The sequence below is a fragment of the Manis javanica genome, chromosome 7 (assembly GCF_040802235.1).
Source record: "Manis javanica isolate MJ-LG chromosome 7, MJ_LKY, whole genome shotgun sequence".
NCBI lineage: Eukaryota > Metazoa > Chordata > Mammalia > Pholidota > Manidae > Manis > Manis javanica.
The window spans coordinates 79,825,499-79,969,677 of record NC_133162.1 but is presented as its reverse complement, the minus strand read 5'-3'; the positions used below and the strand labels follow the sequence as shown (position 1 = coordinate 79,969,677).

The 144,179-nt window shown below is 39.4% G+C and overlaps 1 protein-coding gene across 3 annotated transcripts; it reads right to left on the bottom strand.

Moving 5' to 3' along the window:
- Positions 1-56,473: 56,473 nt before the first annotated feature.
- Positions 56,474-135,450, bottom strand: ERCC6 (ERCC excision repair 6, chromatin remodeling factor). 3 transcript variants are annotated; one of them, XM_017648852.3, is made up of 21 exons: positions 135,334-135,450; positions 131,310-131,742; positions 129,377-129,497; positions 127,311-127,422; positions 122,077-122,800; positions 106,378-106,506; positions 101,477-101,635; positions 94,148-94,283; positions 86,118-86,288; positions 79,025-79,201; positions 74,516-74,632; positions 70,816-70,911; positions 68,651-68,866; positions 68,070-68,180; positions 67,538-67,657; positions 66,997-67,091; positions 65,528-65,673; positions 64,751-65,446; positions 63,029-63,233; positions 62,322-62,397; positions 56,474-61,188 (listed from the first exon to the last, which is right to left on the bottom strand). In XM_017648852.3, the coding sequence occupies exons 2-21, from the start codon at positions 131,726-131,728 to the stop codon at positions 60,766-60,768; spliced, it is 4,449 nt and encodes a 1,482-aa protein (XP_017504341.3). In that variant the 5' UTR covers positions 131,729-131,742; positions 135,334-135,450; the 3' UTR covers positions 56,474-60,765. The 3 variants fall into 3 exon arrangements, with proteins under 3 accessions (XP_017504341.3, XP_017504342.3, XP_017504343.3); XM_017648853.3 differs by lacking the exon at positions 135,334-135,450 and having other exon boundaries at positions 131,245-131,380; XM_017648854.3 differs by lacking the exon at positions 63,029-63,233 and having other exon boundaries at positions 61,036-61,188.
- Between the last annotated feature and the right edge of the window lie 8,729 nt (positions 135,451-144,179).

The following is a 144,179-nucleotide window of genomic DNA, read 5'->3' as shown; positions in this document are numbered from 1 at the left end:
TGATGTTGTGAACATCATCTTCAATGCCTTCTCCATAACTTGGAAGGATGGATAGACGGTAGAATGGAGAATGGACGGATGACTGGAAATAGAATGGAGGATGGATGGATGGATGGATGGATGGATGGATGGATGGATGGATGAATGGAAGGATAGATGGAAGGATAAACAATCATTCATTAACCAGTTCATTTCCTATAGATAGATATTTAGTATTTAGTTCACATCTATTCTAAAAATTTCAAGTAAGTGGTTTCTCATTGATAACAGACTAAGGAATTATTTGGCAGTAGTCTCTTCTTTCTCTTTTGCTCCACTATTACCTAAGCAATACTATGTATCTATAGTGGACCACAGAGAAAGACTGCTTTCTCTTTCTACCACCTCGCAAAGCTCTTCTGATTTCATTAGACCTCTGGTTGTCTCACCTGGGAAACAAGTGGGTTGGTCAAGAAGAAAGCTGAGGATAAAAAGGACCTTTCCCTTCACTGCTTGGTCTCAGCTGAACAGAGATGCAGGTGCCTCTCCACTGTGCAAGGGCTCGACTCTGCCAGGGACCTGCTTCTTTAAGCTTTACAAACTCCATTGCTGACCTACCTTCTAGATTGACTCCCTCCACCATCCACTGTCCAGCCAGCAGGGAAGGGGGAAGTTTCTGCCCAAAATAGGACTGTGGACCCAAGCAGTGGGGGAGATGATGAAGGCAGAAAAACATAAAATTCTTCATTCTGCTTCCTCCAGACATGGCCTTGTAAGAAGAATGACTACAGAAGCCTCCAGCCCATTTGTTATTCATTCAGTACTGTAGATGGCTGACTATGGCTGGCTTGTGTGGTCCCTGGGAACCCAACAGTGGGAAACCCTGCTGGAGGGGTGACACCAGCAATAACAGCCCCTCCCAGAATGGAACCAGCCACCCATGGCTCCCCCTGCTAGTGCCATTCCCAGGTCCTTGGCTCATGCTGTGTGGTCAGTCCAAATTCAGCTTCACTTTGCAGATGCATAAACCAAGGCTTAGGGGGATGTCTTGCTAATGGGTTTCAGTCCCGGGCAAGTTCACTATGGATTCAATGAGACTGAGGAATGACAATGGAACATTCTTGGACTGAAAGGGTTTATATCCAACTTTATTCCCATGGTGGTAGGTCAAGCACAAGAATCCCATCCACTCAGAGTGAGTCTGCATGCAGCAAGCCAGTCTCTGCCTCTGGGCCTCTCTACCCTCATAGCTTTCTCAGTCTCTGTCCTTGGTGCTGCCACTGCTCCAGTCTCTGCTCTCCTGCAGCCTTGCAGCTGTGCCACTGTGTTGCCCAGAGCACTGGGTAGAGCTCTTTATATAGAGTCAATAACAATGTATTGCCCACACTTGTGTAGTGAACTAGCTGACCAGGGCCAGGTGAGAATTCTGGCCATAAGAACCTTCACTTTATCAACAGGGGAATCCATGCTTTGTCTATCACACAGAGAATCCAACATGTCATTGCATGAGATCTAGTGCTCTGGGCTCCCAAGTGGATTTTGTTTTTTTCCCACACCCCCACCTTCTCTCCCTACTCAACAGAGTGGAGTTCGTGCCAGAGCGGGGCCCCAGGAGGAGCGACGACCCACTCCAGGCCTCCCTGGCAGCCACTCTCCTCCGTCGTGTCTGCATGCTGCCACAAAACAGCCATCTGCTGCTGCTGAAGTGGGGGAAGCTGATGGCACTGAGCTTGCAAGGGACACAGGAGGGGCTGGAGATCTCAGGGGTCACCTTGCATTGGGGGAGGAAGGGCAGAAGGGGGTGGGATTGGAAGCATTCCAGTGATAGATGCACTGTGGACCTTGCAGTAGTAGACCTGGTAGCTGGGGGTCAAGATAATACCCCAGCTGCTGTCCTGGAAGTCCACATAAAATGGGTACTCCTGGCAGGCCGCAGGCCCCTCTGAGCTGCATCTAATTCTGCAGCCACCTGGGATGGCGGTGTGTGAGGGTGGCCTCTGCTATGGCAGCTGTTCTAGTTCAGAGGGCAGCTGCAGGGCTGTGGAGGCCTCAGAAAGCCCATCTCCCTGTGCCAGCCCCAGCACCCGCCCCCATCTCCTGCCACCTCTGTCCTCCTGGAGGCAGTGAGCACAAGTAGGGCTCTACCTGGGACCAAGCGCCTGTACTGCCTTCCAGGTGCTGGCTCACCTCTTCCCTCTGTGTGGCTGTGAGCAACATCATTCAAGTGCCAGACACTGATCCATGTGTTTACCCCCCGTGCCAGGTCCCAAGGGATAGGGCTTAAAAAGGATGGCCTAGCAGTCACACGACCTGTGCTCAAACTCTGGTTCTGGCTCTCACTAGCTAAGTGGACTTTTTGTGCCTCAGTTTCCTCGTCTGTACAATAGCAATAATAGTAGCATAAACCACACAGGCCTGCTGAGAATACAGTCATATGACTTGCTATGGATGAGCTTAAGTAATTCATTCAACCCTATGCATGAGGTACCAAACTGACCCGTTTATACAAAAGGAAATGCAGGTTTAGAGAGGGGCGAGCCCTTAGCCAAGCCACTGGGAGGTAATGGCAAGGCTAGGAGATGAACCCAGGCAGTGTTGCTTTGACACTGTAAGCGCTCTTAACCACTGCATGATTTGGCTGACCTCTCTGGGCCTTCCTATTGTAAAATGAAGACAGCACCACCTCTTGGCAAAGTCCTCATACCAGTATGATCAGAGAAGGGACACAGAAGGTCCTTGTAAATGCACAGGGCTGCTGCGGGACTATGGCCTGGCAGTGTGGCAGGCTGCTCTGTGTTGCCGTCTGGCCTAGCCCACTAAGGCACCCTCCTGTCTGATGCCTGCCCTGCCTGGTAGAGGGGTGGGTGACATTCAGCACACTCTCGAATGAGCATGGGGACATCCTCACCAGCTGGCAGAGTGGGCAGTCCACCCTCTCAGGCCTCTGCCTCTGTCACTGGTGTGGACAACCACCGAGGAGCCTCATTCTCTTTCCTGTTCCTCTTACGCTCCATCTTGCCAGAACTGCACTTGCTCAGCTTGCCCACACAATCTGTGGTGAGGACCAGAAGCTGGCAGAGGCCTCCCTCTGGGTCTAGGCATCACCTGGGGTCAGCTTCTGAGTGCCAGGGGCCAAACAGGTAGGGGTTAAAGAGGATGGCCCTGCAGCCATACTGCCTGGGTCCAAACTCTGGCTCTGGTTCTTATTTGCTGAATGGTTTATTTTTAATGGTTAGTATTTATTAGGACTTTACTATGTGCCAGGCACATGATATTTCATGTGCATTATCTAAAAGCAGTCTTCACATTAGCTTCCTGAATTAGGCGCTATGTTTATCTTCATTTTACGTATAAAGAATCTGAGACTTAGAAATAAGATAGTTGAAGACAAGTAAAAGGTTTTTAATATGCACCGATTCCTCTTAAGACAAACTGAATAAGCAAGTCGTGGTTTTCTGCCTAAACAGAGACAAGCCAATGAATGTTTTTAATAGAAAGACAATTCTGATGAATATTCTATTTTTGAGTATTAGCAATGGAAGAGATCTTGAATTTCATGCAGTCCCATACGCCACACCCCAAATCAGGAAAGCAGAGATCAACATCTCTGATCACCTTTATCAACTTGAGTTACTATAGCACCAAGGAGCCCTGCCCCACTAAGTGGTCTTTTTTGCCTCAGTTTCCCAATCTGTACTATAACAACAAGGGTGATATAAACCTCAGAGGCTTGCTGAGAGCACTATATTCATATGACTTGGTATGGATGGGCAATTTTTCTTAGCCCAAACCAACTTTCCCACGAGCTGTGCATTCTCAGCATTTAGTATTTTGGGGGGATACCAAAGTGCTCCTCAGTGTTCAAAACCAAGTCCAGTACAATATGGTCTGGGGCTTCCCTGATTTCATCGATTCATATCCCACCTTCATAATCTGATAAAACAAATCCAGAACCTACTATTGACTTGATATTTTTCTACAAATTTCTTCTCTTTGCTAACCCAAAATTCATTTAAATAAACATTTTGAAGTACTATCAAAAACCAGTATCCTTTTGTTCACGAGGAGACATAAAATAAATACAGAATGATACATAAATTAAATACAAATGATAGTCCAATAGCAATGAGCACCTACAGTACTTGGTTTCTAACTACCATTCCCCACTAAAACAGGAGCCAATCTTGGAATGCTATGTTGATTAAAATTATTTCATAATAAAAAGTGAGAAAGGGAAGGAGGGAGAGAAAGAGAGAGGAATAGTATTCCTCAGAGAAATGGCTGATTCCAGCTCAAACAGGGAGGTACACTATGAGCCTGAGCCAGTTTGCTGGGCCAGGAGGTAAGGAAGTGGCCAAAAGCTATGGGAACAGGTCAAAAGGCCACAAGAGCACAATTAAAGCAGCTTGGGGCCTGGGACTATCTGAGCATCAAAATAAATGATGATACTAATGGATTTTAATCTTCAGAACAAAATGAGATTCTGTGAGTCCATTCTGCTGTAAGTAAATAAATAAGCAGTGACAGCTTTTCTTTCCAGTAAATGCCAAAACTAAATGTAGAAGGAATGATGGAGCTAGCAACCATCATAATAATCATGGTTCTGGCAACCATCATAATAATCATGGATTCGGACAAAACTTAGCAATGAAGGTTAAAAGCAGTGGACAAGGGTTTGGTGGGGAAGAGGATAGCCGCATTATCTCAAAAGTGTTTCCCCACAGATTACTTACAGAGCTCAAAGGTGGAAGGTAGAGTAACAGAGTAGAGCCTGGAGAATCCCTCCTTGATCATGATCAAGGTTGTGATCAAGGTCAGCATGACCAATATGGGGACAGGCCCCCATCGCACCTGCCAGTACCATGCCCTGAGCGGACACCATGCCACCTCTGTTAAAAATGCTTCACCTTCCAATACAGCAGTCCATATCAACAATATCCAGTAAAAAAAGATGTAAATTTAAATATTTTTAAAAATGCTCTACCTAGCTCTAATCCTGAGGAAGCATCCCATGGACCCAAACTGAGACATTCTGCAAAATCCAAATTGTGAAGGTCATAAAGGTCAAAGACAGACAAGACTGTCCCAATTATAGGAAACAGGATAGCTGACAAATGGCAGTATGGGATCCTGCACAGGGAGACAGGGGCAGCTGCAGGGGACAGTGTGGGACAGCTAACAAAATTTGAAAATGGACTTTATATCAAGTAATAGTAGTTTATCAATGTTAAATTTCTTGACTTTGATAACCATACTACAGGTATGGAAGAGAAAGTCCTTGTTCTTAGGAAAAGAAATATTTAGGGGTAAATGTCTGCAACTTACATTCAAATGTTCAGGGACAAAAATGTGTGTCTGTGTGGAGAAAGAGAGAGAGAGAGTGCACAGGAGAAAATGGGGCAAAAATGTAAACGTTGGTGTGGGTCGAGGGCACGCAGGAGCTCTCTACCATTCTCATAACTTTTCTGTAATAGAAATTATTTCAAGATAGAAACACTTTTAAATTAAAGGTTTCTGACTGTGTACTGACCCATATACTCTGCTTTGGGCATCATCCAAAGAGGAGAAAGACCCATATACTCTGCTTTGGGCATCATCCAAAGAGGAGAAAGAGGTGTGGCCGGCAGCCACCTCACAGCCCAGCACCTGTGTTCCGTGTCCAGGGACCCGTGTGCCTGGCCTCACCACCTGGGAACTGGAGCCAGAGGACCCTGGGCTTCAGGCTGGCAAAGGCTAGAAGAGGCTCGCCTGTGACAACACAGACGACAGAGGCAGGAGTAGTACCCGACCCACAGGAGGTGCTCAGCAACACTGCTTCCTGGCTGGCAGCCCTCCAGCCCAGAGGGCTGAGGCCCTTCCCTTACCATCCGGTGACGTCTGCACCAGCCCGCCGCAGGGGGCCAGGGGCAGGTCTCTGGCTGAGAGGAGCCTCCCTCGCTGTGGCTCTGGGGGGGAGGGATCCAGGACCTTGCGGACTTGCACCTGGGGACACGGCAACCTTGTGAGCTGAGCCCACATTCTCAAAGGAGAAAAGCTGCACACAGTGGTGCCATGGAGAAGCATGGTATGTGGCACATAACACACAGATCCTTGGCAGCTCTTGGGGTCAAAGAACCACGGCCTCTTCGGTTCTGATGACCTGTAAGATTGTACATTTTTCATGCCGTTGACCATCTAAGTTTTATTCTCTGAAAACAGCCTGATGACTCTCATTTTCCACTCTATTTCATTGTTCACTTTTTTCTTACTAATGTGTGGACAGCTTTGCATGTTAGGAATGTGTGTTCTGTGTTCTAGAGACTGCAGGTAAGTCCTCACGGACTGCCCTTCACCTTTGCTCTTTGTGTCTATTGTATCTCAGAAGTTTTAAATTTTCAAAGGAATCAAATCTATCAATCTTTTCTTCTATGTTTTTGTGTTTTCTTTTTGGGTGTGTGTGTGTGTTTTGCTTTTGAAGACCATTCCCATTCCAGGTTTATACACAAAGTATTTGGTAATTTCTCAAAATGGTCTTACAATTTTTTTAGTTCTTTAACTTGAAGTTTATTTTTACATGATTATCTACAAACTATCTATAATATTTTAAATGCATATTTAGGTTTTCAGTGCTGTTTATTAAATATTTAGGCTTTTCTTTCTGGCTCCATTGATTGTATACTAATTTCTCATGTATATATGGGCTCTAACTGGACTCCATCCTGGTTCATTGATGCATTTGTCCTTTTCCTGCATCAATGTATTTTATTATTACATTACTATTATTATTGTTGTTGTTATTACAGCTTTGCACTCTCTTTTTGTGTCTGGCAGAGCCAGTCTGATCTCTCCTGTCTTCTTAAAGTGCCCTTGGCTTACCTCCCCAGTTCTGCAGACTCAGGCAGCCCTTCGCTAATGTCCACGGCTGAATTTCTTGGATGGGGATTCCCCATGCCACCCCTCAGTCTCTGCCTATCATGTAACTGATAACTATCATGATCCCACTCAATCCCCAGCAGCCTGAGTTTGTGCCTTCAAACCCAGGAGAGGCATACAAAAGCCAGGCAACACCTGCCAGGTGGGAAAGGGAACTGAACGTCTTTCCAGAAACGTGGAAAATATTGCCAAATCCCATGACATTGAATCTTTATTTTTACAAGTCTCAGGACAGCATGGGAAGCAGAGAGGAAAGGGAACTTGTGCCAGGTCACCCACTGAGGGGCTTCTGACCCCCCACCAGGGCCTCCCTCTAGTTCCTCCTGCTGCAAGGTCCACTCTGAGCTGGGCTACCTCCTCCCTGCTGCTCTGGCAGGACCCTCACCCAGACAGAGGCCCCACCTCCCAGTGCTCTTCTCAGGGCTATTTCCAGACCACACTATTCTGTAAGGAAACTCTCATTGCTCCCCTCACCCAGCCCTTGTGTGCTACAAGGGGGACCCTGGGAGTCAGCCTGGACCCTTCCTCTCCCACCCAACCCATCACCTCACCGCCCCAGTTCTCACCACAGCTCCACCTCCTACCAGGCAGGCCCTCTCTGTGCCTCAGTTTCTTCCCCTGTTAAATTCAGACAACAGTCACACCTATCTTATCAAGATTTTTTGATCATTAAAAAAGGTAATATTTGGAAGGTGCTTGCAATAGCACCTGTGATGTGCACCCACTATTGTCACAGCCTAGACAGAAGAGCCTGCCAATAAGAAAATCAAGTGGCCACAGGGACACCCTCAGTTCAGCCTTCTGGGGGATCCTTTGGTTTCTCTTGGCAGAGTCAGCTTCACTTGGGAATATCACCAAACCAACAAGCCCCTCACTGCTTACCCCACTGCCCTGGAGTTCCCAGGTTTCCCTTAAAATCCTCCCCACTGGCCCAGCCAAGGCCATGAGATCAAGCCCTGGTGCCACGGTAAGTGGAACTGCACACACCACATCCTTCCTGTATCATCCAAGCACACAAAGCTAGCTTTAATGGGACCCCATAGGTGTGTGACAGGGAGACCAAAACTGTGTCAGAGCCATTCACTCAAGGGAGCCCGTGTGTGGTTGAAACAAATGATAGAATACTTCAAAGCAATGGGGCTCTTTCGTCTTTCTTTAATTTTTTAACAGAGCAATATATGTATTTGTCTTAAAAGTCAAATACTACTCTAAAGCTGATAATTAAGCAATAGCACCCATGCCTCTATTGGTATGGGAGTACACAGGTGTACAAATTTGCACTCAAATGTTGGATCCTTGCTTGCCCATTTTTATTGCGGCATAAAGAAACCTCAGAGTGGAAGCTCCATGTGCAAGAACAGGGTTGGGTGGCTAGTGAGCTCCCCAGAAGGGGCTCCACTATTTAGAATCCCCATGATCCTGAAGGACTTGAACAGTGAAGTCTTTTCTCTTGGTCACACAATTTTTCCAGGAAAGAAGCTGCCAGTTTCCTGCTTAGGGGATTAAATATGGCCGCTGAGATTCCGGGCTCAGGTAGCAGGTAGTTTGGCTATCAGTCTTTCCACAGACATCCAGTTGATTTCCGCTTTGCCACTGTCTCCACAGCCCCAGCTTCTGCTGCACCTGGTGCCCAAAGCCCCCAGCTACTGCAGCTCATTTCTCCAGGGACTTAACATCCTCCTGCTGCCCTGGTGGCAGATGGATCTGGAATTTCTAGACTTGTAGGATATTCCCCTCAGTGTGACCTCCAGCAGTTCCTATGGTTCTAATTCTGAGTCTTTCTGTCCACCCTCAGCATATCGTCTTCCTACCCCTTCAGTTTTATTCTGCTAAATTACTTACCCTTCTTCATCTGAATTCTGTCTTTCAAAATATTTTTGGTATTTCCCATCCACTGTTTCCTCTTCTGTTCTCACGCCCTTGTGGATTGACACCATAGTTTCAGGGAGGAGGGGAGATAACTGTGACCTCACTCTTTCTAACTAGATGTCTCAAATTTATACTCTAAGTTGTTACATTGCTTTGAAGAATGTTTCTTGACTTCTCTGGGCATGAGTAAGCACCTTTGTAAGCCAAGAATGCAGAGTTCAGGCATCTGTAAGATCTCAAAGTGCTTGATGATACAAGTGCCCTGGTGGGTTGTGTGGCCAGGATTCAGCTCTGTTTGGGGGACAACTCACTCTTTACAAGACAATGGAAATGGCAGCATGGGGCAAAGTCACCATACTAATTTTCAGTACTGATGCTAAAGGCTCTAAAAAGAGGGAAAGAAAGAACTCCCCTTCAACTGTCCTCTATGCCTTCATACTAGATGGACCAATTGCCTTTCATAGTCTCAATTTCTTCATCCTTATGTTGAAGAAAGAACCTTCCTGCAGGCTTCAAGGACCAAGGGAGTGAAGGGATGTCAGTGATGAATGAAACGAATGGAGAGTGGTGAACAGAGGGGGGAGGGAGATGGTGAATGGAGGTGGATGGAGATGAATGGAGGTAGATGGTGGATAGTGAGTGAATGGTGGGTGGTGCATGGTGGTGATGGTGGATATTGCATGGAGGTGGATGGTGGATGGAGAACAGAGGTGAATGGTGGACAGTGAGAGATGGTTGATGGTGAATGGAGGTGAGTGATGGATTGTGAGTAGATGGTGGACAGTGAGTAGATGGTGGACAGTGAATGGAGGTGAGTGGTGGATGGAGAATGGACAGTGAATGGAGGTAAATGGTGGAGGAATGAATGCTGAATGGATGCTGGGAAGCACTTCCCGAACCCCCTGGAAGAAGGAAAGGCTTTTTCACATTTATGTGATTTCCACATCCACCTTCAAAGGATTTTTGCCTCTAGTCCATTTGAGAGAATAGGGATTCTTAGATGGCTCTCAGAAGGTCCGGGTGTGAAGGAGAAGAAAGAGGACACATCCTACTCCTGAAAGACAAATTCCAGAACAGCTAGTTGCCAGGACTTTCCGCTAACCCCTAATTTAGATCCCAGGGACAGATCTGGCTGTTATCCTCCAAGGTATAGATAGGATAGTGGTTCTCAAAGTGAGGTCCTCAGACAGATGCCTTAGCACCACCTAGGATCTCATTAGAAATGCACATTCTGGGCCTCATGTGGACTCACTGAATCAGGAACTCTGGGGGTGGGTCCCAGCACTTGGATTTAAGGAGCCCTCCATCTGCTCAAGTTTCAGAACTGCCGCTCTCTCTAACATGCACACCGGTCACTTGGGGTCTTGTTAAAATGTAGGCTCTGAGGCCTGAGGTCCCACATTCCTAACAAACTCTCAGGTGATGCCAGTGCTTCTGGCCCAGGGACTTCACTTTGACTAGGAAAGCTCTCCGAAATACAATCTGAGCCACAGATTAAATTATGAATTTTCTAATAGTCACACTTAAAGAAAGTTAAGAGATAGGTTAAGTATGTTAAATTATGTTTCATTTAAATCAATACATCAAAAATATTACTTCAACATGTAATCCATATGAAAATATATCAAAGTATTTTACATTATTTTTCCATTGTTCCTTATTTACATCATTTTTCATATGAAGTCTTTGAACTCTTTTACGTTTAGAGCACCTCTCAGTGGACATTGGCCACATCTCAAGTGTTTCATGGCCACATATGCCCAATGGTTACGTATTGGAAAGTGCAGCTTTAAAGGCTCTTCCCACCCTGGAAGAGCTCTGTTGGTGACCTTCCTGTGGGACAGTCCTTTTATTAGAGTGAGTATACACATCACTTCCCCTCTGATTTAATATTAAAGAGGATTCATATCTGTGTTTGGAATATTTCTACTGCTCACTAGGGATAATTACCTCCATTTGTTATTAGATGGGAGAGAAATCATTGTGCCCACTCAAGCCAGAGAGCTAGGACCAAGACCACTGCACAAAGCTGAGATCGGACGGGGTGGAGAGCTGCAGTGAAGGGGGAGCAAGGAAGATTCTGCCCACCAGCAGAGGTCAGAGAAGCTGGTATATGCCCACAGCTCTGAAGTGGAGGGCAGGGTGGGTCAGGGTAGAAGGAGGGTTCTCCCAAGGGAAACTGAAAACCTAAGCTTACATCACACACAGGTCTGCAGTCCCTATGTACACAGTTAGGGAGGTATGGAAATCCCTAAGCTGAGAAATTGACATGAGAAATGGTTATAATTGGGTGAGACCTCAGATATCCTGGAGGAAACAAAAGCAAAAGCAATCCTTGGGAATAATTTCCCAGCCCAAAGCTTCCTACATTGAAAACAAACTATCAAAACCCCTGCTATACATGAGGTCCCCTCTTAAAAATTCCAAAATATACAGGAAAATAAGACACAATAAGTAAAAATTAGCAGAAACATCAAACAAGGATTAGCCACCCCTGTCCCCACCAAACGAGTAAAACATATGAAAAAGTTGATAAAGTAGGAATATTTTAAATGATTAGAGAGATTAGAAATCACATGAGAAAAGGGAATTTTGAAATTATTAGCTAGGAAAAACAAAACAAACATTAAAAATATCATATGTTGTTGAAATTAGCAACTCAGTAGGTTAAAGATTAAGTTCAATACCTATGAGGAGAGAATTAATGAAGGTGAAGACAATTCTGAGGGAATCACCTGGAATACATCACAGAGAGATAAATAGATGAAAATCTTTGAGGAGCTCAAATGATGGAGATGAGAATAATTACTGACACATCATGATGGGCATTCAGGAAGGAAGGCATACAGGAAAGGAGACAAGGCAGTATTTGAGAGGTGGATCATTTTTAAGAAATTGTAAAAAATTTGATTCTCATATTGAGGAAGCACAAGTAGTTCTAAGCCAGGAAAATCAAAATGAATGTATGGCTATACCGCTGTAAAAATCATAAGTAGCAAGACAAAAAGAAAATCTAGAGAGCAACCAGGGAGAAAAGACCAATAATCAGGCAAGCGACAAACCTCAGACCAAGAGCAGGTATCTAAAGAGCAAGAGAAGAGACAGAAAACAAGAGAATGACATCTTCAGTTCATTGAAAATGCACACTCCTGATGCCCTAGCCTTCCACACCCTGTTAAGGAATCATTCCACAGTGAGAGTGAAATAAAATAATTTTCATTCAGGTAGAATATGCCATTTACACGTACACTTGCACATGCACCCACAGATACACACACTGGGAGAACGATTTAGGAATGTGCAAATGAGCAAAGAAATGAGTGAATCTGTAGGTAAATCTGAGTGAGCATAAACTGTACAAAGCAACACTATGACCACTGGGGGTCACTGGATTCAAGACGGGCCTTAAATGAAGACAATACAGCATTCAAGTTGGGGGAAAGATACAACAGTTCAAGAGTCCTCTGGCTTGTCTATTTTTCAGAAAGAAGATTAAAATGCTGTTTTTTAAAATGCATAGTAGACTTTTAGAAAATAGGTATAAACAAGTATAATTTCCAAGTAAATAAAGGGAAAAGAAATAACAAAAATTCAATTAATTCACAGAAGACAGGAGACAAAAGTGAAATTAAGGATTAAAACAAAGCAAGATAATAATGAACACAAAACATGACAGAAGCAAATCCAAATTTATTAGTCATCTCAGTTACAAACTGATGTATATGCCCATTAAAATACAATAATCTCAGATGGGATTTTTAAAAATCCAGCTATATGCTATTTTGCAAGAGATACATATCTAAACACTATGACACACAGAAGATGAATGTATAAAGGTGAGAAAATATAATAGACAAATATTAATCAAAAGACAGCAGCTGTAGCTATATTTATATTGGACAAACTAGACATTAATACAAAAAGCATTATTAGAGTAAAAAAGACCAGCACATGATGATAAAGGGAACAATTCACCATAAACATATAAAAAATCCAAATTTGAATGTTTCTAACAATATAGTCACAAAATAGGTAAAATGAAAATCAATAGAATTACAAAGAGAAATTTTAAAATCCACAACATAATAGAAAATTCTATACTCCCCATTCAGTAATAGATAGATTAAGCAAAGGAAAAAGAGATTAGTAAGGACAAATAATATTTTAACAGCATACAGCTTACAGGTTTGACCTAGTAAATGTTTATAATGTACCCAATAACCAGCATGACCTGGCCCATTTCTAACAATAAATCTCACCTCCACAAATACCAGAAGATCGATACAATGTAGACCATGTTCTCTGACCACAGTAAAATAATACTACAAATCAATAATAGAAAGACAGTCAATCTTGCAAATATATTTGAAAATTTAAAACTTTAAACATATTAAGAGGTGAAGAAGAAAACATATTAGAAATTAGAACCAGATAATGATGACTGTATGACATTAGAATTTGTAGAATCTATAACTAGATGGAAATTTATAGCTTTAAATACATGTATTCCAATACAAGAAAGACTGAAAAATCATGAAACAAGAGTCCAACTCAAGACATTATGAAAAGAATAACAGGTGGCTCCAAAACCACAGAAGAAAATGATAGAAAGTCTGTTCATTTGGGGAAATAAATGAAATTGAACCTCTACTTCACACCATGCATAAAAATCAATTCCAGGTGAATTAAGTATTTAAATGGCAAAAGTAAAAGTTTTAGTAGAAAACATAAGCAAATATCTTTCTGAATTTAAGTGGGAAAAGATTTTTTTTTAACCAGGCATAGCAAGCACTAGCATAAAAATAAAAGATTGATCAAATAAACATCTTAAAAGAAGAGCAAAAGCAATACAAACTGGGAAAAATATTTGTAACATGCATAAGTTATACCAATTAGTACTGACACTATGAAGAACTGCTACCCATCAATGAGAAGGACAAATAACCCAATAAAAATGAAGGGAAAAAAGAAATGAAAAGGAAAAGAAACAGGTGTTCCACATCATTTGTGAATAGGTTGATAAAGTTAAATTGGGATGAAGTCTATATTCACTTGATCCACAAAAGTTAAGTCTGATAGCATCAAGTGTTGAATAAGCATGATTTCTTGTTTTGCTTGAAGGGGCAATATTTGGTATAATTGGTACAATTGCATTCCTGGCTATATGTCCAGTAAAATACATCCAAGAGAGGGTCTTCCTTAGGTAATGCCAGGAAGCATATATCAGAATGTTGACAACCACAGTTATTTATAATATAAAAATCTGGAAATAACTGAATGCTTTTCAAGAAGAGAATAGATAAATTGTGGAACATTCACAAAATGGCATATCATTCCATGGTGAAAACTGAAGTACAGCTTCATGCAATAATGTGAATGAAACAAGCAATATAATATTGACTTTTAAAAAAAGCCCCAGAAAGATGGCGGTATGAGAGGAGAGACAAGAGGCTTCCTCCTAAAACTGGATACAATTAGAAAATTTAATTGGCGCAACTAATCTTGAGAGAGCAACAGGAAAGAGGACGGCGTCAGACTGCACAGACCTGGAGAAAAGAGCAGACAGACCTCACCAAACAGGGTAACATACCAGAGCTGTGGCTCCGCAGGACCCGAGCCCCTCCCCCACCCCAGCTCACTGGCAGGAGGAAGAGAAACAGAGCAAGGAGGGAGTGGAAGGCTTGGGACTGTTGAATACCTAGCTCCGGAGATCTGCGCTGGGAACACAAACCTACATTTCATGGTGCTTTCATGAGACTTGCATGACTACCGGGTTGGAAAGCTAATACAGGCAGAGTTCCTGGGGAGACTGGGATTCCGGCTGCTTGTGGAAAGCAGGGATCCATATCCAGCTGCTCAGGGACAAAAACTTAAACCTGTGTGAACGCCCCACGGGTACAGCAGCTGGGAGGCAGGGAACAGCTCTTTCCTCCCCCCAGGCACCAGTACTGCTCCCCTGCAACCCCCAACATTGCTTCAGGGGCTGAGCAACTCCAGAATAGAGCTTCTGGACACTACAGGGTGTCATATACAAACATGAAACGCCAAAGGAACCTTGTCCAGAGTAAAATTATTAATACAACTCCTGAGAAAGATTTAAATGATATGGACCTCGTGACTCTTCCTGACAGGGAGTTCAAAATAAAAATCATCAACATTCTAATGTATGTACAGAAAGACATCCAAGAACTCAGGAATGAATTCAGTGGGAGATTCAATCACTGAAGAACATGATGGAGGGTATTAAAAGCAGGTTGGATATGGTGGAGGAGACAATAAATGAAATAGAAACTAGAGAAGAGGAATACAAAGAAGCTGAGGCACAGAGAGAAAAAAGGATCTCTAAAAATGAAAGAATATTGAGAGAACTGTGTGACCAATCCAAGCGGAACAATATTCACATTATAGGAATACCAGAAGAAGAAGAGAGAGAGAAAGGGATAGAAAGTGTCTTTGAGGAGGTAGTTGCTGAAAACTTCCCCAATCTGGGGAAGGAGATACACTCTCAGGCCATGGAGATCCACAGATCCCCCAACAAAAGGGACCCAAGGAAGACAACACCAAGACACATAGTAATTAAATGGGAAAGATCAAGGATAAGGACAGACTGTTAAAAGCAGCCAGAGGCAAAAATAAGATCACATATAAAGGGAAACCCATCAGGCTAACATCAGACATCTCATCAGAAACCTTACAGGCCATAAGGGAGTGGCATGATGTATTTAATGCCATGAAACAGAAGGGCCTGGAACCAAGATTACTTTATCTGGCAAGATTATCATTCAAATTTGAAGGAGGGCTCAAACAATTTCCAGATAAGCAAAAGCTGAAAGAGTTTGCGTCCTACAAACCATCTCTGCAGTCTATTTTGGAAGGACTGCTATAGATGGAAGGGTTCGTAGGGATGGATAGCTGCCACCAGAGGTACTAAAACCACGATAGGGAGGGTGGAGCAGCTGATTGTGAGGCAAATGCAAAATTAAACTGACTATCCCCAAAGTCAATCAAGGGATAGACAAAAAGTAAAGAATTTGATACCTAATATATAAAGAATGAAGGCGGAAGAAAAAGGAGGAGAAATAGAAAAGAACCTTTAGATTGTGTTTGTAACAGCATACCAAGTAAGTTAAGTTAGACTCTTAGACAGTAAGGAAGTAACTTGGAACCTTTGGTAACCATGAACCTAAAGCCTGAAATGGCAATAAGTACATACCTATCAATAATCACCCTAAATGTAAAAGGACTGAATCCACCAATAAAAAGACATAGAGTCACTGAATGGACAAAAAAACAAGACCCATCTATATGCTGCTTACAAGAGACCTCAAACCCAAAAATATGCACAGACTAAAAGTCAAGGGATGGAAAAAGATATTTCATGCAAACAATAGGGAGTAAAAAAGCAGGTGTTGCAGAACTAGTGTCAGACAAAGTAGACTTCAAAACAAAGAAAGTAACAAGAGATAAAGAAGGACATTACATAATGATAAAGGGCTCAGTCCAACAAGAGGATATAACCATTATAAATATATATGCACCCAACACAGGAGCACAAGCATATGTGAAACAAATACTAACAGAACTAAATGTGGAAATAGAATGCAATGCATTTATTTTAGGAGACTTCAACACACCATTCACTCCAAAGGACAGATCTACCAGACAGAAAATAAGTAAGGACACAGAGGCACTGAACAACACACTAGAGCAGATGGACCTAACAGACATCTATAGAACTCTACACCCAAAAGCAACAGGATTAACCTTCTTCTAAGGGCACATGGAACATTCTCCAGAATAGACAACATACTAGCTCACAAAAAGAGCCTCAGTAAATTCAAAAAGATTGAAATAGTACCAACCAACTTCTCAGACCACAAAGGTATAAAACTAGAAATAAATTGTACAAAGAAAGCAAAAAGGCTCACAAACACATGGAGGCATAACAACACGCTTCTAAATAGACAATGGATCAATGACCAAATTAAAATGGAGATCCAGAAATATATGGAAATAAATGACAACAACAACATAATGCCCCAGCTTCTGTGGGACACAGCAAAAGCAGTCTTAAGAGGAAAGTATATAGCAATCCAAGTATATTTAAAGAAGGAAAAACAATCCCAAATGAATAGTCTAAAGACACAATTATCAAAATTGGAAAAAGAAGAACAAATGAGGCCTACAGTCAGCAGAAAGAGAGACATAATAAAGATTAGAGAAGAAATAAACAAAATTGAGAAGAATAAAACAATAGATAAAATCAATGAAACCAAGAGCTGGTTCTTTGAGAAAATAAACAAAATAGATAAGCCTCTAGCCAGACTTATTAAGAGAAAAAGAGAATCAACACACATCAACAGAATCAGAAAGAGAAAGGAAACATCACGACAGACTACACAGAAATACAAAGAATTATTAGAGACTACTATGAAAACCTATATGCCAACAAGCTGGAAAACCTAGAAGAAATGGACAACTTCCTAGAAAAATATAACCTCCCAAGACTGACCAAGGAAGAAACACAAAATCTAAAAAAACCAATTACCAGCAAAGAAATTGAAGTGGTAATAAAAAAACTACCTAAGAAAAAAAACCCCGGGCCAGATGGATTTACCTCAGAATTTTATCAGACATACAGAGAAGATATAATACCCATTCTCCTTAAAGTTTTCCAAAAAATAGAAGAGGAGGGAATACTCCCAAACTCATTCTATGAAGCCAACATCACCCTAATACCAAAACCAGGCAAAGACCCCACCAAAAAAGAAACTTACAGACCAATATCCCTGATGAATGTAGATGCAAAAATACTCAATAAAATATTAGCAAACCGAATTCAAAAATATATCAAAAGGATCATACACCATGACCAAGTGGGATTCATCCCAGGGATGCAAGGATGGTACAACATTCGAAAATCCATCAACATCATCCACCACATCAACAAAAAGAGAGACAAAAACCACATGATCATCTCCATAGATGCTGAAAAAGCATTCGACAAAATTCAACATACATTCATGATAAAAACTCTCAGCAAAATGGGTATAGATGGCAAGTACTTCAACATAATAAAGGCCATATATGATAAACCCACAGCCAACATCATACTGAACAGCGAGAAGCTGAAAGCTTTTCCTCTGACATCAGGAACAAGACAGGGATGCCCACTCTCCCCACTGTTTTTTAACATAGTACTGGAGGTCCTAGCCATGGCAATTAGACAAAACAAAGAAATACAAGGAATCCAGATTGGTAAAGAAGAAGTTAAACTGTCACTGTTTGAAGATGACATGATATTGTACATAAAAAACCCTAAAGACTCCACTCCAAAACTACTAGAACTGATATCGGAATACGGCAAAGTTGCAGGATACAAAATTAACACACAGATATCTGTGGCTTTCCTTTACACTAACAATGAACCAATAGAAAGAGGAATCAAGAAAAACAATTCCATTCCCAATTGCATCAATAAGAATAAAATACCTAGGAATAAACCTAACCAAAGAAGTGAAAGACCTATACCCTGAAAACTATAAGACACTCTTAAGAGAAATTAAAGAGGACACTAACAAATGGAAACGCATCCCATGCTTGTGGCTAGTAAGAATTAATATTGTCAAAATGGCCATCCTGCCCAAAGCAATATACAAATTTGATGCAATCCCTATCAAATTACCAACAACATTCTTCAACGAACTGGAACAAATAGTTCAAAAATTCATATGGAAAAACCAAAGACCCCAAATAGCCAAAGCAATCCTGAGAAAGAAGAATAAAGTGGGGAGGATCTCACTCCCGAACTTCCCACTCTACTATAAAGCCATAGTAATCAAGACAATTTGGTACTGGCACAAGAACAGAGCCACAAGCCAGTGGAACAAATTAGAGATTCTAGACATTAACCCAAACATATATTCTCAATTAATATTCGATAAAGGAGCCTTGGACATACAATGGGGAAATGACAGTCTCTTCAACAGATGGTGCTGGCAAAACTGGACAGCTACATGTAAGAGAATGAAACTGGATCACTGTCTAACCCCATACGCAAAAGTAAATTCAAAATGGATCAAAGACCTGAATGTAAGTCATGAAACCATAAAACTCTTAGAAAAAAACATAGGCAAAAACCTCTTGGACATAAACATTAGTGACTTCTACATGAACATATCTCCCTGGGCAAGGAAAACAAAAGCAGAAATAAACAAGTGGGACTATATCAAGCTGAAAAGCTTCTGTACAGCAAATGACACCATCAATAGAACAAAAAGGTACTCTACAGTATGGGAGAATATATTCATAAATGACAGATCCGATAAAGGCCTGACATCCAAAATACATAAAGAGCTCACACACCTCAACAAACAAAAAACAAATAATCCAATTAAAAAATGGGCAAAGGAGCTGAGCAGAGAGTCCTCCAAAGAAGAAATTCAGATGGCCAACAGACACATTAAAAGATGCTCCACATTGCTAGTTATCAGAGAAATGCAAATTAAAACCACAATGAGATATCACCTCACACCAGTAAGGATGGCTACCATCCAAAAGACAAACAACAACAAATGTTGGCGAGGTTGTGGAGAAAGGGGAACCCTCCTACACTGTTGGTGGGAATGTAAATTAGTTCAACCATTGTGGAAAGCAGTATGGAGGTTCCTCAAAATGCTCAAAATAGACTTACCATTTAACCCAGGAATTCCACTTCTAGGAATTTACCCAAAGAATGCAGCACTCCAGTTTGAAAAAGACAGATGCACCCCTATGTTTATCGCAGCACTATTTACAATAGCCAAGAATTGGAAGCAACCTAAGTGTCCATCATTAGATGACTGGATAAAGAAGATGTGGTACATATACACAATGGAATATTATTCAGCCATAAGAAGAAAACAAATCCTACCATTTGCAACAACATGGATGGAGCTAGAGGGTATTATGATCAGTGAAATAGGCCAAGTGGAGAAAGACAAATACCAAATGATTTCACTCATCTGTGGAGTATAAGAACAAAGGAAAAACTGAAGGAACAAAACAGCAGCAGAATCACAGAACCCAAGAATGGACTAACAGTTACCGAAGGGAAAGAGACTGGGAGAATGGGAGGGTAGGGAGGGATAAGGGTGGGGAAGAAGAAAGGGGGTATTATGTTTAGCATGTAATGTTGGGGGTGGGGGAAAGAGGAGGGCTGTGCAACACAGAGAAGACAAGTAGTGATTCTACAGCATCTTACTATGCTGATGGACAGTGACTGTAATGGGGTTTGTGGTGGGGACTTGGGATAGGGGAGAGCTTAGTAAACATAATGTTCTTTATGTAATTGTAGATTAATGATAAAAAAATTTTTTAAAGTTAAAAATATACCCCAGAGCCAGACGGATTTACCTCGGAATTTTATCAGACACACAGAGAAGACATAATACCCATTCTCCTTAAAGTGTTCCACAAAATAGAAGAAGAGGGAATACTCCCAAACTCATTCTATGAAGCCAACATCACCCTAATACCAAAACCAGGAAAAGACCCCACCAAAAAAGAAAATTACAGACCAATATCCCTGATGAATGTAGATGCAAAAATACTCAATAAAATATTAGCAAACAGAATTCAACAGTATATCAAAAGAATCATACACCATGACCAAGTGGGGTTCATCCCAGGGATGCAAGGATGGTACAACATTCGAAAATCCATCAACATCATCCACCACATCAACAAAAAGAAAGACAAAAACCACATGATCATCTCCATAGATGCTGAAAAAGCATTTGACAAAATTCAACATCCATTCATGATAAAAACTCTCAGCAAAATGGGAATAGAGGGCAAGTACCTCAACATAATAAAGGCCATATATGATAAACCCACAGCCAGCATTATACTGAACAGCGAGAAGCTGAAAGCATTTCCACTGAGATCGGGAACCAGACAGGGATGCCCACTCTCCCCACTGTTATTTAACATAGTACTGGAGGTCCTAGCCACGGCAATCAGACAAAACAAAGAAATACAAGGAATCCAGATTGGTAAAGAAGAAGTTAAACTTTCACTATTTGCAGATGATATGATACTGTACATAAAAAACCCTAAAGACTCCACTCCAAAACTACTAGAACTGATATTGGAATACAGCAAAGTTGCATGATACAAAATTAACACACAGATATCTGTAGCTTTCCTATACACTAAACGAATCAATAGAAAGAGAAATCAGGAAAACAATTCCATTCACCATTGCATCAAAAAGAATAAAATACCTAGGAATAAACCTAACCAAAGAAGTGAAAGACTTATACTCTGAAAACTACAAGTCACTCTTAAGAGAAATTAAAGGGGACACTAATAAATGGAAACTCATCCCATGCTCATGGCTAGGAAGAATTAATATCGTCAAAATGGCCATCCTGCCCAAAGCAATATACAGATTTGATGCAATCCCTCTCAAATTACCAGCAACATTCTTCAATGAATTGGAACAAATAATTCAAAAAATCATATGGAAACACCAAAGACCCCGAATAGCCAAAGCAATCCTGAAAAAGAAGAATAAAGTAGGGGGGATCTCACTCCCCAACTTCAAGCTCTACTACAAAGCCATAGTAATCAAGACAATTTGGTACTGGCACAAGAACAGAGCCACAGACCAGTGGAACAGATTAGAGACCCCAGAAATTAACCCAAACATATATGGTCAATTAATATTTGATAAAGGAGCCATGGACATACAATGGCAAAATGACAGTCTCTTCAACAGATGCTGCTGGCAAAACTGGACAGCTACATGTAGGAGAATGAAACTGGACCATTGTCTAACCCCATATACAAAGGTAAACTCAAAATGAATCAAAGACCTGAATGTAAGTCATGAAACCATTAAACTCTTGGAAAAAAACATAGGCAAAAACCTATTAGACATAAACATGAGTGATCTCTTCTTGAACATATCTCCCTGGGCAAGGAAAACAACAGCAAAAATGAGCAAGTGGGACTACATTAAGCTGAAAAGCTTCTGTACAGCGAAAGACATCATCAATAGAACAAAAAGGAACCCTACAGTATGGGAGAATATATTTGAAAATGACAGATCCGATAAAGGCTTGACTTCCAGAATATATAAAGAGCTCACACACCTCAACAAACAAAAAACAAATAACCCAATTAAAAAATGGGCAGAGGAACTGAATAGACAGTTCTCCAAAAAAGAAATACAGATGGCCAATAGACACATGAAAAGATGCTCCACATCGCTAATTATCAGAGAAATGCAAATTAAAACTACAATGAGGTATCACCTCACACCAGTAAGGATAGCTGCCATCCAAAAGACAAACAACAACAAATGTTGGCGAGGCTGTGGAGAAAGGGGAACCCTCCTACACTGCTGGTGGGAATGTAAATTAGTTCAACCATTGTGGAAAGCAGTATGGAGGTTCATCAAAATGCTCAAAACAGACCTAGCATTTGACCCAGGAATTGCACTCCTAGGAATTTACCCTAAGAACGCAGCAATCAAGTTTGAGAAAGACAGATGCACTCCTATGTTTATCGCAGCACTATTTACAATAGCCAAGAATTGGAAGCAACCTAAATGTCCATCGGTAGATGAATGGATAAAGAAGATGTGGTACATATACACAATGGAATACTACTCAGCCATAAGAAGTGGAAAAATCCAACCATTTGCAGCAACATGGATGGAGCTGGAGAGTATTATGCTCAGTGAAATAAGCCAAGCGGAGAAAGAGAAATACCAAATGATTTCACTCATCTGAGGAGTATAGGAACAAAGGAAAAACTGAAGGAACAAAACAGCAGCAGAATTACAGAACCCAAAAATGGACTAACAGGTACCAAAGGGAAAGGAACTGGGGAGGATGGGTGGGCAGGGAGGGATAAGGCGGGGGAAGAAGAAGGGGGGTATTAAGATTAGCATGCATGGGGGGGAGGGAGCAAGGGGAGGGTGGGCTGCACAACACAGAGAGGACAAGTAGTGACTCTACAACATGTTGCTAAACTAATGGACAGTAACCGTAATGTGGTTGTTAGGGAGGACCTGATATAGGGGAGAGCATAGTAAACATAGTATTCTTCATGTAAGTGTAGATTAAAAATTTAAAAAAAAAAAAAAGAAAGAAAGAAAGAAAGAAAAGGGGGATTACTCCTTAACAGGATAAAACTATTGGTAAATCAAAGATCAACGCATGCTTTAAATATCCTTAATGTTGATCACTTAAAGGGTGTCAGATGATCAGCTATGGAGGTACTCTTTTCTGATAATATTCCTTTCTCTTAATTAAAAAAAAAAAAGCAGTTACTGTATGCTGACCTCCAATGAGTTCTGCACAGTGGTATAGAGGGCGTGTCAAAGTGTGGGCAAAGGGTCTGTTTGTTTCTACGCAGAAGATCAAGGCCTAGCTTGGATACCCAGAAAATGAACTAAGATACGATATGAGGAGGAGCTTCCGGCATCAGCACTCTCTGGAGGACTTGTGCCGGGGGATGATCATCAAAAAGCCTCCACAGGGATCCGGACGATGCTGTGGTTGTGGCTGCATCCAGCCCACCGTCTCCTGGACTTGCCATAAGAATGAGGAGGGAGATGTCTAGGCTGGCATGTGCATACAGTGAGACAACGAATTTGACCGGATCTGTACTGTTGGAACTCAACCAGGAGTTGGGAGGGGTGCAAGTTGTAGCACTCCAAAATCTCATGACTATAGACTATCTATGGTTAAAAGAACATATGGGATGTGAACAGATCCCAGAAATGGGCTGCTTTAATTTGTCTGATGGTTCAAGTACAGTTGGACAATATCCATCATATCATAGATAAATTTTCACAAATGCCTAGGGTGCCTAAATGGTTTTCTTGGCTTCACTGGAGATGGATGGTAATTATAGATTTGCTTTGTTTATGTCACCGTATTCCTATTATGTTAATATGTGTGTGCAAATTAGTTAGTAGTTTAAAACCTATACATACTTAAGGTAGTATACAAGAAGATATGTCAAAGAAATAATCAATCCTCCCAAGTTTCCTTCATATGCTACATCTATAGCTTTTCTTCTTCCTTCCTAATTACAACCCTTAAATAGAATTCGTGCCTCATATCGAATTTACTGAGTATCATAATTCCTCCAGGTGGTAAAGATACCTCGAGACAAGTGCTGGGCATAGAAGCCACAGGGCATAAATCTGCAAAGAAGTAAAAAGCTAACCTTTGCAAACAATATGGCTTCTCTCTCACTTACCAACTTTACATTTCCCTGTATGGCCCCGGAAGATGACTGGTTAGCCAGAGACGGGTAAGATTCCTCAAGGGAGGAACAACCTAAGACAGGCACAGTCGCAGTGTTGGATTCCCCTGAGGAAGGCGCCGCCCCAAATCACTCACCAAAGACGTTTCTTGATGCAACAAGCAAGAGGAATTTATTCAGAAGCCAACTAGCTGGGGTCCACGTCAGCCCGTCGCAGCGGGTCTCAACGAGGACCCAGAGCACACAAAGCCAGAAGGTTTTATAGCATTTTCAAAAGGGGTAAAATTTTCCATAATTACAATACAGGGTTTTTTCTATAGGCTCATAAATCTTTTGCTGGCGCCACATCCTGGGGTCTGGTTAGATGAGATCACCTTCGGAATGTCTAGGGTGGTTCTAGCAAGATAAGCTAGGCATGTATGATTAACTGATTTACGGTTGGCTAACTAAAGGTCACTACAATTGACACAGGCTAACTAACTTGTTTTTCAAGATTCTAATGATTTTCCTTCTTTTGGGTTAGGGGGTGGTATTTAGGCCTTAAGATGGCTGTACTTATGCTAACTTTTGATTCTTCAGATCCTACAGCAGGGGGGCCATCAGGTGAGAATTTGGGGATCAACAGAGGTGAGGCTCAGAACCTCACCCCCCCTGCTTTGAGAGAAATCTTCTGCATCCGTGGATGTCTTGCTGCCCTTGTCTAGCCTGGATTAATACTTAGTCCATAGGCACACACCTGATCATCTGATCATCTACATTTGCCTTCTTACAGCACTAAACTATGTTTTCTACCTTTATCTTGCATCTACCTACCACTTCAGCATTTTATTAAAAATAAAAATAATAATAATAAAAGGAGAAACGTGGGATCAACATATAAATCAAGTACAAAAATCAAACGAATATTCATATTTGACCTGATTGTTTATAGGTCATATTGCATGATCAAAACCGAAAGTTTCTGTGATGACTGCCCTTGTACTGTTCACCATGTAAGAATTTATTCACTATGTAAGAATTCGTTCACCATGTAAGAACTTGTTCGTTATGCTTCAGAAGATTGGAGACTGACGAGAATTAGGCTTGAGATGGATTAATGATTGTACATTGAGCGTTGACCCCCCTATACTGAATTTTATTGTTGTTAACAACCATTTGATCAATAAATATGAGAGATGCCCTCTCAAAAAAAAAAATATACCCCAGAATATCACGTACAGCAAGATGCTCTTTTTATTATGTGAGTACAACTAAAAATAAATAATGTATTTAGGAATATACAAGCACACACATGCGCGCGCGCGCACATACACACACACACACAAGCAAGGGATTAAAAAGCATGAGATCCAGAATGTGGTTACTTGTGAAAGGAGAAAGCTGAAGGGATGGTGGGGAGTGAGGGAGAGTAAATAGGTAGATGTAAGTTTTGGAGGTGTTCTTTCTCTCATGTTGAGCAGTGGGCTCCCACATGCTTATTATTACATACTGTCTTGCCAATGGACTTCAGCCCAGGGCAAGTTCACTGTGGATTCAGTGAGACTGAGGAATGACAATGGAATCTTCTTGGGGTAAAAGGGTTTATTACCTGTTTTGTTCTCCTGGTGATAGATTGAGCAATAGAATTACATCTTCATCCAACAGTCTGCAGGTCTGTAATCCTCCTTCCTCTCTGCCTCTGCCCAGAGCACTGTGCAGAGCTCTTTATATAGTGACCCAGTCAATAACAGCTTATTGGCTATGGGTGTGGAAGCAGTAGCCCAGAAGCAGGCCAGTTATATCATCAAGTAGGTTAGGTTCAGGTGAGGATCCTGGCCATCGGAACCTTCACTTCATCCACACATATACAGACACAATAAAACAGGGCATAACAGGATAAGGATGAGCATCTTTACCAACAAGAATTTGCACCAAATCCTGAGAATCTGTGGTCCATGAGAAAGTTAGTAACATAGTAATCAAAGAAATAAGAGAATGACAAAACTAAAAGCTGGTTCTTTGAAGAAACTAATAAAAAGAGACAAACCTCCAGCATGACAAAAAAGTAAAAACACAAAAAACAACTTAGGAATATTTTAAGGAACATAATCATAGGTACAGTCAAAACTGAAATAATCATTTGAGGATAAGATGAATAAGCTCATGCCAATAAATTTGAAAACCTGGATAAAATGAAGCATTTTCTACAGATATATTAACTTAGTAAAAGTAATTCAAAAGAAATACAATGCAGAACAGATTCATATTGTGGATAAAGTGAAGGTTTCTATGGCCAGGATTCTCACCTGGCCCTGGTCAGCTAGCTCACTACCCACGTGTGGGCAATACATTGTTATTGACTCTATATAAAGAGCTCCACCCAGTGTCCTGGGCGACACAGGGGCATGGCTGCAAGGCTGCAGTAGAGCGGAGGCTGGAGTGGTGGCAGTGCCGAGTACAGGGACGGAAACAGCTGCACGGGCAGAGAGGGCCCAGGGGCAGATAACACTTGCTGCATGCAGACTCGCTCTGAGTGGACAGGATTCTAGTGCTTGACCTGCCACCGTGGGAATAAAGTTGGGTATAAACCCTTTCTCCACAAGAATGTTTCACTGTAAATTTTTCAGTCTCATTGAGAATACACAGTGAACTTGTTTGGGGCTGAAACCCATTGGCAAGACAACCTAAAAGGTGGCTTACTGAAAACCAATTAGAATTTACTCAGAAACAGGGGGAAATGGAGAAAAAAAGCATCATACAAATTAAGATTTATCCTCAGGAATAAGAAGCTTGAGGAGCCTGGGGACTGAAATCTCTGGGGAAGCTGGCGAGCAGTAAGGTGCGGAGCCATGGGGATGTGGTGGGAAAGCCGATGGGAACCTGTTAAAGATGTTGCCTCCCACCATGACATCTCAGTCTTGCTTCAGGTTCCAAAAACTGTGGTTATCAAATAGAGGAGAAAGTCTCCTTTCTAATGCAGATTTTAATTATTCTAAAATATTATAAAAGTACAACTCATTGAAAAAATTTTAAACCTGCTTTGCCCTCATAGTAAATTCAATCAGCTGTTGACATTTTCCCCCTTTCCTTTGCCTCTTTATCATGATATCAAACATTTTACACAGTGTACAACTTCATATTTTGATCTCTTAACAATTAGATGTGTTACCCCCACGCAGCTGGAGTCTCCACAGCGGTTCTTCCAGATCTTCCACCCGTGGTGCCCCAGGCGCATGAACCATCCACGCACCAGCCCGCACCCGGCGTGCAGAGCCTTACAAGCTGTGTTCCTGATTTAATGGATTTAAACCCACTAAAAACTAAAAGGAAATAAGGCGGGAATGTCAAAGAATGAGGAGGAGGTGAAGGAAAGAGAGGGTGCTTCAAGTTGAAAGTCAAACTTTATCCTGCAAGGTGAGTCAGGAGAGCCTCCTGGGAGCCAGGGAAACCCGAAGTGCCTCCTGCCCTTGCAGGACGATCTTCTCTGGGGCTTTAGCACGTTACCACACAGGCTGTTTGTATCCCAACAACTCCTAGGAAGGGGGCGGGGTGGCCGGGGAGGGGCGGCGAAGACTGGCTGCACTGAATCGCCACAGTTGTAAATGTCCAACATTTTTTTTAGGTATAAGAGTTAAATAAATGCTTAAGTTTTACTAATTTGCTTTATTGACCCCCAAATTACAGTGGTGAAGGTCATAATGACCTGAGAAGGTGGACCACGCTCCTCTACCTCTTCCCTCCTGTGCTGAGCTGTACACGGACTCCCCACACTGAGCGGGGGTGTCGGGGCTCTACCCTGATTGTCTTGAAAAACAAAAAGTAAGTTTGAAGGATTGCTTGTGCAACACTTCCAAGGCTAAGGGCACCCAATTCACAGTGACAACAAAAACAATAAATAGTGATGGCCAGTGTTCAGCTTTGCAGTTTCTCACACTAAGGTACAAACTAAATGTTACCCCATCTCCCTCTCCAAAGAAGCAGAAACTTATACTAGCAACTTAAAAATCCCTGACAGTGACAATGCTAGTGGGGTGCGTTAGTCAGGATTTTTTGTCTTAAGTTCAGAGACTATCCAAAGCAATAATCTAAATTGAAGCTGTGTTCCAGCCTTTTTGAAATCTGAAATCCACAATACAAATAAGGGGAAATACGCAGAACAAGGGTTTTCAAATGTGAAATCTATAACATGCTTAAGGGGAAATACACAAAACAACATTTGGAGCAAGGGTTCTGACACTTGATGGAACACGGGCAGGTGGTCAAGTGCTCAGAACTAGGAGGAGTTTTCCATTGTTAAAATGGACTGAGATAGGAGAGGCAGAGCCAAGATGGCGGCATGAGTAGAGCAGTGGAAATCTCCTCCCAAAACCACATATATCTATGAAAATATAACAAAGACAACTCTTCCTAAAATAGTGACCAGAGGACATAGGACAACATCCAGACCACATCCACACCTGCGAGAACCCAGCACCTCGAGAAGGGAGAGAGGAAGGCCACAAAGCAACAAGAACAAAAGCTCTTCCAGCCGTCACTTGTACAAGCTCTGCAAACTATCTCTATCACCATGAAAAGGCAAAACTACAGGCAGACAAAGATCACAGAGTCAACACCTGAGGAGACAGACCTAACCAGTCTTCCTGAAAAAGAATTCAAAATAAAAGTCATGAACATGCTAACGGAGATGCAAAGAAAAATGCAAGAGCAATGGGATGAAGTCCGGAGGGAGATCACAGATGCCAGGAAGGAGATTACAGAAGTGAAACAAACCCTGGAAAGATTTATAAGCAGAATGGATAAGATACAAGAGGCAATTGAAGGAATAGAAACCAGAGAACAGGAACGTATAGAAGCTGACATAGAGAGAGATAAAAGGATCTCCAGGAATGAAACAATACTAAGAGAACTATGTGACCAATCCTAAAGGAACAATATCCTTATTATAGGGGTACCAGAAGAAGAAGAGAGAAGAAAAGGGATAGAAAGTCTCTTTGAAGAAATAATTGCTGAAAACTTCCCCAAACAGGGGGAGGTAATAATCGAACAGACCACGGAAATACACAGAACCCCCAACAGAAAGGATCCAAGGAGGACAACACCAAGACACATAATAATTAAAATGGCAAGGATCAAGGACAAGGAAAGAGTTTTAAAGGCAGCTAGAGAGAAAAAGGTCACCTATAAAGGAAAACCCATCAGGCTATCATCAGACTTCTTGACAGAAATCCAACAGGCCAGAAGAGAATGGCATGATATATTTAATGCAATGAAACAGAAGGGCCTTGAACCAAGGATACTGTATCCAGCACGACTATCATTTAAATATGATGGCAGGATTAAATAATTCCCAGACAAGCAAAAGCTGAGGGAATTTGCTTCCCACAAACCACCTCTACAGGGAATCTTACAGGGACTGCTCTAGATGGGAGGACTCCTAAAAAGAGCACAGAACAAAACACCCAACATATGAAGGATGGAGGAGGAGGAATAAGAAGGGAGAGAAGAAAAGAATCTCCAGAAAGTGTACATAACAGCTCAATAAGCGAGCTAAGTTAGGCAGTAAGATACTAAAGAGGCTAACCTTGAACCTTTGGTAACCACGAATTTAAAGCCTGCAATGGCAATAAGTACATATTTCTCAATAGTCACCTTAAATGTAAATGGACTTAATGCACCAATCAAAAGACACAGAGTAATACACTGAATAAAAAAGAAGGACCCATCTATATGCTGCTTACAAGAAAGTCACCTTAAACCCAAAGACACGCACAGAGTAAAAGTCAAGGGATGGAAAAACATATTTCAGGCAAACAACAGTGAGAAGAAAGCAAGGGTTGCAGTACTAATATCAGACAAAATAGACTTCAAAACAAAGAAATTAACAAGAGATAAAGAAGGACACTACATAATGATAAAGGGCTCAGTCCAACAAGAGGATATAAGCATTATAATAAATATATATGCACCCAACACAGGAGCACCAGCATATGTGAAATAAATACTAACAGAACTAAAGAGAGAGATAGACTGCAATGCATTCATTGTAGGAGACTTCAACACACCACTCACCCCAAAGGATAGATCCACCGGGCAGAAAATAAGTAAAGACACACAGGCACTGAACAACACACTAGAACAGATGGACCTAATAGAAATCTACAGAACTCTACATCCAAAAGCAACAGGATATACATTCTTCTCAAGTGCACATGGAACATTCTCCAGAATAGACCACATACTAGCCCACAAAAAGAGCCTCAGTAAATTCCAAAATATTGAAATTCTACCAACCAATTTTTCAGACCACAAAGGTATAAAAGTAGAAATAAATTCTACAAAGAAAACAAAAAGGCTCACAAACACATGGAGGCTTAACAACATGCTTCTAAATAATCAATGGATCAATGAACAAATCAAAATAGAGATCAAGGAATATATAGAAAGAAATGACAACAACAACACAAAGCTCCAACTTCTGTGGGACGCAGCGAAAGCAGACTTAAGAGGAAAGTATTTAGCAATCCAGGCATATTTAAAGAAGGAAAAACAATCCCAAATGAATAGTCTAATGTCACAATTATCAAAATTGGAAAAAGAAGAACAAATGAGGCCTATAGTCAGCAGAAAGAGAGACATAGTAAAGATCAGAGAAGAAATAAACAAAATTGAGAACAATAAAACAATAGAAAAAATCAATGAAACCAAGAGCTGATTCTTTGAGAAAATAAACAAAATAGATAAGCCTCTAGCCAAACTTATTAAGAGAAAAAGAGAATCAACACAAATCAACAGAATCAGAAATGAGAATGGAAAAATCACGACAGACTCCACAGAAATACAAAGAATTATTAGAGACTACTATGAAAACCTATATGCCAACAAGCTGGAAAACCTAGAAGAAATGGACAACTTCCTAGAAAAATACAACCTCCCAAGACTGACCAAGGAAGAAACACAAAATCTAAAAAAACCAATTACCAGCAAAGAAATTGAAATGGTAATAAAAAAAACTACCTAAGAACAAAACCCCAGGGCCGGATGGATTTACCTCGGAATTTTATCAGACACACAGAGAAGACATAATACCCATTCTCCTTAAAGTTTTCCAAAAAATAGAAGAGGAGGGAATACTCCCAAACTCATTCTATGAAGCCAACATCACCCTAATACCAAAACCAGGCAAAGACCCCACCAAAAAAGAAACTTACAGACCAATATCCCTGATGAATGTAGATGCAAAAATACTCAATAAAATATTAGCAAACCGAATTCAAAAATATATCAAAAGGATCATACACCATGACCAAGTGGGATTCATCCCAGGGATGCAAGGATGGTACAACATTCGAAAATCCATCAACATCATCCACCACATCAACAAAAAGAGAGACAAAAACCACATGATCATCTCCATAGATGCTGAAAAAGCATTCGACAAAATTCAACATACATTCATGATAAAAACTCTCAGCAAAATGGGTATAGATGGCAAGTACCTCAACATAATAAAGGCCATATATGATAAACCCACAGCCAACATCATACTGAACAGCGAGAAGCTGAAAGCTTTTCCTCTGACATCAGGAACAAGACAGGGATGCCCACTCTCCCCACTGTTTTTTAACATAGTACTGGAGGTCCTAGCCATGGCAATTAGACAAAACAAAGAAATACAAGGAATCCAGATTGGTAAAGAAGAAGTTAAACTGTCACTGTTTGAAGATGACATGATATTGTACATAAAAAACCCTAAAGACTCCACTCTAAAACTACTAGAACTGATATCGGAATACGGCAAAGTTGCAGGATACAAAATTAACACACAGAAATCTGTGGCTTTCCTTTACACTAACAATGAACCAATAGAAAAAGAAATCAGGAAAACAACTCCATTCACAATTGCATCAAAAAGGATAAAATACCTAGGAATAAACCTAACCAAAGAAGTGAAAGACCTATACCCTGAAAACTACAAGTCACTCTTAAGAGAAATTAAAGGGGACACTAACAAATGGAAACTCATCCCATGCTTGCGGCTAGTAAGAATTAATATTGTCAAAATGGCCATCCTGCCCAAAGCAATATACAGATTCGATGCAATCTCTATCAAATTACCAACAGCTTTCTTCAATAAACTGGAACAAATAGTTCAAAAATTCATATGGAAACACCAAAGACCCTGAATAGCTAAAGCAATCCTGAGAAAGAAGAATAAAGTAGGGGGGATCTCACTCACCAACTTCAAGCTCTACTATAAAGCCATAGTAATCAAGACAATTTGGTACTGGCACAAGAACAGAGCCACAGACCAATGGAACAGACTAGAGAATCCAGACATTAACCCAGATATATATGGTGAATTAATATTTGATAAAGGAACCATGGACATACAATGGGGAAATGACAGTCTCTTCAACAGATGGTGCTGGCAAAACTGGACAGCTACATGTAGGAGAATGAAACTGGACCATTGTCTAACCCCATATACAAAAGTAAACTCAAAATGGATCAAAGACCTGAATGTATGTCATGAAACCATTAACCTCTTGGAAAAAAACATAGGCAAAAACCTCTTAGACATAAACATGAGTGACCTCTTCTTGAACATATCTCCCCGGGCAAGGAAAACAACAGCAAAAATGAACAAGTGGTACTATATTAAGCTGAAAAGCTTCTATACAGCAAAATACACCACCAATAGAACAAAAAGGAACCCTACAGTATGGGAGAATATATTTGAAAATGACACATCCGATAAAGGCTTGACGTTCAGAATATATAAAGAGCTCACACGCCTCAACAAACAAAAAACAAGTAACCCAATTAAAAAATGGGCAGAGGAACTGAACAGACGGTTCTCCAAAAAAGAAATACAGATGGCCAATAGACACATGAAAAGATGCTCCACATCGCTAATTATCAGAGAAAAGCAAATTAAAACTACAATGAGGTATCATCTCAGACCAGTAAGGATGGCTGCCATCCAAAAGACAAACAACAAATGTTGGCGAGGCTGTGGAGAAAGGGGAACCCTCCTACACTGCTGGTGGGAATGTAAATTAGTTCAACCATTGTGGAAAGCAGTATGGAGGTACATCAAAATGCTTAAAATAGACTTACCATTTGACCCAGGAATTGCACTCCTAGGAATTTACCCTAAGAACGCAGCAATCAATTTTGAGAAAGACAGATGCACCCCTATGTTTATCGCAGCACTATTTACAATAGCCAAGAATTGGAAGCAACCTAAATGTCCATCGGTAGATGAATGGATAAAGAAAATGTGGTCCATATACACAATGGAATACTACTCATCTACAAGAAGAGGGCAAATCCTACCATTTGCAGAACATGGATGGAGCTGGAGGGTATTATGCTCAGTGAAATAAGCCTAGCGGAGAAAGAGAAATATCAAATTATTTCACTCATCTGAAGGAATAAAACAGCAGTGGAATTACAGAACCCAAAAATGGACTAACATGTAATAAAAGGGAAAGGGACTGGGGAGGATGGGTGGGCAGGGAGGGATAAGGGGGGGGAGAAGAAAGGGGGTATTAAGATTAGCATGCATGGGGAGGGGAGGGAGAAATGGGAGGGCTGTACAACCAGAGAAGACAAGTAGTGATTCTACAATATTTTTCTAGGCTGATGGACAGTGACTGTAATGTGGTTTATAAGGGGCACCTGGTATAGGGGAGAGCCTAGTAAACATAATATTATTCATGTAAGTGTAGATTAAAGATAACAAAAAAAAAAAACAAAGAGAAGGGGGATTACTCCCTGATAGGGTATAACTAACTGTAAATCAATGATTAACGCATGCTTTAAATATCCTTAATTTTGATCACTTAAAGGGTGTCAGATGATCAGCTATGGAGGTACAATTTTCGAATAATATTCCTTTCTCTTAAAAAAAAAAAACAGTTCCTGTCCGGTGACCTCCAATGAGTTCTATACAATGGTATAAAGGGCATATCAAAGTGTGGGCAAAGGATCTGTTTGTGTTTATACAGAGGATCAAAGCCTAATTTGGCTACCCAGAAAATGAACTAAGATACGATATGAAGAACTTCCAACATCAGCACTCTCTGAAAGAGTCATACCAGAAGATGATCACCAAAAAACGTCAACAAAGATCCAGGCAATGCTGCAGTTGTAGCTGCATCCATCCCACTGGTTCCTGGACTTGCCATTGGAATGAAGAAGGAGATATCTAAGCTGGCCTGTGCTTTCAGTAAAACAACAAATTTGACTGGATCTATACTGTTGGAACTCAACCAAGAATTAGGAGAAGTGCAAGTTGTAGCACTCCAAAATCTTACAACTACAGACTATCTACTGTTAAAAGTACATATGGGATGTGAACAATCCCCAGGAATGGGTTGTTTTAATTTGTCTGATTTCTCTCAGACTGTTCAAGTACAGTTGAACAATATCCATCACATCATAGACAAATTTTCACAAATGCCTAGGGTGCCTAACTGGTTTTCTTGGCTTCACTGGAGATGGCTGGTAATTATAGATCTGCTTTGGTTATGTAACTGTATTCCTATTATGTTAATGTGTGTGTGCAATTTAATTAGTAGTTTAAAACCTATACATGCTTAAGTTACTCTACAAGAAGATATGTCAAAGAAATAATCAATCCTCCCATGTTTTCTTCCATCTGCTACCTCTATAGCTTTTCTTCTTCCTTCCTAATTACAACCCTTAAATAGAATTCGTGCTTCATATTGAATTTACCGAGTATCAAAATTCCTCCAAGTGGTAAAGGTACCTCAAGACAAATGCTGGGCATAGAAGCCACAGGGCATAAATCTACAAAGAAGTAAAAAGCTAACCTTTTCAAACAATATGGCTTCTCTCTCACTTGCCAACTTTACATCTACCTGTATGGCCCTGGAAGATGACTGGTTAGCCAGAGACGGGTAAGATTCCTCAAGGGAGGAACAACCTAAGACAGGCACAGTCGCAGGAGGGCCATCAAGTGAGAAATTGGGGATCAACAGAGGTGAGGCTTAGAACCTCACGTGCCTCCCCTCCCCCCTGTTTTGAGAGAAATCTTCTGCATCCGTGATGTTTTAATGCCCTTGTCTAGCTTGGATTAACACATAGTCTACAGGCACACACCTGATCATCTACATTTGCTCTCTTACAACACTAAACTATGTTTTCTACCTTTATCTTACATCTACCTACCACTTCAGCATTTTATTAAAAATAAAAATAATAATAATAATAAAGGGAGAAATGTGGGATCCACATTTAAATCAAGTATAAAAATCAAACGAATACTCATATTTCACCTGATTGTTTATAGTGCATAATTCGTGATCAAAACCGAAAGTTTCTGTGATGACTGCTCTTGTAATGTTCACCATGTAAGAACTTATTCACTATGTAAGAATTTGTTCACCATGTAAGAACTTGTTCGTTATGATTCAGAAGATTGGATACTAAAGAGAATTAGGCTTGGGGTGGATTAATGATTGTGCATTGATCATTGAGTCCCCTATACAGAATTTTATTGTTGTTAACAACCATTTGATCAATAAATTGAGAGATACCCTCTCAAAAACAAAACAAAAAAAAAAGCAGTTCGTGGCCTCCAATGAGTTCTACACAATGGTATAAAGGGCATATCAAAGTGTGGGCAAAGGGTCTGTTTGTGTTTATACAGAGGATCAAAGCCTAATTTGGCTACCCAGAAAATGAACTAAGATACGATATGAAGAACTTCCAACATCAGCACTCTCTGAAAGAGTCATACCAGAAGATGATCACCAAAAAACCTCAGCAAAGATCCAGGTGATGCTGCAGTTGTAGCTGCATCCATCCCACTGGTTCCTGGACTTGCCATTGGAATGAAGAAGGAGATATCTAAGCTGGCCTGTGCTTTCAGTAAAACAACAAATTTGACTGGATCTATACTGTTGGAACTCAACCAAGAATTAGGTGAAGTGCAAGTTGTAGCGCTCCAAAATCTTACAACTACAGACTATCTACTGTTAAAAGAACATATGGGATGTGAACAGTCCCCAGGAGTGGGTTGTTTTAATTTGTCTGATTTCTCTCAGACTGTTCAAGTTCAGTTGGACAATATCCACCACCTCGTAGATAAGTTTTCACAAATGCCTAGGGTGCCTAACTGGTTTTCTTGGTTTCACTGGAGATGGCTGGTAATTATAGGTCTGCTTTGGTTATGTAACTGTATTCCTATTATGTTAATGTGTGTGCGCAATTTAATTAGTAGTTTAAAACCTATACATGCTTAAGTTACTTTACAAGAAGATATGTCAAAGAAATAATCAATCTTCCCATGTTATCTTCCATCTGCTACTCCTATAGCTTTTCTTCTTCCTTCCTAATTACAACCCTTAAATAGAATACGTGCCTCATATCAAATTTACTGAGTATCATAATTCTTCCAAGTGGTAAAGATACCTCAAGACAAATGCTGGGCATAGAAGCCACAGGGCATAAATCTGCAAAGAAGTAAAAGGCCAACCTTTTCAAACAATATTGCCTCTCTCTCACTTACCAATTTTACATTTCCCTGTATGGCCCCAGAAGATGACTGGTTAGCCAGAGACGGGTAAGATTCCTCAAGGGAGGAACAACCTCAGACAGGCACAGTTGCAGGGGGGCCATCAGGTGAGAAATTGGGGATCAACAGAGGTGAGGCTTAGAACCTCACCCCTCCCTGTTTTGAGAGAAATCTTCTGCATCCATGGATGTTTCATTGCCCTTGTCTAGCTTGGATTAACACTTAGTCTACAGGCACACACCTGATATCTAAATTTGCTCTCTTACAGCACTAAACTATGTTTCCTACCTTTATCTTGCATCTACCTACCACTTCAGCATTTTATTAAAAAAATAATAATAATAATAAGGGAGAATTGTGGGATTCCCATATAAATCAAGTATAAAAATCAAATGAATATTCATATTTGACCTGATTGTTTATAGTTCATAATGTGTGATCAAAACTGAAAGTTTTTGTGATGACTGCCCTTGTAAGAACTTATTCACTATGTAAGAACTTGTTCACCATGTAAGAGCTCGTCCGTTATGCTTCAGAAGTTTGGAGACTGACGAGAATTAGGCTTGGGGTGAATTAATGATTGTACATTGAGCATTGAGTCTCCTATACAGAATTTTATTGTTGTTAACAACCATTTGATCAATAAATATGAGAGATGCCCTCTCAAAAAAAAATAAAATAAAATAAAAATAAATAAATAAAATGGACTGAGATTATTTTCCCTCCCCCTTACTTCATACATAACTCTCTAGATTTTTCATCTCCAAAATTCCTCTCCTATTTTTAGCCTCAGGTTACTTGCTCAGCAAAATGTAATTTCTATTCTCCAGGAAAAAAATTAAGAATTTCAAAATTCTACTCCAACCACTAATTAGAGAATTAAAACATCCAATTGCCTAAAAATTTTACACTAATTAGAGAATTAAAACATCCAATTGCCTAAAAATTTTACAGCATCCTTTTTCCTCTCTGGATACTTTGTTTGCATTCACTTCTGAAGGTGTAAAATAGAGGTATAAAATGTCCCATTGGTATGACTTGGTCATCAAGAGGTTACCTTCCCTAATCCCTTTGCATAAGTGAAGTTCCCAGACACTTCACAGCAGAAGACATTGAGCTGGAAAGCAAAAATTCAACCTCTGAAAGAACATTTTGCCTTTTGGACAGTAAAGTAAGATTCAGATTGAAAAAAAAAGTGTCTTAAAATTACTCTTATGAATTAAATGTTAATACATTTAGGTTAAAGAAATTAAATCAGTCATTATATGAAGATTGGACCAAATGGTAGACCGAACATAAATGTTTGATGCTCCTTTCAGACAAAATATATATGTGCACATACAAAAATAGTTGCATTTAGTTATCAGAGATGTACTTCTCTATCTATATCTACGTATATATATCTCCACAGTGTTGGAAAACAAGGAGGGCCATTGTGATTTAGAAATTATGAAGAGTGCCTGAAGGACAGGCACAATGGGATAAGAAGGCACCACAGATGGGCAGGGGGTGGCTGCCAAGGAGGGAGTCACTGAGGGAGGCTTTGGGCTCCCTCCCTGCCATTGTCCACCCCGACTCCATTAGGGTAGGTTCTTGCACAGAGGGGTTTTGCCATGCCCTTGAGCAGCCAGAAGAAATAGAATTCATCTCCTCGGACAGACACTTTTCCGTTTGGGCCTGGATTCTTAGTGGGGGACTTTTACTTTTACTTTTACTTCCCCTCATCCCTCACCCTAACATCCATCCTCTGAGATTCATAATCATAATCATAAACTCATCTGGATTAAGATTTAAAGTTATACTGCTGTGCAATCCAGGAAGGTGCAAGCCAAAAATATAATTAAATCAAAAAATTGGCTGGTTGTTATGCCCAAATCGTGGCGAGTCCCAAGAACCACCGGAGGACTCAAATAGCTTGTAAAAACTAAGAGCCTTTATTAAAGCAGAACAAGCTCGAGCTTGGGCACCCAACCCGACGCAGCGGGACTTAGTTTGGGAACCCCTGTGAATGTTAGAACAGAATTTTTATGCATTTAAGAGAGGCAGTTAGGGGGTTTCCTCTCAGGCAGAACTGGAATTGGTTGACTTTTAACTTCTTCTAAGCTGATTGGATTGTTAAGGTAAGTTCTCTTTTTCTGTTTTTGTAATGTTTCTAGGGTTCTTTCCTGCCTGAGCCCGATTGGTTGAAGTGGGACATGGTTTTTCTTAGTAGCTGATTCTTGGTACAGTTATGGGGTAAAAGTATAGTCATGGGGTAAGGGTACAGTCATGGGGTAAGGGTATGGTCATGAGGTAAGAGTTCAGTCATGGGGTAAGACTATTTTAACTTCTCTAACATAGAGTCTCTTTGATCAGTCTTAAATTTTGCTTGATTCTCTCATGCTAATACCACAGGACATATGCAAATGCAAAACCGTACTAGTCAGGAAAGGCTTATACCCACATAGTCCCTCTGAAAATAACTCACATCCAACAGACACAACATAGAACAGGATTAATACCAAGAGCTTCAGACAACTCAATAATCAGATGGGGACTCCAGAAAATTTTTTTAAAATTACAGCCATAAAAGAAAAATTCAGTAAGAAAAAAGAATTGTGAAACAAAACCAGGAAGACTTGGGGATGGGAGAAAAAGTTTTGAAATAAAAATTTTAGTTATAAATTAAAAACTCAATAGATGATTTAAACAAATTAGAAAGAAAGGGTTTCAGAAGAAGAGGATGACAGAAACCAGGGAGAAGAAACATTCAAAGAATAATGGTTGTTTTCCTGAATTGTGGAAAGACATGAATCTTAAATTCAGCGAACAAAAGTTTATGCAGGGTAAAAAGAAATCCACACAAATTAGAGTGAAATGCAGAATACCAATTACAAAGAAATGATATTCACAAAAGGAACAACTTTGAAAACTAGACAAAATGGACACTTTAGAAAATAAATTACCAAAATTGATTGACAGTAATATTGAACACATGGAAATATTTAAAATAAAATTCAGTGGCCCTTAGTACATTTGTGTTGTGTAATCACAAAAATTGTTTAGTCCTAAAACATTTTAATTACCCCAAAAGAGAACCAGGTTCCTATTAAGCAGTTGCTTTACACCAACTCCCCAACTCTCAGCCTCTGGTAATCTCCAAACTACTTTTTGTCTCTGTGAATTCCTCTATTCTGGATATTTCATATAAATGGAATCATACAAGATGTAGTCTTTTGTGTCAGGCTTGTCACTTAGCATAATATTTTTGAGGTTCATCCATGTTGTAGCAATACTTAATTCCTTTTCATGGCTGAGCAATATTCAACTGTACGGGTATACCTCCCTTGTTTATCCAACCAATAGACACTTTGGTTGTTCCCACCTCTTCATTCTTATGAATAATGCTATATGAACATGGGTGTAAAAATATCTCTCTGAGTCCCTGCTTTCAATTCTTGTGGGTATTCAATTCTTTTAAGTGGAATTGTTGGATCATATGGTAATTCTATTTTCAACTTTTTTAGGAACTGCCATGCTCTCTTTCAGAGTGGATACATCATTTTACATTCCCATCAGTAGTACACAAGTGCTCCAAAATTTCTCCACATCCTCAGACACTTGTTCTTGTTAAGTGACCCTAATGGATGTGAGGTGATATATCATTTGCCTAATCAGTGCTGTAGAAAGCATCTTTCATGTGTTTATTTCCCATGGACAAATGACTATTCAAATTTTTTGCCCATTTTGGAATTAGGTTTTTGTTGTTGAATTTTAAGACTTCTCTATATATTCTGCATATTCACCCCTTATCAGATAATTTACAAATACTTTTGTCCACTCTGTGGATTGCCCATTTTTTTAAAATTTTTTATTAAGGTATGATTGATATACACTCTTATGAAGGTTTCACATGAAAAAACAATGTGGTTACTACATTTACTCATATTATCAAGTCCCTACCCATACCCCAATGCAGTCACTGTCCATCAGTGCAGCAAGTTTGCAGACATCCACTATGTCCCTTCTCTGTGATACACTGTTCTCTCTGTGATCCCCCACACCATGTGTACTAAACACAATAACCCTCAGACCACTTCTCCCTCCCTCCCTACCCCCCTCCCACATCCCTCCCCTTTGGTAACCACTAGTTTATTCTTGGAGTCTCTGAGTCTGCTGCCATTTTGTTCCTTCACTTTTGCCTCATTGTTATACTCCACAAATGAGGGAAATCATTTGGCATTTGTCTTTCTCCACCTGGCTTATTTCACTGAGCATAATATCCTCCAGCTCCACCCATGTTGTTCCAAATGGTAGGATTTGTTTCTTATGGCTGAATAATATTCCATTGTATATATGTACCACTTCTTCTTTATCCATTCATCTACTGATGGACACTTAGGTTGCTTCCATATCTTGGCTATTGTAAAAAGTGCTGCGATGAACATAGGGGTGCATATGTCTTTTTGAATCTGAGAAGTTGTATTCTTTGGATATATTCCAAGGAGTGGGATTCCGGGGTCAAATGGTATTTCCATTTTTAGTTTTTTGAGGAACCTCCATATTGCTTTCCACAATGGTTGAACAAGCTTACATTCCCACCAGCAGTGTAGGAGGGTTCCCCTTCTCTGCATCCTCCCAGCATTTGTTGTTCTTAGTCTTTTTGATGCTGGCCATCCTTAATGGTGTGAAGTGATATCTCATTGTGGTTTTAATTCTCATTTCCCTGATGATTAGTGATGTGGAGCATCTTTCCATGTGTCTGTTGGCCATCCGAATTTCCTCTTTGGAGAACCGTCTCTTCATATGCTCTGCCCATTTGTTAATCAGGTTATTTGCTCTTTGGGTGCCGAGGTGTGTAAGTTCTTTATATATTTTGGATGTCAACCCCTTGTCGGATATGTCATTTACAAATATGTTCTCCCATACTGTATGATGCCTTTTTGTTCTGCTGATGATGTCCTTTGCCATACAAAAACTTTTTAGTTTGATGTAGTCCCATGCATTCATTTTTGCTTTTGTTTCCCTTTCTCAAGGAGATGGGTTCAGGAAGAAGTTGCTCATGGTTATATTCAGGAGATGTTTGCCTATGTTGCCTTCTAAGAGTTTTATGGTTTCATTACTTATATTCAAGTCTTTAATCCATTTCGAGTTTACTTTTGTGTATGGGGTTAAACAATAATCCCGTTTCATTCTCTTACATGTAGCTAAGCTGTCCAGTTTTGCCAGCACCATCTGTTGAAGAAACTGTCATTTCCCCATTGTATGTCCATGGCCCCTTTATGGAATATTAGTTGACCATATATGTTTGGGTTAATGTTTGGAGTCTCTATTCTGTTCCATTGTTCTGTAGCTCTGTTCTTGTGCCAGTACCAAATTGTCTTGATTACTGTGGCTTTGTAGTAGAGCTTGAAGTTGGGGAGTGAGATCCCCCCCACTTTATTCTTCCTTCTCAGGATTGCTTTGGCTATTCAGGGTCTTTGGTGTTTCCATATGAATTTTTGAATGATTTTCTCTAGTTCATTAAAGTATGCTGTTGGTATTTTAATAGGAATTGCATTGAATCTATAGATTGCTTTAGGCAGGATGGCCATTTTGACAATATTAATTCTTCCTATCCATGAGCATGGGATGTGTTTCCATTTATTAGTATCTTCTTTAATTTCTCTCATGAGTGACTTGTAGTTTTCAGAGTACAGTTCTTTCACTTCCTTGGTTAGGTTTATTCCTAGGTATTTTATTCTTTTTGATGCAGTTGTGAATGGAATTGTTTTCCTGATTTCTCTCTCTGCTAGTTCATTGTTAGTGTATAGGAATGGCACAGATTTCTGTGTATTAATTTTGTATCCTGCAACTTTGCTGAATTCAGATATTAGATCCAGTAGTTTTGGAGTGGATTCCTCAGAGTATATTATGTACAATATCATGTCATCTGCAAACAGGGACAGTTTAACTTCTTCCTTGCCAATCTGGATGCCTTTTCTTTCTTTGTGTTGTCTGATTGCTGTGGCTAGGACCTCCAGAACTATGTTGAATAGAACTGGGGAGAGTGGGCGTCCTTGTCTTGTTTCCTATCTTAAAGGAAAAGCTTTCAGCTTCTTGCTGTTAAGTATAATGTTGGCTGTGGGTTTGTCATATATGGCCTTTATTATGTTGAGGTGCTTGCCCTCTATACCCATTTTGTTGAGAGTTTTTATCATGAATGGATGTTGAATTTTGTCAAATGCTTTTTCAGCATCTATGAAGATGATCACGTGGTTTTTGTCCTTTTTACTGATGTGGTGGATGATGATGATGGATTTTCGAATGTTGTACCATCCTTGCATCCCTGGCATAAATCTAACTTGATCATGATGGATTATCTTTTTGATGTATTTTTGAATTCGGTTTGCTAATATTTTGTTGAGTATTTTTGCATCTACATTCATCAGGGATATTGGTCTGTAATTTTCTTTTTTGTGGTGTCTTTGCCTGGTTTTGAGATTAGACTGATGCTGGCCTCATAGAATGAGTTTGGAAGTATTCCCTCCTCTTTTATTTTTTGGAAAACTTTAAGGATAATGGGTATTAGGTCTTCATTAAGTGTTTGATAAAATTCAGCAGTGAAGCCATCTGGTACAGGTATTTTTTTCTTAGGTAGTTTTTGTTTACCAGTTCAATTTCATTGATATTAATTGGTCTATTCAGATTTTCTGTTATTTTCTGGGTCAGCCTTGGAAGTTTCTATTTTTCTAGAAACTTGTGCATTTCTTCTAGGTTATCCAGTTTGTTAGCATATAATTTTTCATAGCATTCTCTAATAATTCTTTGTATTTCTGTGGTGTCCATAGTGATTTTTCCTTTCCCATTTTTGATTCTTATTATGTGTGTAGATTCTCTTTTCTTCTTGATAAGTCTGGCTAGCGGTTTATCTATTTTGTTTACTTTATTGAGGAACCAGTTCCTGCTTTCATTGATTCTTTCTATTGTTTTATTCTTCTCAATTTTATTTATTTCTGCTCTAATCTTTATTATGTTCTGCCTTCTACTGACTTTGGGCCTCATTTGTTGTTCTTTCTCTAGTTTCATTAATTGTGAGTTCAGACTGCTCATATGGGATTGTTCTTCTTTCCTGAGGTAGGCCTGTATTGCAATATACTTTCCTCTTAGCACAGCCTTGGCTGTGTTCCACAGATTTTGCGGTGTTGAATTATTGTTGTAATTTGTCTCCATATATTGCTTGATCTCTGTTTTTATTTGGTCATTGATCCATTGGTTATTTAGGAGCATGTTGTGAAGACTCCATGTGTTTGTGGAATTTTTCATTTTCTTTGTGTAATTTATTTCTAGTTTCATAGCTCTGTGATCTGAGAAACTGGTTGGTACAATTTCAATATTTCTGAATTTACGGAGGCCCTTTTGTGGCCTAGTATATTATCTATTCTTGAAAATGTTCCATGTGCACTTGAGAAGAATGTGTATTCTGTTGCTTTGGGGTGTAGAGTTCTGTAGATGTTTGTTAGGTCCATCTGTTCTATTGTGTTGTTCAGTGCCTCTGTCTCCATACTTATCTTCTGTCTAGTTGATCTGTCCTTCAGAGTGAGTGTAGTGTTGGTCTCCTAGAATGAATGCATTGCATTCTATTTCCCCTTTTAATTCTGTTAGTATTTGTTTCACATATGTGGGTGGTCCTGTGTTGGAAGCATAGATATTTATAATGGTTAAACCTTCTTGTTGGATTGACCCCTTTATCATTATGTAATGTCCTTCCTTGTCTCTTGTTACTTTCTGTGTTTTGAAATCTATTTTGTTTGATACAAGTACTGCAACTCCTGCTTTTTCCTCTCTATTAGTTGCATGAAATATCTTTTTCCATCCCTTCACTTTTAGTCTGTGTATGTCTTTGGGTTTAAAGTGAGTCTCTTGCAGGCAGCATATAGATGGGTCTTGTTTTTTTTATCCATTCAGTGACTCTATGTCTTTTGATTGGTGCAGTCAGTCCATTTACATTTAGGGTGAGTATCATTAGATATGTACTTATTGCCATTGCAGGCTTTAGATTTGTGGTTACCAAAGGTTCAATGTTAATTTCCTTACTATCTAATAGTCTAATTTAACTCACTTAAGATGCTGTTACAAACACAATCTAAAGGTTCTTTTCTTTTTCTCCTCCTTTTTCTTCCACCTCCATTCTTTATATATTAGGTATCATATTCTGTACTCTTTGTCTATCCCTTGATTGACTTTGGGGAAAGTTAATTTAATTTTGCATTTGCTTAGTAATTAACTGTTCTACTTTCTTTACTGTGGGTTTATTACCTCTGCTGACAGCTATTCAACCTTAGGAACACTTCCATCTATAGCAGTCCCTCCAAAATACACTGTAGAGATTGTTTGTGGTAGGTAAATTCTCTCAGCTTTTTCTCATTTGAAAATTGTGTAATCCCTCCTTCAAATTTAAATGATAATCTTGCTGGGTAAAGTAATCTTGGTTCTAGGCCCTTCTGCTTCATTGCCTTAAATACATCATGCCACTCCCTTCTGGCCTGTGAGGTTCCTCCTGAGAAGTCTAATGATAGCCTAATGGGCTTTCCTTTGTATGTGATCGTATTTCTGTCTCTCGCTGCTTTTAGCAGTCTCTCCTTTTCTTTGATATTTGCCATTTTAATTACTATATGTTTTGGTGTTGTCTCCCTTGGGTCCCTTGTATTGGGAGATCTGTGGATCTCCATGGCCTGAGAGACTATTCCTTCCCCAGATTGGGGACGTTTTCAGCAATTTCCCCCTCAGGACACTTTCTATCCCTTTTTCTCTCTCTTCTACTTCTGGTACCCCTATAATGTGAATATTGTTCTGTTTGGATTGGTCATACAGTTCTCTCAGTACTCTTTCATTCTTAGAGATCCTTTTTTCTCTCTGTGCCTCAGCTTCTTTGTATTCCTATTCTTTAGTTTCTATTTTATTTATCATCTCCTCCACTGTATCTAATCTGCTTTTAATACCCTCCACTGTGCTCTTCACTTACTGGATGTCCCACCGGAATGCATTCTTGAGTTTTTGAATATCTTTCCGTACCTCCATGAGCATATTAATGATTTTTATTTTGAACTACCTTTCAGGAAGAGTCATGAGTTCCATGTCATCTTTCTCAGGAGTTATATTAAGTTTACTCTGAACCAGGTTCCTTTGGCATTTCATATTTGTATATGGCGCCTTCTAGTGTCCAGAAGCTCTACTCTCTGGAGCTGCTCAGCCCCTGAAGCAGTGTCAGGGGTCACAGGGGAGTGGTATTGGTGCTTGGGGGGAAGAAAGAGCTGTTTCCTGCTTCCCGGCCACTCTGCCTGTCTCCACTGCCTGAACCAGTTGGCTGAGCACACAGGTATAAGCCTCTATGCTTTGCATTTGTAGTTGCTGTAGACAGATCTTCTCTCTGGTTGCCCTAAAGTCAGTGTAGGGTTTCCCGGTTTGTGAGCCAGGTGGGGCTGGCCAGCAGAAAGGTGCAGTAGGCTGTGTATCATGGAGGGAGTCCTTGGAGCTGTGTAGCCAGCCAGGGAGCTGGAGCACCTGGAAATGGTGAAAGCTCCCAACCTGCTGGGCAGAGTGCACCTGGACAATTTTGTCTACTTGTCTTTCCTCTTGATCAATAAGCTCTGTTCAATCCTCTCCCCTTTAGCAGCCCTCTTGCTAAGCCTTCTTTGTTAGGAAGTCTCCCAGACTGCCTGCCTTTTATCCCAGAGCAGCCGGATATCGATCCCTGATTTCCACAAGCAGCTGGAGTCTCAGTCTCTCCAGGAATTCTGCCTGTCTTAGCTTTCCAAACCCCTAATCATGTGAGTACCATGAAAGCACCATGAAATGTAGGTTTGAGCTCCCAGAGCAGATCTCCAGAGCTAGGTATTCAGCAGTCCCTGGCCTCCACGCCCTCCCTTCTCCATTTCTCTTCCTCCTGCCAGTGAGCTGGGGTGGGGGAAGGGCTTGGGTCCCATGAGGTCTGCTATTTTCTCCAGGTGTATGCAGTCTGGTGCCATCCTCTTTCCTGTTGCTCTCTCAGTATTAGTTGCACCAACTATATTTTCTAATTGTATACAGTTTTAGGAGGAAGCCTCTGTCTCTCCTCTCAAGCTGCCATATTTTGTGTGGATTGCCTTTTTATTCTGCTGGTAGTGTCTTTGATGCACAAATTTTTTAAATTTTCATGGAGTACAATTTGTCTATTTTTTATTACCTATGCCTTTGATGTCATATCCCAGAAATCATGGCCAAATCCAGTGTCATCAAACTTTTGTTCTGTGTTTTCTTCTATGAGTTTTATTGTTTTGAGTCATATTTCTATTCTTTTACATTTATTGAGGTTTGTTTTATGGCCTAGCGTATGTATCTCTCCTGAAGGATGATCAATATGCACTTGAGAAGATGTACATGTTCAGTATTCTATAGATATGTTAGGTCTGGTTGGTTTATAGTGGTGGTCAAGTCTTCTGTTTCATTGTTGATCTTCTATTGATTCTCTATTATTGAAAATGGGGTATTGACAAAATCAAATATTGGAGATTAATGATGGCAGTGTGAGAGGTGAGACAGAAACCTCCTCCTAAAACCACAAATAATACAAAAATATAATTAATACAACTAATCCTGAAAGAGCAACAGGAAAGAAGGCTGCACTGGACTGCATACACATGGAAAAAAGAACAGCTCTCACAGAACAGGGTAACATACCAAAGCCATGACCTGGTGGGACCCAAGCCCTTCTGCCACCTCAGCTCACTGGAATGAGGAAAAGAAATGGAGCAGGGAGGGAGTGGAGACCTGGGACTGCTGAGCACCTAGCCCTGGAGATCTGCTCTGGGAGCATGAAGCTATATTGCATGGTGCTCTGGTCATTAGTGGGGTTGGAAAGCTAAGACAGGGGGAATAACTGGAGAGACTGAGATCCAGCCACTTGTGGAAAACAGGGATCCATATCTGGCTGCTGTGGGTGGGCAGTCTGACAGAATTCCTAACAGCGGGAGGACTGCTGAAGGGGCAAGAATTGCACAGAGCTTACTCTGCAGAAAAAAGGACAGGTAGAAAAAATTGTCCAGCTGCACTTCGTACAGCAGGTAGGGAACTTTCAGGATCTTCAGGCACTCCATCACCCTGGATAGCTATGCAGCTCCAAGGCCCCACCATGATACGCAGCCTGCTATGCCTTCCTCCCAGCCAACCCATACCTGGCTCACAAACTGGCAACCCCTGCCCTGGCGTCAAGGCAGCCAGAGAGAAGCCCCATCTACAGAAGCTACAAATGCAAAGCAGAGACTTACACCTGTGTGTTCAGCACACTGGTTCTGGCAGTGGAGACAGGCATAGCAGCCGGGTAACAGGAAACAGCTCTTTCCTCCCCGCAGGCACCAGCACTGCTCCCCTGAGATCCCCAACATCACTCCAGGGGCTGAGCAGCTCCAGAGAGTAGAGCTTCTGCACTCTAGAGGGCGCCACATACAAATACAAAACATCAAAGGAAACTTGTTCAAAGCAAAATACCACAAACACCAGAAAAAGGATCAAGTGAGACTGAACTAATCAATCTTCCTGAAAGAGATTTCAAAATAAAAACCATAAACAAGCTCCTGGAGGTACAGAAATAGATTCAAGGACTCAGGAACGAATTTAGGACAGAGATCCAATAATTAAGGAACACAATGGAGGGTTTCAAAAGCAGATTAGATATGGAGATGATAAATGAAATATAAATTAGAGAAGAGGAATACAAAGAAGCTGACGCACAGGGGGAAAAAAGGATCTCGAAGAATGAAAGAATATTCAGAGAACTGTGTGAACAATATTCATACTATACGGGTACCAAAAGAAGAAGAGAGAGAAAAAGGGATAGAAAGTGTATTTGAGGAAATAATTGCTGAAAACTTCCCTAAACTTGGAAAGGAAATAGTCTCTAAGGCCATGGAAGAGCATAGATCTCCAAATACAAGGGACCCAAGAAAGACAAAACCAAGACATATAATAATTAAAATGGCAACATTGTAGGACAAGGACAGTGTATTAAAAGGAGCCTGAGAGAGAAAAAAGGTCATATACAAAGGAAAACCCATCAGGCTATCATCAGACTTCTCAGCAGAAACCTTAGAGGTCAGAAGGGAGTGGCATGATACATTTAATGCAATGAAGCAGAAGGGCCTCGAAACAAGAATACTCTACCCAGCAAGGTTATCATTTAAATTTGAAGGAGGGATTAAACAATTTCCAGATAAGCAAAAGCTGAGAGAATTTACCTTCCACAAAGCATCTCTAGAGTGTATTTTGGAGGGACAGCCTATGCCCAAAGTCAGTCAAGGGATAAACAAAGAGTACAGAATATGATACCTAATATATAAAGAATGGAGGAGACAAAATAAAAGAACTTTTAGATTGTGTTGATTGTTTGTAACAGCATACTAAGTGAGTGAGGTTAGACTCTTAGACAAGTAAGGAAGTTACCCTTGAACCTTTCATAAACATGAATCTAAAGCCTGCAATGGCAATAAGTACATACCTATCGATAATCACCCTAAATGTAAATGGTCTGAATTCACCAATCAAAAGACACAGAGTAACTGAATGGATTAAAAACAAGACCCAACTATATGCTGCCTACAAGAGACTCACTTAAAATGCAAAGACATACACAGACTAAAAGTGAAGGAATGGAAAAAGATATTTCATGCAACTAATAGGGAGAAAAATTCAGGAGTCGCAGTACTTGTATCAGACAAAGTAGACTTCAAAACAAAGCCACAAGAGACAAAGAAGGACATTACATAATGATAAAGGACTCAATCCAACAAGAGGATATAACCATTACAAATATCTATGCACCTTACACAAGAGCACCTACATCTGTGAAACAAATACTAACAGAATTAAAAGGGGAAATAGAATGCAATGCATTCATTCTAGGAGACTTCAACACTTCACTCACTGCAAAGGATGATCAGTCAGACAGAAAATAAGTAAAGAGACAGAGGCATTGAACAACACATTAGAACAGATGGATCTAACAGACATATACAGAAATCTACACTCAAAAGTAGCTGGATACACATTCTTCTCAAGTGCACATGGAACATTTTCAAGAATACTTCATAGACTACACCACAAAAAGAGCCTCAGTAAATTAAAAAAGATTGAAATTGTACCAACCAGTTTTGCAGACCACAAAAGTGTGAAACTAGAATGAATTAGGCAAAGAAAATGAAAAATCCACAAACACATGGAGGCTTAACAACATGTTCCTAAATAACCAATGGATCAATGACCAAATAAAAACAGAGATCAAGCAATATATGGAGACAAATGACAACAATAATTCAACACCACAAAATATGTGGGATGCAGTGAAGGCCATGTTAAAAGGGAAGTATATTGCAATACAGGCCTACCTCAGGAAGGAAGAACAATCCCATATGAATGGTCTAAACTCACAATTAACAAAACTGGAAAAAAAAAGTGTCCTAAAGTCCATAGAAGGAGGGACATAATAAAGATTACAGCAGAAATAAAATTGAGAAGAATAAAACAATGGAAAGAATCAATGAAAGCAAGTGCTGGTTCCTCAATAAATTAAAAAATAGATAAACCCTTAGCAGAATTATCAAGAAGAAAAGAGTCTACACACATAATCATAATCAATAATGGGAAAGGGAAAATCACTACCGACACCACAGAAATACAATTATTAGAGAATGCTATGAAAAATTATATGCTAACAAACTGGATAACCTAGAAGAAATGGACAAGTTTCTAGAAAAATAGAAACTTCCAAGGCTGACCCAGAAAGGAACAGAAAATCTGAATAGACCAATTACTAGCAACAAAATTGAACTGGGAATCAAAAAACTACCTAAGAAAAAAACACCTGTACCAGATGGCTTCACCACTAAATTTTATCAAACATTTAGTGAAGACCTAATACCCATTCTCCTTTAAGTTTTCAAAAAAGTAGAAGAGGAGGGAATACTTCCAAACTCATTCTACGAGGCCAGAATCACCCTAATACCAAAACCAGGCAAAGACACCACAAAAAAAGAAAATTACAGACCAATATCCCTGACATAGGTGCAAAAATATTCAACAAAATATTAGCAAACTGAACTCAAAAATAAATCAAAAAGATCATCCGTCATGATCAAGTGGGATTTATTTCAGGGATGGAAGGATGTACAATATTAGAAAATCCATCAACATCATCCACCACATCAACAAAAAGGACAAAAACCACATGATCATCTCCATAGATGCTGAAAAGGTATTTGACAAAATTCAACATCCATTCATGATAAAAACTCTCAACAAAATGGGTATAGAGGGCAAGTACCTCAACATAATAAAGGCCATATATGACAAACCCACATCAGACTTAACAGCAAGAAGCTGAAAGCCTTTCCTTTAAGATGGGGAACAAGACAAGGATGCACACTCTCTCCACTTTTCTTCAACATAGTTCTGGAGGTCCTCACCATGGCAATCAGAGCACACAAAGAAATAAAAGGCATCCAGATTTGTAAAGAAGTTAAACTGTCATTGCAGATGACATGATATTGTACTAAAAAACCCTAAAGACTCCACTCCAAAACTACTAGAACTTATATCAGAATACAGCAAAGTTGCAGGATACAAAATTAATACACAGAAATCTGAGGCTTTCCTATACACTAACAATGAACTAATAGAAAAAGAAATCAGGAAAACAATTTCATTCACAATTGCATCAAAAAGAATAAAATACCTAGGAATAAACCTAACCAAGGAAGTCAAAGACCTATACCCCGAAAACTACAAGACACCCTTAAGAGAAATTAAAGAGGGCATTAACAAATGGAAACTCATCCCATGCTCTTGGCTAGGAAGAATTAATATTGTCAAAATGGCCATACTGCCTAAAACAATGTACAGATTCAATGCAATCCCTATCAAACTACCAACAGCATTCTTCAACGAACTGGAAAATAGTTCTAAAATTCATATGGAACCACCAAAGACCCCGAATAGCCAAAACAATCCTGAGAAGGAAGAATAAAGTGGAGGGGATCTCGCTCCCCAACTTCAAACTCTACTACAAAGCCACAGTAATCAAGACAATTTGGTACTGGCATAAACAGAGCCACAGACCACTGGAACAGAATAGAATCTTCAGACATTAACCCAAACATATATGGGCAATTAATATATGATAAAGGAGCCATGGACATACAAGGGGAAATGACAGCCCCTTCAGCAGCTGGTGTTGGCAAAACTAGACAGCTACACGTAAGAGAATGAAACTGGATCATTGTATAACCCCATACACAAAAGTAAATTCAAAATGGATCAAAGACCTGAATGTAAGTCATGAAACCATAAAACTCTTAGAAAAAAACATAGACAAAAATCTCTTGGACATAAACATTAGCGACTTCTTCATGAACATATCTCCCCAGGCAAGGGAAACAAAAGCAAAAATGAACAAGTGGGACTATATCAAGCTGAAAAGCTTCTTTACAGCAAAGGACACCATCAATGGAACACCATCCTACAGTATAGGAGAATATATTCATAAATGACAGATCCGATAAAGGGTTGACATCCAAAATATATAAAGAGCTCATGCTACTCAACAAACAAAAAGTGAATAATCCAATGAAAAAATGGGCAGAAGAGCTGAACAGACAGTTCTCCAAAGAAGAAATTCAGATGGCCAACAAACACATGAAAAGATGCTCCACATCGCTAGTCATCAGAAAAATGCAAATTAAAACCACAATGAGATATCACCTCACACCAGTAAGAATCGCCACCATCCAAAAGGCAAACAACAAATGTTGAAGAGGATGTGGAGAAAGGGGAACCCTCCTACACTGCTGGTGGGAATGTAAATTAATTCAATCATTGTGGAAAGCAGTATGGAGGTTCCTCAAAAAGCTCAAAATAGAAATACTATTTGATCCAGGAATCCCACTTCTAGGAATTTACCCTAAGAATGCAGCAGCCCAGTTTGAAAAAGACATATGCACCCCTATGTTTATCACAGCACTATTTACAATAGCCAAGAAATGGAAACAACCTAAGTGTCCATCAGTAGATGAATGAAGAAGATGTACAATACACAATGGAATATTATTCAGCCATAAGAGAACAAATCCTACCATTTGCAACAATATGGATGGCATGGATGGAGCTAGAGGGTATTATGCTCAGTGAAATAAGCCAGGCGAAGAAAGACAAGTACCAAATGATTTCACTCATATGTGGAGTATAAGAAGGAAAAACTGAAGGAACAAAACAGCAGCAGAATCACAGAATCCAAGAATGGACTAACAGTTACCAAAGGGAAAGGGACCAGGGGGGAATGGGTGGGAAGGGGACGAGAAGGGGGCGGAAAAAGAAAGGGGGCCTTACTATTAGCATGTATAATGTGTGTGTGGGGGCACAGGGAGGGCTGTGCAATATAGAAAAGACAAGCAGTGATTTTACAGCATCTTACTACACTGATGGACAGTGACTAATGGGGTATGTGTTGGGGACTTGGTGAAGGGGGGAGTCTTGTAAACATAATGTTCCTCATGTAATTGTAGATTAATGATACCAAAAGATAAAAAAGAAAAAGAAAAAATAACTTAGGGGAAAAACTGAAAAAAAAACTCCTAGAAGACAACGTGGGCAAAAATCTCCTGAATATAAACATGAGCAAGATTTTCCTGAAGGCATCTCCTCGAGCAAGAGAAACAAAAGCAAAATGAACACATGGGATTACATCAAACTAAAAAGCTTCTGTACAGCAAAGGACACCATCAACAGAACAAAAAGGCATCCTACAGTATGGGAGAATATATTTGTAAGTGACATATCCAAGAAGGGGTTAACATCCAAAATATATAAAGAACTTACACACCTCAACACCCAAAAAGCAAATAACCCGATTAAAAAGTGGGCACAGGATATGAACAGACAGTTCTCCAAAGAAAAGATTCAGGTGGCCAACAGGCACATGAAAAGATGCTCCACATCACCAATTATCAGGGAAATGCAAATTAAAACCACAATAAGATATCACCTCACACCAGTTAGGTTGGCCAGCATCAAAAAGACTAATAACAACAAATGCTGGCGAGGATGCAGAGAAAGGGGAACCCTCCTACACTGCTGATGGGAATGTAAGCTTGTTCAACCATTGTGGAAAGCAATACGGAGGTTCCTCAAAAACTAAAAATAGAGATACCATTTGACCCGAGAATTCCACTCCTAGGAATTTACCCAAAAAATGTAATTTCTCAGATTCAAAATGACATATGTACCCCTATGTTTACTGCAGCACTATATACAATAGCCAAGATATGGAAGCAACCTAAATGTCCATTAGTAGATGAATGCATAAAGAAGAGGCGGTACACATACACAATGGAATACTATTCAGTCATAAGAAAGAAACAAATCCTACCAAGAAATGGAAACAACCTAAGTGTCCATCAGTAGATGAATGAACAACATGGATGGAGCTGGAGGATATTATGCTCAGTGAAAATAAGCCAGGTGGAGAAAGACAAGTACCAAATGATTTCCCTCATTTTGGAGTATAACAACAAAGCAAAACTGAAGGATCAAAACAGCAGCAGACTCACAGACTCCAAGAAGAGACTAGCAGTTTCCAAAGTGGAGGGGTGGGGGAGGGTGCGTCGAGAGGGAGGGAGAAGAGGATTGAGGGGTATTATGATTAGCACATATGGTGTGGGGGGGATCATGGGGTAGACAGTGTAGCACAGAGAAGGCAAATAGTGACTTGGTGGCATCCTACTACACTGATGGGCAGTGACTACAATGGGGTATGGGGGGGACACAATAATATGGGTGAATGTATTAACCACATTGTTTTTTCATTTGAAACCTTCATAAGAGTGTATATCAATACCTTAATAAAAAAATATAAATATAAAGGAAAATGGGGTATTGACATCTCCAAGTATTATTAGTTCCTTTATTTCTACTAGTTTTTGCTTCATGTCTTTTGGCACTCTGTTATTAGGTGCATATGTCTATAATTGTTATATCTTCCCAATGGGTAGACCCTTTTATCATGAAATTTCCCTCTTTCTCTTTAGTAATATTCTGAAATTTTGAAATCTATTTTGTCTGGTATTAGTATAGCACTTGAGCTGTTTGCATGATGTACCTTTTTCCATCCATTTGCTTTCACTCTGTGTCTTTGAATCTAGTGTGACTCTTGTAAACAAGAATTGGGCTGTTTTCTTTAAATCCAATCTGATAAGCTGCCTTTTGATTGGATAATTATTTGTTATTACTGATAGAGTTGGGTTTATATCTGCTACTTTGTTTTCTATGTCTCATGTCTTTTCTAGTTCTTGTTCTCCTTTTGTGTTTTCCTTTGCATTGGATGAATATATTCTAATATAGTATTTTAATTTCATTAATGATTTTTTCACTTTTTTGAACCATTTTCTTGGTGATTGCTCTAGGGTTTACCATATACCTCTTAACTTACCAGAATCTATTATAGATTTATACTTGTTAAATTCCAATATTTATTGTACACAAAAATTGTCAAAATCTCTATTGCCACTTCCTCATTATGGTTATACATATCTATTGCTACAAACCCAAAATTACATTGTTATAATTATTTGTTTACTATCATCATTTGATCAGCACATTATAGCTTTGCTCCCACCCACCTCCTTTGTGCTGTTATTGGCAAATATGTAATATATTAATTTCTGTATGTTATAGGTCCAATACAATATATTCATATTATTTTATACAGTTGACTATTGACTCAATTTAGAAGAGAGAAAGCATGTATTTATACTTTTATAATGACAATTATTTTTACTAGAGCTCTTTGCATATGTGGATTTGCTTTACTATCTGAAGTCACTTGCTTCAGCCTAAGGAACTTCCTTTTATATATTTCTTGTGAGGCAGGTCTGCTAGCAACAAATTTTCTGTTTTTATCTAGGGAAGTTGTTGATTTCACTTTCATTTTTGAAGGATACCTTTGCTGGATATAGGTTTCTTGGTTGGTAGGTTTTTTTCTTTGAGCACTTTGTTATTCCTGCCTCTGGCCTCTATTGTTCCTTATAAGAAGTTGTTAATAAGTTCCTTTGTAAATGATGCATCATTTTTCACTTGCCACTTTCAAGATTAACTTCAGCATTTTACCATGGTATGTCTGTGGGTCCCTTTGTGTTTATCCTACTTGACATCCACTGAGCTTCATGGGTATTTTCAGCCATTATTTCTTTGAATGATTTTTTTCTTCTTTCTCTCTTCTTCTGGTACTCCCATTATGCATATATTGGTGTCCTTCATGGTATATCACATGTCTGAGACTTAGTACATCTTTCTTCATTTTTTTGATCTTTAGATAGCATAATATCTATCAATCTATCAGCAAGTTTGTTGAATCTTTCTTCTGTCACTTCATATCTACTGCTTTAACCCACCTAGTGAATTTTCCATGTTATACTTTTTAACTCCATGAATTTAGCCCCTCCAACTTGGAGCTGGAGGGAATAAGAAATGCTGGCATCATGCCCCTCACAGTGAGGTATTACATTGCTTGATTGGAAACTGAGGAAAGGACCCTCATTTTATTGGCTAAACCCACCTAGATTACTGCATCTGTCATCACACTGAGATAGGGAGAGACAGAAAGAATGGGTTCTGGCTAGAGCCACAAACCCCCACTGTTCCTATCAAGGTTTAGATTTTTTTTGACTAAGTGTCTCTTTGTTTGCAGTATGCCCTCAGGACTATTTCTAGAAATATGAAAAAATACTTTGGAATATTGTCCAGTTAGTTTTTCAGGATAGCAAATCCACGGAGTCCCTCACACTGCCATTCTGGAAATGGAAGTCTAAGAATGTTGGAAAACTTAACTGTTTACTTCATAGCATTAAGAGATATTTAAAGGAGAAAAACCACACAATTAGATCAATAGATGCAGAAAAGACATTTAATAAAATTTAGCACTGGATTCGGGATTAGAAAGATCATTTCCTTAACTTGATAAGGAGCACCTGCTAGAAAACAACAGCAATGGGGTACTGAATGGTAAAACTCCAGAAGTTTATCTTCAATGTCAGAAATAAGTCAAGGATGTCAACCACTATCATTTACATTCATTATCATATTGGAAATACAGAAAGTAGTAAGTATTGGAAGAAATAAGTTGTCATTATATACACCTTACATGATTGCTATGTACAGGACAATTTATAGAACCATTAGAACTAATAGGAGTTCAGCAAGGCTGCTAGATATAAAACCAATATGCAAAAATCAATAGTATTCTTTTAAACTAGAAAACAAATTTTTTTTAAAAAGCCATTTACTATAGCAACCAAAACTGTAGGATAATTGGGAATAAATATAAGATGTGCATGACCTTATAAGTGAAAGTTATAATGGAATTTTCTTTATAATATATAAATGGAGTGATGTCTTATACATAGACAGGAAACTTAATATAATGAACCATATCTCCCCAAATAATCTGTAGTCATTACAATTTCAAAATCAAAATCATATGTGGTAAGTTGATTCTAAAATTTATATGGAATAAAGGTCCAAGAACTAAGGTATTTTTGGAAAATGAAAGGAATTACTCTACTACATATGACAGCCAATTGTAAAGCTACAACGACTAAAACAGCAGGTTATTGGCAAAGTTCAATCAATTTAACAGAATACAGAGCCCAGAACCATTCCCATAATTACATGGAAATTAATATAATGATAGAGGTGGCCTTACAAATCAGGAGAGAATGGATGGACTTTTTAAAAAAGTTGCTAGGGGAATAACTAGTCATGTGGAATCTGCATGAGAATTCATGAAAACATAATCATTATTTTAGGTTAGGGAAATAATTAAGTTAGGGAATAAAACATGGAAAGGCTGAATTTGACTACCTAAATTAAAAACTTCTGTATGATAAATAACATCATAAAGTAGATACACGGATTTTCTAATTCTCCCCATTTTTATGCTGAAATATAAGAAGCCCCAACCAAAACTAAAAATTTATAAAATATCTAGGAATAAGCCTGAAATGTGTTGAGACCTTTATGAAGAAAGATATTAAATTTTTATCCAAGAACATAAAATACTTTAATTAATAACAGAGGGCTATTATGGTACTAATGGGAAAGTTTTATTAATTGTAAATAAGTCCATTATCCTCAAACTCATGTACAAACTAATACAATCCCAACCAAATGAGCAACACAATTTTAGTGAAACTTAAATTGATTCTAAGATTTACCTGTAACAGAAAATGTAAAAAAAAGACACTAAAGAGGGGGAAAAAGGACAGGGAACTTAGTACAATATCAAATGACAGTGAAGAGTATGATTGGTAGAATAGATCCATTGTCCAGAAATAGAGAACTTAGTATATGATGAACTTGGCATTTCAAACAGGGGCAGAAGAGAATAGACTATTCAATAATAGTTGGGACAACTGCTTTTTCATTTCTATTTGGAGAGAACCCTAAAAGATAAATAACTAATAGTAAAACAAGGCAAGTATGACATGAATGGGAAACATAAAATAGAGGTTCTACAAATAGCAAAAAAAAATGGAAAAGTTTGTTTTTTTAAGTAATTAAGGAAATTTAAACAAGACATTTCAAACACAGATTTATTTTAAAAAGACAAAAACAGAACTCCCAAGACTGATTCTACCTACTGTTTGGCAAGCATGTGGAGAATAGGTTCTTTTAAGGGAGTGTGAATTCAAGGAAGCAGTTTCACCATATCCATTAAAATAAAAAACCTACGTAATTTTAGTCCAGCAATTCCATGAAGGTAGAATTACAATTACAGGGATAAAAAGGTGTCTTGTATATAATGTTAAATGATTAGTTGCAAAATAAGGATGCTATAATCCCATTTATGTAAATCACATCTATAAAACAAAACTAGCTGTCATAATAAAGAGACCCCAAAAGACAGTGGTTTAAACAAGTCCAGAATTTATTTTACTAAAAGATGGAAGGAAAGCAGTTCAAGACTGGCAAGCCGATTTCCCTATCCTATACACATGGTTTCTGTGGCTCCCCTATCACTGCTTCAACTGCCACAGGCATCTCAACCAGCAAGAACAGGGAATGTCAATATGAGTGTGCATTCACTTGCGTATTTAAGGGCTGGAAGTTCTATTCGCATCCCATTGCTTAGTCATGTGGCTACAATTAACTATAGGAGGTGCTGGGAAGCTTATAGTAGCTGAACAGCCATGTGTCCAGTAAAACTCAGGAATCTTCTCAATAAAGGAAGAAGGGAAATCTGGACAGTATAGCAGCAGCCTCTGCCATATGTATCTGTAAACACATGGAAAATAGCTTGGAAGAATATGCACCAAATCTATCTCTGGAACATGAGCAAGAATGGTTGGGAGAAAGAGTACTGCCTGAAATCTTGTAAACAGTAATAGTACATTCATGTATGAACTATGGAATTCCACAAAATTTTTAAATCCATTATTGCAGCTTGATACCAATATAACATTAAATACATTATCTATATTGTACAAAGCTTTCTGAAAAAGTTCTAAAACTTAGATTTTATCTTAATGAATAAGTTACTCTATATTGTTAAGATCACTATATTTACAGCATCTTCCTCTAAAATCTTTCCAAAAACAGAGTAAAATGAACAAGTCAAAATCTTTAAAAAGCAGAAAATCCTTGTGGGCATCATGACTGATTATGACATCAACCATCTAAGGGGAGAGATTCCTGGCCCAGCTATCTGACAAAATCTCAGAACAGAAAAGTAAAACTCACATCCCCCAACCCAAGCTTCATGGTGCCCCAGTAGAGGCTCTCTCTGACCCCCAAGTCCAAATCTCTTCCCCCTAGGTCTGGAAACAGCTGTTCCCTGTCAGGATGAGCAAGATGTAAAAAGACATGGCATGGGAGGAGGGCAAGCATAATCCAGAAAATCAAAGAGAGGAAAAACAGCAAGCCAGAGAAAACAAATACAAGAAACAAACAAATTACACTGTGACAGCTCTAGAAGAAATCTAAGGAATACAATGAACTTAAGAAAAGACTTCAGAGATGAGATGATAAAATAAGAAGGAAACAAGAAAAACAAGACTCAGAAAACAGAGGATCAAAACAACACAACCACAGAACTATAAATACATAAACAATAGTCAGAAACAGAATGCAGCAGCTGAAAACTAAAACTCTTCAACAGGGGAGTCAGTATAAATACAAAGAAAAAGAGATATAAAAACAAATGGAAAGATGACCACACATAAGGAGAAGAGTGATGCCTAATATACAGTAATCAGCATCCTTAGGAAAGCAAATGATAAATTAAATAAAAAAGGTTCTAAGTTGCCTTCCAGCATGTACACAGAGAGAGGCTGGAATGGTGGTCACTATGGCTGGAGTCTGCAGTGATGTTTATGTGCATGTGTTTGTCTGTTGGTTGTTGTATTTGTACTTATTTTTGGTTCTGCTTGAGTTTTTTTTTTCTTTTTAAGATAACATATTTCATTTTCCTAAAACCAACAGATAGTTATTGTAAGGGGTTTGAAAAAGATGCCTTTTGCTTAAAGTAAAGCCAGTGTAAACTGAGTACACTACAACTTTCTGCAAATACATCTTATCATTTATCACTAAGCTATTTCATGCTTTACTAATGAAAATACCTGCCAGTTTAACAGTATCTTAAAAGGAAGATCATTTAAAGGCGGTTAATATGACTCAAAGCATAACAAATCTTATTTTTTGGGTGGCAAATGATAAACTTAAATTTAAAAGCTATGCATCAAAAATAATGCTGTTATCAGATATTGATTAACTTATTGAACAGGTCTGACTGAATATAAAACATGTTTTTAGCACCAATAAAAAGAATTCTTGAGACTTCTGGTCTACAAACTTCTAAATGAGTAGTGATATGCTTTCTGACAGCCATCTTTTAGGTAAAGGAACAAATGTGTTTCAAGGATTAACTTTTAGGTCCCTGATTTTATAACATAATTCACAGAACCAAGAAAAAAAAAAATCAACCCAAGCATTTTTAAAACTTTTAAGTTTCAGAAAATAATTTCTTCTCTTTTAAAGTTTCAATTATGAGGTAGAGATCAAAGTAAACATCAAATGAAGCCATCTTTTGTTGACAAACATGATTATTAATCATAGGATTAATAATTAGAAATTTCCATTAGAAAAAAGCCAGTCAAAAGTGTAGAAAGTAATATTGATCAGCAGTATTCTGGCTTGAGTTTCCAAATTCCTTCGCCATTAGAAGTTCTATGAAAAATGCACAGATTTCTCAATAGTTCTCGGTAGACACAAGACTGTGAAGTTGATAACTTGGATTCGAACTCCTGCAGTATCTCCTGAGTGCTGGCCTGCCCATCAACATGGGCCTGAAAAGCAATAAAGTTTCTCATTTCTACCAGTAGGTCGTCATGCTCTGTGGTGGAAGGCAGTGGAGCAGAGGCCTCCTGAAGGTGCACATTTTCACCTTCTAACTGCTCTGGCAAAATCAGGTGGTTTCTAGCCCTCATTTTAGCCAACAGTGAAGATGAAGGGAGGACCCCAGATGAAGACTCTGCATCTTCTACTTTTCCACTAAAATGCTTAGAAACGTTGTCATTTCCATCCTTTGTCATGATGCCATTCTGGAGAAAGAAGATCTATTTAACTTACAGTTTATGTTCCCACTTATTTCCCCAAAGGCTCTGAGGTGCCATAAAATAACACATGCGCCCAGGGCAGGAAGAAGACAGGGAAAGGACAAGATGCTAACACAGAGGGAGAGGAGTCAGGTGTTGAAATCCACCCGCTATTAAAGAACATTTCCTATAAAAACAAAAAACCCCAACTACACTACTCGCCTGCTCACCATTCTGAGGTGAGAATGGGCGGAGGGCCGAGGGATGGGGATAGGCTTCTAGGAGCTCCAGCCAGTACGGGTTCTGCGGGCCTTTCCTGTCCTTCCTCCCAATCTACCCTCATCTAGGCACTGTGCAATAAGGAACAACATCATAGCTGTACTTCTTTTTCTTAATTTTAAATCTTATTAGTCTTTCCCACTTTATACATCATGTGAGTCTCCTTGAAACAACACAAATCTGTTTTTCACATTCTTACTGATAAAATAACATAACAAGGGAAGTCAAGAAAGGTTCTCTCTTCCTCAATGTGTTGCAGTCTAACTAAAATAGGAGTCTGGACCTAGGAGTTTTCAAATTTTATCAGTGACATAACCCTTAATCAGAAAAAAAAAAACAACCGGGGCAAGTGCTGAATGAGAGTCTGGATGAGTACTTGCTCTCAGTGAAGCACGCCCAGCACGCAGGGAGAGACAAAACGGGCGGGGGTGAGGGCTTGGGGGAGCGGCACGCAGGGAGTTACAGGCTGGGTGTGGGGGAGACGGATGTGATGATGTACAGCTAGTAAACTGCCAGCAAGTCAAGGTGGTTTTGGAGACCTTCATGCTAAAGGCTGGTGGTCTGTGGAGGTGGAACCTCATCTCTGGAAAGGGTAGGCTGTATGGGCAGTGACTACACATCACCTATTCCTGTATTAACTTCCTGGGGGTAAACATACTCTGCTGTAGTTCTTGGGTTAAAGACTTTGTCTTTTACAGGGAAACCTAGCCAATTTAGATTTAAATGAAAGTGGTTCATAAATCAGAGCATGTAATATAAATATTAGGTGTCATTAAGCAAGCATTTTCTTCCAAGTTAAATTTTCACAGCAATCCAACCCAGTTGAGCCCCACACAACAAGCACAAGGTTACAATATTACCTGGCATTTCTCCTTTGGAGAAGCAGAAGGATGCTGCACAGGGAAGCTGGAATTCCTTTTCTGACCAAATCTACTCCTAAATAAGGAAGAGAATCACAGTAAATTCAACATTTCCTTTTGTGACTTAGAGACTAAAACACCCGTTCAATGACTAAACTCTTCCTGGAAAAATAGTCTTCGGCAGGGTTATTCTTTCATGACCATGTGCTTCATTCTACCCCCTTCAATCCCTTTACTTTACTCTCCTGGGAAGTAACTGCTGCGTCTGGAGTGAGAACTGCTCAAAATCCTCGTTCAACATATGATGGAAACTGCCCTTAAATGCTAGGTAGGAAAATAATTCTACAGGAGCATATTAACTAGCACAGTAATTATGAACTATTGAAAACTGGCTAATCATCTTATTAAAATTACATGGTCATTCTGTATCTCCTATGATTTTTAGTGACATCATCTCTTAAACAAAACAGATCACTTCTGCCCGTGAAAAATCAGCTTTGGAAAGTAGGCAACAAAGGTGAGGGAGAAAGTAAGATTACAAGTGTACTTCCCCAAATCACACAAATCTGCTGACCAATCTGAGCCTGAGAGATTTCCTACAACTGCAGATCAACAGGAGTATGCATCCACGCCTGCCCTGACTTGACTTCCAGCATGGAGGGTTTGGCCTCCATACCAGCATGGTAGCGCCGGCCGCAAGCTCTTACTTCATTCCTGTTGGTGCACCAGAAATCCCCCTGCAGCCAGTCCAGGTGGGAACACCAGACACTGCTCCCAGACACTGCTGACGAGACAGTCTCAGTGCTTTCAGGGCATCCTGGGCCACTCGGCTGGCTTCTGCCTCCACCAGGACATAATCTGGACTGGCTCCATCTATGATGGCATCATGTTTCATGACACTGTGCACACCAACTAGCAACCACAAAGGAAACAGTGAACATGTTACTTCAGTTTGTATGCCATCGTATTTCTTCTGTATAGTCTAGTGTGTTGTGGGTGGAGAAAAATGACGAACGTTTTTAGCTGCTATTTACTGAGTGACTACCATGACCCAGGAGCTTTGCAAATGCTGTTGCCATTCACCTTCATCACAACTGTTTATAAGATAGGAACTATTAACTATCCCTGTTTTATAATAATTAAAGCATAAGGCTTTAATCAGCACAACTACAACATATCTGCCATCTGGAAAATTTTAAAACTTCTATTAATAAATTCTTTACTGAAGTGAAAATATAAAAATAAAAATCAGAATTATAGAATTTCTAAACTGCAATGATCAGGAAAATACTACATATCATAATTTAAAGCAGTTTTTAGTAGAAAATTCACAACCTTAAATACTTGTACCAATAAAAATGAAAGAATAAAAAGGAACTAAATTTTCAGGTCAGTTTTATAAAAGCCAAAAAAATTCACCAAAACACAACAGAAATAAAAGCACAAGGAAGAAAGAAAGAAAGGTAAAAGCAAAAATTAATGAGGTACAGAACAACCATGGATCTAGTTAGTAAATAAAAATCCTGGTTTATTAAAAAAAAAATTAACAAAATAGGCAAACCACTAGCTTAACTTGATTAGAAAAAATATACAAAATTAGAAATGTCAAGAAAGAAAATTATCTTGAAGGAGCAAATTAAAAACAAAATTATTACAAGAGTATTTTCTATGCCTTTATACAAATAAATCTGAAAACTAGATGAAAAAGGTAATTTCTGAAGACAATTGACCAGTAATTATAGAGAAAATGGTGAAAGTTACCGATAAACTACCTTACAAAAAAGCATCAGGCCCAGAAGGTTTCTTTCTGAAACGTCATCCACAGACCTGCCTTTATTGAAGAGAGAACCACAAACTATGATCTTCGTTGAGTCCAGGTCGTCACACTGTGAGCCAGGGACTGCCAAGGCCTGAACAGGGCAATGCTCCCAGGGATGACCAAGCTGTGCAGGGCTGCCTGTCCTGCAGGTCCTAGGCAACTGTTAAGACTACTTTCCTAATTTTTCTCCCTCGACCTTAGCTATTGGCTTTCCTACTTCTAGAGTGCCTGCCTCTGGCCATGCCCCTGCTGTTCTCCCCCATGGCCTGTTACTTTACTGCCCGGGGGCTGGAAAATCAGATAAATATAGCAGACAGAGAAACTTCCTATTAATGTTCAGGTAGTACGAATCTATTTAAAGCATTGCACCCCTCTTGTATGTGGCTATGAGTCACACATGATTATCCTCTGAAAGTTTCAAATTCTTTGTCTTCAGAAAAGAGAGGCAAATCTGATTTTCAAAATGTCAACACATTTTAAATATGAATTTTAGAAGAAATAATAATTCCAGTTGAGAACCCACTCTGCGCTCTCAGTGAAGCTGCTACTACTAGAAACAGCCTACTCGTCTTCTGTTTCTGGCACACCTGTGGCAATTCAAAAAGATTACCTGATTTTTTGAAAAGCTTCTGTAGAACATAGTCGTCATTGCTCTGGTTGTTGGTCTCACTCTTGTTCTCATTGTCCTGCTTCTGGTACCGCCTTTTCTTCACCAGGTGTGGAATTCGAGTTCCCTCAAATTTGGCATCCCTGCGATGCTTAGAGTTCTTAGGCTTTTTCTTCGGCCTCACATGTTTCTCCAGTGTCTCCTCTTCTGCCACAGTGTGTTTTGTTTTTGACTTGTGTTTATAAAAATTATTTTCCATTTGTTTCTTCTCCCAAAGAGGTTCTGTTTGGACCTGGCAGCTTTCTCTTTCATGAGAAAGACCTTGCTTTTCATCGATGCTTTCCTCACCAGATGTCCTGTATATTTTGCTGACTCTTAGAGCATTTGAACAGTCCCCATTTCCACTAATCACTGATGACTCCTCTAGGCTAGACACTGCATTTGTCTCTTCTCCAAGTCTATCACTGCTATTACTAGGTGCTGGAGGGGCATCTTTCAAAGGATCACCTTGATTAGAAGTTACTGCATTTACTTTGGCTCCTATAGCTGTAGATTTCTCTTCAGATGATGTGGCATCATTTGCAGGTGCGTTAGAATTGGGGTGCTCTTTGCATATTGGAACGTTATGGTCTGTTCCAAAGGTGAGTTGAAGTTTTTTTTTTAAATGGCATTTGGTTGTCTGAACATCTGAGCCAGTTCCTGTAAAAGGCGGAAACACACTATAGTTACACTGCATGCTTAAGTAACTTACTGTTCTAAGTCAAACCACCTTAGTAGTACCTGCAAAAATAGCGCTTGTTTCCGTGCCCTGGCATGCCTCAGGGCTCGTCAGTGTAAACAGCTCGTAAAGATCATTGGGCTTGAAAAATCGCCTTTGCTTTGGATCTTTCAGCACTCTATTTGTCAAAAACTGCTTGAAGATTTGTCTAAAAAGATAAAAATTAAACTGGCATGAAACAACGTTTAGCTGTTACCTCAAAACTGTAATCACAAAGAATACAAGAGAGACATGACAACAGCTGTACGAATGTCTGAATAATCCCCCAAACCCAAAACTTCAGCTTTGGAAAGTTAGAATTCAGGAAGTACATAAAACATTAGGTGGTCTCCCAGGTTTTACAGAATTTAACTTAGAAATAATACCTTATTCTTATTTACACCCAGTGAATTTTTACAACCTCCAAGATTCATCACATTTCAAGGAACAGCTTTTCACATACTCCCGTGTAACTCACAGCCTGAGTTGGACAGAACTGGCCTCCCTGACTCCTAGACCAAGGGCCTCCTGCTCCATGTAGGACCCTTCTGTAATGTGACTCAGGAAATCCTCACCTGGGCTTTGCAAAGTTTCCACATGGAGCCATCCTGCCCAGCTTCCACCTGCGGGGTCACACTCCATGCTAAAGCTCCACACCTTCGGTGTCCCTGAGCAGGTATCTCCACAAAGTAGTCCTGTCCCTTCCCCATTCCCAGGAGCTGATTCTGCAGGCTAATGCATGTGTCTAAGACAAATCCCTCAGAGTACTACCTCCAGCTCTTTCACAAGGTCCGTAAGGAACACAAACCATTGCAGGAGAGGCCCAGTGTATGATGGAAAGCAGGGAGCCTCCCTTTACAAGCTGGTGTGGCTCAAGAAAAGTTTCCAACAGGAGAGGGGAGAAGGTGGCAATATCTCCACTCTACTGTTAAAGTTACTCTTGCCCAAACTCCCTAGTCATTGTAGAGAGAGACAGCTTTAGAAACAGGTGTCCTGGTCAATCTCTCTCTAAGAGGCAGCTGAGCCAAAGATCACCAGACCGCCCGACAGAGCACACCCACAGGGTGTGTATAAATACCAAAGGTTACTTCAACTGTGTCGCTTCTTAAAATTTTCTGAAAGAAGATGGCATACTATAGTAGGTAAGAACTCTTCTCTCACAAAATAATATGAAATTTACACATAAGCAGTCCTTGGAATTTAGTAAGGTACAAAAATGATCAGGTTCAAAGACATGTTTTAAAAACTCACAATAAGCCATCTAAGCTTATTTTCATGAGAAAGAAAAGATACAAAAACAAATAAAAAATTTAAAAAAACACACATACCTCTCAAGTCAGAAACTACTGCTTAAGGAGGAAAGACTTTTTTTAAAAGCAATACTTCCCAAAAATTTCCCTGCTCAGAACCTTGGCAGCATACTTCTACATCCTGCACACACCAAAGCCAGGAGCAATCTCCAGTCAAGGAGTGGACAGCCATCTGTACTGACCGGTGGTAAATCTTTTCTTCAATGGTGCCCGCAGTCAGAAGCCTGTACACAGTCACCTGCTTCTTCTGGCCTATCCTCCACGCTCGCTCCCGGGCCTGCAGCAGAGAGGCATCTCAACAAGGGTCCTTCTCAATGACAAGTACTAACTAAAAGAGACAGCTGGTTGCTTCCATCTATTGCCAAAGTTAGAATTTTGGCAAATGAGGCCAAATATACCTGAGGCCTCTTAAGGAAGATAAACAGGTAGGTGACAGAGCCACCTCCACCTAAAAAAGCAATGTGTGTTTGTGACTTTGCACATTTTCTTTTTACCCCAGACCTAGCGATGGATGCTAGGTCTGGAGTAAAAAGATGAATACACTGGTGTGTATGGATCTGCCCATCTGCGATGCTATAGGGTGCCCTCCTCCCTGCCAGGGATGAGGCAACTGCCGATATGCACTATAAGCTGGGGCTAATCCAAGCACCACAAGGACACTCCCCAGTGCTGCCAGGGAACCGTATGTCACTAACACACTCCTTCAAAAAAAAAGGAACAGACCTGCGTGTCTGTGCTTGGGTTCCAGTCGGGGTCATAGATGATGACTCTGTTTGCCCCTGTCAGGTTGACTCCTATGCCACCCACCCGAGTGGTCAGAAGAAACACAAATATGGATATGTCCTAGAGGTAAGATGTACAACACTTAGTATGCACATTTACAACTAGTCACATTTACAACTCTTCACCTCTGCCTTTACCTATTCTACACATGGAAAGCTGTTCCGAATGGGAGCAATAGTTTGTCCTAGAGACCTTAAGTCATTCAAGATCCCACCTCACAGCTCCTACCCTGAGTATCAATTGTATTATCAATATTTAAAAGTTGGGTTTTCAAGGAGTACACATTCTTTGCTTAAACAGCCCCACCCCCAATAATCCATAAATGCACAGAGTTAAAAGCAGATTTTCCGTCCACCTGCTGCCCAATCCTAAATGTTAAGTGCTGCTCAGGTAGGTGCAGATACTCTGTGTCCCTTCCCTCTGCAAACACTAATGCTATTTCCCTTTCCTGTTTGTTATATTCACGGGTTACCTCATTGTATCTCGTGATCAGTGGCTGTCGTGAAGCTATTGCAGTGGTACCATCCATCTTGAGATAGGAATACTTTTGGGCTCTCAGGAATACTTCAAGTATGTCCAACATCTGTTTGGGAGAGGGGGTAAGGGATGAGTTTAAAAATCAAATACACAACTCCAGTGAGTACTTCTACATTTATATAAGTAGTCACACCTTCCCCAACAGGCTTAAATTAAAAAGGTTTCTTGCTTTAAGGTAGATAAATGTAACTACTACAAGAGTATTTTTGGCATTTCTCTACTGTTAATTCTAAAAGTTTCAGAAACAGCAGGACATTTGAGTTCAGACCCAAACTCACCCAAACTGTACCCAAGAATCACATGGTAAGAAGCCTTTTTAAAAAGTCAACTTTGGTGCACCAACTCTAGAGAAAGATCCAAGCTCCCGATGAGATTTGCAGCCTGCCACCTCAGTATCAATGGATTGATTTGCTTTTGGAATCATTATTTTTTTTTTAGATTATATCCCATTTTTTGAATTAATGGTTGTTAAGTCATAAAGAACCAACATTTCTTGTATAAGGTTTATATACTCACCTGTCTTGACTGAGAAAATAGCAATACTCGTTGACCCTGTTTGTGCCATATTTTCAACAAGGACTCAACAACTATCATCTTCCCAGAACGTTTCCAGTATCCAAATTGATCTTCCTCTAATTCATCATCTGGAATACCTTTGAGATTCTTGGGACCTCCAGAAAAGAGGTCAGGGTGGTTGCAGATTTTTCTTAGGGCTACAAGTCCAGAGAAAATCTATGATATAAAAGAATTACATGCATTTGGATTAGCACCATGTAAAATAATACCCATTCAGGAAGGAAGTATGGAGGCCATTTAATAAGTAACAGATTAAAATGTAATTCTTCACCAACTTCTTAGTTTCCTCCCTAATCACAGCTTATTAGGAGCTGGAAGATATCAACCCTCACTCATCTTTTCCTGATAGGAAAAGTTTTCTAGAAACAACAACAAAAAATTTATTGGACCTATGTGTCTACTGGGGTTCTTCTATTCAGTTGCTGATGATTTATTCTCCCTCACTAGAAAAAGAGTATGCAGTTCACAGCACATAAAAACTGACACATCTTTAAAATATAAAGAATTCATTCCCACCTAAATCTGGAGAAACCAGACTTAGAAAATACATTTAAGTCTTACATTTCTAAGTACCTCACTAAAAGTTCTCTAGTTTAATGTATGAGTGACAGGTTGATGTTCCATTTACCTTTACCTTAGTGTATCAGAAAACACATTTGCATGGAAAATACATAAGTGGGGAATATATGAAGGATGGTTCACACAGCAGACCAAGAGTGAGTGCTTGCCCTCCCAGAAAGAGGGCATCTCTCACAGTTTTTGCAGTGTGACTTAAAACAAGCTCACCAGTATAAAAACTCAAACAGAAAAAGAGAAATCATAAATTAAACCAATAAATAAAGTGTATGGTAGTTTTAACTAGTTAAACAGGTAAACATGAAAGATCTGAATAAATTAGGAACACTGTCAAACCCCCCCAAGGAGTCATCAACAATCTTTCTTCCTCTAGATCTGAGTTGTCCAATATAGTAGTAGTCACAAGCCACACATGGCTACTGAGCACAAGAAGTGTAGCTAGTCCCACAAATGTAAAGCACCCAATTTTGAAGATTTAATACAAAAAAAAAGTAAAATACCTCACTAATAATTTTTCAGTTTTAATCATTAGAATATTTAGCTATATCAGTTTAAATAAGATATATCATCAAAGCTGATTTTACCTGTTTTCTTTTTACTTAATACGACTTCTAGAGAATTTTAAATCACATGTGTGACTTACATTCTCTGTCTACTGGATAGTGCTGATCCAGACCACCTAAGCCTTCCCAACTTGGGAGTCACATGAAGGTAAGGGGAGATTTAAGAAAGATAAGTTAATATGACTGATTTAAAAACCTCCTACAGATGCCAATGACAGATATGAGAAACTAAGGTGGTTAAAAGAACTGAAATAACTTAATCTGGAAGAAAAAGCATGTAGATGTAATGGGACACAGGCAGCCATGTCACCTGCATTCACCTCTATCTACCTCCATGTAGGACAGGAAGTGTGTACTTCGCAATGTATGGTGCCACTCAACTACACTTCAATGAGGACTGACCAAGGACTAAGTCTTACACGTCAGATAAATAAAAGTTACACTTTAAGATAATGAAGCACAAAAAAGCTGAATAGTTTATATGATGTTTTAGACTAAATGCTGATGATTATAAACCTGCTACATATGCTTATTGAACATTTACCCACATATATTCTGGAGTAATGATAATAACTGTTATTACTTACACAAAAATTTAATAATAATTCTTCCTCCATGCACCTGCTAACAACCCAAGGAGGAGGCCAGGGCTGCTTCTCATCATTCCACATAGGATCAGCTGTCCCTGCAGGACTCACCATTACAGGTCCTGTCAACTTGTGCTACTCTCCCACTAGACCACCCAGTGCTGGGTTCAACTACAATGCTGCTGAGCACAGATAGGAAGGGAGCATGATCAAATTTAATCGTGTTCTCTTACTTCTGGAAGGGCTTCAAATTAAGAAAAGGTTCAAACCCAAATGTTTGAAGAGGGTGGTGGTGAATCCCTGTCTAGTACTAGTTTCCTTTTCTCCTCTGCTGCCCTTGGTCCATATTAAATTCTCTAGCTACCATTATTTAGCTGACCTGCATCTCTCCATTGAGAATTCCATAAACTTCTTTGGAATCAATAAAATTTTGGTAGACTTTATGTTGCTCATCTGTAAGACGGCAAAATAAGACCTGAGTAGAGAGAAAACAGAATTAAAAAAAATTAACAGAATAATTAAAACATTAACAACAACTTTTAAATCAAAATAACATATTGTATGTAATTTTAAAAACATAACCTCTTATTAAAAAACCCAAATAAAAAACCCTCATCTCAAAGCTGAACAAAGAGCAGAGTCCACTCCTCACCAGCCCTCTCCATTTCTGTCATCCATTCAGCTCTTGGTTCCCATCCTACTATCCAACAGTCCTTAAAGGCTGGCTTCCTGCTAATAGACAAGGCAAGTTCAGGACCAAGTGCACAGACCTTTCTTCACCCTGGCTCCCAGGTGCTTGTGTCATCTCACCTCCCATACCTTTGCCCACATTTTACTTTAGCAAACCTGACCAGGAACCTTAACCTCGCCTGGCATATCCCCTTCCTGGAGTTTAAGGACAGGCCCACAAGTTCACCAGACTCACCTGACCACCTCTACCCTCCCAGCCGAAATGCGCCCATTACTCCATGCCATCATGTTCCTGACTTTTTGCCTCTCAACCCTCCTCTCTTTCTCCAAGTCCACTGCCAGCAACTTATGGCTTCACTTTATTCCCTGGCTAGTCATAAACCCAAGGTATCTGCCTTCAGATGCCCCTTCGCCACCAATTGTCTCTAGCCTCTAAATGTCCAAATGAAGATGAACTCTACCACCTGCCTCTCCACTCCTTTACAGGCTGGGTGCTGCTGGAGAACAGCACCCACCCCGGCAGTGTCCTGCCACTGCCTCCACCTGGTCTCCAGGGGCATCCTCTTTGTACTGCCTGCTCAGCACCTTCTGCAAACCCAGAATGGTGGGACAACACTCCTCACTCTCTGCAAGCCACCCACCTCTGTCTTACCGTATACTTAAAAACAATCCAACAAAAACAAACAGCAAAAAGAAACTGAAACTAGCAGGCATGATTCTCTAATTTTCAGGTAATTTCCCTAAAATTTACCTACTTTTTCATCCACCTCACCTCTTCCTCAGAGGAAGAGGGCCTGTATGGGATCCAGGGCAACCCTTTGACTTTTGTACTAGAATATAAAAATCCACCCATCTTTCCCAGAGTGCTTCATATTTTATAAAGGTTCATATTTTATAAAGATTACTCAGGCATCACATAGAAGTATTGCAGGGAAAGAAAATGGAGGTAAGAAGACCCCTTACAGTCTCCAAAACTAAGAGGGAAGCCCTTGAAAGGATTATGTGCAGACCCCATTCCCAGTCTCTCCTGAACCCAGCACAAGGTGCAGCACTTCTGCTGCCCACTGCAATGCTGGCAATGAGGGCACTAATGCCTGCTCAGCTGCCAGACACACTGTCCCGAGGGCCCACACTCACCCTGCCTCTCCACCAGGCCTCCCACCTTCCCAGCTGTTCCTCTTCCTCTTCGCTCTCCTTACATGTTGCAGTTCCCTGGGCTGCTTGTTACTTTCTCATTCCCCAGACTCCCTGGGCAAACTCCTCTCTGATCAGGACTTTAACACCTTTCCTGCCAGCAGGTCACAGCTACATCCCAGCCCAAAACTGCTCAGAGCTCTAGACCCATTTATAACCACCTTTTGGGTAAGCAGGTGTTCCAGGAGCACTTCAAAGAGATACAAAGTAAACTCATCAGCTGTCCCCTCCCAGCCCTCTGTCCTTTTGAAGTATCTGTGGCAGCAGATCCATCCCACCATCTGAGTGAGAAGCTGGAGCATCCCTGGGCCCTTCAGCTTTCCCCTGCCAGCCCCATCCTCTCCTCAGTTCAGGCCCATGTCTTCTCTCTTGAGGAATTTGTAGAGACTCGCTAACTTGTCTTCTTACCTCTATTTTCTTTCCCTGCAATGCTTCCATGTGATGCCTGAGTCATCTTTATAAAATATGAACCTGATGGTTTATCATTCTTAATTTCTCAAGTTTGTATTTCAGTCCTTTAAATACAATGCCAACAAAGAAAAGCCTTTCCTCTCAATCACAAAGTTAACTGTACAGATTACTCACCAGATGCCTAGTGCCTGCATTTTATGGTTCTGGGTGTTACATGGCATTTTAAGACATGTAAGGCAAAGCCCCTACCTCAAGGAGTTTCAGTCTAGTGAGACTCTAGGAGAGCCTAGTTGGATCTTAAGATTTCTCCATGTGTTTCCTGGGGTGAAGGATCCCCCAGGTAAAAGGAGCTTCATATGCAAATAGAAAAACAACTGACACATGTTTGGAAAATAGGAAGGAATTTGCCTTGGCTACTGCATGGAACACAAGAAGAGACATTCTGGGATTCCCTTGCAGAAAAATATATTGATGCAAATAAGCAAATCAGTATTCTTGGGTAGGAGAGGGGCACTAAAGGTTAGTTGGAAGACAAACCTTGGAAAAATTAATCCACAACCCCATGCAATACTGGGTGGAGACCAGTCAGACATCAACAGCACTGATTTATGAGGATGTGAGCAGAGAAGGGATAGAATGAAACAGGACACAGATCACCATCACCACAGCAACTGGCTGATCTAGAATGAGAGATACCTCAGAGCACTGTGGCCTGAGTAGCTGGCAGGAAAGGGAGACCTGTAAGGGCAATGCTAAGACCAAGGGCTAAGTTTGGAGATGAGTTTTGGGAAGGAAGAGGAAGGGATCAAAGTAGCCTTAGTGACAGCTCTCTAGGATCCTTCATGGTTTTACATTCAAAATCTACAATGCGCTTACTTTTGGAATCTCAATAGAAGGCTCACACAATCTATGAAGATAACAGAACATTAGGTCAGAATTTAAGGGGACAATCCTTTTAAAACTAGGTCAGATATCATCATTCCTTTACTCAGTGTCTTCCTATGAATTGCCTACTCACTCAGAGTAAAATCCAAAGGCCCTGGTGATCTGGCCAGCAATCTAAGTTCTTCCTTTGATTGTTCTTCTCTTGGCTCCTGCCCTGCAACCACACAGGCCTCCTTGCTAGTCCTCAAATATACCAACCCATTTCCATATTGTGGGAAGAAGAGCATCCATCAATGTGGAGCACCCACGAGTGCTCTTCCTCCAAAAACCCTGTGAGTCATCCTTTACCTTCTTTGGGTCTCTGCTCAAATGCCAGCTTATCAGAGAGGCCTTCTGTATAAACCCATTTCCCTAAATCCTTGCCCTCAGTACTCCCTATCTCCCCTACCCTGTTCATTTTTTTCTCCACATTATCACCACCTGCCATCTGATATGTTTCTTTATGACTCTGTCTCCCCTCACAAATGAATGTGGGTTCCATGGGAACTAGCATTTGCTGCGTTCACACTATCTCCCAAGAATGTGGTCATCACCTAATATGATTTGCAGCATGAATGAAGTGGGTGCTTGAGGAAAACAGAGAAGTTTAAGAGGAGCTGTAGGAATCAGTACGTTAACAAGAGGGCGATCAAATCCTCTGGACTAGAAGGGAAATCCAGCTGAGGGTAAAAGCCACAGCAGGATCACCTGTCACACACAGATGTAGAGTTAGACCAGCCTGCCCCACAGCACGAGCGACCACACCTGTTAGACTCACCAATTCCACATGTGAAAAGCAGAGTAAATGGAGAGGTATACCCATGCTTTTGGAATGGTTGGTAACTCCTGAATTTACAGACCTGTTCATTCTTATCTGGCAAAGAAAGGCTCATTTTGACATCTGACTTCATCCTCCGCAGCAGGTATGGATTTATGGTATCTCGTAAGACACATGCACACTTATAAGCAGTTTTAACCTTTAGTAAGAGAAAAGGGGAAACAGTTACTATATTTAAAGAGTGCCACCGTTCTTAGCTCTCAACTGACTCCAGTGCTTAAAAAAGAAATTTAAAAAAGAATGACAAATGGCTGTACAAAACTGGTTGGAAATGGTTGGCAAAATTTAGTGTTAAGTTCCATATACTTTAGGAGGTGGTAGCTTTGAAAGTATCATCTTTAAAAAAACTTATTACTCAAAATGTACAAAAAATGACAGATAATTTTGTGCCCTCTTCCTCTTCTATACTTTGCTTTAATTATTATATGGTTAAACTCTAAAGAAGGGAGTTGGTTCTCCACCACCCTTTAGGGAAAAAACTACTTTCAAATTAATCTGTTTTATAATCTTGTATTCTCCAAAGCTACAAAGGAACCACTACTCTGCAAGACTCAAGATCAAAAGCTAACTTTAGGGGGAAAGCTGCAGCAATAAGAGTACCCAGATAATAAGCAGATTACTGCTCACTGGAGACTTAGGAGAGTAAGTTCAAGAAAAGCCCTATGATCCCAGAAATGAAAGGTCACTCTAGCCTAAAATGGGGCATATGGCTCTGTAATGGAGCAGAGTCACATGAGATGGGTATTAACTGTACACAAACAAAGACCCACACGCAGGAAACCACTCCCTCTGCAATTCACTTAGAGGCAAAAAAAGAATTCAATAAATTATTGATACTTAAAATCTAAATAGGCTTAATAACCCAGTAAATTACTACTTAATAGAACACAACAAATTTCAAAGTTTACATTTAAGAAAGTTAGCTGCAAAATGAATGAAAATGTGAAGAGCTTGACCATAACAAATACAGAAAAATCATGTTTAAAAAAAACTAACACAGTAGAAGACATTTTAAAAGACCTTAAGAACACCTCCCTCAAGTATGTATAATATATGTACATGTATGTGTGTTTATCTTGTATGTAAGTGTATAAATATAAAAAAACAGGTTTTACAAATAGCGGACAGTTAACAAGGAAGCTCAATTGATCAACAACTTAGTTATAAGTAACCCTGTAAATGTAACATTCAGACATTGATTAAAAAATACCTTTAAGATGATGATCAGGTACATATTATGGTTTGTAATGCAAAGATGAATAAATTCATGCAAAGACGAACAAATTTCAGAATTTAACAAGACATTACAGTCCCACTGAAGAAGTACACTGTTGAAATTCTTCCTAAAAATATACACAGTGTAGTCAGGAAACTGTCCCTGCATCCCCATCTTTACCCACATTTCTTTCCTCCAAAGGAATGAGCAAGCTGGTTGACGATGCTGGAAAACCAAGGTTGGGCTGGTGAGTGGCCCGGCCTCTTGCTCTCATTCTCTCTCCTGCCTGTCCACTCCTCTGGACAGCCCCCTGCCACACTGCTCCTGGCCCACTGTAATGAACTCACAAGGGTCAGAGCTAAAGTGGCTGGGTATGGGGTCTACTTTTCACACCCAACTCTCGCCAGAGTTAAGTAATCTTAAACTCTGGACTGGGGTAGGGAAGGGAAAGCAGGGATGATGAAGAAACCCTATTTTAGCCTTGACATTGAGCCACATTCCCCAGTCCAACTTCCCTAGGGAATCCTGTGCTTCAGGCAATACAGCTGATTCTATATTCAACTGCATCTGTCTCTAGTGTCCGTTTCTGTGAGTAAAAACAGATGGTGGGGATCCAACTATATTTCTCTCTCACTCCCAACTCCCAGGTGCCCTGGGAAATGGATACCCCATGCTTCCTTCTTATTTCTGACAAGGTGGATGATAATTACTCCCCAGGTCTGCCTCTTCCAGAGCTGAGTGACCTTAGGCAATCACCAAACCAATGAGGGTCAATAACCTTGAACATGAAATGAGGAGGTTCACTAGGTAACTCATCAGGTTCTTTTCAGTTCCACAAGCCCCTGTATAAGTTTAACATACAGATTCAAGAAGCAGTCCATATTTTGGGCAGTTAATGATCCTCCCCGCACCTCCCTCAGTTTTTTAGGTCCCAGCAGTCATCACTTCCCCAGGAAGGCTTCCTTGACTCCCACAATCTCTGGTATCAGGTATCTCCCCTGATCATAGTCCTCACTATCCTACACTGTGATCATCTGTTTATCACTTTCCCCACTGAGAAACGCCCTACTGGACTGAGGATACTAGTCAAGGGAAGGTTCTGGTTGACAGCTACCTCCCATCATTTAAGCCCCAGCCGGACACAATAAATATCTGCTGACATGCTATCTTCTTGGGATTCAACCATGGATTTAAGTTTATGGCACCCACAGATTTAAGCAAAAAAGAGCAAATAAAAACAACACCTCTGCTCCCAAAGGCCTTATAATCTAAAAAAAAAGAAAAAGAAGTACATAAACTTCTGAAACATGGACTTCAAGGAAGAAACGGACCGTATTTACATGGTCTCAAAGTCTCTCCCAGCAAATGACTTACTAATTCCCAAGGAGAAGTAGTAATTTCGAAGTTTAGAAATCTGACTAACACCACCTTACCCAAGTAATCAGACCATCATCAGTTAACACCATCAACATAGGGATGAGCCAGCAGCATGTGCCTCCAGATAGGAAATACTGAGAAAGACAAGTGACTTCTGTGATATTCTTGCCAAAAATGTATAACCCAAATCCAGTTATGAATAATGGAAGACAAACCCAAAGTGAGGCACACTCTACAAAATAACGGGCCTGTAGTCTTCAAAAATGCCAAGCCCATGAAATTCAAAACAAAGGTTAGAGGAACTATTCCAGATTAAAGGAGACTGAAGAGACATGGAAACTACTGAAACAAATGGCAAAATGTGAATGACTATAGATAACAGAATTTTATCAACGTTAAGTTTCCTCCTGATTTTGATGTTTGTTCTGTGATTATGTAAGATAATGTCCTCATCTTCTCAAAGACACACTTTAGTATCTAGAGGAAAGGGGCATCATGTCTGCAACTTGCTCTCAGATGATTCAGAAAATAAATAGTCTTTACGTTTGCAACATGTAGAGAGGTGGGAGAGAGGGAGGTAAGGAAAAATAAGGCAAATGGGGCAAAATGTTAGCAAAATGCTAACAAATGGTGAATCTGGGTGAAGAGTAGATAGGAGTTTTACAATTCCTGCAACTTTGTTAAGTTTGGTATTATTTCAAAATAAAAAGTTTAAAAAAGTGGGATAAACAAAGGACAAAAAGAAATCAGTTGAGCAAGAGAGTGCTTACGAAAGTTAATTAAAAATCACTCCGCCTCAAAACGTAAAGGGCATTAAAGTGGTATTTGATGGTTCTCTAATTTTAAAGGTCTAAAATTCTTTTTCTAATTAAATATTTCAAAACACGTGAAGTCTCTTTTGGTAGAAGGCTTTGTCACGACATGGCAGGTACAAGCCTTCCTGAGGGCTGTGCAGAGACCCTGCCTCTCAGAGACAGGAACTTGCCCCAGATGCCACAAACTGCCCTCAGGCTGGTCTTACTTTCTCATGTTCCTGTTTGTGACAACCCCATTCTACCAGTCACCCACACCTAAAACCTCAGGGGTTAGATGCAGCAAGCTCACCTTCCTACACCCCATTTCCTTTATCTTGTTAGCCCTCACATTTAGTTTGTTCTGTCTAAAAAAAATGCCACTTGAGGCTCTTGCTCCACACCTTCTTCCTCAGAACCACCGCCCAAGTCCTGGTCGGGGTCCTCATCACCCTCATTCCCAATGACTCCTGCAGGTCCCTCAGTGCCAGCCTCCCTCCTCTAACCACCTGCAGCCTGACTAACGCTCTGACAGCAGTCTTCTTCCAGACTCTTGCTCAGACTCCCTCATTGGTTCTGCCGTGCCTGAGCACCTCTGCCTCCCTTTCAAGGCCTCCATTTTCGGCATCCACACCTTGTCCACTACTCTCCCACCAGCACCTGGGGTCCAATCAAGCATGTCTCTTCACTGCCCATGCCCACATAACGTAGCTTCATTCTTAACTGCTGCCCTAACCTAGGGTGTCACTTTTCTCAGCCTGTTTCCCCAGAATCAGGTTAAGGGATACATGTTTCATTGTCTTCCCTAAACAATTCAATCCTTCCTGGTTTCCCCTTTTCTAAGTTTTTATACTACCTTATCAAAGGCATTACCCCAGTATGCAGTAAATTATATGCTCTCCAGAACTGATTCACTCATTTCTTAATTTACGACTGCTTTTGAATATTTCATATTTTTTAAAACTGATCTGGAAAAACATAAGCTATTAAGTAAAAAAAATTCTATGATTTTTATCAGATACCAATTTATACGCCTGGTCATTTCCTTATATTCTGAATGACTTGGCTACAAAGCACAGTATTTGGGGGGGGAAACACTTACTTTTAATATTAAAATGCTAGAAGAATTATCTGCTTACTACATTACCTGTACTGGGGAGGCATTTGAATATCCCCCCATGGTGATGGGGACTGAGAACTGCTCCATAAACACTGGCAATGTGCCTAATTTCCCTGGAAAGATAAAGTCAAAGAGCGACCACAGCTCGCGGAGGTTATTTTGCATCGGTGAGCCAGACAAGATGATGCGATGTGGGGTGCGGAACTATGTGGGGGGAAAAATATTTTTTATTAAATTCACCTTTTAACAGATGACCACCAACCCTACCCCAAAATATTCCCACACAATCTTGTTATCTAACACATTTATGTTGTTTTGGTGTTCTCCAAAATGTAGACATTCTATGTAATTTTAACTCTTCAATTACATATAAATAAAACAGGAAGTAATTTTTCTTATTGTTCAAATGAATATTATGCATTAAACTTGGAATTTGTTATGTTCTAACAACTGATCTCTACAAGAGATGTTAAGCACTGTGAACAAATCAGAATTTCAAAAAGCATGATTAAAAGCAAAAACAAAGAATTTTCTACATGAAGGCAAAACATGTACCTTAAATTCCTTATGCAAAAGCACAAGCAAAGACTCCAGGGCATTATTAAAACTGTGTTATGGAGGAGAGGGATTCAAGATGGCAGCGTGAGAGGTGAGAGAGAATTCCTCCCAAAACCACATGTAGTGTGAAAATATAGTTAATACAACAAGCCCTAAAACAGCAACAGAAAAGAAGGCTGCACCAGACTGCATACAGACCTCACAAACAGAGCAGACCTCACGAAACAGGGTAACGTACGAAAGCCTTGATCCGGCGGGACCCAAGCCCTTTTCCCACCTCAGCTCACTGGCAGGAGGAAGAGAAACAAAGCGGGAAGGGGGTGGAAGCCTAGGATTGCTGAACACCCAGCCCTGGAAGTCTGCTTTGGACCAAAGACCTACATTGTATAGTGCTCTGGAGGTTGCTGGGGTTGGGGAGCTGGAACAGGAAGATTGCTTGAAAGATTGAGATTCGGCTGTTTGTGGAGGATGGGGATCCACATCGGGCCACTCTGGGACAAAGGAAAGTCGGGCAATCTGACAGGCTTTCTGGCAGTGAGAGGGCTGCTGAAGGGGTGGGATTTGCAAAGAGCTTGCTAAGTGGGAGAAGGGACAGGTGGACAATTTTGTCTGGGTACACTCTGACCAGCAGGTTGGGGACTTTGAGGAGATTCAGGAGCCCCATCTCCCTGGCTGCCTACTCAGCTCCAAGGCCTCCCACTGTGAAACACAGCCTGCTGCACCTTCCTCCTGGCCTGCAGCACCTGCTCGCAAACCGGCAGTCACTGCAATGGCATCAGGCCAGCCAGAAGGAGGCCCGCCTAAAACAGCTAGAGACACAAAACAGAGAGGCTTACACTTGTGTGCTCAGACCACTGGCTCTGATACTGGAGACAGGCACTGCAGCCGGGAATCAGGAAATAGCTCTTTCCTACCTGCAGGCACCAGTGCCACTCCCCTATGACTTCCAACCTCACTCTAGGGGCTAAGCGGCTCCAGAGACTACAGCTTCAGGGCACTAGAGGGTACCACATAGAATTGTGAAACGTCAAAGGTACCTGGTTCAGATCAAAATTTCACAAACCCCAGAAAAAGGGCCAAATGAAACTCAACTCACCAATCTTCCTGAAAGAGAGTTTAAAATAAAAATCATAAACATGCTCATGGAGGTACAGAAAAATATTCAAGAACTCAGGGACAAATTTAAGATGGAGTTTCAAACATTTAAGAAATTCTCTATCTGAAATAAAACACAGAATGGAGGGATTTAAAAGCAGATTAGATGTAGTAGAAGAGAAGGTACATGGAATAGAAATTAGAGAAAAGGAATACAAAGAAGCTGAGGCACAGAGAGAAAAAAGGATCTCTAAGAATGAAAGAATATTGAGAGAACTATGACCAATCCAAACGGAACAATATCCACATTATAGGGGTACCAGAAGAAGAAGAGAGAGAGAAAAAGGGATAGAAAGTGTCACTGAGGAGGTAATTGCTGAAATGGGGAAGGAGATAGTTTCTCAGGCCATGGAAGTATATAGATCTCCCAACACAAGGGACCCACGGAAGACAACATCAAGACATATAATAACTAAAATGGCAAAGATTAAGGATAAAGACAGACTTTTAAAAGCAGCTAGAGAGAGAAAAAAGATCAGATACAAAGAAAAACCCATCAGGCTATCATCAGGTTTCTCAACAGAAACCTTACAGGCCAGAAGGGAGTGAGTGGCATGATGTATTTAATGCAATGAAGCAGAAGGGCCTAGAAACAAAAATACTCTACCTGGCAAGGTTATCATTTAAATTTGAGAGAGGGATTAAACAATTTTCAGATAAGCAAAAGCTGAGAGAATTTACCTCCCACAAACCACCTCTACAGTACATTTTGGAGGAACTGCTATAGATGGAAGTATTCCTAAGGCTAAACAGATGTCACCAGGGGAAATAAAACCACAGCAAAGTAGAACAATTAATTACTAAGCAGATGCAAAATCAAATCAACTACCCACAAAGTCAATCAAGGGATAGACATAGAGTACAGAATATGATATGTAACATATGAAGAATGGAAGAGGAAGAAAAAGCAGGAAAAAAAAGAACCTTTAGGTTGTTTGTAATAGCACATGAAATGAGTTAAATTAGACTGTTAGATAGTAAGGGAATTACCGTAGAATCTTTGGTAACCATAAATCTAAAGCCTGCAATGGCAATAAGTACATACCTATTGATAATCATCCTAAATGTAAATGGTCCAAATGCACCAATCAACAGACAAGTAGTCAATGAATGGATAAAAAAATAACATCTGTCTATATGCTGCCTACAAGAGACTCACTAAACACCCAAAGACATACACAGACTGAAAGAAGAAGGGATGGAAAAAGATATTTCATGCAACTAATAGGGTGAAAAAAGCAGGAGTTGCAGTACTTGTATCAGACAAAAGACCTCAAAACAAAGAAAGTAACAAGAGACAAAGAAGGACATTACATAATGATAAAAGGGTCAGTCCAACAAGAGGACATAACTATTATAAATATCTATGCACCCAACACAGGATCACCCATATATGTGAAACAAATACTAACAGAATTAAAGGGGGAAATAGAATGTAATGCATTCATTTTAGGAGACTTCAACGTAACACTCACTACAAAGGACAGATCAACCAGAAAGAAAAAAACAGACAGAGGCACTGAACAAAGTATTAGAACAGGTGGACCTAACGGACATTTACAGAACACTTCATCCAAAAGCAACAGGATACACATACTTCTCATGTGCACATGGAACATTTTCAAGAATAGATCATATACTAGGCCACAAAAAGAGCCTCAGTAAATTCAAAAAGATTGAAATTGTACCAACCAGCTTCTCAGATCACAAAGGTATGAAAAATAGAAATAAATTACACAAAAAAACAAAAAAGCCCTAAACACATGGAGGCTTAATAACATGCTCCTAAATAATCAATGGATCAATGACCAAATAAAAAAAGAGATCAAGCAATATATGGAGACAAATGACAACAATAATTCAACACTGCAACACCTGTGGAACACAGCAAAGGCCGTGCATCTCCATAGATGCTGAAAAATCATTCGAAAAAATTCAACATCCATTCATGATAAAAACTCTCAACAAATGGGTATAGTACCTCATTGAGGGCAAGTACCTCCACATAATATATTGCAACACAGGCCTACCTCAGGAAAGAAGAACAATCCTAAATGAACAGTCTAAACTTACAATTAACGAAACTAGAAAAGGAAGAACAAATGAAGCTCAAAGTCAGTAGAAGGAGGGACATAATAAAGAGTAGAGCAGAAATAAATAAAATCGAGAAGAATAAAACAACACAAAGAATCAATGAAAGCAGGAGTTAGTTCTTTGAGAAAATAAACAAAGCAGATAAACTCCTTGCCAAACTTATCAAGAAGAAACAGAGTCTAAACACATAAACAGAATCAGAAATGAGAAAGGAAAAATTACTATGGACACCACAGAAATACAAAGGATTATGAGAGAATACTATGAAAAATTACATGGTAACAAACGGGTTAACCTAGAAGAAATGGACAACTTTCGAGAAAAATACAACCTTCCAAGGCTGACCCAAGAAGAAACAGAAAATCTGAATAGACCAATTACCAGCAAGGAAATTGAATTGGTAATCAAAAATCTACCTAAGAACAAAATCCCTAGACCAGATAGTTTCACCACTGAATTTTATCAAACATTTAGTGAAGACCTAATACACATCCTCCTTTAAATTTTCCAAAAAGTGGAAGAGGAGAGAGTATTTCCAAACTCCTTCTATGAGGCCAACATCACTCTAATACCAAAACCAGGCAAATACACCACTAAAAAAGAAAATTACAGAACAATATCCCTGATGAACATAGATGCAAAAATACTCAACAAAACAGTAGTAAACTGAATTCAAAAATACATCAAAAAGATCATCCTTCATGAACAAGTGGGATTCATCCCAGGGATACAAGGATGGTACAACATTCGAAAATCCATCAACATCATCCACCACATCAACAAAAAGGAGGACAAAAACCACATGATCATCTCCATAGATGCTGAAAAATCATTCGAAAAAATTCAACATCCATTCATGATAAAAACTCTCAACAAATGGGTATAGTACCTCATTGAGGGCAAGTACCTCCACATATTAAAGGCCATATATGACAAACCCACAGCCAACATTATACTTAAGAGTGAGAAGCTGAAAGCTTTTCCTTTAAGATCGGGAACAAGACAAGGATGTCCACTCTCCCCACTTTTATTCAACATAGTTCTGGAGGTCCTAGCCACAGCAATCAGACAACACAAAGAAATATAAGGCATCCAGATTGGTAAGGAAGAAGTCAAACTGTCCCTGTTCGCAGATATGATATTGTACATAAAAACCCTAAAGAATCCACTCCAAAACTACTAGATTTAATATCTGAATTTAGCAAAGTTGCAGGATACAAAATTGATACACAGAAATCGGTGACATTCCTATACACTAAAAATGAACTAGCACAAAGAGAAATCAGGAAAACAATTCCATTCTCAATTGCATCAAAAAGAATAAAATACCTAGGAATAAACCTAACTAAGGAAGTGAAAGACCTATACTCTGAAAACCTCATGACGCTCATGAGAGAAATTAAAGAAGATACCAATAAATGGAAACACATGCCATGCTCATGGATAGGAAGAATTAATATTGTCATAATGGCGATCCTGCCTAAGGCAATCTACAGATTCAATACAATCCCTATCAAAATACCAACAGCATTCTTCAATGAACTAGAGCAAATCGTTCTAAAATTCATATGGACTCACAAAAGACCCTGAATAGCCAAAGCAATCCTGAGAAGGAAGAATAAAGCAGGGGAATTATGCTCCCTGACTTAAAGCTCTACTACAAAGCCACAGTAATAAAGACAATTTGGTACTGGCACAAGAAGAGACCCATAGATCAATGGAACAGACTAGAGAGCCCAGATATAAACTCAAGCATATATGGTTAATTAATATATGATAAAGGAGCCATGGGTATACAATGGGCAAGTGACAGCCTCTGCAACAGCTGGTGTTGGCAAAACTGGACAGCTACATGTAAGAGAATGAGACTGGATTATTGTCTAACCCCATACACAAAAGTAAACTCAAAACAGATCAAAGACCTGAATATAAGTCATGAAACCATAAAACTCTTGGAAAAAATCATAGGCAAAAATCTCTTAGACATAAACATGAGCAACTTCTTCATGAACATATCTCCCCGGGCAAGGGAAACAAAAGCAAAAATGAACAAGTGGGACTATATCAAACTAAGAAACATCTGTACAGCAAGGACACTATCAGTAGAACAAAAAGACATCCTACAGTATGGGAGAATATATTCATAAGTGACATATCTGATAAGGGTTGACATCCAAAATATATAAATAGCTCACGCACCTCATCAAAAAAACACAAATAAGCCAATTAAAAAATGACTTTAAAAAAAGGCAAATAAGCCAAATGAAAAATGGGCAGAGGATCTGAACAGACACTTCTCCAAAGAAGAAATTTAGATGGCCAACAGGCACATGAAAAGATGCTCCACATCATTAATCATCAGAAAAATGCAAATTAAAACCACAATGAGATATCACCTCATACCAGTTAGGATGGCCACCATCCAAAAGACAAAAAACAAATGTTGGTGAGGATGTGGAGAAAGGGGAACCCTCCTACACTGCTGGTGGGAATGCAAATTACTTCAACCACTGTAGAAAGCAGTATGGAGGTTCTTCAAAAATCTCAAAATAGAAATACCATTCGACCCAGGAATTCCACTGCTAGGAATTTACCCTAAGAATGCAGGAGCCCAGTTTGAAGAAGACATATGCACCCCTATGTTTATCGCAGCACTATTTACAATAGCCAAGAAATGGAAACAACCTAAGTGTCCATCAGTAGATGAACAGATAAAGAAGATGTGGTATATATACACAATGGAATATTATTCAGCCATAAGAAGAAGAAAAATCCTACCATCTGCAACAACATGGATGGAGCTAGAGGGTATTACGCTCAGTGAAATAAGCCAGGTGGAGAAAGACAAGTATCAAATGATTTCTCTCATCTGTGCAGCGTAAGAACAAAGCAAAAACTGAAGGAACAAAACAGCAGCAGAATCACAGAACCCAAGAATGGACTAACATTACCAAAGGGAAAGGGATTGGGGAGGATGGGTGGGAAGGGAGGGATAAGGGCGAAAAAGGGGCATTACAATTAGCACATACAATGTAGTGGGGGGGGGGGACACGGGGAAGGCAGTATAACACAGAGAAGAGAAGCAGTGATTCTATAGCATCTTACTATGCTGATGGACAGTGACTGTAATGGGGTATGTGGTGGGGACTTGATAATAGGGGGAGTCTAGTAACCATAATGTTGTTCATGTAATTGTACTTTAATGATAGGAAAAAAATAGTGTGTTACTAAAAGTGTATCATTAAAAGCAGGAAATTCATTCTCAATTAAATACTATTATCCACCTGGAAATTCCCTTTATAAGAGGCCATACCTGTTTGCAAGCAAGGGTCACAGCAGCATTTGGATTTCGAATTTTGTGTCCTTCATCCAAGATCACATAGTGCCAGTCATGCCTGCTAATATCATCTTGCATCAATCGAATGTAGGAGTAAGAAGTGATTAAAATTCCATGACAGTGAGCAATATCTCGAATTAGTTTCTCCTAAAATGATGATAAAGTGGTAAAGCCGGTTTTAAATATGAAATTAAATTAAATGAGCATGACTCTTAAAATTACAACCTTTTAATCATGATGCAATCTAGCAAACTTTATAAAATATGCATACAAACACAACACATTCAATTATGATTACATATTATTAGCACTGGAAGTTTACTTTATGTCTCATTAATCTGTAAGTAGTAAACACTGACTACTAATATATCCACTATTAAGGAGGGGGAGGGTGGCTCAAAGAAGACCAGAAAAAGTTTTAACATGTAAACACTTACCCAATTTTTATTTTTCCAAAACATCCTTTGTGTCAATCCTTGTTAAATTTAAAACAACAATGTACACGGAAAGTGATTCATTATTTTAAAACAAAAGAAAGAAAAATGAGAGAAAAGCCAGGGAGACAAAAAGACAAATCCAGGACCTCTAATAATGTAGAACAACATGAATTCCAGGAGGACAGTAGAAAGGATATTAAAAAATGATTTTTAAAATGATAGAAAAAAAATTCTGAGAGACTTGAGTCTAAGAGAACAAAACATCCTAGAGTATCAGGCAGAAACACTGGTATGCACAGAAAACTAGGTATATACCTAGGCATATACCTACTAAATGTCTGAATTCCAAAAATAAAGGGAATAAAGAGAAAATGCTGTAGCTTCCAGTAAGAACAAAACAGAAAAAAACAAAACAAAAGATTCTCTTCAGGGGAAAAAGACTCTACCTACATTGGATATCTTTTCTGAAGCACTAAACAACAACAGAAAGCGAAGGGAGACTCTTTCCATAATTCTAAGGGGAAAACAATGATTCTGGAACTCTGCACTGATCTAAGCTAGCAGACATGCTTGACAGAAAAAATAAATTCCACCTTCAGACAGGCAAGGACAGAAAATAAGCCAGCAAGAGATGGGCAAGGTACAGTATGCCATACCCACCCAGTGCAGGAGTTCGGTCACTAAAGACAAAAGGAACTGGACAGAAAAGAGGGATATTTTATATTTTAAAGGAGACAACACATTAAGAAAGAAGAGCCAAACCTCTGCCTACCAAGAAGCACTGCAGCAAAGGGCCAAGGCAAGCCCCTAGAGTTGACAAAGTTGAACCTACAGCCTGCAGGGGACCTGACCACAGCCTCTAAGTTTGACAGGTCAGAAGAGAGAGAGTTAAGTTAAAGGAAACAAGAGTTTAAAAATTAGGATATAAAGGATCTAAGTAGCCCCTTTGGTGAGCAGCTTTCAATAGTTATCAGCAGAGCTTCAGACCACACAAAGATCACTCATTCTTCACACTCTACCAAGGCTGAAATCAAACCAAACAGCCAATGTAATCTGTTAAAAAAAGAAAATCAGAGACTAAGATAAAAACAAAACTTAGTGAATCTTAAGAAAAAACCTGGTAGAACTGATAAAGCAAAAACCTAAATAACTCTTTGAAAAGACCAAACAAAACAGACAAACCTCTGAAAAGTCAGCCCAAAGAACGGCTCAGACACACAGCCTGAGAGCTGTCAAAGGTGCGCAACTGCAGATGAGAGTACAAGGGCCAGTCACTGCCATCTGCCATCTAACGCCAACACACTGAGCATTCTGACAGAGGACCACTGTTAAAAGGGCAAACTACCAAAAGGACCCAAGAAAATGAGATAAACTGACCAATGACACAAACAAACCAATACTGAAGAACTTGCAAAAGATGTTAAGCTTTTCCCCCAAAAGTCTACCTGACCCAAAGGGTGTGTCATAAAAGTACAAATTAATCCCACTACTCGAACTGCTCCAAAGTTACAGAAAAAGAGAGAATGCATTCCATATCATTTTATAAGGCTAGCAAAACCCTGTATTCAAAAACAACAGACACAATACACTTCTACATGTGTGTAGAACCTCCCTGACAAGAGACCCACTATTTTCTAAGTGAAATCTAGCAATATATTAACCTAGTAAGGCTTATCACAGGAATACAGGAATAGCTAAGTATTAGGAAACCTAACACAATAATTCATGCAATCACAGTCATACAAATGTTTACAAATTTAACATCTTCGAAAATGACAGTAGTATAACCTTAATAAACTAGGATTAGAGTATTTTTTAATTCAATGGAGTACAAAAGGGTGCAACAAGGACCAATAACACTCCTGAAGAGAAAAATAATGACTGAGAAACCGCCTTCTCATGTTGTAACACACTCAAACCTTCAGAGTTAATAAAACGCCTTAGAGAAGAACTACAATACCTGGTGTCTGGTAAAGGTCAGCCAAGTGAGAGCTGCACTATTATTATGACTACTATCTTACCATGTTCCTATTCACCACTGTCAATGCCTGTATAATACTACATTGGCAGCCACACCTGATTTCACCATTTCCAGACTTTTCACCTTATGATGAATTGCAGCAGTCAGTCATCAGGGCCCACAGCCTTACAAACACGCATGCAGTTTCTCTCAGAGGGCAACACCGTCCACTTCTCCCTTTCTACACTGCTACTTCATCGCCTTGGCCCTGCCACAGCTGCTAGTGCCCAGTGAGGAAAAGCAGGCTGTCCAAAGATACACTGCTCTACCTTGAGTGCCTCTTCCACAAGACCTGCGACTTTCAGAAGCCAGAGCTAATCTCTATAGTTTCTCCACATCTGGATTTTCCACTGGGATTCTGAGCAGGTAGCTATCCCAGCCCTGCTCCCATTTCCTCTTCATGAGAGCAGTGACTGCTAGAAGTCACAAAGCAGGTAGGGCAAGAAACAACAGCAAACTGAAACCCAGCAACGCTCCATGCCCAATTCTACTCCAGGCCCAGAGCTGTGAGTGTGCACACAGAGAAAACAACTACAATTGTTTGGGGCTTGAGATATAGCAGTAGTTTAATTACCACCCACATTTATAAAATGTCCACTGGATCACAGCCAAACCCTTCAAATGTGGGTCCGCTTGTTCATGACCCTGGATGCACAGACTTGCCACAGTCAATCCATTAACCTCCAATTAATGCCACCCAGAGTAGATTCTGGACATTACTTTACCATAGTTATACAAAAAAGATGCCAAGCCTCTCAAATACATGCCACTGGAATGATGTTTAACTTCTTCTTGTTTAAAGATTGAAGTTTATTTGGAAAATACTGTGATGTTACCTAGAGAAATACAGCATTTCTACCATATTCAGAAAGATGTACAATGATAAAAAGAATCAACACTTCCATAAAAAAAGAAATTTTTTTTAATGTCACCATTGAAAATAAAACCTCCAGTTAGCCACTGGGTATGAACACATCTAAGACTATTTGTTATCACCTAACTCAAACCCAGAATTCTGGAAGTGCCTAGACTAGAGTCTCAGTGATGGTGAAATGCTGAATATTATGGACGTCTCTATCCAAACACTTAAGACAAATCATCTCGGGCGGTTTCAAATTAAAAGCTTGTAAAATATGTAACCTCTCCTAGTTTTTGCAATTAATAGGGTACATCTGCAATTAGCCTGACTTACTGAATGCAGTGTTGTCATTAAAAGATGTCTGTGAAAGTGCTGCTGTTATTACGGAGGCTCAGGAGACCAATCCCTCCTAGAGGGCAAACAGTGGACTGGTAGAAAACAACAGCCATAAATCACACTGTCAGGCAGCGGGGAGAGCAGAATGGAGCATAGGCACATGAAGGCCATTCACAGTAAACACAGCACGGCAGCTTCCCAGGCAGGATTACTGCACCTGTAATTAATTAAAATTTCCTTCAAGCTAAATCTTTAATAAACAAGGATTTGTGCTGACAGTGAAGAAAAAAAGGGCCCCGGCAAAATAATTTTACAATATACCTCACAGAACAAGCAGAGCATCTATCATTTCTTCTATCAGGTGTATACCCCATCTCTAAAGTTAATGGGAATTACATCACTTTCCGTTATAATTTGTGTACCTGGAATGGGTCTGAAATATTTAGGAAGCTTTAGGGACTATGTGGCCCTTTTCCACCTTTATTTGTTATGTTTTTATTTGACTCCCTTCCAGCTTTTTAAGAAGTCAAGTCTTTTTACTCTAGTGTTTCAGAATATGGGCCTTTTTTAAAGAACATGATGGTCATCTTGTCAGACGATCATGTTTTTGTGTGGTTTATTCCTTAATCAACACTTTGTATTTCCCAAAAAGAATTTTAGCATTTTATTTCTTTGTTTCCACTTGGGGGTCAAATGTATCTGGACATGAGAAAAAAAAAGTCTCAAAGTGAATGACCATGAATATTTTTGATAAAGCAGGTGTGAACTTTCTATCTAGATGTATTTATATTGAATCAATCAGAAAAGTAGAGCATTTTTTCTCAACTACTGAAATAAAGAGGTCTATAAAATACTTTGTTTCTAATACTAAAAATTACTTGAGTAAATGTTACATGTCAGGAACCACATTAAGCTTTCTATGCACACATATAAACCCAACAAATCTTCACAAAATTACCAAAGGACACCCATTTTTCAGGAAATCAAACTAGGCTCAGAGAAGCTACGTGACATGACCAATATCAGAAAACAATACAATGGCAGATCCAAGGTTCAAACCCTGGTCTGGTTAATTACAAAATCTATGCTTTTAAACCTTTACGCCATTGTTACACTTCCCACTCTTATGCCTCTAAATGCCATGAACTAATAATCAAAATGTGATAAAATTCTTTGAATTATCTAAGATTCCATAGAATTACTATACCCTACATAGCAGAAAAAGGTGGAGGAGGTACAAGGTAACAACTTAAGAATATAAGCAAGAAATTTCTCATTACACATCTTCCAACAAATTGAAAAAAAAAAAAGGTCCTTGATAGTTACATAAACTTACAACACACCACTAAACATGCCACCTCCTACTGTAAATTATGGAATAAGTATCACAAAACTGCCTTCTTTTAATATCCTTTCATGTATTTCCTTTTCCCAAGAAAATTGTTAGCTTTTCAAGGTCAGTTAAAACATTGTATCCTTTTTTGGAGCTCAAACAGCATGGAATACCTGCATTATTATGTTTTACAGTTACTCAAGAACCAAATATTAATTGACACACATATCAAGTTTCTCTGTTAGAAAAAAAAGGGATCACAAAAAATAAAAAAAGAAAAATCTTGGTTTCCTATTAAAAGACCATAAAAGGAGATTCAGAAGCCTGAAAATCTTTTTATTTGATCTGATCATTTGGTTGAACACATTAGCCACCTATTTTTTTGCATGGTTGCTGGGTGTGCATTTGTTAATTCTAAATATGCTATCAAAGAGATTATTAACAAAGATAATGTAGGATCAGAGGAAGAGAGGTAAAAGCTAAAAGGCACTTTAGGGAAGAATGATAAATGTGCTCCACTCAGAAACTGTTTGATCGTTTGATATCTGTTCTCTAAATGAAAATTTTTCAAAATTTTCAAAATATTATGTCATACCAGCTCCAACAAATTATTAGGAAAATAAAGATAATCTACTTGAATGATAAGAACAATCCTGGCATTATTACTCTTTCAAGTTCTCTAAAGAAAAAAAATCTTCCTTATTTTCTACAGCACTTAATGTCCCTATGTCAGAGTACCACTATTATATTTAGAAAGGACAACAAGTGGGTAACATAAAATTCCCCCATGGAAGAAAGGAATCTCAGCTGACAAGAATGGAAAAGAGTCAGACATTAGATGCTGGTTAGAGGCCAGATAATCATGCACAGAGTATTTGAAATATGATTAGAAATGTAAACTCTATTGCAATCTAATATATCTGTGAGTCAACAGGTGTGCATAGGGTAGTGACAAAGATCTACACAAATACAAAATGAGAAAGCAAAGGGGTCAGATGACACTTTAGTATTTGATTCAGAAGCCAGAGATCTGATCTTGGAAGTGTTACTAAAAAGGACTGTGCAAAAGAATGAACAGTTTCAGTGTGTCATCATTACAAACAATAAACTGATATTAACATTAATAATAAACAAGTAGTAAGTTAATTGTGCTTCTAAGTTGACAGCATGGTTTGAAAGATGGAAAAGAACATCTTTTTGTTCTTTTACATTAGAGATCTGAGATATTTTATAATGGAAAAGGAACTATAAAAAGAGTTAAAGGTCAGAGTACAAACATTCAATCTACTTCTTTTCCTCAAAAGTTAAGAAACTTCAAGTTAAAGTCCTTGGTAAATTATAAAGCACTAAAATAATTATGAACAACCACATGTATGCATGTGTTTGTCCATGCAAAACAACCTCAGAAGGCGGTATCACTGCAAACAAAAATAAAAAGCTATTCTTTAAAGTTTTGCCTTCCAAACAAGTTAAGGAAGCAGGTCTCACCAACAGAGACACTGACCAATGTCAAATCTAGTTCTATTAATGTGTGAACATATTTTATTTAGATGAAGATAGTTCTTCAGGTTATACTAACAGAGGACTGCAGGTAAGCCATGATATAGGAGGTGTGAACTTCACTAGCTCAGAAGAAAAAAAAACAATAAAGAGGAACATATGAATATTTGCCTTTTAAAGATAAACACCAACTAATGAATCCTGCTATAGGATTTTGTAATACAAAACACTAAGAGATGTCAAAAGACAACAGAGGTGAAAAAAGGAATAAAAATGTTCTACAAGGTAATAACAGTTTCAACTATTTAGTTTGACTAGTAAAACAACCTAAACTTATTTTCATGCTGCTAAAAATCACTGTTTTTTTCTTTTGTTTCATTTTGTTTTAGTTTTGATCACAGCATTTAGCCTCTAAGTATTTTAACTCAGTTTGTTTTCCATTTATTCTTCAAAATTCAGGGCAAAGGCAGTTAGCTTTAACAACAGCTAGTTTAAGCAAGACTTTATTCTTACCAAACTTCAGCTACCAAATTATAGATACTCCTGAATCATGTCTATCAAGAGTTCTGCTTACTCATGATCCTGAACAAAATGGGAATTTGGAGAGAGAGAGGTACTGACAAAATTAAAGAGACACTGTGGAGTTCCGTGGCTGATGTGTGTCTATCTAGGTGAGGCAAACATTCCTGTGCTCTTTTATGGGCACTGCTCCCAGGGGTACACTAGAGCTCATTCATGAGCCCCGAAGACTCAGGAAAGAATGAACTCATAACCACTTCGTATCAATAAAGTAACCGGCAAACCCACAGTGAAAATGTGTAATTATTAATCTATCCAGCAAATGCTAATAGGGCACCTGGGATACAAAAATAACGAAGACACAGTCCCTACTCTACAAAGCTTACAGTCTAGATAGCAAGGCAGAGATAAGAAAAAAAAAAAAAGCATAACATGATCTATCTATGCTATCCACAGGAGCATAGATAAACCTCCTTTTTGATAATGTGGTGAAAACTATGAGTAAGTGAGGAAATGCACTTTCAAAACACAGCGATTATCCTTACACAATGATCAAGGATTCAGAGAACAAAAAGCAACAACTAAAAACGACAGTACAAATTTTAAAATTCTCAAACTGGAAGGTTGTTCTTTTGTTCATTAAACATAGTTAAAGAGATGTTAACAAATGCATTTATCAGTTACATTATATTTTATACCCATTTTCCTAAAACTGCTCCACCACCCCTGACTGATAGTTTCACTCATGCTGTCAGCCTTGTGATGCCCTGTCTGTACCCAGCTGTGCTTCACTGGACAGCCAACATGTCTCAACACCACTACGAATCACGCTCATAATTGTTTTGAAAAGCCACAGTTCTAAATCAAATCAGTAACAGTAAATTAAAGTGCATGAAAGAAACACAGGAACCTACATTAGAGAAATACTCAAAGAAAAAAGAAATAGGTAAAATGGAGGGCTTCAAAGCAAAACAAAAAGGTTCTAAAATACTGTAATGTTACCTTTCTGTGGTTATAGGAGCCAGTCTCGTGTAGAATCGCTACTCTGAATGGAGGCCACCATGTATGAAATTCCTTCACCCACTGATGCATCACTGTTGTCGGACAGACAATTATAGCAGGACCCAACCCCTCGAACCTGCACCCAAAATGTCCAAGAAGAAAACACAACCATGAATGATAGTGCATGGATCATCAACTGCCAAAAAACAGAAAAGAAATAAAAGCTTAAGAATTCAAAAAAGAAAATCCTAGCTATGAAAATTTGGTATTTTCTTTAAAGAAAAAGCTATTGAGGTTAAAACCAGGTAAGTGAAATCCTTATGATCCAATTCATCTGTTATTAATTTCACTAACTAAGGGAATACATTAAAAAGATGTAATACATTAAAAGACAAAATCTATAGTAAAGTAAAACAAAGTTACATAACAAAAATACTGCTCTTTCCTCTTCTATTCCAGATTAGTGAAGGTATTATACAGTGTATCTTAATCTAGCTGAACATGAGTATCTTAAATTTGTTTGAAATTTTAGAGTCTACGAAGAATCTTCATCCACATAATTTCAATCAATTTCATAGTACAGAAATGCTCCAGTATTCAGAGGCTCTGAGGCTGGCTCACTCAAGGCGACATGGTTACCGGGAGGGGGAGCACCTGACTCAGCACCTGCCCTTCCACTGCAGCAGGCTGCTCTGTTTCTTCATGGGATAAGCAACAGGCAGGCAAGCATCATGGTGACCATTCCCACTTAAGAGCCTCTTAAGTGCAGTAGGCTGCACTGTTCTTGCGGAAAGCAGCTGAGCACCACATAGCAAGAGCCATGACAAAGGAATTCATTGACCTGGCAATCCCAAATAAACATTTATGTATGGGGATACACCTGTAGCATTGTTTACACTGTGCAAAAAATGGGTGCTACCTGTCCATAAATAAGAGAAGTGTTGAATAAACCTTCTTTAGAAATCCTATTTCTTTAATCCAGCACAGGTTAGTGTGTTAGAAGCACTGCCTGGGCCTGAATCCCAGCTCTGCACACACTACCTTTGTGATCTTGAGCATATTATTTAACCCCTCCGAAAGTCAGCTTCTCTTCTTAAAATGGAAATAATAGTACTGATCATACAGGGTTATATGAAGATTGAATCAGTTAATACCTGTAAAGTATTTAGAATAGTGCCAGAGGAAATACTGTAAGGGTTTACATAAGCTGGAATACCATACAACCATTAAGGTTGTTTTAGAAGAATATTTAAAAACCTAGAAAATGCCATTAATGTGCTTTAAAAAAATTATTTATGGAATCACCCCAATTAACTTACACATAGGCAGCCAGTAGACTGGTCATGGCCACTATGTCAACACCCATTTATCTTCTCCTCTCCTTCCTTCCTGATGGAACCACAATATTGTGTTGGTATCCCTTCTTCCTTCCCTGACATGTACTTGACCATTGTCTTGCTATGACAAAGTAAGGAGAAGCAGGAATCCTGGTTCATCTATGGCCTGTCAGCACGGTACTCCTCTGGCAATGCTCACTAGTCCACTAAGGGGCCTGGGAAGACTGGCTCACTCCGTGTAAGAAAGGACTTACATTCTAGATCGGGGGATAGTTTTCTCTCCTGGTCTCTCCTTTCGCATGTGAACAAGGGAACAGCCCGATGGCTGCTCAGCAGTTGGTAACAATGCAAGGAGATCTAAGATCACACAAGAACTGGCCTTAGGAGAAAATGGAAGTTCCTGGGTCCCTGATGCCATCCCTGAGCTGCTGATCAGCTGTGTCTGCAGCCCACACTCTCTGTACTTCTCTACGTGCATCAAACATATTATGAACATTTAACCCAATCTGAAACCAGGATTTATTTACCTGCAGTCAAAATATACTGATACCATCAAAATATATTGTATACCATCCTGCCCTCCTCCCCTCCTGTTCCAATGAAACAGGGGTCCCTTTTCTTGCCTGTACCCAATCTCTTTACCTGTACTTACAAGCCCACCACCCACATCAACCTCCCATTCCTGTAGCTGCTTCAGCTTCAGTCTGGCAAGGAGTCAGGTGCTGCTATCAGTGCACAAGATGAATGGTAAACAGAAGTTGAACTAACGATGGGAATCACCTCAACATTCGGCTCACACTCAGCTTGCACGACAGGAGGCAACTGGGAGTCAAGACTGACTGAGGGCAGTGGAGACCCACACGGCCCACCTCTCACTCTGAGCAGAGTCAGCAGTACTTGTTAAACTGTCATTTCCCCCTCCCTACCTTTTCTGCCAACGAAGATGTTGAGTATCTGAAGCTAGATGCACACTGCACACATCTCCCCAAGCTATCTTAATAATTCCAATAGTTTCAGTCATGCACTCTTCACTGATACTGCCAAATCTAGGTCTCCAGCCCAGATCTCTTTCCTGAACTCCAAAGTACCATATGCTTAAGTGTCTAACTGCTGGCTGACATCTCCACTGAGATGTACCCACAGAACCACACATTACCTTCCCCCAACCTTGCCTTCCTCCCACATTTCCTAATCTAATGACAAGAACTGTCACCCATTCTGCAGGCAACCAAATTGGAAATTCAGGCCACATCCTTGGTCTGCCCCTTTTGTTCTCCACTGTGTCCAACTAAATCGAGTTTATGTTATATCCACCTCCTAAATCCCTCTCAAAATCATCCTCTCTCTCCATCTTCACTGTTTTAACTCCAGTTCTGGCCAGTCACCTCTAACCTGGGTTACCACACTTTCTAGCATGATCATTTCAAAAACGCCAAGTCTGAATGTCTGGTAGCCTTTTAATGTTTGCACACTGCTCCTGGGACAGTCTGGACACTTCACCTGGCCTATGAGACCACAAGGATCTGACCTCTGCCCACTTCTTCAGCCTCTCTCGCTGCCCCCACCCCAACACTTGCCCCTATGGCTCAGCACCCCACTGGCCAATGCTGCATCTAGTCCCTGTCCTTTTCCCTCCAGATGGGTTAAGGACCCTTCCTCAGTGCACCCGCACTAGTTAGACCCCCATACTAACCCTATCGAAACACGTACAACCCTTATTGTAACTGTGTGTTAGATCCTTCCTAAGCAATTTGAGGGCAGGGAGCCACTTGTTCAAATTATCTCAATGCCCAGACTGTAGGAGGTAATGAATATGGCTTTATTAAGTGAAACATTTTTTAAAGATTGGAAGGAAATACAGTTGATCCTTAAACAATGCTGGAGGGATTAGGGGTACCAATCCCCTCTTGCAGTTGAAAATAAGCTTGTAACTTTTGATTCCCCCAAAACTTAACTAATAGCCTAACTACTAAACAGAACAGAAGCCTTACCAATAATATAAACAGTTGATTAACATATATTTTGTATGTTATATTCTGTATATGGTATTCTTACAATAAAGTAAGCTAGAGAAAATAAAGTTTTTTCAAATCGTTGAAAATCTCCAAAAAAATTTCCAATACACTTACTGTAAAAAAATGCACATATAAGTGGGCCTGTGAAGTTCAAAATCAAGTTATTCAAGGATGAACTATGTATTGATATGTTAAAAGAGATTATTTCTGAATTGGGGGATCATGGGTGATTTTTATTTTCTTGCTACAGCTCAATAAATGATGCCTGAACTTAAAAAAAAAAATTTCACATAATGCTTGAAATATTAAAAATAATTCTCTGCACAACTGAAAAATACCTTGTCATTCTAATATAAGTATCACTGCTAACTTATGTGAGGTTTATCCTTGTACTCCAATGTAGCAAAATGCCTCCACCCACTTCTACATCCTCTCAACCTCCAGGCAGAGGTTGCCCTTTCCCTTCTGCTCCATAGAAAGGGCTCACACTACAGAAGCCTGAGGCTGCAACAGACTCTGACAGGCCCTGCAGAATGCCCAAGCCACGCTCTGCTCCTCACCAACAGCAGGTCCATGCAGGTGCTCCCTCAAGATCCCAGGAGAGAGCATGATGCTACCCTGGCCCTCTCCATGATAATATTCCTTTCTAAAGGATTAAATGCACCAGCTTCTTTATATCCTCCAAGGGAAATAAAAGAGTTATCATTAATATTCACTTAGCAGGAATTAGAAAATATCCAATCAAGACCTGTCTAAAATATTCTTAAAAAACTCACTTTCAAATAAGGATAAATGAATACATACATATATATATATATGCTTTTTTAGGTTATACACCATTTTTCTCTCTTCTTAGAACATGCTTTCCACCAACTGCTACACTGATCACTCACACTTTGTCATTTAAGGTCCATATTTTATTCTGGCTCACCATCTATCTGGCATTATTACACCCTTTAATTTCTGCCATTCTCATTCTGTTAGAAGTCTATGGAGGTTTTCAAACTGAGTGGAAATCTAGGAGCAGACCTAGATTGTTCCTGAACCACAAGAAGGGGGAATCAAATCCATTAAAGTCACATCAATGAACCACCCTTCTCCAAACCTCAATACCAGTGAGATGAACATAAGAAATGGCTACATGTACTAAAGTGATTAGCATCAATTACCAAACTGGCTACAATTCCTTTCATCTTTGATTATTATTGATTACCTAATGAGTGTAGGATAAGCCAGTATCTCCATGGTCAAACATTTCAACCTGCAGAATGGAAATCTACTCATATACTTAGAATTTACCAGGAATCACAAAGTAAAATATTTACTTTTAAAAGCTGATTAGCTTTTTCAGGCCATTTATTGTTGTCTAGGAATATACTAAATGACATCTAAGACTTTAAAGTATTAACTGAAGTTTGAAAAGCAAATAATTTATTTCCTCTCCATCATAAAAATTCAAGGGGCCATCATAATATGAATGGCAAAGTGAAAAGAAGGTGGTGTATACATTCTGAATTGGGAACACAACCACCATAGATTTTTATTAACCACATGTAACATGCTTCTTCCTCTTTTTAAAACACACACACATACAAAGCACATTAAAAAAACAAAACCAAAAAAGCTTCTTTTACTATGAAGCTTCTTGGTACCCCAGAGACTTTCACTGTTTCAGCGATCATGGAATTTAAAATTACAACAAGCTCAAATTGGGCCCCAAAAGTCTACAGCTTGGAAGAGTTCAGAGGAACTGCACATGGCCAATGAAGAATGCCAGCTCATGCACTTAACTGACAATTCATTTGGCTATTTTTTGTTAGGACATAAACATGGAGGAGAGTTCCAGGATCATCTAGTTTCAGAGGAGGACATGTTATAAATCTGTGAGGAGATGTTACACAATTTGCTCTGGCACATGGAAGTGGAAGGGACAGAGCTCCTCAGTACACCTCTGTTCATAAAGAGCCCAGTTGTTTGACTGATATATAACAGCATTCTGGGAAACCACTTCTACCAATACTATTTTAATAGAAATGATCTGGGCTATAGTCCAATATGCCACACTATTTCATTATGGAAAAGAGGATCTGAGCATTGATAGTTAATTGATTATAGCTGCTATTCATTATTAGTCCTGACTTCACTCCTAGTAGGATTGTCACCACTCTAGAGAGCATGTTTTAATTTTTAAATCAAAACTACACTGCAGGGATGACTTTATACATTTCCTAGGCCCAGAGTATTAGACTCTACACAAGTTTAATGATAACAGGAAGGGAAGGGAAGAAAAGAGATGGGAAATAAGAAAATCACAGAAATCATTTAAGGAAGGTAAGACAGTCCTCGAAACCATCTGGGGCAGCTTGGGGCACTCTAGTTATCCAAAAAACAAAAACAAACTACAACAAAAAGAAACACAAAAGAGTTGCAGAGCCAAGTCAACCAAAGAGCTTATTTAGAACAGAGAAAACATTTTTAAAATGCTGAACTGAGGACACTAATAGATAAGAAAACACAAAATGCCTGTTTTTAACTTTGACATTTCCCTTGTGCTGGAATGTTTTCATGTGTTTCCATGCAAAAATAACAGAACTCTAATATTTGAAAAAAAACATCTGCTTCAATACAATTTGTTTGTAATAACAACAAAACAGAGTATTTAAAAATCTCCAGATGTTTTTCTGCTTCCTACGTCTATATAAATATTTCTAAAATATCTTAAAACTTCAAACACTCCTCATGAGAAGTACTGATCTGCTAAATTAATGAGAGTAAGAAATAAAAACCAAGTAATAAATGTTGAGGATAAAAAAATAAACAAACCAAAACAAAAAAACAGTTCTTTACTCAATAGTTTATGGTTTGTATTTGTTTCTCTATTAAGCATTTCTCTGCTGATGAACCAGAGTGTATGTAGGACAGTAACTTTCTGCAGTAGCTAACTTCCAGCACACTGATACTATTTGAAATATGTCTCCAAATGCTATCTAGTGAGGGCCTTAGTTTCTACACCATAGCCATCTGGTAAATATCTTGCTGTTACTCATTAGATAAGCCTATTGAAATCCAAGGAGTTCTTGGATTATCTGGGTTCAGGATTAAATATCCTAAACAATTTACCTAGCGATATTTTTACCAATGCTGATTTATATAAAGTCAATTTATAGCTTAATATGGAAATGTTCACTGTATTTCACGATTAAATATTCCAGTCCTACAATACTGAACTCACACAGTTTAAATGCTTATTCTTTTAGAATATGAAGCTTTAATGGTTTAACTTCCTAAAGAGAATAAGGATTACAATCTAAACATAGCTTTCTATCAGTTTAGACAGTCACCTAGGCTTTGACTTCAGAATTTACATACAGTTCTTAAAGACTGGTAGAGGGGGTAGAAAGCATAGTGAACAAACAAGTAACTCCATTTAAAAAAAAAGCACTATCTATAAATGCTATCATGCATACTGATTATAAAAGAAATTTGGGAGAATAGCTTCACCAAAGCTCCAACTTTCCCCATGAATACATTCTGTATTTACTGTAATACTCACATGGTCTCCTGCCAGAACAAATATTTTAATGTAAAATTTAATAAGTAGAACTAAAGGTATTATGTCCAATTTAAAATTCCATATTGTGTAAACTATTGATATTAACATAATTGAGTTTGTAAACAATCCATTTGCAGATGCTAACCTTAGACACTGTATTGACCCAAAATATCTAGTGGGGCTCATCTGCAAAATGAAGCATCAATGCCTGGAATTCATTAAAAGTGTTACATGTTTAATTTCTCCTGCCCTACAGCTCCATTGTCTCGTAAAAATTTTCCTTTGATGTCCCCCTCTAAAAGAATTAAAGGAATATTGTAATTGAAATGTCATCAATAATTCACAAGACCCTCCTCCACAGCAATACATCTGATGAAATATTAATTGAGCTCTACAGACTGACAGTCTGCAGAGGAGCACTTGCCTGTAATTTGAACCACGAGTCCTGATCTTACTGTAGCTCAGACCTGCCAAGAAGGCAATTATCTGGATGGTCTTGCCCAATCCCATTTCATCTCCCAGAATTCCTCCTGCCTGCTGGCAGTGCAATTCCCACAGCCACCTAACACCTGTCTGCTGGTACCTACAACAGACACCAACAAGAAAAAGAAAATGGCAAATGGTGGATAATACAGATCATAACAGAAAGTACTCATGAATTAATCATTTGGCTAGGTCTTCTAGTACCAAGCAGAGAAACATGCCGGATGTGTGTTTTACATTGTTTTACATGAGTATTATATTTATAAGGTCATACATTTTTGATTATCTAGGCATAAAATCACAAATTTTTCTTTATAGAATGTTAACACATTTCTAATTAGACTGATAGATGGGGTGATTAGCAACTATTTCATTTCCTTTTCAGGATCAGGAACAGCTTGGTAAATAAGCATAAATTTATTACCTTTTATTCAATATCTCTCTGGAAAAAAATACCAAATTTTTTAGTTAAAGTTGCAATAATTTTTCTATGAAAGAGGCATTAATATTTACTTTTTCAATATGAACAGCATCAAAAGGCAGGACAAAGAACACCATAATTCATAGCATACACTGTTGAAAAGTCACTTGAAAATCATACTGTCTTTTTATAGGAAAAATTAAATTTTAAGGCATAAACAAGTCTGAATAATAGGGCTGCTCACAAAATTAGTATGTAACAGATGATTCTGTCATATTACCAGCAGCTGCAAAAAAGAACCATTTAAATACTCAACAATACAAAAGATCTTTTTAATATTTTAAAGCAGAACTTGAATCAGAGACTTTACCATAGATACAAAAAGATCAGAGCTATTAAAATTTTAAATAAAGGAGTACGGTCAAAAAGAAATATATTTCCCTCTAAAAAAAAAGTTGGTATTTTCCTTTCTTCATCAATGACACATTTAATCTATAATCTAAAAATGGAGTTAAGAAAAGGAATAATGCAAAAAGCATTTTTGAGAGTAAAAGAAAGATTTAACATCATGAAACAATTTGAAGCGTATATGCCAAATAAAAAAGTATCTAAAGCACACAATACTTATGTTAAAAGACAATGAAATCTAAATGACTGTTTTCCCAAGAAAATACCAAGGCTAATGCATTTCCCACTTTAAAAGGCGGTTTTACAGTTGTTTTACTGCCCCAACGGTTACTCTTTGGTACATGGTATGTCTACTACAGTCTCATTGTGGACTTCAGTCCTTGTGGAACTAGTTCTAATTTCCTTTCAGTAAATATGTCATAACTTTCCCCCAGTATTTTGCAAATCAATTCCAAAAGTCTGGCTCTAGCTGTTGCCATTATTATCTATCATAATAAGGAAACCTTTGAATGAGAATTCTGCTGCTAATTAAGTTTGCTAATTATAATATGTACACTGAATATGCACCCTGAAGAAGATTAAAAAAAGCGAAATACAATGAAGTCTAGTATGGACAGAAGATCATTTTCTTGGAAGAAAGGTAAGTTCTACTAACATGTGGTACCTAACAAGATAATAATTGCTACCAACTACTTAAGGGACCTCCTACTGAGGAGGCAGCTGCACAGGTGATTTGGATATAGCCTCACAACCACCCTGCACGAAGATTATTATCAGCCCATTTTATAGTTAGGAAACTAAGGCACAGAGAGGTTAAGTAACTTGCCTAAGGTCACACACGTCTAGCAAAAAATGAGCAAGCCAGAATTAAAAGCTGGAACCTTTGATTCCAAAGTGATTCCACTTTGGAGATAATCCTGACCAGTGGTTCTCAAAGGGGGGTTAGTTTGCTCCCTATGGGACATTTGGCAATACCTAGAGACATTTTTGTTTGTTACAACTGGAAGAGTGCAATTGTTCACCAGAACAGTCCCTACAACAAATTATTATTCAGCCCAGTTGTGCTAAGAAATGAGAAACTCTAACCTAGGAAAAAGGCTGGCTGTCAAGAAGCTACACTCATCTCAGCTGTGGATAAAGATGTTGTCCAAAAAGCTCCTCAAAAAACGGACATACAGTCAGAACCACTAATCTCGTCCATACACCTCCTTTACAGGAGTACAGAACTAAGAGACCAGTTCCTCCAAGCAGAGGAGGGACGAAAATCTCCCCATGATCATTTCAGTGTGTGACCACTACACCACATTGCTCCCACCCAACATGGGTCCAACACCTCTCTGTTTGAGGCCAATCAGATTAAAATGGGAAGAACCTGGAGAGTAGCCATTGAGAAACCATGAAATAAAAGGAATAAAAAATGGTGACCAGTATAGTATCCCAGAGGGAGTTTGGGAAGGAGCTGGGACATCTGGATTCTAAGTGATGAGAAGAAGCACTAACAGTGTGCTGGGTGTTTCCTTGTCAACAAATGTCATTTCCAAGGGCATTCAAATGGCATATGATTGTATATTTATTACATGATGATTAACACTGAAGAAATGACTTATGGAAAAATATCTACTAGGCAACACTGTAAGTAAGTCACATCACTACATGGAAACCCCCAGCAAATAGAGACATTGTACAAAGATGGCAGAGTACCAACATGATGGTTCTATGTCCTGATGGATGAAGAGTTAGGGGGCCTGGGTTCTGGTTTTAGCAGTGCCATTGACTGACTTTGTTTTTGTTGCTGTTATTTCCTAATAATAAACACTGTAAAACAATTATATTCTTTAAATGAAAGCAGATTATAAAATCCAGTTTTCAGAACCTTTGAGAAATTATTCTTTAGTGGAAGTTAAAAAGATTTTTACAAACTACCGTACAATAGTAAAGAAATCACCATACTCTGCTTCCCCCATGAGATTGAAGCATCACAAAATAACCAAAGATAATTAGTATATCTTGGCAATGTCACAGTAACCCAAGATTGCATTTGCTAATGTGGCTAAAGTAAGGTCAAAAGATTGAAGCTGTCATTTGACTGCTAAATTATACAGATGAATGCATTTGCTGGGCAAACTTTCAAAACAGAATTTTAAAACTTAAACATTATCTTGCAGAAAAAGCACTTAAATGGATAATTGTACCTTCTGATTCCCCTGTGTACAACTCTACCCTGTTAATTTAATTCCATAGAGTGCGGGAAATACAATAAAAATATATCTACAGCTTAAAATTAAATTGGCCTGGCTAAAACTTAATCGTAAAAGAAAAATGGAAACTCTATCAATCCTATTAAGTTTTTTTCATACAGCAGAAGACAAGGAACAGAAGTTTTTTTTAACATTCATGAAATATTTAAAATCCTGTGTGTAACAAATGAAAACAACAAAATACTTTCCAGGAATGTGCATTTAAGACTAATTAAAACAAACATGTATTTACATTAACTATTATAGGGTTAACAGTCAATACACTGAATCCTATATATTCTTTGTAAGCAAAGTTTGGTTCTATTAGCTGTGAAATTTCTTTGCTAGAAAAATCTCACTTTCATACAAAAAGGTATATTCAATTTGACCCTTGAGGGTATCTGTCAAATCACTTACTACACATGTAGAAGTATCATTCTTTGTTAAATCAATTTAATCTATAATTTGGGTATTACTTTTGCTAGAACAACACTGATTCTATTTGGCCTGTTCCTTGATAAGCATTCACTTTACGGAAGATGAAAATAGTTGCCAATGTTATCTTTATTTATCTTTCCACAGTTAATTTTCATTTGGGAGAAGCAATAAATAAAGTAGCCACCTCTCCAGGCTATGATTTGTCTGCAAAAATTACTGGAGAGATTCATATCTGAACTCCTACATAGTTTTTCTGTACAGTTATAGCAACCCAACCAAGACACTTCACACCTTTAGGATTCAGCTTTCCTATGTATTTAGTGGGATAAAATAACTACGCTCCCCCTTTTACCCACCCTCACATAGAAAAAAATTTAAACTATAATACATAAGCAATTTGAGAGGAAATATAAAAGCATGCTACTTTTAAATAGAGAACTAGCACAAGTTTAGGGCATCACTGACAGCTGAATCTATGAATGAGATTAAACATAATCTTCTCAAAGAAAGAAGTCTGCATCCTGCACCCAACTATCTAGTAAGGATACCAGACAGAAAAGGGCTCATTAATGGTTTATCTTCCTATATGCATCAAAGAAGCCTTCCTAAAGTATCTTGTTAAGTAAATCCCAGGAGTGATGAGACTGAAAATGGGCCTCAGTATTTGCATTCAGCACAGTAGACCTGCTCAGGCCATGTAAGCTACAGGATTGTCATCTATCACACGGCATCCAGGTATCTTTAACACTTGGCCACATAATGTGTGAAACACAGTTTCAAATGGCAACTTAATCCTGAAGTTGTTTTTGCCTGTATCTTCTCTTTTGACATTAGAACATACATAAAATATTTAGATACACATTTGGTCATCTACAAAGCATTATACCCTTAGGTACAATATAAGACACTCAGAAAATAATCTCAATTTCTTATTTCAACATAGAGGTAAAACACCTCCCCGATACTGATTTTAATATACAACTCTTCTTAATTAATCTGATTAAAGAAATTAGAGGTTTGGTCCCTCAAAATTACTAAGAACAAAAAAATAACTTGATATAGATGACTTTTAAATGTGTAGCTTTTAGTCTGCTGAGACAGGTCCATATAGATTCATCAGTGTACAAACATACCCAATGCACACTTTCGTCAATTTATTATCATCTAATTTTAATGAACAGCATATGGCTAAAATTTCATGTGACAGTATCTGTATTTGCAATAAATTGCTGTGAGTACCTCAAGGGGCCACAGGTAACTACTATGTAATTCCTAAAATATTAATTTGTACACAATAGATGGATGACAGATATAAAGGAAAGGACACATGGCACATACTTATAAAGCTTTTTGAATAGAAAACCTGGCATTCTAAAATCTTCATCAAATTCAGCATCACTTTCCTCAGAATCATCTTCAAGCTTCACACACTTCTCTTTGTCTTCCAGTCTCAGTTTATTCCATCTCCTACCATGAAAATAAAAATTGTTTCCATTATTTTGGTTACAAGACAAATTAAAGCATAGTTCTAAATAATGCACAGGAAAAAAACAGGCAAATTAGGATGGTCTTTTAGCTTTCTGCTGCCATTATTATCCAAACCACTGATATTCAAAGAAGGAAAACAATTCTTTATTCCTTCTTACTCAATTCTTATTTGAATTATTATAGCTTCTCTAAAAATATTTTTGTAAGGTCCCATTTCATTATCAAAACTACTTGCTCTTCTTCTGGTATACCTTATGGGAAAATTTCTCTGCTAGTTCCTAAGACATATGTACTTAATTCTAGAAAAGATTCAGTGAGATTTCAATATAACTATTTCTAAAACAACAATATAACAAAAAATATTTTATTTAAAATTACTATTACTGTGTTAAAGATATGATAGTCATGTCATAAACCAGCACAGTGTCTTAAACATAGAGCAAATTTTTGGTCAAAATTGCTATGTATCAGATTCATATACTGATTACTTATTGGAAGGAGGCATCAATAATATCAAAGTACTGATAATTATACTATTTAGAAAAAATGTGTTCACTAATTAAAACCTGTTATAAATTTAGTAATATGATGCTCTTCAGATACAAAATAAGAGGAATATTTATATTTCAGAAGGTGTTGCCATGTAAGTATAACAGAAAAAATACCTAAAAAAGTTGAAAGTCTTAGCAATACACCAAGGATGCTGGGAGGCTGCAGTCATGTAAGCAGACTATTTTTGCATCCCTGTAACTCTAGTGGACCCTAGTGTCATGAGTTTAAAAAGTTAATAGCCTCACATTCTATTCACTTTCCAAAAAATAGGATGACTTTTCTCAGCATACATGCAACCAACACACTAAATTTCATAAAATGGTGGAAACAGAATAAAGCAATAATACAGATAAATGCTTTCAAAGCAAAAAACTCACAGAAAGGGAATGAGAATAGCAACATATACAAGACATTTATCTGCTACTGACTCTGCAGGAATAAAGAGAATGTGTGAGGGCAGGTAAAGGAGAAAATGGAATGATAATATTGCAGACACTGCTCAGCTAGAGGAATGGTATGGTTTCTAGTACCAATTACCAAGCCAATAGCAGAGGCCAAACACAACAGTGATAGGCAACCCCATCCTTTAGCTGCTGTATGACCTTAAAGCACATGCTGATAAACTCTTGGCCTTGCTGAAAATTTCAACTCTTCAAAGTAATAGAAGGAAGACCTAGCTGGGGTTTAACTGTGATCAATAATGAAGAGCTAGTTGGTAATCTGAAACTGCTTCTCGTGGTACTAACAGAACCTATAAATAGGCATTGGTGGTAATTTACAGAGAAAAAGAGCAAATGGAAGAGGCAGTATATAGCCAAGTCTAAGGAAACAGCTATTTAAATGTAACAGTCTTTTTATATAGAAAATTTAATGACCTTTTGTGCTTAACTTCTAAAAGCAATCTCTTCCTCTCTTTTATTTTTATTTTTCTTCCTTAAAAATTTCCTCCATGCAATTGATGAAATGAAATACCTCAAGTGGCTATAATAGTCTTTGCTATTCTTCTGAGTTTCATATTGCCTACAAATCTAGCTAAGTGCAATGGTATACAGCAGTAGTTCTCAACCTGAGGCAATTTGGCCATTTGTCCCCCTGTGCCTGCCACTGGGGTAATTTGACAATGTCTAGTGGCATATTTGGTTGTTACAAGTGCTGAGTGGAATGGAGACATACTGTTAGCATGTAGCAGGCCACCAGGGATGCTGCTAAACATCTACAATGTACAAGACAGTCCTCCATAATAGACTGTTACCTGGTCTCAAACGCCAATAGTGCCAAGGCTGAGAAACCCTGGTATACTGTATTCCTTACTATTAGAACTTTGAAGCCAAAGTGATATATATACATTTTCCTGATGTATGTATTTGATTCTTCCTATTCACTCGCTGAAATTTAGCAAGTAAGCAATTTCACATTAATGAGATATTCCTCAGCATCCAAATTCTTCTCAGAACTCAGAACCAAGTATATGCATAACAGAGGTACCTGTATTTTGCAAATATGTGGATAATACAAAACTCAAAAGAATCACAAAAACTATCAGTCACTTAAATTTACTCCATTTGCAATTACTCAAAGATAATTCCACAGAAAGAAAAACTCCAGAAGATATTGGTTTTATAAGTTTGGTACAAGGTCACTAAATATTTTACATAGAAGGGTATCACATAAACTTCATTGATGGATGACAGCTTTTTCCTTAGACTTGCCCAGTAAATCTCTGGCTGTTAAATTTCCCCCTGCATCACTCTCCATCAACAAGGCTTTGGTTTCCTCCTCCTCCTTCCCTCCTAAAAATACACAGGCATCATGACACCACAGAACACACAGCACCTAGGAAACCACATGAGCCACTACAGAAGTGATTGCATTCCAGTGCCTTCTGCTTCATAAAGAAAGATGAGAAGAGCTGAACATTTATTCAGTTTTGTTAAAAGATGACTAAAAGGTGGTGGGGAAAAATCATTATTGCCTACAAGTATTTGCATCACTGTGAAGACAAACTGCCACAGTAGAATCATATACACATATTAAAGATAGAAAATACTGGGGTTCTAAAACCACATGCAGGTATGACTTAGGCAAATAGAGTTTTCTTTTATATAAAGCAGTCATTCTTCACATAGCTTGTAGTCAAAATAGACCTGACCATCTAACCAATGCCCACTGAAGCAGTGCCCCATTGAGGCTGGCTAACAGGAAGTATGATGGCATGCTAGGAGGTGGAGGAGAGCCAAGTTCACCTCAGTTCTATGAGAAACAGATGTATTTCCCATCCTAGATTCCATCAAGGGTTTTAAAGTTGCTCTCTTCAATGGGCTTACCTGCTTCTCCTGCAGCTTGGTAGGCTGAGCAATCTGTCCGGCCAGCAGGCGTAAAGGGGTATTCGCTGGTATCAACCAGCTGAGTTTAACGTATGCAATGAACACAGGCCAAAGCACAAAAGTCTGGACTCAAATTAGAATCAAATCCTGCCATTTATCATCTCTTTAACCCCCAGCAAATAACTTAAACGTCTTCAGCATCTAAGTTCCTCAACTGTGAGACAGGGAGGACACCACCATCTACATCTCTGGATTAGGTGAGTTATCACATGTAAAGTACTCAGCATGAACCTCAAATGTAAGTAATTAATGAATCCATACAATGTTACATGAAATCACATCTTCTTATTGAAATCCTCATACAATCCTGAGGTAGGTACTATTACTAAGCACACTCGCAGAGGAGGAAGTGCAGGCCAATACAATATGCATGTGATAATGCAACACACCACAAACATTTCACACAACTACCTAAACATGTATATTTGAACAAAAACTATGACAGTTTATCAAATGAATGCTCAGTAAATTATTACAGATAGAATGATCACCATGAGTAAAGACATCTAGCCATCAGAAGACACTTGCTGGAATATCTCAATTTAAAAATTCTGTAAGCAGTTAATTGTCATGAAGTATAGTTGCCTTTTATGACAGTAACAAGAACAAAACAGATTCAAAATGATTTAAAACTGGTTGGGGAAGGACCAAAATTAAGATCTGGGCTCAAGTGCTCCAAAATCTTAAAAATTAAAAATGGTCCCAAAATGTCTAAATTTTGTTATTTCAACAAATAAGCTACGTAACTGATTTTAAAGGTGGCAGGGGGCAGTAAATAGTCCAATATTTACTTTTTTGGAAAAGAGATAACTTTCTCATGTTTTCTATCCTCTTGTTTAAAAAAATCCATACATGTAATAGTCACAGCTGCAGCCACATAAAACTAACTGGGCATGGTGTTCACTGGCAGTGTTTCTAACTCTTCACACAACTGCCATCATTAGCTCGCTGTTGACTCCACTGGCAGCCACTGAGAAGAGAACCCAGTAATAAACATAAACTTACAATTCCAATCAGATGCAGGCAGAGAAAATGCTCCCTGGCTTCACTCATGCAGGAGTGAGAACCTGGCCCAGGCTGTGGAGCCTGAGGCTGATACTGCAATAATGATCTGTCAGAAGCAACTCGGACCAAGGGCCATGCTGCTAGCAACACTGCACAGCCTAACCAGTTGAACTGCACAAGGAATAATACTTCCTCCAGTTGCAACCTACTGGGATACCTTGTCAATGGTTTCCTAAGAATACACCTGAGAGCTAGCTGCCACCATTTACTTTATTTTTGAAGGAGAATTTCCAGCATGGCCAGGAAGTTCAAAATACCTAAGTAGAAAAACACAGCTCACTGCCACTATGCTATACCTTGTGGCTTCCTCATATTTGTACATCTAATTTGTGTACCATCACCCAACGCACACATCCACACACCTCCGGACCCTTCAGACCTCTGCCCAAGCAGGCCTCTTAGAGGAGGAAGGCCCCCCTACAGCCAGAGCTGGTACCCAGTCCTTCAGTGGCAGCCCAGCCCCATAGCACCATGAGCATGCCTGGTGTCTCTGACAGAACACTCATCCAGTGTTAGCACCTTCTGAATTCTGTATCTGTCTTCCCAGTTAGACCAGGAGCTACCTGAAGTCAAAGATTATCTTACTCATTTTCATTGCACCAGAGACTGTTATGATATACCCCCTTATCACAGACACTCAATAAAAATGCTTAAAGAATGAATGAGCTTCAGAATTGGGCCAGGAATATCCTGTTCTCCATCAATTACAGCCTGCCTCCTGCTGCACTTCTCACTCCTACATGTATGACTTTGAGGTATTACTCCAAGCTATGTCCACTGAGTAAATTCCATTACAAAGAATGAGGCATGGCAACTGCAAACTCAGAGAAATTCTTCAAAATTTTATAAGGAAATGCGGGAAAACTCATTACACTGACAATCAACTCCTGAGTTCTGTTTTGGGGATTCACTTTGCAATAAGACTGGTTTCTGCACACCAGCTGATGAAAAGAATCATGAGTCACCAGTTTGGGTCCAAGTCTCCCTAGGACCAGGAGGGACAGACTGAACAAAAGATTCAACTTTTTATAAAGGGATTCATATTCTAAAAGAGGAAAAAGAAGTTTAACTAACCTTAAACTATATTATACATATTACTAGAAAGAAAGTAATGTTTTTGATGCTCCTACCCTCACCTTTTTCTTTAATCTATGCATGTAGCAGTCACAGCTGCAACCAAATTAAGTGAGTATGTTATTCACTGGGGGGATTTTCTAACTCCTACAGTCCCTCAGACTCAGGCAGCAGGCACTAGAAGAGAACCCAGTACAAAACACAGATTTAAGATACCTGCTAAACAGTGAAAACCGGATCCAGGCAGAGAGCTGTGTTATTACATGTCTGTAACTGGAAAGGGCAAGTCCAAACTTTGGAAACATCATTTGACCACAATATGAGCCAAATAGGTTCTTACAGCACTAAGTAACATGTGCTATACCATTTGGAAACTATTATTTTACACTACTGTGGAGAAAGTGAGGGTTCCTAAGGCCAGGATTCTTACCTGGCCCTGGTCAGCTAGCTCACTACACATGTGTGGGCAATACACTGCTACTGACTCTATACAAGGAGCTCTGCCCAGTGCTCTAAGTGACACCATAGCATGGCTGAATGGCTGCACAGCTGCAGGAGAGGAGAGACTGGAGTGGTGGCAGCACCAAGGATAGAGACTGAGACAGCTGCAGGGGCACAGAGGCCCAGAGGCAGAGACTGGCTTGCTGCATGCAGACTTGTTCTGAGTGGACAGAATTCTTTGTGTTTGACCTGCCACCATGGGAATAAAGCTGGATATAAGCCCTTTCACCCCAAGAACGTTCCATTGTCATTCCTTAGTCTCACTGAATCTATAGTGAACTTGTCCAGGGCTGAAACCCACTGGTAAGACAACTACATACTGTCAGATGCTATCTTATAATTAATTACTGACAGGAAATTACCAAAAAAGTAAAACTGAAATTTTAGTTAACTGTAGGTTAAATATGAACTAACAACAAATGTCAAAACACCTAATCTTGGGCAGGAGTTAATTAAGTGCAGCCCCCAAGGAGCCATCTTGCTTCACCCATACTTTTAGCCGAGATCAAGATTATCCCAGTCCACTCAGTAGCACGAGGTCCTACACATCTACGACAGGGAGGAGTGTGGAGATCAAGCCTTATGAAGCACAACAGCAGAATCTGGAACACTGTCCTTGGAAGAGAGAGAGCAGTGTGGAACCAAAATGTAATCATGACCTACCCAAGCTTAGAACCAATGAGAAGGCTGTTAAGTTGAAGAAGGTCCCCTGGTGGATGTCTAGTGCCCCCTAGTGTGTTCAGAGGAGAAATAACTTTTTATTTCTCTCCTAACTACTGATGCATTTGTATTTGTATGGATTTTTTTATGGATAAACATGGACTTTAATCATATTAATAAAAAATGTACAAAAGGTAAGAAGAGTCTAACATTAACAAAACTAAGTTTATAACAGCTAATGATTTGGCTATGCCTACAAATTGTCAATTGTTAAATGGCCTTTTACTTTAGAAAGAGTCACCTTTTCATATATACCAATATTTACAAGTTCTCCATTATCTTCACGGACCCTCTTACCTGGCTTGATGGAATCTTTATAGTAAATGTTTTACCTAGTGGGCATGCAAATAATAAGAATAGCTAATATTTACTGAGTGTCTGACACGTGTCTATTATCTTAGATGTACTGTCATTTGTAATCCTATCATCCTTGAGGAAGGTAATTACATTTTACAGATAAAGAAATCCATAAGATCTCATAGTTACTAGGTGAAACTTTGGCATTCTGATTCTATAGCCTGTGATTTCTAACCCCTATGCCGTATATGACCTCCTAAAATGATATCAGCTAGCTCTGGACAAGTTGTATTTTGAAATTATACATATGTAAATCCATACTATGTACATATTTAAATTTAGAGGCAGAAAATAAACACTAAGAATACAACAACTAATAGTTACTGAAACTCATTGTATGTTGGGCACTGTTTAATGGATTTTACATGTATTAATTCAATTAATCCTTACAACCCTATGCTTCAGAGACTATTATTATTCTTTTTCACAAAGAAAGGTAAAGTAGTATGCCCAGGATTACTGATGTGAAGATTCAAACACAAAAAATCTGATTCCAGCATCATACTTTTGAATGTAACATAGTCTTGCCTCTCAAGAAGTATTTTTCAAACTCCCTAAAACCACCCTTTTTCTCATAGTACCAGCTAAAGGGCCAATAATTACCTATGTAATTTCTATACAATGTAAACAGTTACATAGGAGCAAGCCAAATTCTAAAACTTTAATCAAATCTGTCTCAAAAAATGTCAATGCTCAAGTTTAAGGAGGGGAAAGATGGCCTTCATTTTTGCACAATAACATGACTCCTTCCCTACCTTGATACTGTGCAGGGTGAGTGAAAACTAACTCCTCACTGGACACTTGCCAATTTTTCCAAATAGCAATAAAACCAGCTTAGCAATTCCTCTGACTACATATAATCTGGGCTGAACAAGCACATTTTTACATTTAATACCAGACAAACCAATGTGTTCAGCTGCCTAAACCAACCCATATAAAAGGCAAAATACAACTATTAATGGAAACAGTCAAATATTAGCAGCTGAAATCATACATTAATAAAATTAATGTGCCCTCTCCAAAACTTCAAAAAAGCCACATAATGTGCTGCTTGAAATTTAAAATGGACCTCACTGCTGTCTTCATCTTTATGTTGCAAGAGCCACCAAGCCCAGAGAAGTTCAGATCTGCACTGACTACAAGGGAAAAGGTACACATCACACAGTTGAATCATTCTTAATATAGGGTGAAATTTCAATCTCAGGATCATTCTCCACTGACTGCAATATCCGTGGAAGAAATTCTACGACAGATGCACAATGAGTACAATTTGATTTTTAAAAATATATTCAAGGCACCAAGCTGGGTATTTAATACAGTCTGCACTTCTGTAGTGCAATAGGTTTTCTATTTCAGACAGCTAAGTATCCCGTACAGATTAGTCTAATTTGCTAAATTGAGATACTCAGTGTTTTACTTTTCTTATCTGCCCTTTTATGGTCTATCTGGGTAAACTTAATTGGCACATCTGAGCAGATGAAATACCCTCAGTTAGAAGTCCAGATCTCACAGAGTAAATTAAGACTGATGCGGACAATTATGCACTGGAGATGAGAAGAGAGGTGCGTGCAGAGTGCAAAGCAGAATTAGTCTTCATTTGCAACTTAGCTTTGTCACTTAAAAGCCAAGACTCTAAGAAAACTCCTTAAGGGAGCAACTTTTTCTTCTCTCCTTAAATCAGATTCCTAGAAGAAAAAAGGAATATAAACTTATTTCTTGAGAAAAAAAATCAACTCCCAGAAACTGATAAAAACAATCTTCAAATCATTATATTTAGGTTTCTGGCTCAAATCTAGAGTAAACTTTTACTAAATTCAGATATCTGAAGATCAAATTATTTGGGGCTTTTTTTTTTAAAGGTACAAGCAAACTGAGCTCTACAATGTAATGTGGCCTTTGCCTAAGTGTGACCTGCAGGTGCTGAATTGTTGATGAGTACAAAGACCCAATGGAAGGGTAACAGAACAGTTCCAGTGCACAGGAGTCAGCTCTAGATGAAAGGGAAGAGGCTCCGTGAAGACAATAAAAAGGAGGCAGAGCAGCTGGAGAGTGGTTCTAAAGGGCACAGTCTTCAGCAGCACTACAGGTGATGAATGGGACCCACAGAAAGTTTCCCCAACAAGTGACAAAGAAACAGTTGCTGAGGGAGTGCTTGTCTCAGCCCACTGCGCCAGACCAAGCTGACAGATCACTCCCACCTGACTGACCCGAACCACTTGCAGAACCCCTTCCCTTCTCCAGGCTTCTCTACTTACTGATTATCTTGGACAAATTACTTCACTTTCTGGGCTCAGGCCTATCCCCTAGGGGGTTGTGAAGATTAAACCAATGAATCATAAACTATGGTTCCCTGACAAGTGGTAAGCATTCAGTAATGTTAACTGTTGTTCTCATACAACTTCCTCCCATCCCCGATTGATGCTATCCTTGCTCGGGCCATGGAGGCCTCCAATTTCCAAATCCAAAAGACTTTCAACATTCATCCTACTTGGCTTGACCCCTTGAATCATCTGAAAATGCTAACAGCCTTCCCCTCCTAGAACTATGCATGTATACAGCCAAACCCTGGAAGCCAGGATCCAACTCATCCCTGGCCATAGAAGCCTCAGTGCCCAAGGAGGAGGACAACGAAGGTATTGTTTACACAGATGATTAAACCTTGCAGTGTTATAAGATATTCTGAAAATGTATGCAATGGATAGAATCATCAGTCCTTTTTAACTCAAAGTTATTCATGTAAAATAAAGTAAAAAATGGGGCTGGAAAGAAAAACCTTTAGGGTCAAAAATGAATTCAATACCAGGTACAGCAACAGGCATCATGACTACAGATTCACGTTATGGTTATGCCAGAGCATGAGGCAAATTCTATCCCTATCCACACCATGCTGGTCAGGTCTTCTAGACTCCCTAGCCATCTCCCTAAATGCCCATCCAGCCGCCTTAGGTTTTGGCTTGCTTTCCAGACGCGGGAGGAGGAGGCAGCCATGTGCTGATTCTTGGCACCGCCTTGTGGTCATATATAGATACTACCCATTCTACCCAATTTCACAAACAGAAGGAAACAGGCATTATACAACCCTGTCCAGGATTCAAGTCCCCACTCTACCTCTTAAAAGTGAGATCGTGAGCAAGCTGATCAATTTGAAAGGGTCATGATAAAGTGTTTATACAGCCTACTGTTAATTACAACATTTGAAAGATACGTATGCATAAAACCAAAGACTAGACTGAAATGTGGTAAAATAACGTAAAATAATAGAGAGGTGAGTAGTTTTTCTTCATCTTAATATTATCATAACTCCACAACTTTAAAAAAAGCAGAAACCATTAAAAGTGGAAGGGAGGTAAGAGGAGGATAGAAAGCCTTCAAACCATTTGGAGGTACCAACTCAAATCCTTTCAGGCTGTGATTTCTGCAAACCTGGCCTGAAGTAACAGATAATCTGAGACTCAGGCACCACCTATTAAAGAGTCTGTTTCTGAACTCCACTGGGTTTCACGGATTAAGTATGGGGAGGACTGATTCTGGTAGCAATACCAACCTGATTCTGGGCTACAGCAGAGAAAAAAGCACTACATTCTCAAACCCCAAGATCCTTACCGATGTTTCTTTCCAACTGCCTCAAGCTTCCTCAATGGGAACATAGTAAGGGACTATATGAATGAAGAATGCCACCAACATCACCTCAGAATTGGTGGGAGCTCGGTCAAAATGGAAGTGCAGTGCCTAGCTCCTCCTGCCCCAGACCTGCTACCCCACACACTCCCAGCTAAAGATGCTCCCCAAGTGACCCTGAAACAACACACCCTGACAAAAACTAGATGATCTACCATGTACAGAATTTAGCTGAATCAACTGACCCCAAAGCTCCTCTCCAGGCCCTCTCCTATGTAAACACAATTATGCAGAGTACATAAGACGGTTTTAGAGAACCTATATAATAACAGAATCTGCCAAAAGCTAGAGCCTCTAAAAGGAAAAGTCTATACAAAATCAACTTTTCTTCAAGTAGTTCCCAAACTTGACAGTCCATAAGAATCACCTGGGAAAGCTTTTTAAAATTACTGGGTGGTAGCCCCATGCTGGACTTCATGAATCAGTACCTCCAAAGACAGGGCTTGCAGGTGATTTTGCAGAATCAGCTTGTGGGCTGAGAACCTTTGCATCAGTTTCTGCTCATTGCTAAAGAAATACAGGCTGTTTAGTTAGCAACTTAAACAATAATGGCTGGCAAATAGAAACAGAGGAGCTTCAGCATACAGGCTTAGGTCGAATTATAAATGCTAAACCTAGTCATGCCAGCAGTAGACAAAGTTTATTTGGAAGTGCATCCTCTCACTCGGGATGTAACCCGCTTACTCCCCAGTCTGACCAAGCAGTGCTGACTGCTGCTGGGGAAACAGACAAGAGCTGGTAACAATTTTTTGGTTGGCAAATAGCTGGCACGAGTGCTGCTCCCCACCATTCCTCTGTGTCCGTGACAGACATCATGAATGGGCTGTGGCACTCTCCCCGTGCCTCACAACTGCCCTGCCGCTGCCCAAGATGGGAAACAGCTGGTAAGGCGAGATCTTGTGCTTTCTCTGTCCTCAGGTGGACAGCTTAGGAACCTGGCCTCCTGCAGACCATGGCCACCACACCCACATCCGAGGCAATCCAAACAAGACCCCTGAGGGAATAATGTGCTTCTAAAGCAAAGCAAGTATTTCCTTTTCAAAAATGCACCTGCAAGGGGATAACATCTAAAATATATAAACAACTTACACGCCTCAATACCCAAAAAGCAAATAACCTGATTAACAAATGGGCAGAGGATATGAAGAAACAGTTCTCCAAAGAAATTCAGATGTCCAACAGATACATGAAAAGATGCTCCACATCACTAATCATCAGGGAAATGCAAATTAAAACCACAATGAGATATCACTTCACACCAGTAAGGATGGCCAGCATCAAAAAGACTAAGAACAACAAATGCTGGCGAGGATGTGGAGAAAGGGGAACCCTCCTACACTGCTGGTGGGAATGTAAGCTAGTTCAACCACTGTGGAAAGCAATATGGAGGTTCCTCAAAAACTAAACACAGAAATACCATTTAACCCAGGAATCCCACTCCTTGGAATTTACCCAAAGATTTCAACTTCTCAGATTCAAAACGACATATGCACCCCTATGTTTATCACAGCACTTTTTACAATAGCCAAGATATGGAAGAAACCTAAGTGTCCATCAGTAGATGAATGGATAAAGAAGATGTGGTACATATACACAATGGAATACTATTCGGCAGTAAGAAAGAAACAGATTCTACCACTTGCAACCACATGGATGGAGCTGGAGGACATTATGCTCAGTGAAATAAGCCAGGCGGAGAAAGACACATGCCAAATGATTTCCCTCATTTGTAGAGTATAACAATGAAGCAAAACTGAAGGAACGAAATGGCAGCAGACTCAGAGACTCCAAGAATGAACTATTGGTTATCAAAGAGGAGGGGTGTGGGAGGGCGGGTTGCGAGGGAGGGAGAAGGGGATTAAGGGGTATTATGTTTAGTACACATGATGTGGGGGATCACGGGGAGAACAGTGAGGCACAGAGAAGGCACGTAGTGGATATGTGGCTTCTTTCTACACTGATGGACAGTGACTGCATTGGAGTATGGGTGGGGACTTGATAATATGGGTAAATGTAGTAACCACATTGTTTTTCATGTGAAACCTTCATAAGAGTGTATATCAATCACACCTTAATAAAAATAAGTTAAAAAAAAAGATTAGAAATAAATTAAATAAATAAATAAATAAATAAAAATGCACCTGAAGTTGTGGGGCATATGTGGCAAGTTTTTAACCTGCATCCTAAGATCCTTATCAACATACCTCAACTACCCAAAAGACCCCTGTGCTGGGATGAACCTCCTCCACAAAGTCTTCCCCAAATGCCTCAATCTGAATTAATTATTCCTTTCACTTTGGTTAGGTCCTATTTGTGCTCATGCCCCCAAAGACTGCTACTTCTTTGCCAGAAACTCTTGAAGCCAGTCCTAGAATGCAGACACACATTCACACAAGGAGAGCAAAGACAAAACAATGGAAGTTGACCTCATAGCTCAACTGGGAAATGAATCAACAACACTGAGATAACAAAACCGCTAGTCTTTGATCACAGTGAGACAAAAGGTGCACATATAAAATGTTTGTCTTTCTAGGTTATTCTCGGTTGTCCTGGCTGTACAGACTGAATGAGGTAAGTAACATGTAAGTGCTCACCAGGAACACCTATCACTCAAACACTGAATGTGTGCTATTTCTATTAAATCTTCATTTGGCTCTTGGAGCCTTCAGACCCTAGCTTTCTAAAGCAGCAATGTATTTTAGAAAGAGCCAAACCTCACAATTGAGAGCCACACCCTAATGGAAACTTGGGTACCAAAAAATTAACATTAAAAAAAAAATGGATGTTTTTTAAGATCTGAACACAGTTGAGATGAATAAGAACCAACAGAATATTTACTTCTAACAAGTGGCTCATCCATCCTAGTACATTATCAGAGGTATGAAAATGAAAGACCACTGAAGAAACAACCCCCAAATGCAATTTAATAGAGAGAATAAAGATAAAAATGGGGGAAAGACAAAATACATAGGCAGTTTTAAAAAGAGATAGAACTTCAAAGAACTTCAAAGAAGATTTTGGACTAAATCAGATCATAAGTGCTATTATCCAGCTCCAGAAAAGGTTAAGCTGTAGAAAAGGCTTGAGAGGAAATTCTCACTGAGCAACAGCTAAAACCAAAGACACCTTGTTAGGATTAACCTAGAGCTAATGAAAGACCTGTGACTCTCAAGTTGAAAGAATAAAAGGGTTGGGATCTCTAGGAATCATTCACTTCCACTTCGAAGAGTCTGAAGGAGAATTATAGTTAATGGGGCTATAGGCAATACATATTTAAGTCATAAAAGGTGCCTAGACTGGGTACATATTCCTAAATTCTAACCATTAAGAAAAAGTCTACTTTCTAGGTTGCAAACCATATGGGGCTTTACTCTAAGCAACCATCATCAAACCAATGCTAAGAAATCCTAAAGCCTTGTTCTTCACTCAAGGGAATACCATTACAATTTCAATCTTTCTACAAAGACCACCAAAAAAAGTAACAAAATATAAAGACTGACTAGCAGTTCTAAAATGTTAAAACTTTTGTTAAAATGTTGCTTTTCAAACCTGAGCATTTTCTTTTAACATCCCCTAATCCAAAGAGCACAAACATCTCAATGTGGTATCTGCAGTTTAACAGCCTTAATAACTACAGCTATAAAATTTTAAGAGTTATATTTTGTTGGCAATTAGAGTTATTGATATTTCTGAAATTCATTTGAGATTTTACTGTAACTTTAGCAAAAAACTGGTGTATGCTATGGCTTTGGAAATAATAAGTTGTTTAACAATCTTGACATTAATAAAAACTTATTGCCATGAATTTAAATTAAACCCCTATTTGAAATTCAATCAAAATAAATTACTTTGATGAAAATACTGATATATTGTAAATATATTTATACTGACCCAAGTTAATGGGAATATATTGCTCCACTTATAATCAATATGTTGAGATTAACACTTTTATAATTCTCTAGAGTAGTTAAGAACGACTGATACTGCTCACTGTTCAAGAGTATTGTCATATATCCCTCCAACAACTCTACAGATACTAAATGCACAAAGTAACTTGAAAGCTGCAATTAGAGCTTCAAGCCACTCCTCAACTATATATTACTACATAAGGTGAATATAAAAGCTCTGAAGAACTGTATTTAGGTCACTCAAATTCTGTGTGAAAAGAATATATCTACTTTCAAAGGATGGGAAATATATGTGGCAGTCTAGATGTGGATTACCAGCTGTTCTGAGTCACCTGTTCTGAGAAGAAAAAATATCAGATCAATCTTCATCCACGAAAGCCAGAATGCTCCAAGAAATATAATCAATTAAGTCTCCCTACATTGAGAAATAAGAAAAACTGTTGAGGATTGGGAAAAAGCCATCCCGGGAGCAAATATTTAAAAAGTAATCTGTTCAACAGACTGCCTTTCTCCCTTTGAATTTCTCAGTGCTCTTAGTAAGCTAATGTGTGAGCCCTGAGATCTGCCATGTTGTGCTCAGGGAAACACAGCAGACACCTGCAGCGTACAGACCATTTCTCTGGGCTCACAGAAAATGGGTGGCAACACACAGTGGTTACTTCACAAATCAAAGTGCTCAACTTCCTTGTTACCTTCTTTGCATAATATACTGATAGTCATGGAAATAAACTCAAAGCCAGTCATTAGCATAAAAATGGCAGTGAAAAGGAAGGGTATGCTGTGCACAGGAAGTACATTTCTGGCAACATTACAGTGGTATTTCTGTAGATGACTACTTTCTCAAGACAAGGAAGGAGGGGTTTAAGAAAACAAGCTTATTCTTTGATACACTGAAGCTTAAATTTCAGCTTTTTGAAGAAAAGTCCTCTAAAATTATATCCTTCTTCAGAAGAAAAAACACCACCCCAGCATACACTACATAAGCCAACCTTTTCCTCCCCCAAAACTTGTTGCAGGGAAACCCTTCTAGGTGTAAAGGCACCCACTTCATGTTTCTGTCCTCTGCATGCCTCTTGTCCCAGCCCTTCCCCTAAACTGTGCTTCCTAGACTTGTCCCTAAATCTGAAGATCTGGAAGCATTCTGAGTCAGCTCCACTGAGGACTCAGGGTCTCTCTGGTACTAGGCAGGCTGAGGCTTGTAGAAAGTCTAACCTTTGCATAAACAGGGGTCCATTATAAGTGGATCTAGAATTCCTATTTAATAAACCTGAAGCCCAAGATAAAGCAAGCAGTACAATCTGTTTACTGACCTTAACCGTTGCTTATAATAATCTTCATCTCCGTCATCTCGGCATCGCACTACTTTCCAACTACCTCCTCTTCCTCTTCCTGCAGTTTCAGCTTCATCCCCAGAATTTGGGAAAAAGTCATCATCAAACTCCTGCACTGTGACTTTCTTCTGCCATTTTCGGGGCTTGAGCCCAAGCTTCAGTTCACAGTTGGTGCCTTCTCCGGACAGGTGGGGTCCTGCAGCCTCCTCCCACTCCTCCTCCGTGGGTAAGTATTCAGACACTTCACCCTCAGAGTCCCCCTCTGCCTTTGGCCTCACACCAGACTCCCAAGGTTTCTTTCCCTTTAGCAATCTCACTTTCCCCTGGAACTGAAGAGCCCTCTTCTGGAGTTTCTTGATGTGCTTTTTCAAGCGTTTATCTGTTTTTGAGAGAACTTTGCTTCTTTCGTGTGGTTTGTTTTCATTGAGTGTTGGGCTCAGCTCAGATATGACCAAGGCTGAAGCTTTTTTAGCTGCTCTTTTATTACAAGCTTGCTTCTTCCTTTCAAAAGACAGTTTTGCTTGGTCTGCCAAATACTTTTCAAAGCCTGAGGCTTCATTGAGCATTATTTTCCTAGGCTTTTTTTCCTGTTTCTGAGGGATATGGGTACCAAAAGGTGTCATCTGGCCAGTGCGGACAAGCTCTTCCCAAGCAGTCTCCTGAGCAGGCATAAGCATGCTGCCGAGACAGGATGGCCCCGGTTCTGAAAGAGGGACGACAGTGTATTGGGCACCAGCACAAAACTTTCCAGAAGCACAATAGAAATATTCACTTATTTAATAACTAGGAAGCACCTACAAAATAATCATTAAAAAAAAGTACCACTGATGTACTAAAACATATTATGCACGAAGAATAAAATTTAGCATAGCATTCATGTCACATTTAATATACTCCTGTTCAAAAGGTGATTTCTTGATAATGTCCAAAATACATTACAAATACACTGTACATCCAAAGGCAGACCTATTCATAGGCAACACCCAGACAAATTTAACTGTGTTTCTTTATCAATTAACAAGTAGCCCATGAGGAAGAATCTCCCAAGTTTCCAAGTCATTGCCAATACAAGCATGCAGCTGGACTTAAATTCGACAGTAAAACTGAAAACAGACATCTAAAGAATCAGCAAGCACCAAGTAGGCAACCATTAGCTCTGCACTACCCAATAGGATAGTCACCATGTGGCTATTTAAATTTAAGTTGAAAATTCAGTTCCTCAGATGTACTTGCCATGTTTAAGGTGCTCAATAGCTACATGTGGCTAATGGCTACCATAATGAATGGACAACACAGGCGATATTTATGTCTTTGGAAAAAGATTTACTGGACAGCACCAAGTTAGATGTGTGAAGTTTGCTGACTGAAGAGAGGAAATGAAATTGGAAGTAACACCATAATACTATGAAGTCAACAAGAAATCATCATCCTTTTATTAGTTGAAATTATTAACTTTACCTGTAGACAAAACACCAAATACCAAAAGAAGTAAGGCTTAATAGGAAGGAACCCATTTTGTAAAACCTACATTTCTTATAGCCCACTAATACCTCAACCAGTCTTTCATTAAACTTGCACTCAAGAAAAATACACATCAGAAAGTGTACAAACACCAAGTGTACAGCTCAGTGAGTTTTCAGGAAAAACATGCCCAATCACTGGCATCCAGATCGAGAAGCGGAAACTACTAGCATCCCCTAGATGCACCCTTAGTGGGCGTCTCCAGGCCCCAGCCCCGCCCCCAAATAACAGCTAACACATTAACACTATATATAGGTTGTGCCTGGCTCTTAACTTTGTGTAAATGGAAACATTTGTATTCTTCTGCCTGGCTTCTTTTGCTCAACATTATGCTTAAGAGATTCACACTTGCACAGCAATTTGCAGTTTGTTGACTCTCACTGCTATTAGTATTCTGTAACTATTATACTATAGTTTTTCCTTTTTACTGTTAATGGACATTTAGGGAGTTTCCATGTCTTGACTACATTGCTATAAACATTTTGGTACACATGCTTTGGTTAGATATATATAATTATTTACATATGTTAAGTTTTAGTAGACATTGCCAAGGTTTCCAAAATGTCCCCACCAATTTTAAGTTCCAACAACAGTGTCTGAGAGTTTCAACTAGTCCACATTCTTGCCATTCAATTTTAGCTATTCCAGGAGGTATGTAGAGGTACCACCTTGTGGCTGTAATTTGTAGTTTCCTGATGACTAATGAACTAGGGACCTCTTCATAGATTTATTGATCTTTTGGATAGCCTCTTTTGAAGAGAACATTTCAGTTTTTGCCCATCTTTCTCATTAGCAATCTACCTTTTTAAAGGTAATCATAAAATGATTTCTATGATTTCTTTATACATTCTGGATTCAAGTTCTGTGATTGACACATTTATTCCAAGTACCTTCTCCCACTCTGTAGCTTGCTTCTCACTATCTTAACTCAATCTTTTGATGAAAACAAGTTCTCAGTTGTAATACAGTTGATTTATCAAACATTTCCCTTTAGAGTTTTTGACTCTTGTTAAGTCTCTGCTCCAAGGTCATTAAAAATGATTTCTTATGTTATATTCTAAAAGCTCTGGTTTACCACTCACATTTACATCCACAATCCATTACGAATTTATTTTTGTACATAGTGTAGTGAGCCAAGATTCATTTTATCTTCATGTGTATTAACCCAGTACCACTTAAGTGAAAAGATGCTTCTTCTCCACAGCACTATATTGCCACATCTGTTATAAATCAAGTGACCAAATATGGATGGGTCTGTTTGCCACACCTATTCTGTTCCACTGATCTACTGTTTATCCTTATACCAATGCCACACTGTCTTAGTTACTGTACCTTGATTATAGGTCTTGATGTTCAGTTCTTCAAGACTGCCTTGGCTATACTTGATCCAGAGCATTTTTTTTTTCCAGAGCATTTTTATATAAATTTTAGAATCCCCCTCAGCCTACATTTCCCACCCTCACTCTTCTCCCTCAAACCACCCCCTGAAATTTATATTGGGGTTGCACTAAAACTATAGATGGGCAGAACTTACATTATAATACTTTCTGATCCATGACCATGGTGTATCTTCCCATTTATTTAATTTTTCAATGTAAACCTTCATTTCTCTGCTCACATGCTCCCCTGAGGTTTTCTTTCCCTTCTCCACATAATGATCCATTCATAAGTTGTGAGAAACTTTTCAATGACACTTTGTAGTTTTTCATGTAGAAAATACTACAGTAAACTACATTTTTTGCTAAGATTTTTTTCTAGGTATTTGATTTTTATTATAATTGGCATCTTCACTAAATTTTATTTTTGTTTTGCTAATATATAGAAGTATGATTCATCATTGACTTTGTGGTCAATGATATTGTTAAATTCATATATTAATTCCAACAGATGGTCCACAGATTCAGATTTTCTACATAAAAAATCATGTATTCTGTGAACAATGATGGCTTTATTTCTTCTTTTCAATGCTTACTTTTTATTTTCTTCCATCACTACGGTGTCCAATACAATGTTGAATAGAAAAGGTAATAGCAAGCACCTCATTTCATTCCACAGAAGAGCAAAGCCAACCACTGCAAAGTTTTGTTTTATTTTTAATTTATCCTAATTTCACCTGCTTCCAGGAAAGGATTCTTTATCAGATATTTCTCACAACTTACGAATGGATCATTATGTGGAGAAGGGAAAGAAAACCTCAGGGGGGCATGTGAGCAGAGAAATGAAGGTTTACAATACTTACACCTATCTCATGGGTTCAAAACAGACTTGAAAAAGGTTAAGGATGTAGCCCCGGTCTATACTTAGGCAACACCTAGCTGGGAGGCACAAAGCTTATGCTTCTAGACACTGTGCTGCTCTACTGTCTCCCCAGATAGGGCAAAAGACACCAGAGACCAAGAAAGGCTGCAGAAGGGAGGGAAATAAGAGACCTGGAGTCTTAAATGTCAGCTGGCACCTAATGGAAAGATGTAGTAAGAACCAAGAGCTCAGAAAAAGGACAAGGCCATAGGTCTACAGACTTATAAGATACTAGAACCTAAGTGGCCACAAAGCCATGAGGAGTGGGTGACATAGTATAACAAGAAGAGAGCTCAGCAAGAAATCTTGCAAATAATCAACATTTAAGGTAAGGCCAGAAAAGCTGACCAAAAATAACTAAACAGAAATGGTCAGAGGGCTGAAAGAGAACTAGGAGACACTGGGATTCCAGAAGGCATGGATATATCAGCTGCTATAAGCAGGCCAAGTGAAGCAAGGGTGAAAGGCGGCTTTTGGATTTGGGGAAATAATCATTAATCCTGGGCAAAGTTTTACCAAAGAAGCAATCAGAGGTGAAATCAGCAGGTTTTAGGCAGTCAGACAAGAACAAAAGTCTCTCACCAATGAGGAATATGGTAACTCAGCAGCATAAAGCATTGGTTATAGGCCCAATGAACTAATTCTCAGACACTGAGCTTCAAAAAATCATATATCTCCAATATTTTTTTCTATCACCTCAATTTTTCATAATTCTCATGTCTTATTGAATAACTTCTGCAGCTAGTAGAAATATTTGCTTGAAGAGCTTAAATGCTATGAAGCCCCATATTAAATGAATGAGCAACTATCAACAATTTCTAAATTATCTTTATCAACACAGATACTTTGTTTCAGATCTTATGCATTTTCCCAGAAGGTTTTCCAAAAGATGTCCATTCAAGGCAGTAATATGAACAAAATCATGGCCATGGTATATCCTGAATGAAAATGTCTTTTCTTCAACCCAGAGCTGATGTTAGGAAAGCCTGCCAAGTAAGTCCCAAAAAGATACATGGAAAGCCATTCTATGAATGCTGACTGATGATGCCAGGCTTACAAAATATAATTCATTCAAGATGTTAAGTGTCCTTATGAAATTATACAAGAATTTTAAGATTCCCATTTTATTAAACATAAAACTAAATGTGCACCAGCAGCCCCCAGTAGACCAAGTTAAAAATTTACTTTCATTCTCTAAAAACCCAGTATGACATAAAAGAGACTTGGTTCTACAGGTGTAGATAAATTTGTAAAATTTTCCCAAATCTGTTTTAACACTAAGGCAAAGAAATGTATTTTTCTCAAAACCAAGGCCAAGACCAAAGAGATACCTGCCTCTGACTACAGCCATCAGGCATCAATTCGAGAACAAAGAGACACTGCAATATCCTCACCTGCATCCTCTTCCTCCAGCCTGGCATGATCCAGTTCAACTTTTACCTCAGCTCCTCCAAGGATGGCCTGGAGACGTTTTTGTTTTGCTGTGATCTTCTTTAGCTGTTGCTCCTTAAAATGGTAAATATTGAATATAGAAAAAAACAATGAAGCAATTTACTGTTAAATACAAAAGACAGCATTACAAAATTTGACAACTTTAATCAACAGCCAAATGAAAACAAAACAGAAACTACATACATTACTATTACTATAGAGAACCTTATTTGAGCAACTACCACTTTTCTGGGAGGAAGTAGGTCTCAAAGCATTTCCAGCAACAGGCATGCCTGTCCTACCCACTCTCCTGACTGAGCAGGACAGCTTTTCATGTGCCTAAATGCTTAATTCCACATGTAGTGACTCTCTGTTGACTTGGGAAGTGGAGCTGCTCTACTTGGTTTCCCCATTACACACTGGGTATCACTAAACTTCTCCGTTTCTGACCTTGCCAGTCAATGGGCTATGAGGTTAATAGGCTGTAGGAATAAGAAATATAAACACAAATATTCAAATAGTTGAAAAAGTCAGTCCCCTTTGAAAACTTACCTACTTATAACTGTCTTTTAGAGTATTCTACCCAATCACAAAATTTTAAAAGGAAAATCTATTTTGATATATATACACTTTTACACTACTTACCCCAAGCCCCTCTGTCTTGTCTCCCTCTGTATCACCAGAGTCCAAATATGAGACCATTCCTAGGGCCTCCCCAATTAACTAGGACTATTGTACCTGATTATTCTTTCCAAGAATGTTTAAACACCACATATGAGTATGGGGTGAGGGGAAACCACGAATGTACATGCCATGTTGTAATGACTTATAATTCATTTTATCTTGTCTTTCTCTCAAGCAAAAACCTCATTTCAAACAGGCTTTCTCTCTGAATAGTCTATCTCTAACCATCAGAGCTGCTAAAGAAAGAAAGGAATATATACTTGAGTTAGACTAGTACCTAAAGTGGCCTGAAGTTTGGTCCTCTCTGCTCCTTGAAATCCTAGCCTACCAGAGCCCAAGGTCGGAGAAGGTCTCTCCACAGTAATTCACATGCTCCCATAAGAGGCCAGATGTTCCCTCTCTACTCTGGGGAGACCCTGGTTACCTCAAGCCGCCGCTAGCTCTGACCTTGGGCTGCTATTCTCTGACCTCGGGCTGCTATTCTGGAGCTAAGTGTGAGAAGATGGAGAGGTAAAGTTAATGGACTGGTGAGTGGAAAGCAAAACAATAAACTATGTCTGTTGATACCCACTTACAGAGCTTAAATGAGAGACACAAGGACTCTACTCACTGCAGTGAATTAACTGCAAGCACAGGATCTATATTAGTCATTCTGGATGGCAGAAATAAAACGATCAAAACTAGCTGTCCCTTTCTACCCCAATATTTCATATAATGCACATAAATTCTAAAAAATGTTTCCAAACTCATTAAAAACAATGTCACAACTAAAAGATATACCCTACCCTTAAGTTCTATAATCCTAAGTGCAGACCCAATCAGTGTGGCTGGGTGATGACTGAACAATGAGGGTAAATCTGTGAGGGGTGATGGCTATATCAGCAGGGAACAGAGTACAGGCAATTAGTGCAAGCAGGACCTAAGGAGCAGAAAAAGAAAGTTCACACAAAACAAAGAATAAATGAGAGGCTGGCATGCTAAACAGTAGTATAAGCTGGGGAATAAAGAAATGGTGAGGCAAGGAAGACTATGAAGGTAAGCATGACTAAGAAGGCACACAAAGCCAAAAAGGGAACTTTTCCTCAAATGCATGTTCATGCATATGTTATGTATGTGTATATTTTTTAAAATACTCTTTAACAGAGGACGTTAAGGGGAAAAATTAAACACACAAAAGCAACTCAAATTTTTCTGAAAAATTACACATACAAAAGGAGCTCAAATTTTTCTATTATAAATATTTGCTTCACATCTAAAAGTACTTTTCAGAATACTTCCTAAATATATGAGCCTAAATGATGACTTTTTAAAAAAATGCAATACTTAATGTGTTATTTAGAATCACCTTATTATACTTCTGTCGTTTTACAGAATCTAATTTCCTGTTGACGTCTCTGTTGGTGGTAGCTTCAGAGCTAAGCTGTTCGATAATTTTATTGATTTGACTTAGGGATGTCGTACATGACCTGAAAAACAAGATAAAATGTCTATTTTCCACTCTGTTAACATTTTTTTATAGTATAATGTAAATAAAAATGCTAAAAACATGTCTCTTTTACTTCTTACTAACTGACAGATAAAAGAAACTAAACCAGAATGCACATTCTTGTTGCCCACAAATAGAATTTGAAAGGTTGTTAGAAGTTTCAGATATTGACTAGTGTTTTCCTTTGATATGGCTGATTTATAAATCAGCTCAGTCCCATTGTTAAGCTGATTCATTCATTCTACAAGCATTCTGAAGTATCTACTTTATTCAAGAGACCATACTAAAACAATGTGCAATAAGTTGTCCTTTTATATAAAAAATGCATACTTTTTTAGACTTTATATACAGCACAGTGAAACTGAGAGGAAGGTATAAGATTTCCCATATGCCCGCTGCTCCAAACATATAGCTTCCGCCATTATCAATAACCTGTACATGGGTTTTTAAAGCCCATTATGGAAGTCTCCCAAAGTTTGGAAAAGTACTAAAGATGCTTAAACATTTTCTTATACAAGACATTTGTGACAATAGTTTTCTTTCACATGACTGGAAGACTTACTTGCTATAGCATTATACTTTGTAGTGCAAAGAATAAAAATTACTTTATAATTCATTGCTCCTAAAATAAACACCACAGAATTGTAACTCCCACTTTTCAACAAACAAAATCAGTCTTGACACTGTGTAATTTGCTGCTTGTATCCCTTGTGGATTTCAGAATACCAGCTGTTATCAGTGCAAGTTACTGGAGGTCTAGCACCATGGGTCACCATCCATCTACTGTCAGTATGCCTATACTGCAGCACTCTGCTCTGTCACCTCTGCAAGCAGTGGCCCCATTTCCAAGGTCAAATGTAAAAGATGTGTTCAAGAAGTCCTCAAATCTGAAGGTCAGGCTACAACTATTTGAGAACACCTGCTCCTCAAGAAGCCAAAAAAACACACCAGGAAACTGTTAGCAAAAAATGTCCTTTCAGTCCAACAGCCACCTGTACTATAGCCCCCCACTGTGTAGCCAACAACGTGAGTTCCACCCTCTTCTCCCCTCCCCCAGCTATCCCCATCCCTCCACCCAATCTTCCTCTTCTAGTTCTTCCCTGACTGCCTAGAACACTGGCCAAAGGAGAGCAGACTGGCTGTGGGGAGTGAGCTCATCCTCCACCCCACTTCTAGCCCAAGACCAGATCCTCCTCCTGCCCCAATGTGCTATGTTCAACAAGGCCCCAGTCTGTTTCTCCTTGAAAACACAAGTAAGTCTCCACAGGACTTCATATTTCCTTATAGCATCACACGTAGGATGGAAGAAAGGAAGAGTAAGAAGTGGCTTCTCACTATTTCTAGAAATGCCAATGTGAAAAATTACCAAAAGACTGACACTCAGTTTAGGGATAAGAAACGGGAAACTACTGGACAAAGAAAAATGTGAGGGGGCCGATGTGTCCCTGGTATCTTGGGTAGACACATCAGAACATTAGGTACACTTCTGAGAACCACTTAATGTACGTGCTTGAGTTCTGGCGCCCTCAGAACTGCACTTCTCTCCAGGACACTATGCATGAACAAGCTGTTATGAGATGGACTGAGACCATAACTACTGTGTACAATGCTGCTCCTGAGGGAAAGAGGCTCAGATTCAAACATGAGGCTCAGGACTGCCCTTAACTCCATCTTCCAAATGAGAGGGTCTGTAAATATCCTAAATGTCTGGATACCACAGGTATTACCTGAATTTCTTCATCACATGTTAAGCACAAGTTCTGCTACCAGAGAGAAGATGGTCCACACTCACGTGAGGTCATCCAACACTGACTGATACTCCTTCTCCGCATCAGCGAGCTGGGCGGTGCGGCTGGCTTCATGGATGGCACTATCCACCTGCCTAAGCACACCCTGCTCCAGCACATCCTGGTCATAGACATCCACACCCAGCCCCTGTAGTTCAACAGCCTGCGCACTTGGGTCCACCGCCTGGATCTGATGTCTGTCGATGTGCAGGAGGGCAGGCCCTCTCTTGAGAACTTCCGAAGAACACCCCTCAGTGAAACTGAATGGTCTATGAACAGAACAGGAGGGGAGGACTTCCTCCACCTCCACACTGCCATCAGTTTCTTGCTTGATTATCATGTCTTCCTTATCACTGATGCACAGATTTTGTAAACAGTCTTGCTCCAGAGTTTGACTTGATTGGGGGACTCTCCCATTCGACATCCTCTACACAGTGCCTAATAGAAAAAAACTTTTTTCAATAAGCCTTTTAGTTATACAGAATTGATACTTAGTTTCTTAAATATTTTATCATTAAAGCAGACTGATTTCTCAAAAGATCAAGCAATCATCCTCTAATTATGCAAGTTTCCAAGTATTATTTTTCTTAAAAGGGCACAAGCTAGATATCTTCTTGAGTTCTGATAATAAGTAAGAAAAATTAACCAAAAAAGAAAGAAGAAATGCAGAATTACCAACAAAGGACATTTGGGGAGCCAGCAAAGAAACCCGGCAACAAAATCCTGAGTGATGCCCACAGGTCTTCTCCAAATCAACTGACATCATTCAACTGCTGCATTCCAAGTTATCATCTTCACTGCATTATGGCACGAATGACTTACATTACAATTGCATGATCAACTGAGATACAGAGATTTAGTGATGAAAGGTGAGAGCTTCTGTACAAACCTGACACTAGAAACTTTAAGGTTGAACAGTTATGCCAATAAACAGAAACTCTGAACAAGAGATAACAGCACCACTCAAATCAGAACCTGAGAAAGATCAATTAAAATATTCTCAAAAATGACTCCATTTAAACGTGCAATATAATCTCTCACCCATCAGGTTGGCAACAATGTAAAAGCTGATAATATCCACCACAGACAATGACAGCCAACCTCACAGGATGCTGGGGGGATCATAGAACAGTAAAGCTCTTTTGGAAGGTAATCTAGCCATGTCAAATTTAAAATGCACAAGACTAGGTATTTATTTCAGAGAAATACATTATGCACAAGGATGTTATTATAGTGTTTTTAATAGTTCACTGTAGGCATTAAGTATTTTCAGTGGTACTGAGATAAAAGTCTTATAAAGTGAAAAAATGTTACATAATATGAACCTATCTATGTTGAAAAAAAATGTGTATCTGCAACCTCCACTGCATGGAATGCTAAGTGATCTAGTGATAAAGCTGCCAACAATTGGAAGGTGAAAGCAGAAGGAACAAGGAGGAATAAAAGGGAATTTGCACATTTCACTCTAGATATTCAAGAACTCCCTGAATGAAAATGTATCCACTATACTGCCGAATAACTCTAGCTAATAAACACACTAAAAAGCAACACAATAACCAAGAGATAGCCTCTTTTTTGATTATCTGTGAGTAAGCTAAGGTTTCTTTCAGCTCTGAAACTATTTCTATGAAATGACAACAAATTTCCCCAAACAGCCCCATGCATTTCCTATTAAATGATACGATCCCCATGTCAACCACTGGTATACAAAGATGCCAGGAAATTTGCAACATCCTGTCCCAAGTGGCTCACTGTCCAGTGGAGTAGAAGCATGTCACTAGTAACACAGTAGGGCAGGTCTGTAAAAGAGGAATGGACAAGAGACCAAATGGGCACAGCAGAATGCATTGGGTCTGGAGCTCAAGAAACATGTATGAACTAATATGTATACCTGGCCACGTTCAATGCACAGGACATACTCAATATACACTGAAGTGAAGTAAGGTTGTGAGAGGAGGCCAAAATAATAAAAAGTCTGTTCTGGACAACTAAATCACCAGTCAATTCAGTCATAAAAATGAAAACTGCAAAAAGGAAGCAGATGAGAGGCAGGGACAGGGGTTGGTCACTGCAGACATGTGACCAGCAGTCAGAAATGCAAATCTGGGCTCAAAACAAAGCAGACACAACAGCAGAGAGAATAGCCCCAGGGATCCCAAGGCTATGACAGGTACCAGAGATCTTTTCGAGGGTATGACAAGTCTAAAAGTGAACAGTAAAGACAGTTCCTCCTTTTTGGGCCTTTTGATTACTTTCAGGAGAGATGATCAGTTTGGTACTCTATTATTAGCTGGTCTCCATTTTCAACAGACAGGGCAGGGTTCTGGCTTAAAGCCTTAATAGCTGGAATTTAACTATTCTGCTTTCATTGTACTTACTTATCTGTATACAAGGATTTTTCATTTAAAACAAGACAATTCAATAAAAGAAATTAAGTAATAGTACTATAGCTCAAAGACAAGTTTAAAATAATGATGTTTGGAGAAAACTTCTAATAGAAAAGGAGGAAGAGGAAATGGTTAAAAGTGAAAAATACGGCAAGTTCACATAGAGAAACCTGAAGGGGCCCAGTGGGTTTGGAAATCAGCAGATCACTGGTTATCTTAGTAAAGGAGTTTTAGTGGACCAATGCAGACAAAAAACAGACTGTGGTGGGTTAAGAAGAGATGAGGAAAAGGAGGCCACAAGTGGGTAGCCTACCCCCTTAAGGAGTTTGGCTGTGAAAGGGAGATAACTGGAATGGTAAAGTATTAATGGAATGTGGAAGGAAAATTATAAATATTTATTTATATGTAACTTATATATAATATACTTACACACACAAATGTAATGGTGGTATCTGCTATAAGAGAAAAGTATAGGATTCTTTACAAAAAGTAACAGAGGAAAACTGACATTGCAGAGGAAGGTATGAGCCCAGGAAGGTGTCTCTGATAAAGTGGTATTTGAGCATCTGAAGGATGAGCAGGAGTTAATCAAGCCAAAACTGGAGTGAACATTTTGCAGAGAAATGTGTAATTTCTAATGTTGGTAAGAGCTGGTATATTTGGAAAAGTGGAAGAAGGCTGGACATAAATGACTGAGTTAAAGCAGCTGGTAAGGACTCCATTCATTGTGTAAATCTTACAGAGTATCTTTTGACACTGTAAGGCTTAATCATCTGGGAAAAACAGTATCTTCACTGTTCTCCCCTTTGAGCCCTGGGACTTCTGTGGGACTAGTTGGATTCTGGTTTAGAGGTTTTGTTGTATAAATACCTGCATTGTTGAGGAATGGGAGAGAAGTGAAGATGGAAGGGTAGGCAAGGGTCAGATCACATAGGACCTGGGAAAACAAGAGCCTGGATTTTACTCAAGCTTAATGGAATGACTGACGAGTTTTTAAACAGCGTGATGACGGCTTGACCCAAATCGTGTTTGTAAAACCCCACCTGGGCTAATGTATGGGTAATGCATTGGAGAAAACAGTGCAGAAAGGAGATGGTGGTAGACATACGGATGAGAAGTGACGGAGGCTTGTAACAAGGTGAGCAGTGAAGATGTCGCTACTTGGGAAAATGTTAACCGCATTTACATTCGGACTGCTTAATCCTCCTTCGCAAACTCAAACTTGTGTCTATGCCCAACGCGCCTGACAGGTATTTACCCTGATTCTCTTTCATATAACAAACAATTCCAGTATTTTAAATAAGATTCAGCAAGGCCGGGCTCACACTGCGTACGTGGGCCTGATACAAAGTCGCGAAGTTGAAATCCCGTCGCTGGCCTGCTCCCCCCACCCACCACCGACCAATGGCTAGGACCCCCGCCGGCCAGGTGACCGCGCGCCGCACCATCACTTCCGGCCGCAGGTGGGCCGGCCGGCAGGGAAGGCGCGCTAGGCCGGCAAGGAAAGTGCGCCCGGTCCCCAGTGCTGTAGGGCTCCTCCATGGCGACCCAGACCCCAAGACAGTGTGCGGCTGCCTGGGGAGCCCAAGCGCGGCTCAGACATACCCTGCCTGACTTTCAACCCGGCAGCTCGAACACTCACCCAACGGAGCCGCGAGGCAGCGCGTCCGGAAACAGACGCCGCGGCAGCCGGCAGCCGTGGACTCTGTGGTGGGACCGGCAACGGCGCATGCGTGTCTCCCCAACAAGCCCCTCCCCCCGGAAGCACCGCCCCCACCAGTGACCCTGCGGATTTGCCCGGGTGGGGCCTAAGGCGCACGCGCTGGGCTGCAGGGAGCCTTTGGAACTGACAGTCCCGGCTACGTCTATTGAGGGCGTTGATGCGACTGCGTCAATCTTCCGCGAGCCTGGTGTGGATGTTTTCTTGGCTCCTGACCAGCTTTGTGGCTTGAGGCCAGCGCAGGGCGAAAGTAGATGCTTACATTAACTTGAACCCCCAAAGAGAAAGTAAGCTTGGAGAAGGGCCCTAGCTTGAGCGCCGCACATTTCAGTCGCAGCGCGCGGCAGGCATTGTGACTTCTCTTGCTCATCTGGCACGGCTGTTAGCACGTAAAGAATGGGGAGTGGGCTTACTTATTTCTGTTCCTCCTCTCCACCTCACACACACACCCACACCCCTTGTATATAGTAGGCCTATGTCAATGTCTTGATTACGTAGTGAGTCATTTAATATCTGTCCTCAGATCAAAGAGGTAAGGAGGATTTTGAGCCAGGTGAAAATTTTAGCTTGGAGCCCTTGAAGAAACAAAATGTCCACAGGTTGGTTCAGAACAAAGGGAGGAACTTGAGCTTCACCTGAGTAGTCCATTATGGGTGGCAGCTGGACCAAACGGTATCTTCCAGCGCTGGGATAGGGTGGATTTTCCAGGGGCCAGAGCTAGAAAGCCCTCTGGGAGTAGTGATGACTGCAAGGATCTTTGGGGCCTCAATAGGGAAGCGCCTTTCTCATTTTGAAGCCTTAAGTCGGACAATAAGAGGATTGGGAAGCATACTTGATGATACCCTGTAGTACCACTTTGTCTCTCCTTTCAGCAGTCTATATATGCCTCAAGTCATCCCACATAAAAATGTAACTTGTTGAGAAAGGAAAATAGAATTCTAATGATCTCTTGACTAAAATACTCAGAAGAGAAAAGCATCTGTAAGTTTTAATGCTTAAGTATGAAAGCAGTTTCTGCCAGACATATAGTGGTTCCCAACCATTTGAAGCGCGGCCCCTTTTGTAATGCATACTATTTTGGCGAGCTTCTATGTATCAGTCAATTTGGGCAGGAAGCAGCTGGTATACCCAAAGTGGGTAGTTGAGAATAACTTTTACAAAGATGCAGGCAGGATTTAGGAAAACAACTCAGGATGGCATAGTATCCCTGAGGCTAGCGGTTCCCATCTGTTATGGGCTAGATTGCATCACCCCAAAGTTAAATTGGAATCCAAACGCCAGTACCTCAAAATGTGGCTGTATTTGGAGATAGGGTCTTTAAAGACCCTCAAAACTAAGCTACAATGAGGTCGGTAGGGTGGACCCTAACCCTATAATTGTGTCCTTAAAAGAGGAGACTGGGGAAATAAATAGCTGTTGTTTAAGCCACCCAGTCTGTGGTACTGTGTTATGGCCCTAACGAATATACCATCCCTGGGTCTGAAAGAGTAATGGGAAGACACAAGTTCAGAAGAGAATAGCTGAATGGAGGAGACCCCTCAACTACAGAAATGCACACATCTATGGTTCCTCAGGGGGAGGGACCTGGGGAAATAAATACTCTGACCCCACCATCTCCATTATTTCACATGCTGGTGCTTCCCATTGGTCAAAACCTGCTGAAAGCTAGAGGCTGAAGAAGGCTTTGATTCCCATCCATAGAGATCAGCCTTTTAGGGCACAGGGCAGGGTAGAGAGGGGGAGAGTAGCTCTGGAGCATCAGGCAGAAAATATGCATCATATTTCATTCAATAGTAATTATCCTTTTAGTATCTTTTAGTATCCTTTCAGATATTTAGAAAAGGCATAATGATACAGAGTCACTGTTAATTCAGTAAAGCATATTAGATGAATTTTTTTTTTTAGTTAATTAAAGGATCCACATACTTTCTGTAAGCCACGTTTCTCCTGACCTGGCCTGAGAGTGGTAATAAGGTCACATGAGCAGCAACAACTCAGATTTTGGTAATTCCTGTGCCCACCTGAATATTTAGGACCCCTCTTTTCAGTCATGGCCCTATGAATGGGATCCAGTGCCCTTACAAAAGAGACCCCAGAGAGATCACTCTGCCCTTCTACCATGTGAGGACATGATGGAAAGATGGCCTTCTGTAAACCAAGAAGAGGACTCTCACCTGACCATGCTGGCACTTTGATCTTGGACTTCTCAGTCTCCAAAACTATGATAAATAGAATTCTGTTTTTTTATAAGCCACCCAGTCTGTGGTATTTTGTTAGCAGCCCAAATGGACTAAGACAGAGAGAATGTAAGGGATAGTGGGATTTATAGTAACATATTTGTAATATTAAGATTATAATACTCTGTGCTGACCAAAACATCTCTCCTTTCCTCCCTACATCCACTCCATCCCTAAGTTTCATCGGTTCTGCTTGCATACCTATCCCATCTTCCCTAACTCCTCTGTTCAGGTGTCTCCTAGCTCCAGTCTTGTTCCCTACCCATGCATTTGCATGCAGAGGCCAGAGGGATTTAAGACACTGCTCTGATCATCTCTCTTCTGCCTCAGACCTACCCCCTGCAGGATAAAATCCCAGCTTTTTAACATGTCATCCAAGCCATTTGATTATCCTGCCCAATCTGATTTTCTGCATCATTTCTGTCCAGCTGTCTCTGGATGCTTATGCTCAAGATTTAGGGAAATACATACTGTTCTCTTAGTTGTGGTGTGCTGCAGTCAGCTCCTACTGGCTATTAAGCCTACTTTGTGCATCTCTTCCTAACTGTCTAGTTTGCTTGGGCTACCATAACAAAATACCATACACTAAGAGGCTTAAAAAACAACAAAGTTATTTTCTCACAGTTCTGGAGGCTCGGAAATCCATGATTAAAATGCTGGCTGATTCAATTCTGGTGAGGACTCTTCCTGGCTTGCAGACTGCTACATTCCCTAGTGGAGAGATCTGGTATCTTTTTCTTATAAGGGCACCAGCTCTATCAGATTAGGATCCACCCCACTCTTACAAACCTCATTTAGGCTTAAGTACCTCCTAAAGTCTCTATCTCCAAATACAGTCACATTGGTTAGGCAGAGACTGATCTATATGATTGGGAATCAATGTGCTTTCTTATCCTCTGGCTTAAATTTAAAACTAATTTAAAAAGCAATAGAAATATACTGGAGGTGCATTGAATACTATGCAAAACTAATACATCTAAAAATAAAAAGCATATTATTTAGAATTATGTTGACAACCACTAGAAGAATTAATGTTAAATATTCATTAATAAATTAACAAATAATTTTAAAGTCGGTGAACATATAAAACCATATGGCCTCATTGAATATATGTATATGTATATATGTGTGCATACAGTGAAGGAATATGGGGTGGGGATGGGGAATGGTCTCCTTTTTCACACTCCTACCATGGCATTCTGTGCCTTTATCACTCTTAATTTCATTGTTTCATATATTCTGTTCAACTTTGGCTTTGCCCTGCTTTTTCTCAAATCCCTCCCTAGTAATTTTTGGCATTGCTTTTTTTCCTGATCTTTTAGGGTCACTTCAGTGATCATAGCAACACCTCGCTCTCCAAAAGTGATACAAAAAAAGAACAGAACAAGCTCTGTTCAAGCTTTAGGAGATATGGGTTTATCTCTGTGTGCCCTGATTTTAGTCTACTCCACTATTTCAGTGTAATTTTAATAGTAACCAGTATTGTAACTAACATCTGAAGTTTCACATAAAGGAAATTTTGAATGATTGTGATGATTCTGAACACAAGAACTTACCATTGATCTATTCTTCATATCAATGGATGAACATAAGGAAGAATTTAGCAATAGTAAGAATAACCTGAGAACATGGAACCATGTTTAAAGGACAGATAATTCCAGATAAAATTCACATAAAGAAAGTGGACTCGTGTGATCTCTGTATGGTGTACACTGTGCAGCAATTTCACTTGTTCATTATCAGCCCAGCTCCGTTTGAGCAACCGGCTCTCAGAAAATGCTATTCAACAAATGGCCACTAGAGGAAGCAGAGCACCAACTAATGGGATTGGGTAGTTTTATTTAAACAAATGCGTTTTATTGAGTGGCTGCTATGAGCTAGGTGCTCTGTAGGATATGGGGGACAAGTGAACAAGACAGAGAAGGTCCCTCTTCTCATGAGATTTATGCTCTAGCAGTGGGAGAAAACAATAAATGCATTAAATAAGTAGTAAGTGCTATGAAGGAAAATAGGATAACATGTTAAAGAGGACTGAGTTGCCTCTATAGTGGGTGTAAAATAGTATCTGAGTAAGAGACATTTCAGTGGCAATCTGAATGACAAGAAGAAGATTGCTATGTGGCGGTCAGGCAGAAGAGGATTCTTGACAGGAAGCAGTAGTTCAGTGAGGGTAAGAAAAGCACAAACTTGGCAAATTTAAAGACTAGAAATTGGGCCACTGTGACTGAAGCCAAGGTAGGCAGGTAGGCAGGGGCCAAATTATCTAGAGCTCTGTAAGCTAGGCATGGAATTTAAATTTTATTCCAAGTGCAAATCAAATCCATTGGAAGGTTTTAAATAAGGAAGTGAAATGATAAATTTACATATTAAAAATATTATTTTGCCATAAGGACAGTCTTACAGAACCGAGAGAACAGAAATAAACTCAATAACTATGTTCAGTTGATTAGTAACAAGGGCTGAGACCATTCAATGGGGAAAGAATCATCTCTTCAACAAATGCTGCTGGGAAACTGGATATCTACATGCAAAAGAATGACGTTGGGATCTACCTCAACCATATACAAAAATTAACTCAAAATGGATCAAAGATTTAAATCCAGCAGTTAAAATTATGAAACTCTTAGAAGAAAATTTAGGAATAAATCTTCATGACCTTGGATTTGGCAATAGATTAATTAGATATGGCACTAAAAGCACAGCAACAAAAGAAAAAAGATCAATTATACTTTCTCAAAATTAAAAACTTCTGTGCATCAAAAGACACTATCTAAAAAGTGAAAAAGACAACCCACAGAACTGGAGAAAATATTTTCAAATCATTTATATATCTGATGGACTATTATCCAGAATATATAAAGAACTCTTCCAACTCAATAAAAATAACAACCAATTTAAAAATAGGCAAAGGACTTGAATAAACCTTTCAATAGCTGAACTGTACATATATATACACAAATATATTTTTCATGTGCTTGTTGGCTTTTTATATATATATACAGCCAACAAGCATATGAAAAAATGCTCAAATCATTAGCTCTTAGGGAAATGCAAATCAAAACCATACTGAGATGCCACTCATTATCAAAAAATGGAAAATAACAAGAGTTGGCAAGGATATGGAGAAATTGTAATTCTCATAAATTGCTGGTGGTAATATAAAATACTACAGGAAAATAGTTTGGCAATTCCTCAAAAGTTAAACATGAAGTTACCATATGACCCCAGCAATTTCACTGCCAGGTATAAAATCAAGAGAACTGAAAACATAAGTCCACATTAAAAAAAAACTTGCACACAAAGGTACCTAGCATTATTATTTGTTATAGCCAAAAGGTGGAAAAATCCACCAACTGATGAACAGATAAACAAAACACTGTGTATCCATGCAATGGAAAATTATTCGGCCACAAAAAGAATGAAGGGCTAATATATGCTACATCATGGATGAACCTGGAAAGCATCATGCACGTGTGAAAGAAGACAAGCACAAACAATCACATATTGTTTGGTTCCTCTTATATAAAATGTCAGAATATGCAAATTCTTAGAGACAAAAAGTAGATTAGTAGTTGCCGGGGCCTGAGGGAAAAGGGAATTCGGGAATGGCTACTAAGGAGTACAGGGTTTATTTTTAGGGTGATAAAAATGTTCTGGTATCAGTAGTAATTGTTGCACAATTTTGCAACTATCATAAGAGTACTCAATTTTGTACTTTAAAAGCAAATTTTGGGGTGGAGCCAAGATGGCGGCATGAGTAGGACAGTGGGAATCTCCTCCCAAAAACATATATATTTTTGAAAATACAACAAATACAACTAATCCTAAAAGAGAGACCAGAAGACACAGGACAACAGCCAGACTACATCCACACCTGCGAGAACCCAGCACCTGGTGAAAGGGGTAAGATACAAGCCCTGGCCCAACGGGACCTGAGCGCCCCTCACCCCAGCTCCCAGCAGGAGGAGAGGAGTCAGAGAAGGGAGGGAGAGGGAGCCTGGGACTGCTAAACACCCAGCCCCAGCCATCTGCACCAGAGCGCAGACACAGTGCATGTGTGGGGTGCTGGAAACTAGGGAAACATGACAGCAAGACCTTTGAGCAGGTCCCGAAGCCGGCACCCCTGTGACAAAGAAAAGTGAGTGCTTTTTGAAAGTCTTAAAGGGACAGGGACCCCACAGCTGGACGGAAGCATCCAGGGTCACAGTCTAGCAGCTGGAAATTCCAGGGAACTCTGGGTGCACTAACCCCCTGGGCAACAGCTCCGAGACCACTCGCGGAGGTAAACAGCCAAACAGCACCCTGTCCATTACCCCTCCCGGGCCCCACCATAGCAGAGCAGCAGCCTGAGGCTGGTCACACCCACAGCAAGGGAGCTTCCTCCATACCGGCCAGGCAAGATACAGAGACCCAGTATACATGCAATTGCCCAACACAAGCCACTAGGGGTCGAAGTTGTCCCAGTAAAGAAAGGCCAGGAACAAGTGGAAAGCCTTAGCTCTCCCAGCTGACAGAAAATCAATAGCTCACCATTGCACCTATCAACATGAAAAGGCAAAAAAATTTGATCCAGACAAGACTAACCCAGACAGCTTTGACATCTGCTATATTTTCCCTAAGAAGGAACCTGGGGAGATAGATTTAATCAGTCTTCCTGAAAAAGAATTCAAAACAAAAGTCATAACTATGCTGATGGACTTGCAGAGAAATAAGCAAGAACTGAGGAGGGAGTATACAGAAATAAAACAAGCTCTGGAAGGACTTCAAAACAGAATGGATGAGATGCAAGAGACCATTAATGGACTAGAAAACAGAGAACTGGAACACAGAGAAGCTGATGCAGAGAGAGATAAAAGGATCTCCAGGAATGAAAGAATTTTAAGAGAGCTGAGTGACCAATCGAAATGGAACAATATCCGCATTATAGGGGTACCAGAAGAAGAAGAGAGAGAAAAAGGAATAGAAAGTGTCTCTGAAGAAATAATTGCTGAAAATCTCCCCAAACTAGGGGAGGAAATGGCCTCTAAGACCACAGAGGTACACAGAACTCCCATGACAAGGGATCCAAAGAGGGCAACACCAAGACACATAACAATTAAAATGGCAAAGATCAAAGACAAGGACAAAGTATTGGCAGCCAGAGAGAAAAAAAAGGTTACCTACAAAGGAAAACCCATCAGGTTATCATCAGACTTCTTGACAGAAACCCTACAGGCCAGAAGAGAATGGCATGATATACTTAATGCAATGAAACAGAAGGGCCTCGAACCAAGACTACTGTATCCAGCACGAATATCATTTAAATATGAAGGAGGGATTAAACAATTCCCAGACAAGCAAAAGTTGAGGGAATTTGTCTCCCACAAACCACCTCTTCAGGGCATCTTAGAGGGACTGCTCTAGATGGGAGCACTCCTAAAAAGAGCACAGAACAAAACACCCAAATTATGAAGAAGGGAGGAGGAGGAATAAGAAGGGGGAGAAATAAAGAATCATCAGACCGCGTTTATAATAGCTCAACAAGCGAGTTAAGTTAGACAATAAGACAGTAAAGAAGTGAACCCTGAACCTTTGGTAACCACAAACTTAAAGCCTGCAATGGCAATAAGTACATACCTTTCAATAATCACCCTAAATATAAATGGACTGAATGCACCAATCAAAAGACACAGAGTAATAGGATGGATAAAAAAGCAAGACCCATCCATATGCTGCTTACAAGAGACTCACCTCAAACCCAAAGACATGCACAGACTTAAAGTCAACGGATGGAAAAAGATATTTCATGCAAACAACAGAGAGAAAAAAGCAAGTGTTGCAATACTAGTATCAGACAAAATAGACTTCAAAATAAAGAAAGTAACAAAAGATAAGGAAGGACATTACATAATGATAAAGGGATCAGTCCAACAAGAGGATATAACCATTATAAATATATATGCACCCAATACAGGAGCACCAATATATGTGAAACAAATACTAACAGAATTAAAGGAGGAAATAGAATGCAATGCATTCATTCTGGGAGACTTTAACACACCACTCACTCCAAAGGACAGATCCACCAGACAGAAATAAATAAGGACACAGAGGCACTGAAAAACACACTAGAACAGATGGACCTAATAGACATCTACAGAACTCTACATCCAAAAGCAACAGGATACACATTCTTCTCAAGTGCACATGGAACATTCTCCAGAATAGCCCACATACTAGACCACAAAAACAGCCTCAGTAAATTCAAAAAGATTGAAATCCTACCAACCAACTTTTCAGACCACAAAGGCATAAAACTAGAAATTGTACAAAAAAAGCAAAAAGGCTCACAAATACATAGAGGCTTAACAACACACTCCTAAATAATCAATGGATCAATGACCAAATCAAAACGGAGATACAGCACTATATGGAAACAAACGACAACAACAACACAAAGCTCCAACTACTGTGGGATACAGCAAAAGCAGTCTTAAAAGGAAAGTATATAGCAATCCAGGCATATTTAAAGAAGGAACAACAATCCCAAAT

Coding starts and splice junctions, on each gene's coding strand:
- ERCC6 (XM_017648852.3), bottom strand. CDS start 131,728: ATGTCGAATGGGAGAGTCCCCCAATCAAGTCAAACTCTGGAGCAAGAC. Junction 74,633..79,024: donor CAAATGCCTCCCCAGTACAG/GTAATGTAGTAA, acceptor CTCTTACTAAAG/GTTAAAACTGCTTATAAGTG. Junction 67,092..67,537: donor ACCCAAGCACAGACACGCAG/GTCTGTTCCTTT, acceptor TCTCTGCTGCAG/GCCCGGGAGCGAGCGTGGAG.